Below are 109,637 nucleotides of genomic sequence, written 5' to 3' on the forward strand. Positions count from 1 at the left end.
ATTGACTAGGGTAAAAAATATTTACTGAAAATATGCAGCAGAACAATAAGTATTAACTATTTTAAATCTTCAGACAGATAAAAGGTAACCATCTACTTTATATGCAATACCTTATTTATCTTTTGATTATACATGAATAATATGAAACCTCAGAAAAAATACAACGTAATGGAAAAAACAGTGGGTGGGGTACGGGTACTACATTACATTGTGCAACCACCCCGACATTATATAATACATTGTGCAGCCATCTTTACGTTATATAATACATTGTGCAGCCATCTTTACGTTATATAATACATTGTGCAGCCATCTTTACATTATATAATACATTGTGCAGCCATCTTAACATTATATAATACATTGTGCAGCCACCTTAACATTATATAATGCATTGTGCAGCCACCTTAACATTATATAATACATTGTGCAGCCACCTTAACATTATATAATGCATTGTGCAGCCATCTTTACATTATACAGTGTATAATACATTGTGCAACCACCCCGACATTATATAATACATTGTGCAGCCACCTTAACATTATATAATGCATTGTGCAGCCATCTTTACATTATATATAATACATTGTGAAACCACCCCAACATTATATAATACATTGTGAAACCACCCGGACATTATATACTGTAAAATCACTATTATTCGTGGGGCACAAATTTTCGTGGTTTTCGTGGGTAGGTCAATCCACGAATTTAAGATCCGACGAACTTTCATCCCAACAAATACTTCTTACCCAGTCTCTGTTCTATATATTACAAACATGCGTCGGCTCTTTTCCGGCCGATATTTCGTGAAATGGATGTAAATACAGACAGATAATCAGGTTAGTGACATATTTAATCCGTTTGCAATATTTAAGAAACTTGAAAGAAAACTCGATTATATAATGTCCTTAATTTACTGTCACAAATGTCGCATATACATACTTGATCGTTGTAGTCTACTAGGACGTGATTGTGTTAACAAGAATACTTGACATAATGGAGTAAATATGGGAACTCAGGCAGTGCAATAATTAGCGCTAATAATTTTTTTTTTTAAAGTCTTTGATATTTATGTCGTAAGTACACAAAACTGTAAAAAATATGATCGCTAAAACAGATTTATTGTACATTCTTTTGTCGTTTTTTATTATGATCCAGTATAATGAATTTTAATCTGTATTTGTGCGAATACTATTCCGTAAACATCAGGCGCCACCGACATTTACAAGATCCACACATACTCGTGTTATTTACCGAGATTAATTTACAGTATATATGCATTTATTTACACAGTCGCTGTGACATAGCGTGTAGTTACTGTCAAATATGTTAAGACCAATTAAGGGTGTAAACTTTTAAACTCGCTGGTTAAAACCTGTCAGGTGTCTTATAAATTATGCGATGTTTACATCAGCGAATTACAGGGGCAGTGTGTCCAATGGAGGTGCATATCATGTCGCATAAATGTGTTATTTTGCAGTCAATTATCGGCAGTAACTGTGCTATATTAGACTTATGCCCAGAGGCAAGGATTAAATTTATTGACACGCGCTGTGTGACAAATAAAGATATGTACATGTTGTAAGTAAAAATGTTCGGCAATTAAGTTTTAGATTACTTTTCATTAGCTTACTGAATTTTTTTTAACAAGAAAACGAAAATCCACAAATTTAAGAACCCACGAAAATGCCCGTTTTGATAAAACCACAAAATTTCATGCCCACGAATATAAGTGAATTCGAAGTAATACATTGTGCAGCCATCTTTACATTATATAATACATTGTGCAGCTATCTTTACATTGTATAATACATTGTGCAGCCATCTTTACATTATATAATACATTGTGCAGCCATCTTTACATTGTATAATACATTGTGCAGCCATCTTTACATTATATAATACATTGTGCAGCCATCTTTACATTGTATAATACATTGTGCAGCCATCTTTACATTGTATAATACATTGTGCAGCCATCTTTACATTATATAATACATTGTGCAGCCATCTTTACATTATATAATACATTGTGAAACCACCCCAACATTATATAATACATTGTGCAGCCATCTTTACATTATATAATACATTGTGAAACCACCCCAACATTATATAATACATTGTGCAGCCATCTTTACATTATATAATACATTGTGCAGCCACCTTAAGACATATTTCTATTGCATCCTTTTGGGCACAAACTACAGCTAAGTTGGGAATACAATGTTTTTCCATCAAGTTTGCCTTGTTTTAACAAATAATTCTCTCAAAGTAAGTGAGTGGGCGGAAATAGTCAAAATATTCCCATCATTATCTTCACCATTATGTTTTTATATTAAGTCTATAAATATCTGATTCCAAACCCCTATGGAAAAGGCTTGGAAATGGAACAAAAAACAATATGTATCATATTCAGAAATTTACCGGCTATAAGTCATTTATTTCTGAACAAAGTCCCTGGAGGAATGTCCATTTACTACAGTATCATATTAGGATAAATCTAAATTTTCTAGGATAACAAGGAAACCTAGTTGCTAACAGTCTTATTATATTACAGCATTACAATAAAAGCAATTAATCAACTTTTATGGCTTTCCAGTTGTTCCTTTTTTTATGCAAATAAAAATGTGTTACAGTGCCATTGTTGTTCTACTTTGTATTCTACATGAATAATATGATGAAGTGACAATGCTAGAAAACTGTAACACTGACACCAAAATGATTTTTTTATCGACCAACTTGGTACATACTTGCAGAAAAAACTGAATAAGTCCTGGTACACAAGGTGATTTTCATACAACACAATCCTACAGTTTGCATATTTTTTGGGTTTTTTTTTTTTAATTTTTAACAACTTTTCACCATTTAATTTCTTTCTTAGTATTTTATTTCTTTAATATCAATATATGTAATTAAAATATGAAGTTGAAACTATTTTCGCAATTAACAGGATGCATATTTAAAGGTATGAAGGTATTGTTTATACAGATTTTGTTTCACCTCTATTGTGTTGGAAGCAATAAGCTTATAGACACACTCTTGAAATCCTTTCTTGGAGCCAACCTAGCAATAAGTGAACATGTAGTTTCTTACTCAAGGAACCCTAACAGGGTTTTAACCCAAGCCATCAGCAGTGTTTTCATGACATATGAGTTCAAATTTATTACATACAAAGTAAAACCTTCTATGAAGAGAACAAGAAACATGGCAATGCCACGAAACCAGGTTTTCAATTATCACCATTGTAGATATATATGTTGTAGATGAAATACAAATACAAGCAACAAACAATATAACTATGTGCAATGTAAAGGAGGAATTGCGCAAAGAAGAAATTCTTCACTATATATTCTGTATAAGGAAATAAAACAAAGGGCTATAATTAGGTAAAAAATTATCCAATCACAAAACCCAACAATATGCGCCAGGGCACTTGATGACAAAGGTTCTGTAAAAGTTTGGTCAAAATCCGTTGAGAAATGTAGGAGGAGTTGTGCACAGAAGAAATTGTTCACTATATATTCTATATAAGGAAAAAAAACAAAGGGCCATAATTAGGTCATATATTATCCAATCACAAAACCCTGACAATATGCGCCAGGGCACTTGATGACAAAGGTTCTGTGAAAGTTTGGTCAAAATCCGCAGAGAAATGTTGGAGGAGTTGTGCACAGAAGAAATTGTTTATGCCCGCCTGTCCGCCCGCCGACATACCTCAATCTAATAACCAGTTTTTACCTTCGGAAAACCTGATTAAAAATGTAGCTTATGTGAACAGTGTTATAATGAAAACAAATTTCACCATAGTGTAAGGAAGTGATTAGTACAGTACCTGTATAATGAAATACCTTGCTATGTATTTATGTGTGTGGAATGACTTTCTTGGAATATATCTTGCTGAGGATGTCAATCAGCTTTGTTGGTTTTTTTTTTTGGTTTTTTTTTCAGGAAAAGCCTTCAAACTAAAGCCCAGACACATGTAACTTCTTTGTTAATTAAGTTATTGAAAAATTTATAGCAAAATTTCAATCAGTAATAGAATTTCAACAATTATAACATTATAAGTTGTAGTTGGGGTTGACAATCTATCTAATACAGTATTTAAGCCACGTTCCTGTGGTTTCCAGTCAGTTCAACACAAGTATTTTTTTTTTTTCATTCTCTACAAATACCTTTTCATGAATGAAAACGAGAGCCGTGATGGCCCTGAAATTGCTCACTTAAATATACAAATTCTCTATGACAAGGAACAAGTAATATTGTAAACTATAAACAAAAGCAGATATAAAATCTAAATCTGACATCACAAAGTTCATATTTGTATCTGAAATAGTACATGTGTAAAAAAAATTAATGGTTGCTATAGCTAAAGGAAATCAACAGTTCCAAAAGATGTGTACATATAACATTTGTGCCATGGTTATAAATAATGCATGATAAATAAACAAAAAACATAATTTTCGCTAAAGGCATTTAAAAAGACCAATTTCATTGGAACCATAATTTTACAAACTTATTTTAATACTTTATGAAACTAATCAATGGCACATATATCAAGTTGACTTTCCTAACAATTGGGACTTTAAGAGACCTCCAAAATATCGTATTCATTGGCCATTCTTCTAATTCTACAAGTAAAACTAGAACTGCCGCTGTCATGGCTTGTGAATACGCATGCATACCACTTTGTCAGAATCAACAGTAGTAATTTAGAGCTCAAGGACAACCTCCCAGCCAAATCTGAGGGAAGTAAGCCAGTGCATTGCTAAGTTATGTATTCTACGTCATGTTTTTAGTGGCAAAGTGACCTTTACCTTTGACCTACTGACCTCAAAAATTGAAACTGCCATTGAATGACTTCAATAACCCCCCCCCCCCCCCCCCCCCATTCATGCAGCTTTGCCTGGAGGTGTTTTATGATGAATATATAAGAACATAATTATATGCTTCAAATATGAAAATGTTAAACTCAATACACTGTGGACAGGCATTCTTAAGCATTTGAGCAGACAAGCTTATTGTAATAAAAGCCCCTGTGACCTTGACCTTTGACCTCAAAATCAAAAACGGTCATCTAATAATCACGAGTAACCTCCATGCCAAATATGAAGACTGTGGGTCATAGAATTCTTAGGTAATTGGGCGGACAAGCTTAAATTAGTCAAGGCCCCTGTGACCTTGACCTTTGACCTTAAAATAAATAAGGGTCATCTACTAATCATGACTAACGTCCATACTAAATAGGAAGACTGTGGGTCAAAAGGATTCTTAAGTTATTGTAAGGACAAGCTTTTTCAGTCAAGGCCCCTGTGTCCTTGACCTTTGACCGGGTGACCTAAAAATAAATAGGGTTCATCTACTAATCATGACTAACCTCCAAATATGCCAAATATGAAGACTGTGGGTCAAAGGATTCTTAAGTTATTTGGCAGACAAACTTTCCTCAGTCAAGGCCCATGTCACCTTGACCTTTGACCTGAAAATCAAAAGGGGTCATCTTCTAATCATGACGAACCTACATGCCAAATATGAAGACTGTGGGTCAAAGGATTCTAAAGTTATTGGGCAGATAATATTTTTTCAGTCAAAGCCACTGTGACCTTGACCTTTGGCCTGATGACCTCAAAATAAATAGGGTTCATCTACTAATCATGACTAACCTCCATGTCAAATATGAAGACTGTGGGTCAAAAGATTCTTAAGTTGTTGGGAGGACAATATTTTTTCAGTCAAGGTCCCTGTGTAAATGACCTTGACCTTTGACCTGGTGACCTTAAAATCAATAGGGGTCATCTACTAATCATGACTAACCTCCATGCTAAATATGAAGACTATGGGTCAAAGGAATCTTAAGTTCTTGGGCGGACAAGCTTTTGACCTCAAAATCAATAGGGCTCATCTACTAATCATGACTAACCTCCATGCCAAATATGAAGACTGTGCCAGTCTAAGGAATCTTAAGTTAATGGACAGACAAGCTTTTTGAAGTCAAGTCCCCTGTGACCTTGACCTTTGACCTGGTGACCTCAAAATCAATTGGGATCATCTACTAATCATGACTAACCTCTATGCCAAATATGAAAACTGTGGGTCAAATGAATCGTAAGTCATTGGGCAAACAAGCTTTTTGAAGTCAAGGCCCCTGTGACCTTGACTTTTGACCTGGTGACCTCAAAATCAATAGGGGTGATCTACTAATCATGACTAATCTCCATGCCAAATATGAAGACTGTGGGTCAAAGGAATCTTACGTTATCGGGCGGACAAGAAAAAAAAAACGATGGAAGCCCAACGGCCAGACGGACAATCTGATTCCAGTATAGCCCCCCTTACAACTTTGTTGTGCGGGGGTTTAAAAATGTTATATAATTATTTCCAACCTATTTATTAGCCAAATATTTATCAAATATAGTATCAAGCATATAAAACAAAACATCTATAAATCTAAATTAATTCTGCAGGTCTAATAGGATTTCTTTCCATATGATTAGTTACATTAAAAGCTTGCTATTCTCTGAAACATGGCTACATTCCAACAGAGAATATTCTCCTGTTTTTTCTATAGTTTTACAATGATAGCTGTTATACAGGTGGTATATTGACTAACTAGCATAGTTCAACAGTTTTGCATAACTTACTTTCTAGACAATTCAAATAAATCATTTTGCTCTCTGTGTACTGTGTAAGGGGTCTGGGGTATTTTTTATAGGTTTATTAGGCTTATTAAATGTTGTAGGTTTTGCTTCAATTTATTAAAAAATACCTGACTGGTCAATGAAATCTCGTATTTGTTAGTATTAAAAAGTAGTTTATGTTTACTTTGGTTTCCAGCTTTACTGTTTGGAAAGAGAAATAAAGAACCACTTTATGCATCATTTCTTGATAAGAGCCATCAACACTTCTGGTATATGTCTGCAGCTTCCAAATATAGAATATTTTAACATTAACAAGTTTGTCAAGGTCACTCTTGTTAAGCACTTCACTAGAGACAGTTATTCAAATCAATATTCCAACATCCCCACTGTGATGATGTAACAGTACACTTTTCCCTCACACAGAGAAGTCAAATAGTCTTTTAACAATGCCAGAGACAGTATTTTATATGGCCAATTAAACAATTATCCCTAATCTTAGTTACTCAAAACACTTAAATAAACATGAATTCCTTAACAAATAACAATATTGGAAAGTAGAACTCTTTATCTTATCAAAAAGTACATTTTGGCATCATTTTCGTGTGTGTGTATATATTGTCAAAGAACACTTAAAACAATGACTCACGTTGAGATTTGTTGTTAACTTTTGCATCACAATGCAGAGTGACATTTAAAAACACAAAGTATTTCTCTAGAATATATGTTAACCTTACCTTGAACTTGCCTGTAATTTGTTTGGTATGTTTGTAATAGACTTGAGACTTTAACATTATAAACACCTGTCAGAGTTATTTGCAATCTAATAAATATATATTTGTGTTTTCACCTTAAAGCTGTTTACTGACTTTAAATTTATGGGCTATTAGACAGAGACTGTTGATCTGGTATTTGCCGATGCCTATCACGGAAGACAGAAGTTGACAGTCAGTAAAATTTTATACATATTCAATATAAACTGAGGTAACTGAAACAGGTTATATAATTTGGATAGAAGTTTAAGAGTTTGTGGTTTATGTTCTAATAATCAGTTAGATGACGAATTTCATTATATATTTAATTATTCCTTTTTTATGACACGAGAAAGACATACAATTATACATACAATTCTTATTATCATAAACCAAACATTCTTGAATTATAGTGAAAGCAAAAATGTTTTTAACAATCTTGATCTCATTCTCCAATTCTAAAATTGCAATTGAATAATAAGAGGATATTTTTTCGTTTGCGTGAAATATGGAATATATTTTCACGAAACATGATAAAATGCCACATATTTTCACGAGCCGGTACGGCGAGTGAAAATATGTTGCATTTTATGATGTTGAGTGAAAATATATACCATATTTCACAAAAACGAAAAAATAACCTTTTTATTTAATTTCATTATCAAAGAGAATGGTAACGAATCCCCTTGCTTGTTACCAGAGCGCAGTAATTTATGCGTAAGCACGCGCTGTTTGGCGCTACATTGTGACGTCATGTAAACAACTCTTTAAACGTCTGTACAGCGTTAATTACTGAATTAAAGATATTGGTGTTGATTAATTTTCTTTGTTAGACCATTTTCTATCATGCTAGATAGTTTTCAAAACAATATTCAAGAAAAAGTTGTTAGTACATGTATTTATCAGATTTTTCAAACAAAACGGCGAAAAAAGTCCCTTAAAATAAATATGAGTTTTGACTCCGCCCACTTTCATATTTATATTTCATATTTATTTTTAAAAAATATGAAATATATTTGACTGATATAGCACCATATTTCATGGGTAAAATTAAATAATTTATATTATTTTTCTTATGTACAAATGTTCATAACATTGCCTTGTTTTTACTTCAACTAAATTATGTCACTTTATTATGTTTGTAATATTTTGTTACATGTATATTGCTGTTTTCCCACAAGCTGGGTAAAAACCTGAAACTCGGTAAAACCTAAAATAAAATATTGTTTGTTTCTCTTCTTGCTAGCTACCCACAAACATCACTGCTAGCTTCCCACAAACATCACTGCTAGCTACCCACAAACATCACTGCTAGCTACCCACAAACATCACTGCTACCTACCCACAAACATCACTGCTAGCTACCAACAAACATCACTGCTAACTACCAACAAACATCACTGCTAGCTACCCAACAAATATCACTGCTAGCTACCAACAAACATCTCAGCTAGCTACCCACAAACATCAAACTGCTAGCTACCCACAAACATCACTGCTAGCTACCAACAAACATCTCAGCTAGCTACCCACAAACATCACTGCTAGCTACCCACAAAGATCTCAGCTAGCTACCAACAAACATCACTGCTAGGTACCCACAAACATCACTGCTACCTACCCACAAACATCACTGCTACCTACCCACAAACATCACTGCTAGCTACCCACAAACATCACTGCTAGCTACCCACAAACATCACTGCTAGCTTCCCACAAACATCACTGCTAGCTACCCACAAACATCACTGCTAGCTACCCACAAACATCACTGCTACCTACCCACAAACAAATCTCAGCTACCTACCCACAAACATCACTGCTACCTACCCACAAACATCACTGCTAGCTACCCACAAACATCTCAGCTAGCTACCCACAAACATCTCAGCTAGCTACCAACAAACATCTCAGCTAGCTACCCACAAACATCCACTGCTAGCTACCCACCAAACATCTCAAGCTAGCTACCCACAAACATCTTAGCTAGCTACCCACAAAACATCTCAGCTAGCTACCCACAAACATCTCAGCTAGCTACCCAACAAACATCACTGCTAGCTACCCACAAACATCACTGCTAGCTACCCACAAACATCTCAGCTAGCTACCCACAAACATCTCAGCTAGCTACCCACAAACATCACTGCTAGCTACCCACAAACATCTCAGCTAGCTACCAACAAACATCTCAGCTAGCTACCCACAAACATCACTGCTACCTACCCACAAACATCACTGCTAGCTACCCACAAACATCTCAGCTAGCTACCCACAAAACATCTCAGCTAGCTACCCACAAACATCACTGCTACCTACCCACAAACATCACTGCTAGCTACCCACAAACATCTCAGCTTAGCTACCACAAACATCTCAGCTAGCTACCCACAAACATCACTGCTCGCTAACCCACAAACATCTCAGCTAGCTACCCACCAAACATCTCAGCTAGCTACCCACAAACATCACTGCTACCTACCCACAAACATCACTGCTAGCTACCCACAAACATCACTGCTAGCTACCCACAAACATCTCAGCTACCTACCCACAAACATCACTGCTAGCTACCCACAAACATCACCGCTAGCTACCCACAAACATCACTGCTAGCTACCCACAAACATCACCGCTAGCTACCCACAAACATCACTGCTAGCTACCCACAAACATCACCGCTAGCTACCCACAAACATCACTGCTACCTCAAAATACCCAAATTCACATCTCTGTATTAATTTTATGGCATTGCAAAAATTTGGACCACACATCACTGCTACCTACCCATAAACATCACTGCTAGCTACCCACAAACATCACTGCTAGCTACCCACAAACAATCACTGCTAGCTACCCACAAACATCACTGCTACCTACCCACAAACATCACTGCTAGCTACCCACAAACATCACTGCTAGCTACCCACAAACATCACTGCTAGCTACCCACAAACATCACTGCTACCTACCCACAAACATCACAGCTAGCTACCCACAAACATCACTGCTACCTACCCACAAACATCACTGCTACCTACCAACAAACATCACTGCTACCTACCCACAAACATCACTGCTACCTACCCACAAACATCACTGCTACCTACCCACAAACATCACTGCTACCTACACACAAACATCACTGCTACCTACCCACAAACATCACTGCTACCTACCCACAAACATCACTGCTACCTACCAACAAACATCACAGCTAGCTATCCACAAACATCACTGCTAGCTACCCACAAACATCACTGCTAGCTACCCACAAACATCACCGCTAGCTACTAGAGGTGTAACGATTCATCGATGCATCGATACATCGCGATCTGCCCTGTCCTCGATGTATGCATCGTAATGAATTTATAAATTCCAATATATCAGGATGCAATACATATTTCACCACCCGATGCATCGATATAGCGGGAAAGTTTCGCAATACACTAATAGTTATGGTATAATGAAAAATACCTTTTATCCTTGATAAAAAGTAAATGAAAAATACCTTTAATCCTTAAGTGAAAAGTAAAAATCCTTAAGTAATAGGTAACGTAAATTGTTGACAGATCAAAACTTGAAAATAAGTTATAATAAGTTGAAGAGTTTATTGTTTTGTTACTGGAATAGTTTTATATTACATTCATAATTATGCTGTGAACAAATGACCAAGCTTTTTATATAGATAAAGTCTGAAAGTCTGTATTGTGATACGTATTGCATCGAAACATAAAAATCGCAATATGCATTTGATTTTTTAAAGTATGCAATACATATCGTGAATCGCATCGTTTGGAAATGCAAGTATTGTGATATGTATCGTGACAGAAAAAAATGGCGATGCACAGCCCTACTAGCTACCCACAAACATCACAGCTAGCTACCCACAAACATCACCGCTAGCTACCCACAAACATCACCGCTAGCTACCCACAAACATCGCCGCTAGCTACCCACAAACATCACTGCTAGCTACCCACAAACATCACCGCTAGCTAACCACAAACATCACCGCTACCTACCCACAAACATCACCGCTAGCTACCCACAAACATCACCGCTAGCTACCCACAAACATCACTGCAAACCTACCCACAAACATCACTGCTAGCTACCCACAAACATCACCGCTAGCTACCCACAAACATCACCGCTACCTACCCACAAACATCACTGCTAGCTACCCACAAACATCACCGCTAGCTACCCACAAACATCACCGCTACCTACCCACAAACATCACTGCTAGCTACCCACAAACATCACTGCTACCTACCCACAAACATCTCAGCTAGCTACCCACAAACATCACTGCTAGCTACCCACAAACATCACTGCTAGCTACCGCACAAACATCTCAGCTTAGCTACCAACAAACATCACAGCTACCAACAAACATCACCGCTAGCTACCCACAAACATCACAGCTAGCTACCCACAAACATCACTGCTAGCTACCCACAAACATCACCGCTAGCTACCAACAAACATCACTGCTAGCTACCCACAAACATCACCGCTAGCTACCCACAAACATCACTGCTAGCTACCCACAAACATCACCGCTAGCTACCCACAACAGGCTTTCTACTGCCTCTACCAAAAAAACTAGGGAAAAAGTAGGGCATTTTTTTACCAAAAAGTAGGGCAAAGTAGGGATTTCTGATGTTAAAAACTAGGGATAAAGTAGGAATTTCTTACCGTTTTAGTTAAGAATTAGCAAAACATACCATCACCAAGACCACATCAGGCTGTGTGTGTATCTTCAGTTCAGTCCATGCTTGAAAGACATTCACCTTCATAGGCAGAATGTTGCTGAATGTTTTGCCAAGGCACCATGAGCAGAGCTGCATCAGTACTAAGGCTGTAGTACTTAAGTACCAGTTCCAGTACTTGCCAAGTTTTGCAGTACAATTTCCAGTACTAGTACTTGATTTTAGCTTGGTACTGCAGTACCCAGTACTTTTTTGGGGGAAGTAATTAAGTACCAGTACTAATACCTTTATATATTCATCAAAGTTTGAATAAATACACAGTGTCATTCAAAATAATTGCAAACATTCTTCAACAAAGAAATAAAATCATTTACTTTAATGTTGACATTACATTTTTACAACTTAAATGAACAAACATACTTTTTACAAACAATAATCATCATATATTCATGTCATATGTTATTGTTTTGTAACCAGTCAACTGTAGTACAATGCAATAATCTTACATTTTAAACCCACCAGTCTTTTTGTTGCCTTTTACACCTTCACACCTCTGTTCAATTTATACCAAAGTAAATAACTTTTTTATGGTGCTAACAATATCACTTGAAATATGATTATTTAGAATAGAAGTAATTTATTGTCCAACAATATTGACCTGGCACTTCATTAATTTCCATAAAGGGCTGGTGATAAACAGTGGTATCTAACGAATATATCAATATCTTTATTAACTTCACACGTCAATGAGTTGTGGTGTATTGGTATAGATGCCTGACTACTGATCTAAAGTTCCCTGGTTCGATACCTTACCAACACCACGTTATGAGGACATACATTTTTTTTATTTCATTTTGAAAAAATAACTTGCAAGAATTAATTTGAGATCGTTTTACTACATCTGGTTTTTAGGATACCTTTTAAGTAGTGTTTTTATACAATTTTATTTTTTATTTCATTACATTATCTTTAATTAATAAAAAGGACAGCACGTCCATAATACAAATTAAAATTTATACACAACCAAAAACTCAAAACATTTTGCATGAGTTAAGAGATAAATAGCAATTTTAAAATAAGAATTTTTTTTTATAAAAGTGGCTGAACCAGGATTTGAACCTACGAGTGTGCATCTATATTCTTGAAGTGAAAGCACTTTACGACTGTGCTAAGAGGGATTTGTAATTTAGATCATTTAACAACTGGTTATATACATTCATATCGATTTACAATAGATAGTAACGTTTACGGAATTTACCGACTATGGGGTCAAATGCAAGAGTGCCAGGTCAATGTTGTTGGACAATATTAGTGTTTATTTTGCTCTTTTTTTACTAGTAAATACAAAGTAATAAGATTGCAATAAGGATATTTTACCAGTAAAGAGTTATTGACTCTGTTTATCTCAATTTAATTTTACTTTAAGTCTTTGGTGCTTTTTTATGATGAATACTATGTTAACATTTGAAGGAATATTGCAGCAAATCATTAATAGATTTGATAACTTACTTTTTCACAAAAATAAAATAATACATGGAATTTACAGCTTTACTTTATGAGTAAAAATAATGACATTTTTATCAAAACCAAAAATACTGCCTAGTAATGCAGTAGCAGTACCACTTTTTTAAGACAGTAATGCAGTACCAGTACCTGAGTAGTAGCAAACTTTTGTAAGAATAATTCAGTATCAGTACCAGTACTTGCAAAATTGCTCCAGTATATACTGCAGTACCAGTACCAGTAATGCAGCTCTGACCATGAGTCTTTCAAGGATGGACATCACAAGGAGACACTAACACACCTTAACTACTCATCAATTGCAACTGAAAATACAACTGAAATACCATTTTAAATATCTTCTTTTTTTCATTTCATTTCAAAATGAAAAAGTAGGGATAATAGGGCTATTTCAGAAAAAAGTAGGGCAAAGTAGGGATCAAAAGAAAAAACTAGGGAAAAGTAGGAAAAGTAGGAAAAGTAGGGACCAGTAGAAAGCCTGCCACAAACATCACCGCTAGCTACCCACAAACATCACCGCTAGCTACCCACAAACATCACTGCTAGCTACCCACAAACATCTCAGCTAGCTACCAACAAACATCTCGTAGAGCTAGCTACCACAAACATCACTGCTAGCTACCCCACAAACATCTCTGCTAGCTACCCACAAACATCTCAGCTAGCTACCCACAAACATCACTGCTAGCTACCCACAAACATCACTGCTAGCTACCCACAAACATCACTGCTAGCTACCCACAAACATCTCAGCTACCTATACCCACAAACATCACTGCTAGCTACCCAAACATCAACCGCTAGCTACCCACAAACATCAACTTGCTAGCTACCCACAAACATCACTGCTAGCTACCCACAAACATCACTGCTAGCTACCCACAAACATCACTGCTAGCTACCAACAAACATCACTGCTACCTCAAAATACCCAAATTCACATCTCTGTATTAATTTTATGGCTTTGCAAAAATTTGGTCCTACATAAACTCTAAACAGATGCTAACCATTCACAGTTTTTAAAATTCCTATAATATAATAAATTCATCAAACAAGTCTCATAGAACTTTATTTTTCCACATCACACACACACTTTATAATTTAATTTACTGTTACATACAAGAGTACAACATTTTATAAGTAATTCAACATGACTGTCTGTACCAAACATGCTTAGTTAAAAGAAAGAGATGATGAAAAATAAATGAACCTCAATGAATTATTTTGTTCAACAATAGTACCAATGGCAGAAATGAACTTTGAACTTTTAGCCACTGTAAAATCTGTTATTTGCCTACATTACACTAGCTTAGATTGAAAAAAGATTTAGCTTTCATTATAAAATATTCTTTGACCAACTCTATTACAAGAATAAATATCAGAGCCAGATGCCTGGAGAATGTATATCAGTTAGAACAATATGGTTTCCTTATTATCTGTAAATTCTTCATTTATCTGATAAGGTTAGTCTCAAAAGTTTTCTGTCAGAATAAACAGCAAATGCCACAAGAAAGTCTCTAAATATTATATCCATCAAACAGATCTATAGTGAAGTATGAAAATATAATAGATAACATATATATATACTTTGTCAATTGATAACAGGATGCTCATCCCCAGGGCATTTCTGCAGTTTTTCACTTTAAAAATACAGACCCTTATTTGTGAAAATGATCTTTACCGCAGAAACAGACATAGACCTTTAATATATGACATGCACTTAACCACATAGCAGTCAACAGTCAAAGATCTGAACATTGTGATAAACCTTAGAAACAGTGAAAAATCATTTACTTTGCACTAAATCCTAAATGGTTACCTTTGCCACAGTCAAAGATCATTAACTCTGCGTTTAACTTTAGAAACAGTAAGAGATTGCTTACTTTGCCACTGTTAAAGATGGTTTATTTTGGACTAAACCTTAGAAAAGTCAAATGGCAAACAATGCCAAACATTGTACCAAACCTAAGAAAAACAGTAAATTTTTCACTAAACCTTAGAAAAACAGTTAAAGACAACATCTTAGAAACAGTAAAAGTTAATTAACTTCTTGCTAAACATAAGAAAAAGTCAAAGATTGCTAACTTTGCGCTGAACCTTAGAAACAGTCAAAGATTGCTATTTTTACACAAAACCTAAAGAAAACAACTTTATACTAAACCCTAGAAACAGTAACAGATAGTTAACTAAAGATTTAACCTTATAAGCAATCAAAGATAATTAACTTGTGGACATGACTTTTACCATTTAACTGTGACCATGTATTTTTGTCATAAAAGCTGCCTATCTAAATACATTCTACCTAAGGTCACATGTAAAGCTAATATGAAATAATGTGATTTTTATATTTTCCATAACTCAATCAAAGATTGTTAGTTTTGTTGAATTTAAGTCACACTGACACTATAAAGGTCAGACTGACTTTCCAGCTTAACAGGTTCCTGTTTATTATTTCAGACACAAGAAGGCACCTGAGTAGAACCACCAACAAATATAGTAAGATAGATAGATGAAATAATCGAAAGTATCTGACGAGATTTGAACTTACAGCAGTCAATAACCTTTACTACATTAAAGCTTTCCATACCAGTGTTTACAACAATAACTAATGTTTTCATTTCAGTGTGGTACCTTAGCTGTCTCAGGATCTCTTGCTATCATTGGTGTGTAATTGATATTCACAAAGTCCAGCCCACTACAGATGGTAACAGTTCGAGCTTCAAGTCCACCTGTTCCTTTCTGTTCCAAATCAATGATCACCTTAGGATCCTGAAATGATAAATGATTCAACTTTATATGCATATCTCAAAATACTAACAAATTCTTCCTGTCAAATTCTTTGAGTCGCAAGTATACAAAAATATCCCTCCCTTTACAGACTAGTAAACAATGTACCTTGCCTTGTCAAAATATTTCACTGTGACTGGTTGAATAGGAGAAAAGAATTTAAGTACAACATCTTAAAAGTTGTGTTTTTCTTAATAGCAAAAATTCGAGCATTACATGACTCCAAGTACAAACTTAGATAAACACATAACTTATGATCATTTCATATCCATCGATTATAACAATCGGTTCCCAATCAAAAAAAGAAAATGCAGTATAACTAACATTAAAGTTGAACAACTATCTTTAAAGACATTATTGTGCCTGCTACACAGTTCTGTTACTATATTCTCTATGCACTCATAATTCTGACTGAAATCCTACATGCAAGACAATTAAAGGTACTAAATTTGTTGATAAAACTCTGAAAAGAAAAAGGCAAGAACTGTAATTTCAAGAATAAATGTTGCTATGTAACACACTCTGATCTAATAGGGTAAAGATTCCTTTCTCAAGACAATATTTCTTATCTTGCCCCAAGCATGTTTATAGACATACAAACTGTTAAGTGCAGAGGTCTGACATCTTGTTCCTGCCCCTGAGCTGTATCAGAGAATAATGAAACTAATGTTGCTACATGGCCAATTACATTATAGCAATAATATATGACAATTAAACATACAACTATATGTCATGTTGTGTTGGTCAATTTGTCTAGGCTGGGAAAGGTAAAGGATTATTTATTCACATCACATCATGATAAATCCTGATATAGCAGACTAGCATATAGCAATCATCTTATTTACTATATATATAAATCCTGTGATGGTAGACCAGTCTAATTATTCACATCCATTATCCAAATATTTAGATATCCTGAATGGCTGACCAGTCTAACAGTCTATAATCTGATGATTTATTCTGGCAACATGATTTCAAATTAACGAATTAAATGCAAGAATTAACTACTGTGAAAAACTTAGTCAGAACAGAAAGAAAATATCTTCGAAAGTATCAGAATTAGTTTACAGTCTGTTTTAGACAGATCGCTCACCTATTTTGATTCATGCTGGAGAAGGGTAAAGCCAGTAATGGAACCTACCAGTACTGAGCAATAAGAGTGAAATTTCTTGCTAAAAAAAACAGGCTTGCCCCCCAAAAGTGTTTGAACCCATGCAGAAAATGATTCTTAAGATTACTGGTCCAATGCATTCACCACTTGGTCAAGCTGCAATTTGCAGCATCCTGGACATGGTCTCACTTAGGTGAACATTTGAACCAAAATCATCATGAAAATCCTTAAAGGGATTTCAGATTTAAAGGGCGGATACAAAATTGCTAACAAATAGATTGACAGATGGATAAATAAACAGGGGCATAAAATAATAATACCCTTCATTGTTGTTTTATGAAGTACTGTAAGTCTAAAATATCAGGAGTTAGAAAGTACAAACAAGAAATCAATAATTGATTACAGTCAGGCATTTGCATAATATAAAATGAAATGGACTTGCCAATATAACTGTCTCACAATGGGTATGTACATTGTATATAAATGGTCAATTTTTATGAACTGAATCAAGAAGACTTTAGGACAGTTAGGAGACACTTAATCACCAACTTCAACTGAGCTTCACCTAAACAGCTGTGTATATTATTTAAGGAAATAATGTTACAAATTCCAATGACTGCACACATGGTCTTTCTATAGGCTTAAAGTTCAGATTATTAACACATGAAAAGTTGTTCTAAATTGAAGAAAAAGGTCTCCTAAGAGTAATTTAAAGATCTCAATATCTGGTGCATTAGGCTAAGAGGTGGCGAAAATTTAGTCCTTGGTGAAGTCAGGAACCATATTTCATAAGCACTACCTCTAAAGACTAGATTTTATCATGCAATGCTCCAAAAAACTCAATCGGCTAAAACCATACTATTTCATTATAACAAGTAGGCTATGTTTGCCTTTTCTCATTCGCCTTAGATCAATTGCTAGAAAAGGTTGTAACAGTTCAATTCAGAGATAAGTCATTTGATCACATAAGGGCAGTGCCATTTAAACCCAACATATATATACCAAAATGTACTTATAGAATTGTTGGCTAAATGTTAACACATCAACTATGGTCATTCTAGATACAGTGTATATTCCATTTTGTTGATTTCTTATTTGTCCTATAAGACGTGCAGACTACATATGTTTCCTCATTCTGCCACACATATTACTTGTTAAAGAGAAGCAGATGAGGGGAATTTGGATCTCTGTTTTGCGACACCAAAGGAATGGAAGAATAAAGGTAAATAACAAAGAATAAAAGTAAATTAAAATATAAATAACTTTTTAACTAAAAACAGAGAAAGAAAAATTACTAAAAAAATGCACATTACATAACATGGCCATGTAAACACAGTATTTCTGAGGATTGCCTTATAATGGACTAATTGAAATTCCATAAAATCAACAGCACTTTAACCCACAAAATTCTATTATTTTATCAATTAATTAATCTGACTAAATCAATTAGAAGATTGCACTTTCAAAACACTCTAATGCACAATGATGAATGTCAAAGTAATTTTGAGTGAAAATCAATAGATAAAAGGAAGTATAACATTCTTATATCAGGAAAATGTGCTCAATCCATCAACCTCTTGTTTTTCTGGGAAACAAAATTTAACAGAAAAGACAAATCTCTACATTATGGAAACATTCACAGTTTTATGAACAAGCAGTGAAATGGCCATCATGTGGAAATCTAGGAACATGTAAGCAGAGTTATCTTGAATTTTTCATTATGGAAAATTTGTCTCAATAAATGACACTTTATTACAATACTCAGCGTGCTGTAGTACTAGTATATAGTAGTACTATATACAAGTAGTACAAGTATAAATGTATGTATTTTCCTTTTGTTCCTTATCAACGCCAGTTAAACATAATGAATCTGTAATACTAATGTACTTTCCAGAACATTTCCAACAACACAATGACCAATCTACCCACCAAGGCTAAAGACTAGCTTTTGATCATAATGATTTTTATCATTTTATTTTCGTAAAAGCCTTTGACCAATGACCTCATGTCAAGATCAACCTCAACATCAAATCTTAGAACTGTAGGCCAAAGTATTCTTAATTATTCATGGGTCAAGGCAACAGTTGCCTTGACCTTTGCTTATTGCTACTTTTGAAATGGTGTGAATTTTCATAATACTTGTTTAAGATTCAATATCTAAATTAGTGTTTTGCCTGCGTTAAAGTTTTCCCTCTATAGGTAGTGATTGCAACAACAATCAAGGTCACAGTAATCTAAAAGTTTTAACCAACTAACCCACCATAAATCACTGTAGGTTTTACAGAACTAATAACTTTAGTGTAAATTATCTACTTACATTAATCTTGGGAGGCAGGCCCAATCTGATATCATTCACCTGTGAGATCTCCAATACCTGGCCTTCCTGAAAAACAGCAAAAATATACAATAGTAAGTGGGTCCTTATATAAGACACAGTCCAGGCAATAATATCATAGTTTATACCATTTCAAAGATCTTAACTCTTAATCTTCCAGTCAATTAATTCAGCAGATCAAATAATTTTAGCTTTCTTCTACAGTATGATCAAATACTCAATTCTATTTGTGTTTGATCAAAATTGCCAAGCACAGCAGATGTCACTAAACCTTCCATCAGTTCTTCGATTTTTACACAGTACCATGTAAGAAATATCTCTAAAGTTTTGGCAAAATCTGCCCTACAGCTGTGAGGGAAGATTTTGTCATTTTAGGTTTACTTTTGTATTTTTGGTTGGGTTTGAAGTCACACAGACTGTAATGGTCATAAGGTAACTTGTGGAGGAAGACCTCAGGTACCCTTTCATGCATCAAAGTACATGTAGAACCATCAACATTCTGAAAGTGTGCTGGACAGCTTCCTTATATGAAAGAATTTTATCAGAATTCTACACAAAGTTATTTATGCCTCTGATAGCCATCTTATGTCATGTTAAGACTTACCACCTTGATGGCCCTTAAGATATCATTTTCATTATTAGCTTATTACAAACATTGTTTCATAAAAATCTGCCCAACAATTGTGAAAACGCTGTTTAAAGCTTACTCCTATTTTAAGGTCCGACACCAGCAGTATCATGTAAACACCATTCCTATTGACCTTTGTCAAAACAATCAAGTTGTTCATGTCATGCCCATTTTAATTTTTTGTTCAGCTGACCATTAATGAATTTGGCTACAGGACCACCTGAGGATCATTTCTATTGAGGTTTATTAAAATCTACAGTGAAATTTAGGAGATTTTACAGCTTATTTCTTTTCTTTTTTTTCACAATCATGTGGTTCAAAGAACAGAACAAATTTCTCTTATTTGTACAGAACCACCAAAGAATCAATATAAGAGTTTCGACAAAATTTGATGTTTAAGCTTATTTCTATAATTAGCTGTAAGCTTATTTCTATAATTAGCTGTAGTTCAAAGCAAAGGAATGATTTTAGATTTTATATATTTTGTAAAAGACCACCAGTCCTGAAGATCATTCTTGTTGAGTTTCATTTAGAAAACACCAAACAGTTAAGGAGGAGATGTAATTATAAACTATTATTTTCATCAAGATTAGCACAGCCTTTAAGTATTATGTTATTTAACATATTTTATTTTCTATTTTTAGCTCTTGTAGCCTGGATCACTGGCAAGTTGTGTTGGTTGAGCTAAACATAATGAACATAACTACTTTCTCTTACATTTCTCTCAATATCCAAATATTAGATACCCAGAGAGTATATTTCATTTCTAATCTAAACAATTGATCAGATCAAAGCAGTATAAAAACATATGTTCACACTGTCTGTTTATCAGGTATATAAAAGTAATCGACATTTATTACTTACCCAAATATAAGATCAAGGGTTTTTCAGTATGCAAACTTTCAGTTTGATCTGTATGACGCTGGATATTATATAGTGCAATTTATCACTATTTTTGAAATAAAACATTGAAAAAGTAAAGAATTTATACTGTTTGACTTTTGACCTTCAAAGATGACCTTAACCTTGACCCTGCACAGTGGCAGAATGATTTTGCTCATGGCCTTGTAAAGGTGAAAATTTGGGCCAAGTTTAAAGAAAATCTTTAAAGGGGTATTGGATTTATAGAGTAGACAAAAATTGTCTAATATCTGACCTTTGAACTTCAAGGGTGACTTTGACCTTGAGTCTGCACAAAGGTGGCAAGGGTTCCTCACATCAACTTTTCTAGGTCAACATTTAAGTTTGAAGAAAATCCTTCAAGGGCTTTATAGAGTGGACTTGATGGGATATGGACGGACTGACCAATGTAACAAGTGATTCCAGTATAGCCCCCACAACATTATATAAGGGGGTAAAATGATAATTTCATGACTACTTCAACGTAAATCATATTGATGGATGTCAAAATTGATGAATGTTTTATTATTATATTTTTATTTTTTCAGCATCAATGTTTACAAACAGAATTTATTTTAGTTCAATTCTGTAGAAAGCTATAAGCTAAAGATAACCTGTACTGAGCAATGAGTGAAAAGTTTCTTGCTCAAGGAAACCACTGCTTGCCCCTGACAAGTTAAAACCCACACATCTAGTGATCCCTAGATTGCTAGTCTTGATGTGTTAAGCACTTGGCCATGCAATCCACAATGTGAATTAACATATTCAAGAAGAAACTAAATATGTGTTAATATGTGTTTTAAATCAGATAAAAAATATGCCAATTAAAAATTCTATCATTCATAAACATTTTATTTTTCTTATCTTACACAAATAATGATGGGAGATTGTACTTAGCTGGATAATGATGCATACACTATGTAGAAAGTGTTTCATTTTCAAATATGAAAAAAAAAGATCCATAAGTCACTAAGGTAGTTAGAAATGTCCAAATCTGGTAAAGGACTGTGTAAATGGAAGCTTCATAGCTCTTACCTTGAGGGTAAAAACATTTTTCCTAGTTCTGTCTTATTTTTCTGCTGTTTTCTGACTAATCAGTTACATAAGATCTAAGTTTGTTTTACTTAAGATCTAAGTTTGAGTTACTTGAAGTTGATCATTTATCCATAATTTGCTAAGCCTAACAGAAATACAAATCAAGCAAGTCTCTTTTTATTTATGTTGACTTTTCTAGCCTATCAGGATTATTTTTGGCAAATCCATGGCAATTTTGTTTACAGATTGATTTCTTTTGTAATTAACAAGTTTTAAAGATGTATTTTATCAGATAACAATGTTTACACAACCTGGAAAGTCTGGCAGTTACCAGGGGAAATATCATTGAATATTAACAAGTAAACAATATAGGTCAGAGATTCTTACCTACAATAATAAAGTTACATCTGACAGACATAAAACAGCTGCATTTATCTAAAATAATAATATTATACTGAAGATATGTAAAAAATTCATGCTACTGATATGGAATTCCACAGATAAGCAAAAACTTTGTTGAATACTTCTTTGGATGGAAGATCATTCGCATATAATTTAAGAATCAGTATTGAACTGTCCATGGACTAAGATCTTTTAGTAAACCTTTGTTATGGACTGGCCAGTGAAAATTTTATGCCCCCACTATAGAGGGTGGGGGGGGGGACTTTAGATTTACCCTTGTCCATCCATCCGTACAAACCCAGAGCTACTTGTGTGACTTGGAGAACAATGGGTAACAGTAAATTCTCTTTCATTACTTGTGTGTCTTTTTTAAGCCTTGTGTGACTAAAAATGGCCAAAAAGATCAAAGGAAAAGTCACATAAGTACCATTTTGTGAGTACATCCGTCCGTCCGTCCGTTCACTTTTTGTGTCGCACATAGCTAAAAAAGTAATTGATCTAGAGTTATGAAACCTTACAGAAATGTTGATCAGCATGTGAAGTTGTGCACCTGGGTATTTTCATGTGGATATATTTAGTATTTTTAGAGTTATTGCCTTTGGTTAGTAAAATTTGCAATTTTCAACTTGTGTCGCATGTAACTAATAAAGTATTTGACCTAGAGTCATAAAACCTTTCAAGAATGTTGCTCAGCATGTGTAGTTGTGCACCTGGGTATTTTCGTATGGATATTTTTAGTATTTTTAGAGTTATTGCCCTTGACTTAGTAAAAAATTCCAATTTTCAACTTGTGTCGCACGTAACTAAAAAAGTATATAACCTAGAGTCATGAAACCTTACAAGAATGTTGCTCAGCATGTGTAGTAGTGCACCTGGGTATTTTTGTGTGGATATTTTTAGTATTTTTAGAGTTATTGCCCTTGACTTAGTAAAAATTTCAAATTTTCAACTTGTGTTGCACGTAACTCAAAAAATATTTGACCTAGAGTCATGAAACCATGTTGATCAGCATGTGAAGTTGTGCATTTGGGTATTTTCATGTGGATATATTTAGTATTTTTAGAGTAATTGCCCTTGAATTAGTAAAAATTTCCAATTTTCAACTTGTGTCACACGTAACTCAAAAAGTTTATGACCTGTAGGCCTGAAAGTTTACAAGAATGTCAGCATGTGCACTTATGCACCTTGGGGTTTTCTTGTGGATTAATTCAGTATTTGTAGTATTTGCCCTTTACTTAATAAAAGATTTTTAGTTTTCAACTTGGGCACATGTAGCCAAAATAAAATTTGACCTAGAGACATAAGATTGACAAATCGGTGTAGTGTGGGGGCACCTGTGTCCTATGGACACATTTCTAGTTTATCCTTTATTTGACCAAACTGACCCCTTAAAGTGTTGATGACTTTTGGCTTAATTGTGTCCATCATAATAATTTGTCACTAACAATTAATCACTAGACCATGGCTAACCTTTTTAGAATTCTTTACAGATTCTGCAGTCTACCCTGTTTACCTTAACCATTCATGTCATCATATGCATTTGCAAGTAGTTACAATAAGCCTACTTTTATTAATCTATTATAGGTGTTTTACATGTCAACTATCCAGACTTTGCTATATAATCTGTAATGGATTCATTATTTTGCTTATTTCTTTTTAATTGATATATATTTTTTGGTTCGTCTTTTCTTAGTAAAAGCACTGTATTTTTTTGCCATAAAAATCGGCACAGTCCGTACAGCGCATTTTCAAATCCGTGTCGTACACCAACCATTCACGGACCTGCTTCTATTTTTTATTAAATTTTCTCTCTGGTCTATTCTTTTCATTCTTTTACTGCTGTTCTGCGCGCACCCCTGATGTTTTTCCTAGGTTTGGCACCTTTAGCGACACCATTTTGTATATGTGCAACTTGGATTAAAGTGGGACAGTCAGACCGATCTGGAATATATATAGAAATTGTCGGACCTAATCAAAATTTATCGGACATGTCTGTTGGACAGATATATTTTGGGAAGTCTGGTCCCTGGCAGAAGAGTGTGATTTCTTGATCAATCACAACAAAATGACCTGCAATGTCCAGAAATCGAACCAGGGTTGCCAAATTCACTGTCCAACACTCTACATATTGACTCAGGTTGCCTGATTCACAGTCTAACACCATATTGGATGAATACCTCAATTCTGTAGAAAAACTGTAACAAATTTATATCCTAAATTGAACAAAGATCTGAGAGGATAAATTTTACCAAGATTCACTGCAATCAATAGAATAGTAAAAGCAGTTGTGTTGTAAGGCATTAAAACAGCCAGGCACTAGATTATAAAACAGGGAATATCTGGTTAAAACTTCATGTTATACTAGCTGGCATCAATACTTTATTCTACAAGAAAGTGTTCTGACTTCTTTGAAGGAACAAAAATTCTACACAGAACAACTGGTACTGATTCTTTGTGTAATTTTTTTCACTACTGTATACTGTAACTGTTGCTCCTTAAAATAAAAGAATCAACACAAACATTATACCATGAAGTACATTCCTACAGTTTTATTAATTAAAACATACAATGTTTTAACCCATAAAATCATATACATGCAAGTCCTGACCCATATCATGATTATGATCTGAGTGAACAATGGCAATTTTAAGCTACATGTATTCTTCTTACATAAATGCTGTTGTTTTTCATATAGACATTACAGCAGTAAAAATGACCTTTAAAACTGCAGCATTATATTTTGTTCCCGAATGTTTTATACTGTTTATGTACAATTTTCATATGTGTTTTAAAACAGAAACATTCTAATTGTATGTTACCAATCTGATGTGTTCCCCTCAAGTTTGCTGCTACTGACACTGTATAAAAATATTACCTAAGCCAGTTCTTTCAACTTTCATTAAGCTAAATGAGACTATTAAGACAAGTTCAAGCATCAGACAGTAAAGGTTCTATATTCCCTAGGAGAGAGTTTCATCTCATAACAGGGACTTTATGATGTCCAACAAAATCACTAATCATTGAAGCAGTTAAATTGTCAGGTTCTTAGATCTACAACATGATATATTCTGATAGGGAAAACATGAAACTTGTCAGATACCATACTTTATTACATTAAAACACACCGTGTGTATTACTTTCTACAGTAAATCTGAACTACCAATTGCATTGCCTCAAGTAAATCTTTTTATTGATTCAAATATAATTAACTTTATCATATATTCAGAAATTCTCACATTCAGAAATTCTCACATCTCAGATGTACATTATGAGAGGCTTTTTTAATTCCAGACAAATGTAGTAAACGAAGGGGCTGTGTGCTAATGACAACAATAATCATGCTTATTATCTAGTCCAGTTTGGTGCATTCCCATTAAATATGCATCCAGTAAGCTGTTGAAACATTTAATCTAAATAACATTCAGAATAACTACATGTATATACAGGATAGAAGTAGTATATACAGTAAACAACTTAAAAGCATTTTTGCAAAAACTGAAAATCTGCGTTCATTTAAGACACAAAACCAGAACAAACTACATTGTATACAGAAAATTGGGACACACTGCTGTCAAACTGGGACAAAAAGTCATTTTTCTTTCTCTTTTTTCCAGTATGTGAACAAGTGTTTACGCAGAACAACCCAAAAAGTTCAGAGATATGCAGTATTGATCATTTCATGCAAAAATTTAAGAAATAGACATAATTCTAAGGAATGGCAGTCTGAAGGCACCCCTAAAAAATTAACTTATTGTTAAGAAGATAAAAGGATATCAATAGAAACATTTCCACATATGTTAAATGCAGACATACAGGATATATTGATTATCTTGCTTAACAATACAAACAAGCCGACCAGAAAATGATTCTAAAACAATCTGTGTACAACAGAAGACAATGCTTATGTTACAAATGACTGAATAGGTATTTAACATTTAAAAGGCTGTTTAGGAAAACAAATCAATTATTCTTATTGTGGTAAGTTTATCACCAAGTGTATTTTTACTAATAAGATAATATATCAATACAGAGATACAGATGCAACACCTGCACACAAGTGAAGGAAATTTAAACAACCAAACTGTATGTTTTCTTATGTCCTAAAACAAGCAAATTCTGTGAATGATATACAGTCGACTCCGGTTATAACGAACTCACTGGGACATTAAAATATCGTTCGTTATATCCGAAGTTCGCTAAAAGCGAAGTAGCAACCACTTGCTGACTTGTTTGGATTGGGAAATTTGCCGTGAAAAAGCCATACTTTTCACTGGTTACCTGTGTAACCGGTATTTTACTAAAGCGGTTATTTAATGCTTATTTAATGCGGGGCATTTTATTGAACAATATATTATGTACATGGTACATGTATTTATTCATGTATTATTTGTCTATAAAGTGCTTACCATTTGTATTCTTTTGCTAATTGTTTATTATCGTTTGGTTTATATTGCAAACAAAAACAATCGATTATTTGGTAATTATCAGGTATTTACATCAATCAACTGAGGGTGCGAAATACAAATTTCCGTAACAAGTAGGAAATTATGTTGTGAGAACATTTTATCAAAATCTTTATTCCCTGAAGCCATAACTAACCTGTACAATCATTCGATTGTATAATTATCGGATAGCGTTATTCATGTACTGATCCTAATTGAGCGCATCCCGATATTTCAATTATAACTGTTTGTTATAACCGAGGGAATTTACATGCTTTTCGTCATTTGGGGCTTGAAAAATAGTTCGTTATAGCTGAAAATTCGTTATAAGCGAGTACGTATTAAGCGATGTGATTTGATATAAAATAAAGAAGGTATCGGCCAGGGATGTCAGATTTAGTTCGCTATTAACGATAATTCCTTATAAGCGAGTTTGTTATAAGTGGAGTCGACTGTATATTCAGAACTTTTTAACATCAGAAATTGGTAAAATGTGCATGTAATGCCAAAACAATGTAAACAAGAGCGATCGGTGGCCACCTGATGATGATGATCATGACAAGCTGAGTTATTAACGTCATTTTCTTGAAGATCCAGGTGAAACCGGTAGATATTTTACTTAAATTATTACAATAGATTATAGTTTTGCTAATAAATAATAAGGTAAATTAGAAAGGCATCACATCATTTTCCCCCCACAATTTTCATCCGCATTGTTTGAAACTTTACATTTTGTATATATATTTTAGCTTGTGATAGGGGGGGTCCTTTTATATGAATGTTTAAGACTGCCTATGCACTATAACATATTGATGGACAATTTATATCATGTTACCTTGCCATCACTTTTCCAGTAGATAAAGAATCCATTCTCATCAACCTTCACCAAGCAACACGATTCTAATGATGAACATTCCTATAATTATATAAACAATTGGTTGTTAAACATCACTTATTTTAGTCTCACATAACAGGTTGTGATTGAAGTTTAATACAGAACACAACTTTTATTGCCCTTTAATCCTTATAACATGGTTAATGTCACATTCTAGCATTAAATATTAAAGCGACTTTAATCACACAGCCAAGGGAACTCCTTTAAAAAATGTCTAAACATAGAATTACAATTAACCTCAGTCATTGGCTGCCATTGATGAAAATTCAAATTACCTGTATAGATAAATAGGTAAGTAAAGCTCTAGAAGCTAGTTTCAATGGAAAAATCCAGACAGATTCAACAAGTTCTAAAGATTTGCACCCCTGACAACAGATGGGTACATAAGCATTCAAATAATCATCATCAAGAAAACAAACCCAAGTAATAGTAAATCTTACCTCATCCCATCGTTCAAATATATCTCCTTTTTGTAGTCGCTCCGGTACAGGAATACGCCACTGGAAGTCGAAGGCTTTGGCCATTCCAGAGCAGTACACATCACATTAGCTCCTGTAATATTTTCAAATACATTAAAGTAAACTTTTGCTGCCAATTATTTCAATGAAGATCCAAAACACAAACATGAAAATCAACAAAAGCAAGTATCAAAATAAAAATAAACAAACCAATTGTTCAATAGACAAAAATTATTGAATTTAAAGTAAAGACCTTTTTAGAATTAAACTGGTCAAAATTTAGTTAAATATATTATGTACAAACAATAACAAGAAGATCAGTGATAACATGTGTTGCCTGATCATTTTTTTATAGCCATTTAAGCAGTTGAACCGAGGGAGCCATTTAAGCAGTTGAACCGAGGGAGCCATTTAAGCAGTTGAACCGAGGGAGCCATTTAAGCAGTTGAACCGAGGGAGCCATTTAAGCAGTTGTACCGAGGGAGCCATTTAAGCAGTTGAACCGAGGGAGCCATTTAAGCAGTTGAACCGAGGGAGCCATTTAAGCAGTTGAACCGAGGGAGCCATTTAAGCAGTTGAACCGAGGGAGCCATTTAAGCAGTTGAACGGAGGGAGCCATTTAAGCAGTTGAACCGAGGGAGCCATTTAAGCAGTTGTAACGAGGGAGCCATTTAAGCAGTTGAACCGAGGGAGCCATTTAAGCAGTTGAACCGAGGGAGCCATTTAAGCAGTTGAACCGAGGGAGCCATTTAAGCAGTTGTACCGAGGGAGCCATTTAAGCAGTTGTACCGAGGGAGACATTTAAGCAGTTGAACGGAGGGAGCCATTTAAGCAGTTGAACCGAGGGAGCCATTTAAGCAGTTGTACCGAGGTAGCCATTTAAGCAGTTGAACCGAGGGAGCCATTTAAGCAGTTGAACCGAGTTGCGAGGGAGCCATTTTAAGCAGTTGAACCGAGGGAGCCATTTAAGCAGTTGAACCAAGGGAGCCATTTAAGCAGTTGTACCGAGGGAGCCATTTAAGCAGTTGAACCGAGGGAGCCATTTAAGCAGTTGAACCGAGGGAGCCATTTAAGCAGTTGAACCAAGGGAGCCATTTAAGCAGTTGAACCGAGGGAGCCATTTAAGCAGTTGTAACGAGGGAGCCATTTAAGCAGTTGAACAGAGGGAGCCATTTAAGCAGTTGAACCGGAGAACCATTTAAGCAGTTGTACCGAGGTAGCCATTTAAGCAGTTGAACCGAGGGAGCCATTTAAGCGGTTGAACCGAAGGAGCCATTTAAGCAGTTGTACCGAGGGAGCCATTTAAGCGGTTGAACCAAGGGAGCCATTTAAGCAGTTTAAGCAGTTTCACTCAAATTCCATTAGAAGTGTAAGAGAAGAAGTCTAGCCAAAAACATAAATTAAAGAGTCTTCAAAAATCAATGAACTGGAAAAAGCCAACAATGTGCCCAACTAGAATTGGTACTTATCATTCCTGCGAAGTTGAATGATATTGCACCAGTAGTTTTTGAGGAGAAGTGCAGACAACTTTTACTGACAGATGGACAGACATTTGACATCACAACTCTGAAGCAGTCAACACACAAACCTAAAACATTGTACCATTTGTTTCCTTCCTAACTGCTTTGCAAAAAAATATCAATCCTAAAACACTAAAATTCACAACATTTTTTAAATTAATATACATGTATGTCTTAGCTCACCTAAGTACATTGTAAAATCAATGGCCTGTACATTGTTGATATGCTCAAAATGAGAACATTCTATATTTCATTGGAAGACAAGACTTTCAATTCATACAAACTAATTAATGAAATGCAATAAATTACACAAGACAAATTTATACACATTTGTAGAACATAATTTTTATCCAGGAAAGGAACATACATGATTATTTCTCAATAAATACTGTTCTTTCTGTGTTTTCTTTACCATAACTTTCTAATTTCTAAACTAACATCTTTTTTCAAAAACTGTAATAATTATTGAATGTAACATTTGAGGAGATCAAGGCCAAGGGGTTATTACTTCAGACCATTCACTGTCATAACCAGCTCTGTATTATATAATATTAATGATATAATAAAAGAAATCAATAAAACTCTTGAGTGGGGAAAAAGTGTCAAACTCAAACTAGAATATTGAGACCTGACAGTCACTGCTATCTAAGTCCATAAATTCTTTAGCAGAAATTATCCATCAGACCATATAATGGTAGTATTGACTGGGATATCTCTACTTGACAAGTTATGATTACAAACCAATACACAATGGTAACAAATTATTTGGGTAATATCCAATATTCTTTTAGACTCACAATAGGAAGACTGACCCAGATTTAAGACAGTGTTTTTCCTACTGATGTTCATAATCTTAAGTAGGCCTCCATTCAATACTTTACTCAACCAAGTCAATACTTTACTCAATCAAGTCAATACTTTACTCAACCAAGTTAATACTTTACTCCAACCAGAGTCAATGCTTTACTCAACCAAGTCAATACTTTACTCCAACCAGAGTCAATGCTTTACTCACCATAAATATATTAAATTAGAGCAGATTGTCTTGTTGAATAATTTATTTAATGATGGACAGTTGTGTTAAATCCTTTAGTAAGAATAGATAAACATGAATGTTGTAAGTGCCATGATCACAATACACAACCTTCATTACTTACAGATCAAAGGTAACTGCTCTTAGTGCAGGAATTTTGATGAAAGTATTAACTTCCTCCGAAAATAAACAAAAGAAAGTAGTTCAGTGATAATGAATGGATTTATACATAAAATAATGACCTAAACAAAAACACAAGCTCCTTTAAGGATGACCTTCACATTTACATTTATCACAGTCTATTTATATTTCTCAAAATCTTAGAAAACTGCTTATTATCAGACTTCCCGAAAGTTAAAAAAAAAGTGTCAGACATTCCGTCTGACAAACCATGAAAATCTGTCGGACCGAAATGAAATCTGTCAGACTGAATGAAATTAATCAAAATCAAAGGAAACCTTGTGTTTGTATTTCTAAGACACTTTTCGGTTTTAATTTTTTCGCCTTAAAAATCGGCACAGTCCGTACAGCTCATTTTCACATACTCCCTGTCGTACACCAAAGATTCACGGTCCTGCTTCCATTTTTCATTAAATTTTATCTCCGGTCTATTCTTTTCATTCTTTAACTGCTGTTCTGCACACTCCTCTGACGTAGATTTTCGTTTTTTCCCAGGTTTAGCACCTTAAGCGATGCCATTTTGTATACATGCTACTTGGATAAAAGCCGGACAGTCGGACCGATCCGTAATAAAAAATGGTCGGACCTAATCAAAATTTATCGGACATGTCCGTCGGACCGACGTATTTCGGGAAGTCTGTATTATGTCCTTAATTTCAAACTTCTTAAATGAATGAAACATTAGCTATATATGACAAGATATTTCATATCAACTGATGGAGAACTTCTTTAGTGCTCTAAATCATAAAATGAAAGTTTTAAAGTCATTTACTTTTCACTACAAGTTGGCTCCAGGCATCAAATTCAAATCTTCTTTTGGTAATTGTTCTGTAACGAATTTATTGTATGTTTCCGCAGAAAGTGTTTTAAAAATCTGTTCTAAAAAGTCTTAAGATATATGTCTTATCCCATGCTGAAATCATACAGTTGCATTTGTAAACTCAATAACGAAACAATGGCTCTAATCTTGACCTCAGAGACTTTCATTAACTTTTCCATTACACACATCCCAGCAACATCCCAGAAATATTCACATCTATTTGAGGAACAGAATAGATAAAGTGATTTAATCTAAACAATACTGACAGATGATAAGAGAAACAATGCCCCTTAAAAATGTCAATAACAAAATGGAAAAGTGAATGTAAAAATTAGCTACCAATAGAACTAGGACAATCATCACAGCTAATAAGATCTAAAACGAGCTTAATAAATAAAAGAAAGTGGACATTAACAGAAGAATATATGGTTACTGTGATCTAATAGAATGAGAGGTGGCACGATAGCTCAGTTGGTTAGACCACTGACTGTCACTCCTGAGGTTCCGTGTTTGAACCCAGGTTAATCCTCGCGTGTATCAGTGCTTTACACTGGGCATGTAAAAGAACCAAGGGATCTATTCAATATGAGCTAGGGACTGGTTCCTGGACTCCCTTGTATCTCATAGCTGTCTCTAGAGTCTGTTGAGGTAAGGACCCTACTGGAAATAAGTGCTTGCACTTTCGTAGGTTATCCTTGACCATGTCTAAAGAAAATCAATCAATCAATCAATGAATAAAAAAATATCACTCAAGTCAAAACACATCCACAAGTGGAAGCCAAGCTTAACTTTTTCTTATTTCTGAACCAAAACATCAAAAGAATAATATTGCAGTTAAAAATTCTTCAAAAAAATATTGTTCCTTGTACAAAATAGAATTAAAATTTTGTAGTTAACCTTGGCAGTCCAGGTAATTTACAGATCAAGGTCATACATGATGTACTTGAAATATTCAACATTTCAGTGATGTTTTGTCCTAGTATGAATCAAATCAGTTCAGAATCATCATTGTTAACAGGCTAGAGAGATTTCTGTTTAAACTTAGCAATATTAGTGCCCAAAAATGATTGTAACAAAATTGTATGTCTCCATATGTACTCTTTTGCATTTAACTGCAATCTGTGTCAGGTATTCATGGTAGCAATTCATCTTAATCAATTGTCAGACAATTTATAGTATCAAAATGTTGCAAAAAGCATCAATGTTGAAAATTAATCTTCTGAAAATTTATCCGCATCTCTTCTATACATTGCTTATGTCAACTGCTCAGAACCATACATGAATACTTTTATGTAAACCAGGTCAATCAGTGACAATGTTTAACCCCTGGGAAGCAGCATGGGTAAGTCATCCCTTATATAAAATAAACCACAGAACCATACATGAATACTTTTATGTAAACCAGGTCAATCAGTGACAATGTTTAACCCCTTGGAAGCAGCATGGGTAAGTCATCCCTTATATAAAATTGGTTTATACATGTTTGGATATCAGCTTCTGAATTTTTCAGCCACACAATTATTTCTTCAAAGATTGTTTATGTGTCAGGGTCCCATCAGAATTCAGATAAGAATGACAATTTAAACATTAATTTTAATATTGCTTAAATATTCAGGCCAAATTTACAGCTATTGAGAAAGACATCAGGGTGGTTAATATAGCAACAGGTATACAATATAATTAAAGCAGTATTAAAAATTTTAAATCTGCTTGATTGCTTATTCAATAGGCTTACAAAAGCCACTTAAACAGACATGGGTCCATCCTCTGGTTACATGGCTCAGCTTGAAGCTGTTAACAAATCATACTGAATATTTTAATACTAAATTTAAACACCTTATTAACCAAAAACTAAAAATAGATCGTAATAAACATGTATGATAATACTCTGATACACATTCTTTTTGCTTCAAAAAAGATGTTTCTTTTGAGTGAGACAAAAAAGCAGGAGGGCTGTCATATATGTACTACCTATAAAATCAATAGTTTTAGCAGTTTTTTCCCCTCTTACCAGCTATAACAGCCAAATCAATCTACCGGGCAACAAATACACCCACTTCAAGTTCATCATCAAAAGCAATTTTATTGGTGAAAATCAAACATGTTGTTGAGATTAAAGTCTGTTTACTGCTCCTTTTGTAATTTTCTATCAATATGCAAATAAACCCCTTTGAAATGTGTTTCAAACACAATTTCCAACACTCCAACTGTAGTAAACAATTTGTTCAAATAATTATTTAAATATTGTGTAAAAAATACTCCCATTATTGCTTTTTGATCTCCTACTGTACATGATTTGCTATTATGTTTATAATTTACATTTAAGACATTCAATTTTAAGCTGTCAGACAGATTCACTTTTTTAAGGATGAAAAATGGTATCATTAACATCAAGGAGCACTTCCAAACACAATTCTTGAAGGCATTTCAAACAATATTTACCATATCTAGTACAATCAACATTGGCCACTATTACCTTTCATAAACTTTTGGAAGTATAAAACATACTTATTATGTAATTGACTTAATAGCATACAATAAGTCAATCATGTTATACAATATAAGTAACCCTTAACTTTAAGTCTGCTGGGGGGGGGCAACATATTTTATCCAGACCATGCCACCAATGCAGACCAAGATCAGCCAGCACTATTCAGTCAGTAAATAAATTATAATTTGAAAATTCCCTAAAAATGAATGGTTCTGTCCAGATTGGATGATGGGCAAGTCCATTTAAGATATTTAACAGGATAAGGGTTGAATATTTTATGATAAAGGTACTACAAAACCTTTGTAACATATAATATTATAGTGCTTTCCAGAGAAATGTTGAGCTCTGTGGTGATGTGTAAGAATATTCTGTCCCCTAATCTTATACATGTATATAAATTTTAAAATGAATTACCAATTGATGCATATTGTCACCTAAGAAGTAATATATATATATAATTTTGTAGGATGACCCACCACTGCACTATGCGACACTAATGACTATGTGTTTGTTGTCTAAAATTCTGGACTAATATTGGATATGAAGCACACAGAAACATGTGCATTGACACTGATCTATTAAACTGCACATAAGAAAAAAAAATGGCAAATCTAATTGGAATATTATTTTAAGAAGCAATTAAACTTTCGGTTTGAATAAAAAGTAACATGTTAACATGAATATTACTACAACACAACGACATATTAAGGGTTGAAATATCATTAAATGAAAAAATACGGCAAAAAGGCATAAGTAAAGGATAACTTTATCAAGATTTGGAACTTTCACTAGAATTTTGAGAACATGTCCGTGGGCCCGGAGTTTAAAAGGGTCTGTTATTGACAGTACCACTTATATAAAGAAAAAATCATTGTAGTTATTTTTTTTCTTTGATGGAACATGGTTTCAAAAAATCTCACAAAAAGTGTGAATTTGCCAGATAATTAATCGCTGAAGCCTGATACAGATTTTAAGTGTATAAAGTCATGTAGCTTCCTCTCCATTTAAATATACTAGTTAGAGAGATAACTCTTGACACTTAATCACATATTTTTTGCAATATCTTAATCATCTTGAGTTTAAAAGATTGACCTACCTATAAACAAGTTTGGTTCAAAGACTTTAGGATAGTTGATACACAACAAAAATTAGTTATTGAAATGGAAACTTGTACTTCTTTAAGATCCAGAATGAGGTATACATGGCATGGTCTTTTTACTCCACAACAATAAAAAATTACTGAAAATAAATCAGCAACACTCATTTAGTTTACATGTTTTACCTTTTTATCTATTTTCTGTTCAAATTTTATCAATTTTTCAAGAATCTTTCTCAAGTTAGTGAGACAAAAACAACATTATGAAAGTTTTGAGAGGTAATTTGACACACATTTAAAAAAGCTTACTAAATTTAAAAATATGAAATAAACAGAGTGACTGACAGCATCTACCCTCATCTCAATCAAACAAACTTTCACAGGAGTACAATATACAATTTTAGTTCACATCTTTCTACAGGATTAAATTAAATCCCTATAGGAGTCTTGTCATGATAACCCTGTGGTCTAATATTAGTAGTCATGACTATCAAGTAACAAATGTTAAATTTTTGTCTCATTTTAAAATCTTTATAACTCATTCCTTAATGTTAATTATAAAAGAGACTTTTATATATAACGCTGGTCCATTAACACTTATCTTAATAATAAAAGGAACACTATGATCAATGGGTGCTTAATATCACAGAAATTTATTTCATTTACTAAACCAGTAAAAGTCGGCTACATTCCACTGCTATCATAATCTATAAATTTTCTCCTCCCAAAACAAAATGTTATCATACTCTAGTTGCACTGCACAGTAAAAAAAAATATCCACTACTGTTGTACTGAACCGTTGGCAAGAATGTGCCTGTTGCACAAAGCTTTACTTTCGTTTCTATGCATAGTTAATACACTATAAGGATTTCTGCATACCTATACAGCCTTAATCCATTCTCACACAGCGTTAATAAAATCCAAACACGCGGAATATTGAATTAAATTAACAATATATTACACACACATTTTCTCTCCCCCAGCCATTTTACCAATGCATCATTACGATGTTGACATAGGTGGCCAATCAGATCACCGCATTTTGTCATGTGATCAATTTTTCCCGCGATCTGCCAATCGACAGACTCAGCTTCCGAATCAATCGACAGGTGCCCTAATTTGACCTTAATTGAACGTGTAGGGTAATTGTAGGCTGTACACGCTGTACCAGTAATAAACGTGTCTTAAATTAACTAAACTGAAAATCAAATTATGGTTTAGACAATTAAATATCGGAAACAGATTAATTTAATGCATTTACATTAAACCAGTTAGCCTAAGGACGGTAACAGTACATATACGTATATTGACCCTGCTGGCTCATATACCAGTCACGATGCCCAAATATCATGTTAATAAATATATCGATATACTACAATTGTTATTATTATTATTATTATTATTATTATTATTATTATTAACAGAGACATAGATAATTATCTATGTCTCTGTTATTATTATTATTATTATTATTATTATTATTGAAACGTTCCGTTATTGATTGAATTCATTATACAGACATTTTCGATTGCTCACCTAAACACATTCAATTCTAAAAATCGGAAAGCTATAATTTATAAATCAACAATTTTCTTATCTTGTCGTTACTTTCCTAAATCGTCCTGTTTGTCCTTGTTTGGTGTAATGCATGTAGGCACTTTATAGGGTAGAATTGAATGGAAATATGTATAACATTACAAACTGATATTTTACGTATAATTAAAAAGCCTGTATGGTCCAATATGATCATTTAAGAAGTTTAAATTAGAATGTGTGCCCCTTTTGTGTAGATGCTTTTAAAAAATGAGATACGTTTACAAAAAGCCAGGGTGATAAATTTGCACCGGCCTTTATTAATCTACAAATAATCATGGAGCTAAATATATTTGTATATAATATCTATGAAATAATGCACAATAAACTAGTTGTGAATTTTTAATCATGTAGGGGAAAAAACTCATATTCATTACAGACAATGTGTTCAGAATTTACAGACAGACCAAAGCCATTCCATTGATTAACTTTTTAACCTTTTCCCTTATATAAGCGTGTTTCGACGGCTTTTTGCCCCCCCCCCCCTTTTGAGGCCTCAAACAGTGAAAAAATGCCCTATTTAGGCCCCAAACACTGTCTTTCGTTTGAGAAATGTTGTTAAAAAAAGTGACCATTTTTTCGGCGCCGTCCCCCATCCAAATATTACATCAGGGGGTTGCCAGAAGGGGGATGTGCCCCCTTCTGTTTGGGGGATTTGAAGTGGGGCGGAGTCCCCCTCATCGCCAAGAAAATTCTGGACTTGTGAGAGACTTAAAATGACACCCAGGTCGATCATTAGGTAGCGGGTAACCAACGCTGAAAAGCCTTTGACTCTATCTCAATCCATTGAGAAGTTGCAGCACTTTGAAATAAATTTTGATGAAAAAATCGAGGCAAAAAAGTGATTTTTGGCAATTTTGAGATGTCCCCTCGTTGCCATGGTAACAGGAAATTTAAGACTGAGCATGTCGTTACAAAGGCAATGGTCCAGTCAACATTTGTGCCAAGTTTGATTAGTATTGAAGCATTTTTCATAGTTCCATAGCAGTTTAAACTTGTAACAGGAGGCTTTTCAGTGAAAATGGCCATTTTTCACAATATGCTCATGGGGGAAAGGGTTAACTAAAAAAATTATAAATGTTACAAAACAACAATTTTTTACCAAAATTAGGTAAAAGACCACATGTTAACATGGAAAAACTAGATTTTGGGTGATTCCAAGGTTTTTCATCATTTTTTGTTAAGTTAACAGTGTTAACAGAAAAGACCAAATACTTCCACAATAAAATAAATGCCTTTCAGCATGGAGCTTAGAATAGTATATCTGTGCTTTCAGTAACTAAATATGTTGCGTCTGTAGTAGAAACCGAGACAAAAAGTATTTTAAGTCATAGCTGGAATGTGGATGGGTTCTTCCTCTTTGTAACATTAGCTACAATATAATCGCTAACACCAGCTGACACCAGCTACAAGTAATAACCACGACACCAGGAGCTTAATCTCGAGGATATGAAGTTTGGAGGGTATATATGATTATTGATAATTGAATATGATTTTTTTGGATCATCCCCTTGGCATAGTTCAAGTGGTCTTTAAATAGATCCACAGGGGAAGCAATCCATTAATTGAGTTGATCAATGGTACAACACTAGTTACCCGTCTTGAATACTAGACCCTCAGTCACAAGAAGTGATCCATTTGTTTTATTAAACTGACTTAAAACCAACACAAAGCATGTGAAATATTGACCCCGACCATTTATTTTTAGGTCATTATTTTTTTAATCTGTTTTATTAATAAAAAGCCACAGTTGTCTTAGAAACCCTCCCACTAACATGATTCCTGCATGGTCATTATTCGATAAGGGTAAAATATCTAGCCCCATCTAAAATATGTATAAACATCTGCCTTTAAATTGCGTATATTGTTGTTTCTTGTTGTACGAATACCACTTTGTACTTGTTTCTTGGTTGAAAACGTAACAAAATGACGACCGAGACATGAAAATTTACAGTGCCTTCCTAGCTGTCTTTGTCCAGACACTCTTGTATGTTCTTTTGAAATTTTTAATATGCCCATTCATTAACTGTATAAATATTGCTGAAAAACGCATCATGGTTGTAAACTGGTACTTTCAATTTTTGAGTAAAATATAAATCTGCAAACAAATTCAAAGAAGATCATATTTATTAGTCACAGATATTTCCTACTCGTGTTACTTTAATTGCATTTGATTGCTTTAATAAATGATTTTTTTTCATATGTCTTTGCTATTGAAGGGGTTTCCTTATTTAGTGATATCATTTATTGGTACGTCCACTCCACACCACGCCTTTTTGGCGCTCTACTGGTTTTTGTTTTGTGCTCTGCTGGGTGCCTTTCCGGTGTCCCGGTGTGATTGGATTTTGTAGGGGGCTACGTCCAGTGAAGGTTGTCCTGCCTTGTCGATCTCTTTTCTTGTATTTGTCCTGTTTTACAATCATAATGCACATGTTTTGTTCTTTACATGGCACGCTTTTTAGGTCAATAGTGAATAACATCGGAGGAAATATGTAAGTCGTCAGAAGTAAAATCGTAAAAGATAGTTACGCCACGTAAACAAAAAGAAATAAGGACATTCGACGTAAGGACGTTATCAAACATTAAGAGCTTCTGATGCTTCGCGACAAAAAAACAACAACAAAAAACAACAAACAAAACAACAGTAAAATGTACCAAAATCACACAAAAATGTATTTTTTTTTGTTTCGTATGCCAGCAATTGCTTATTTTTTATGTTGGGCTACGCAACACTTAAAAATAGTGCATCTGATTTTCACTCCATATTTACCATCTCTTGATTTTTCTCTGGTGCAGTCAAATAATCCTTTTCATGTTATATCTGTTCATAATACATATTCTGATTATATTCAAAACGGTCTTGAAATGTGTCCTATAACTGACGAAAATTGCCTAATGATGTCATACGAGGATTCGTTACCCGAACTAGGCTCGATCCAACAATATCCGAATGCAGAAAAAAATATGTTACCATCGAAATGCAAGAATAATTTGTTTTTTAAACATCAATCTACTAAAGCTTCAACATTCTATGACAGTCTTGTCTTCCTTGTTAAAAAGAGAAAAATATATCATTCAAGTGTTTTATTTCTAACTAAAATACATTAAGTAATTAAAGGACCGTAAAATAATTCTAACTAGCTAAAACATACCATACTTTTGAATCAAAAGTCAATTCCATAATAATCAACAGACAGATTCATGTGCTCCTTAAAGATCCTGTAACACAATTTTTTCATGTTATTATTCTATTAATAAGGTGTTCAAATTAAGTGTTATCAATATTGTAAGTTCCAATAAGCATTATTTATAAAGATATTACCCAATTTAACATTTCATGTAAATAAAGGGAGGTAATTAGAAATTACTTTCCTATACTTATAAGTCAAATTTTCCAATAAGAAATGAATGCATGTAGTTTATTGATTAAATAAAATGTGCACAAATATTTGCATTACACATTTTACATATTCTTCGATGTTTAAAAATTGTTTTATTTGCATAATTAAAAACATATATAATTTTTTGCAAGTGTGGTATACACACAGTAACAATATCAATCACAAAACATACAGGATCTTTAAAATAGAAAGGCTAACTTACCGTTTTAATTTTGTAAAACGTATGGGACGTATTCAGATTTGCTGATTTTAGACAATTAGGTTTTGCGAGCCATGAGGCGAACTCTATCACTATAAGCCCATTATAAATTGTGCATAATGTACGTGCTTTAGTTTTACAACAAAATTTATCATTCCTAATTTATTACATAGTGATCATTTGTTAGGGTTGAATAACACAGCGTTATTTACCGTTTTCCAGTCAATTATGTTCTTGCATTTTCTCAACTTTCACAGACACATTGAAGAAATGTCCCGTGGATTTCTTTTATATTTGTAGAAATTAATTCATATTTCCAAAACATTTTAATTCACTAAATAATTTAAATGCCCCAGCAATTCTTTAAAATGACCACATGCACTCGGCAATCAGATTAAAATCATATCCTAAAGAAATAAGTAGATCTGAACTTTAATCAGATAGATGCACTCTGTTGTCCGTTCTCGAATCGTCATATAACTTTCTCTTGATAGATTATACAATTAACGCTTTAATTATTTCTGCGATTTTTCGTTTATGGCGGTCACTATCTCTGCAGAGGTGATCGGAGGTCTTTGTACTATTACCGGGTAGTTAAATATTCGTATTCTATATAGGGATGATTATTTTACAGGCCTATTGTAATCACCAAAATTGAAATTTGTATGTGCACCAATACATTGTCTCAAAATGAACAATAAATTGTGTAGTGTGCGTTATGCAACTAAGTAAGAAGTGACTTGATGATATTGAAACAAACTGTTATTTGTTTGACTGGGTTTTACGTTACACCGACACAGTATAGGTCATATGGCGACGTTACTGGTGGAGGAAGACCTCATGCAGGTGCCCTTCCGTGAATTATTTCAAGCACGAACGGGCACCTGAGTAGAACCATCGACGTTCCGTAGACTAGCTGGATAGCTTCCTCACATGAAAGAATCCAAAGTTGAACCCACAGCGGTGAGTGGCAAGTGGTTTAAATTCAACAACCTTAACCACTCGACCACGGACGCCCCAAACTGTTATTTTGCTTAAATAATCCATAATATCGGCGGTACTCTTGATTACAGAGAAGATGTCCTTAGAGTATAGCATATCAGGAACTTCATTTCTTATCGTATGATTTTATTTGAAGAGTGTGAGAAGTCAGAGGGTGTGCATTATTCTTGTGCGTGTGTTTGGGCGGATGACAGTTTATTATTACATGGTGTGTGTGGGGAGGGGGGGCGTGGGGCGTGGTTTTTATGCTGTTTTTGTGTGTGGTTAAGGGTGGGCGGGATATTTTCGTTACATTGTTTAATTAATTTTGTCTGCTTATTTTGGCTTGTTTGCATGATGAGAATCAATGCGCAAGTGATAAATCATGGAAATACATGCAGTGAGTCTAGTCATAGAGGATTGCCCATTTAAACATTTTAGAATAGTATACAGAGAGTATACCTTCTATTATAGTAATTATGTGCTATGTGACAAAATTTACAGCATTTATTTAACATTTTTAATTCACCTACTGCGATGTGTAAGAGTCGTACGGGTGAGCAGTGTCCCAGTGGTTAAGCTGTATTTTCCTCAACCAAGTGATCGTAAGTTCGATCCTACTGCAATCTTTGAAGATCAATTCCCTTTTGTTACATCTTTAACCTATCAAATGAAAGGGATTCCAATGAGTTTTTTTTTTCAAAATTAATATTACATTTAATGTAGGTCCAGGCCAGTAACTCACATCATTCGCCCACTCAGTTTTATAAAATAAATTATTTTAATTGTAAACAAAACAAAAGCTCCCGCCTAGAAAGGCCTACGCTCATTTTTTTCTTATTTTTATAGTTTAACACATTGGAGGGAAAATATTGTAGAAAAAATTGCCCCTAAAAACAGAATTTTCTTGTAAAAAATAAAATTTGAAAGTCAAGTTCATTCAAAGGTCAGGTTACATCTGAATAATCATGTCAGTTTTGTCATAAGTGTTATTTTGTCCAAGAATAAATAAAATCCATTAATAAATCAGAAAGTTATGACAATTGATGAATACAAGTAGTTCAATAATTTGACTTTGATGGTACAGTTCAATTAAAGGAGAAAGTCTTATCAGAATAATTCAACATGTCAGTTTTGCCATGTGTTCTTTTGTCCAAGTATTAATTGAATCTGTTAACTCAATTAATGTCAGAATTGGTTTAAGTGTTCTTTTGTCAAAATGTACATCAAACTCATAAAAAATAATTTTGGACCTAAGTGTAGTTCCTCTAAACTCATTTGAAGGCTTTTGGAACTCAGTGTAGTTCTTTTAATTTCATTTGAAGGCTTTTTGGAACTCAGTGTAGTCCCTCTTAACTCATTTGAAGGCTTTTGGAACTCAGTGTAGTCCCTCTAAACTCATTTGAAGGCTTTTGGAACTCAGTGTAGTCCCTCTTAACTCATTTGAAGGCTTTTGGAACTCAGTAAACTCAGTGTAGTTCTTTTAATCTCATTTGAAGGCTTTTGGAACTCAGTGTAGTCCCTCTAAACTCATTTGAAGGCTTTTGGAACTCAGTGTAGTCCCTCTAAACTCATTTGAAGGCTTTTGGAACTCAGTGTAGTCCCTCTTAACTCATTTGAAGGATCTTGGATCTCAGTGCTTTTGCTTTAAACTAATTTGAGGGCTTTTAGACATCAGTGTAGTTCTTTTTATCTCATTTTAAGGCTTTTGGGACCTCAGTGTAGTTCCTCTAAACTCATTTGAAGGCTTTTGGACATCAGTGTAGTTCTTTAAATCTCATTTGAAGGGTTTTTGGACCTCATTGTAGTTCCTCTAAACTCATTTCAAGGCTTTTGGACCTCATTGTAGTTCCCATAAACCCATAAGAAGCCTTTTGGACCTCAGTGTAGTTACCTTAAAATCAGCAAACTTTCACTTCTTCAAATCACCAAATAAGTAGCTTCAAGAACTAAGCATAAGTGGTGTTAAGGTCAAATCTACAATCATAGGTTAAAAACAAGATTGCATTTGAGAAAAATGCTATGCCACCGCATTAATACAACACTAAATAGTAGTGTAGGAACAGATTTTTTTTTGTTTCTATACAATTGAAGATTGTCATAATGCATAGATCCCTGACCTATCTAATTCTTATTATCAGATTAGTGGTTAAATCTATTGTTAATCCAATAAAAGATCAGAGTATATATATCAATGCACTCAGTCTAGTGAATTTGGTGAAGGTCATATTTCACACAGCCTAAATTTTATGATTACATGGACAACACAGTAAGACACTCAAAATCTAGGTCAGCTGATATCAAAGTTCACTTTACATCTTAATCTGTGCACATGGTTCAAATTTCAAAGGACAAGAAAGTAGGTCACATCATCAAAATCTAAGGGCGGAACCAATTTTGACCCCAGGACTATAATTTGAACAATCTTAGTAGAGGTTCACTTTGCAAAGTCTCATGCCATATACGAGGGGTGATCAAGAATTATGTACTGGTTCAATATCTTTGAAACGGACCCATATAAAATATTTTTATTTATATCACTGTCGTGACCTATCTCTTTGCCATTTACAAGGAGCTGTAAATCAGTCATGCATTACTCAGAGCAGAATAACTAGCATAATTGTAACTAAAGAAATGCGTTACCGGCCCAGGTGCTATTTTTATATACATGTATAATTGATTTATTCAATGCATTATAATTTCGACACTGATTATCAAAATAACAGAAAAATGCGGGAATATGTTTTCGGACATTTGTATGACGTCGCATAAAGATTTGACGTCATTTGATGTTAGATAAGGAAAATAAACGTTTAAACCATATTAGTCCGTTACGCAGCTACGTTAAAAATGACATCACAAGAACGCCTTGAATTGCGTGCCAACATAAAGTTCTGCATGGAATTAGGTGAAACGCCTACAGACACATATAAAAAGCTGCAGAGGACAAGAGGAGAGAATGCTGTTTCTCGAGCACTTGTTTTTAAGTGGTTCCGGCGATTCTCTGAAGGGCGGAAGTCACTTGAAGATGATGAAGGGCGTGGAAGAAGGTCGAGCGTCAAGCCGTCAGATGTGACGTCAATTGAATATATTATATATATATAAGAGTGACCGTTCGAGAGATATCAGAAGTAACTGGGATGAGCTATGGAACCACGCACACAATTATCACCAAGAAATTGAACAAGCGAAAGGTATTTTATGTGCATTAACTTATGTTTTTTTGTTTTAATCACTCTACAACCTATTCAGTTTCAAATACAAAAATTCAAATTTTCCGCGCTAATTTATGATTTCGCACGTATTGTTATAAACAAGTATTGTTATAAACAATAAAATGCACGGATACACATTTGTTTCAAACATGCTGCGTAATTCAAATTTATAAACAATGTATCAAAAACTTAAATAATTTTACAAAATACCTTAATATTAGCTTATCAGTTTGATTTTTCAGTGTTCCCAGATTTGAAACGCCAGCTGAAGGGCTAGCACTTTGAGAATTTGGAGGAGTTACAGTCAGCGACAAACACCCTAATACGTCAATATCCAGCAGAGTATTACAGGAATATATTCTTCTCTAAGTGGCCTAAGAGGCAAGAATGTTGCATTGCATGTTCTGGTTCGTACTTTGAAAAAGAGTGAATGACATGCGCTTTTCCTTAAACACTTACGACGCTGCGACGTCAAGAGTTTTTTGACGACGTGGGCCGGTACCACGATAGTGACACATTTTCATGGTTTGTTATTCCGAATTATGTAAACATATTGTAAAACAAAATTGCATGTTGTTTGTTGATAAAATGTAATTTAATGTGATATAAGTTTTATGTACGTTTGTCAACAATAAATGAGATATTGAGCCAGTCTACGTAATTCTTGATCACCCCTCGTATTTTACTTTATACATATAAGGAAAACTATCGCCTCTGGGGCAGGGCAATTTTAACACTAGGGGCATTATTAAAACAACTTTAGTAGAGGACCCATAGATGATGTAATATATCAAATATCAAAGCTCTAAGCCTTGTACATTCAGAGAAGAAGATTTTTTACTATATGTTCATAGTGAAAATCAATGACCCCTGGGGGTGGGACCAATTTTGACCCCAGGGCTATAATTTGTACAATCTTGCTAGAGGTTCACTACACAATGTTTCATGCAAAATATCTTAACTCTAGCCTTTGTAAATTTAGAGAAGATGATTTTTTAAGTTTTTACTATATACATATAAGGAAAACCTATGGCCCCTGGGGCGGGGCTAATTTTGAAACTAGAGGCAAAATTTGAACAACTTTGCTAGAGTATAGTTATATAGATGATATCATTTAACAAATATTAAAGCTCTAAGCCTTGTACCTTCAGACAATAAGATTTTTTGATTTTTTACTATATGTGTATATTGAAAAGCCATGAACCCCGGGGCGGGGGCAATTTTGACCCCAGGGCTATAATTTGAACAATCTTGCTAGAGGTTCACTACACAATGTTTCATGCAAAATACCTAACCTCTAGCATTTGTCAATTGCTAGAAGAAATAGATTTTGTTAAATAATGAAGTTTTTACTATAAACATACAATGAAAACTAATGACACCCGGGGCGGGGCCGATTTTGACCCCAGGGCTATAATTTGGACAATCTGGGTCTACCACACAATGCCTTTTGCAAAATATCTAAGCTTTAGGCCTTTTGGGTCTTTACAAGAAGGTATTTTAAGTTTTTACTATGTGTACATATAGTGAAAATCAATGACCCCCGGGGCGGGGCCGATTTTGACCCCAGGGCTATAATTTGAACAATCTTTTTGACCCCAGGGCTATAATTTGAACAATCTTGGTAAGGGTTTACCAGACAATGCCTTATGCAAAATATCTAAGCTCTAGGCCTTTTGGGTCTTTACAAGAAGGGATTTTAAGTTTTTACTATATGTACATATAGTGAAAATCAATGACCACCGAGGCGGGGCCGATTTTGACTCCAGGGCTATAATTTGAACAATCTTGGTAAGGGTCTACCAGACAATGCCTTATGCAAAATATCTAAGCTTTAGGCCTTTTGGGTCTTTACAAGAAGATTTGTTAAATTTATTCTTACAATTCCTTTTGGTTGCCATGGCAACCAGATTTCTGCATGGAATGAAATTCTTTGAACAACTTTGGAAGCCCTTCAACCAAGGATCAATCCTGCCAAGTTTGGTTGAAATTGTGGTTTTTCACAAGAAGATTTTTGAAGTTCACAATATAATCTATATAACACACAAACACACACACATACACACATACATACACACAGGTGAATCGCTATATGCCACCGCATCACAGATGCTGCGGTGGCATAAAAAGACATTCCCACTATTTGTATATCGGTATCATTCATTAATTTAAGGCTAATAATATTGCTAAGAAGATCCAGCAAAGTGAAAGCTATAAACTTATTTCAACAAATACAACAACTACTTTTTGTTCAAATTGCATTTCTTTCATTTTTTCCATTTTCTTTAAAAACTATTACACGTAGAATGTAGTGGACGATACCTTTTACAACAAAAATCAGTGACAAAATTAATTTTCACATAATTTTAACATCCAATCAAACGTTATGTCACATTGAGCTTAAAACCATGTAAATACACAGGTATAATTTGCCTGACCTTAAAAACATTCACGCAAAGTAGCGGCAACATTACCATTATAAAAATAGAATCTCTAATACTTAAGACTAACTTAGATAGAAATTTCTAAATTTATTTTTTAATGATTTCACATAGAAAAAAAATCCTTTATTATCTGTCAGCAAAGAACAAGAGCTGTCAGTAAAACAGCATACTCGACTATTCCGTGCTTGATAATAAAACAATAGCCTGATTCTGCCTGAATACTGTAAAATTTTCTACATTCAAAAATATTTTTAAAAAAGGCTAAATTCAGTCACCCTCCATTTTTGTGTTATGGGTCTTGGAACATGATATCCCATTTATAATCCGCTTACAAATAAGTGCAAAAATGCAAAATCTTTACCAAAAGTGTGATGCCAATGCAGATGAGCTAAAATGCAACAAATAATTTTTTTTTAAAACAAAATCAAGACCTTAGAAAACCAATTAAACCATTGTTTCTACAGAATACAAACAAAAGAAGATACACAAGCTAGTAATAACATGATGAGGAAAACATGAAATCATACACATATAAAAATACTTGCTCATACATACACACATACACACACACACACAGTATAAGTTATTTATATACTATATTTACACATAAACACCATTATTATTCATTTTAATTTACATGTATTTATATAATTAACAGTATAACCTACAAAATATTCAAATTTTGAAGGAATAAAATAACTATCAAAGAAAGATTTATTATTCTATAAAATAAGAATGAATATAAGTTTATTTTGGTTCAAGTTTTAGTTGTATCAACACTGTAAAGGTCATATGGTAACTGTCCAACAAAACTAGCTGCGGAACTTCTCAGGCTCTGTGCATTATTTCAGAACAATCCCTCTATGTTCATAAGCAAGCTGGAGAGCTTCCTTACATGAAAAAATCCCAAATTTTTTTCAAACTTTAAATGGTAATAAATTGTTAATATTTCACATGATTACTTGTCCGTTAACAATAGCTATCCATCAATAAGATACATGTATAATTAGGAAACAGATAAATTAACATCATTGGTGCTTACAAAACATGCAAAGATTTGTGATTTCTGTACTTGTAGAACTGGTACAATATCTTGGAAATATCGCTTCATGATATGTTATACATGCTAATGTACAATGTAGTGATAATTATGCAATAGGTATCAAAGGCACCAGTACGAAATTGTATCATTCAAAGTAATGGTATTAAAATTCAAACTGACCTTACAAAAACATAGGACTATTAACCTTTACTTGCATACACAATTTGTAAATAAAGTCAGATTTATTTATTTTCATAGTTAAATAATTTAAATCTATTTAGTTGTCATAAAATTTTAACACAAAATGTACCTCCATCTTCATTTTCATATACAAATTTCGACTAATACTTAAAACTTGGATACAGTATCCCAACTTGTACCAAAACACCTTTTACAAAATGAAAATTTCAGTTATTAACTGAACAAGGTTATGTCCCAACATTTATTCAATATTAAATTTTAACCTAAACATTGTGCTACAAATAGAAAGTTAAGTGTTTGACAAAAACCAGCAAGTTCATCAACAAAACATCAATTAAGATAACATATATTATGTTTGCCAAAACCTTTTTTTTTCCTTCTTTTTTTTAAGGACCTAAATTTACATTTATATTGAACACAAGTTCAGTCATTGTCCAATCTTACAAACTTAATATAAATTTTATTTTAAAGTGTAAAGATTAATTCAAAATGTTTTGTAAAAAAAAAACACTTGTAACGAACAAACACTCGGCTCTATTTTCACAAAATGCTCATTAAAACATATCTCTTTGACTATATTTTAGTTTATTAGTAAACATATTTGTAATCTTTTAATTTCATAAGATTTCACCCAGAAGATGGCAAGTATTTTTCAATTTTCTATACATCAATATCCACCTGTGATCAATAAACATTTACACTTGACTTTACAATCTATGTTTCATGTTTGTAAACTTTCTATCATATAGAACTCCAGCTGAAGCCCAAAAACTTTCTCTAAAAACATTGGTGTAACAAGGCGGAGTAGATATTAAAATTTTGTCTGTTGACTAAAGATCACTCTTGAAACAGTAATCACTTATTATTTTCTTCTTTGTACAGTTATATGTTTTTGTAAGCTGCATATAAATATTTGTCCCTGACCAATATCTGTTGACTGAATTATTCAATAAGTTTCTTTGCCTTGAAATATCTTCGTAGATAAAGAACTTGCCAAGTTGCTAGTCCAAGAAGACACAGCATTGAAAATAAACTGAAGTACATCACTCTAGAATGGGTCGACTCTGAAATGATAAAATATATATAATAATACAGTAACCATTATTATGTTAAATATCTAAAATGGAATTGTCTAATTTTAATCTGGACAACCCATTCATCATCTTTTAGGGAAAATTTCAAAATATGTAAAGCCTGAAAAGCAATCAGTGCAAGCTGTGATCAGGCAGCAAACTGATGTGAATGTGTGACCTTGACCTGCACTGGTCACATGACCATGATAGGTAGTATTTGTTGTCACCATCAGGCTAACGTTTAAATGCTGATTACTATCTACTCATAGAAACAACAGCTGTATATGTATCACATAGAAAAAATGTGTCAATATACCTTTCTTCTAACATCATTAATATCTAGAAAATGCTACTGGCTGATTGAAAGAAAATATTTTAACCATATCAAGACATTCTAGCTCAGCAAATCGGCTTACTCATTGGATAGAGCAAATCCATTCCTCAGCTTTTTTTAACCAAAAGACTTGATGTAATTTAAAGTTATTCAACTTTCATCATTAAACAAACAAGAACTGTCGGTAGAGCAGCATGCTCAAGTATACTCAGTTTTTGATAGTAAATCTAGAGCCTGGGTAATGCAGAATTTTCAAAGTTCAAAAAAAGACCATAGTTTTGGAGATACCAACTTGCATGCTAAAACTCAACCGAAGTTTGATGCCATCACTGAAGCTGACACCAGGATGCGTACAATAGTTTTCCCTATTCTTCCAACAGTCGAGGTAAAAACTCACCATTTGTATCTCTCATTTCCTCTTCTCTTGCTCTCATATAAGCAAAATCATCAACAATAGATTTAGAAAGATCTTCTAGACGTCGCAATTCTACCTCCAATGGCTTCAATTTCTCTGCCTTTGCCAGCTGAAAGAGCAAAATAATGAACTGTGATAAAACCCATTTTCTATTTATCAAAATGGATACAAGTAGATATAACAATGTACATTCTATCTTAACAAATGATATTGGTTTTTAAGTTGGGATGCTTTCATGTTTTGTTTTTAAATGGGTGTTATGTTATATCTCTACATTAAAGATACCACTTAACAACTTGATTTATTTTATATTGAATTTATTTTGTGTTGAACGCTATAAGCTTATAGACACATTCTCCTGGAACTAACCAGTACTAAGCCATGAGAGTAAAGTTTCTTATTCAAGGAAACAACAACTTGCCCCTGATAAGGTTTTCACCTACATAGTCAACAATCCTTAGAGATTACTAGTCAGACACATTATTAACCATGCCACACTTCAACTATACTGAATTGTTTTATTAGTATAAAGGCCAATATATAGACATATCTGTTCATATAAATGAAAATATTACAATTTTGTTTTTTTCTTTTTCATGTTTTTCTATACTGTAATACAACATGTAAATCTCTATGGGAAATTTTACTATTTTCTTATTTTAAGTAGTATTTAGCTTATATTATTGGTATAATTAAGACGCATATTACTGTACATTTTGCCTGCCATTTTGACATTATGTGACTATTATTACATCATGTCCGCCGTTTGTTTTAAAATTTATCCTGATGAAGGTGTAAGTCGTAACTTTGATGAGTAAAAACAATTGAGTTAGATTCATGAATTGTTGTTGATCTTTTATCCTATAATCCTGATATCTGTTCATAAAATGCATAAAACAGAAAATTAGTAATGTGTTAACCCTTACATCATCATAACTCTTGGCTTCTACTCCATGTTTCATGTCAAGTGATACTTCTCTATCAGATCCCTGCCCTCCTGCAAAACAATAACACACATTGTATAGCACAATTACTCTATATGGATTTATTTTAGTCTGTGTTGAAAGCTATAAGCTTATTGAAACACTCTCAAATCCATTCCTGGAACAAACCAGTACTAAGAAATGATCATAAAGTTTCTTGCTCACTGAAACAATGGCTTTCCTCTGATGGGGTTCGATTCCACATGGTCAAATAATGAGTTGAAATTATGCTTAAATGCTTTATAATTAACACTTCATGCAATATATGATATACATGTAATATAATTGCATGGATTTACTTGGATTGGTATTGTAGTTTTGTAGTTTCTAAAGGCAGAGTTTAAACATGTTTTAAAGTCTATTTTAACTTCAGTGACCTGCTTACATTCAGACTAATGTGGTTAAGAAATTGTATATAATGATGTCCAACAGACTTCATGCTGCAACAATGCTCACATATTTTGTACTTCCTGCTAAGGTGAGTTAAAAGAAAACTACTAAAGAAGTGCATATTGAAAATGAAATGAAGGTCCAATTTCAGCCAATTTTTTTCAAATTTCAATTTAGCTGATATAAAAGTTCTTAGTTGTACAGCTATGAAACAAACTTATAAAGCAGTGCAGGATAAAGAAGAGACAAGCATTATATACATGTTTATAGACAACATACCAGCAATCATTTTGGATTCAAAGCAAACTTCAAACATGTCATATTCCTCTGTTGTAAAGGCAAACTTTCCCTTATGAGCATCTTCCTTACTATATAATGTATGGCCTTTTGAGTCTGTTACCTGCAAAATGAAATTAACACAATGTCAGAAATCTGTTTATTACATGTCACAGTTATTTTGCATGTGTACCTCAATATTGTGTAGGCATTTTCCCAATAGAGAAAAATTCAAAACAGAATGCAGGGCTCATCCGGGAAGGCTTCTCAGCGAAAAAATTTGCTGTGTATATTCCAATTTCACTCTCCTGATGAGAGAAATCAAATTTGCTGAAAAATTAAAGTCCCAATTAATGTTTACTTGACTTTGTCATGTAGAGGAGCACTGTTAGAATCTGTCTGTAGCAAAATCCATGTTTTAAAATCCTAACCCTAAAATAAAAATCTGAAACCAGTCTGCGAAATAACTTTTTCGATCATAGGCCATTTGGGCCTTTAACTTAGGCAAAAGTATAGGCAAGGACAGATAATCATAGGCCCAAAACATTTTAAAATTTATTCTGCAAAATAAAAACAACAGTTTTATTTACAACAACAAGATTCAATTTAGACACAAATGCACGGAAAGTCAGTCAGCCACTTTTCATTAAAATCTCTTTTTCTGTCTGGTTAGATAGATACAAGTGATTAGAGCTTCGGATGAATGAATGTTTCTAGTCAAAATAATAAAGTTGTTTTTAGTTTTTGTTTGAGAAATAAATCTAAAATTGTTTACAATATTGTCATTTATATTGCAATCTTAGTGTACTTATGTGAGCAGTTAGCAATTTCGAAAAATTGTCTGGGAGTGAACCCTCAAAATTTTGTGGTGGACCCCAGTTTTTATAGATCCTGCGTCCAGTGGACCCCTAATATAAAAAGGGTTGGTAAATCACTGCGTATTAGGCAAATCTTACTTGGTGTACATAGACTGATGACATATTACACATCAATTTCGAAAAAATATCGCAACTGAAACTAATTTTGTATGAAAACACATTCTGTATTTAAATGCTGTTGGGCTTATGATCTTTGAATTTTTGCAGGCCCGAATGGGATTTTACATATGGTACCTCAGGCGTGTGCCTTATTTCGCAGACTGTGAAACATTCTCCTTCGCAGCCAGAAATAATACATTTTTATGCAATCTTATTGTTCCCCAGACACAATAGCAATATACATGAAATGGGGTCACTACTCTTATGACTGGTGAATCTATGTGTCCCTTTCTAAGTAATAATTTTTGGCAATAATTTAGATCAATTAAAAGATTAATTGCTTACCCCTTGTTATTTGCTGAGCAAAGAAGTCAGAAACTGTAATTAACAACTGGTCAGCATTAATTGAGTCCACCTTCAGGCATTCATTAACTCAATTTAGTGCTTGAACACCATGAAAAGTACTGCTAAATGGACAAAATCACTTGAATTTACTAAAATATATTACTTAATACATTAATTCAAGTGGGACACTCACAACCCTTGGTAGCATCTGATACACGCAAAATTTGAGTTTCAAACCTCTCAATGGTCATTCCATTCCTTTCTAAGCCATTGTAAATAAGCTGTTCGGTATTTCGTAAAGAGTCTTCTGATTGGCCAATAGCAACAAAACCGCAATGTTTCACACACGGATGTCTGATGGAGTAGAAAGGGGTCCGGTAGAAAGCAATGGAAAGACCGTGTAGAGGTTTGAAACTCTAATCATGCGTGTATCAAACGTACTGGCGGTTGTGAGTGTCCCACTCAATGAATTTAGTAACATTTTTTAGTAAATTAAAGTGATATTAACCCGTACTATGCTGACAAACATGTATTAGTCTATGTTTATGTACCAATTTGTTGTACTGCAATTTTGTCTACAAAGCATTTTTAGCATGAATGCAATCAATACCCGTTAGATATTTCATGAATGGGAAGGGCTAGAGACTTGGGGTCAGTCTCATTTGGAAGCTTAATACAAACGTGAAATAGTGATAAAAGTTTTTTAATTGTCTTGACAATTGTTTTCACAAAGGCCAGGAAATTAACCCCTTGCTGGTAGACTCGAATCTAGAGTTTCTGGCCTTTCTTAACTTATAGTATATTTTTAGGGGGGCTCATATTTCACAATCCATTTGTTGGTAATTGGCACATTTAAGATGAACACAGGGTTTATTATCAATTATTTTTTTCTTCCCAGGTCCAATACTCGTGCCTGGGATTGTGGCTTTTCTACATAAGTAAAATGTTGTTCTGTTTTAACAAAAAAATCTACAGATTTCAGGGATCATTCTGGTCAGGATTTTTAGTGAGAGATTTTCTCTCATTTGAGAAATTTTAATGAGAGAAATTAGATTTCTTTGAGAGATTTAATTTTCATGATGGGCGAGGTTAAAAATATGTAAATTTCTAACTTTTTAAAATCACTGTACATATAAACATTGTTTATCTAATGAGGATATAAGATGATGTAGCTCTGTTTATTACAGTGATTTTTGTTTTCACTTTTTTTAACACATCCTATGCATTTTCTTTTGTGAATTTTTAAACATAATAAAATAATAAATATAACACCTTTATTCTGAAATATAAAAGAATTATACATGGATATATTCATATCTACTACAACTATTATTTGCTGCCAATGTTCCTAATGGACAACACTGTACTGTGCAGAAGTGATTGTTGAGATTTGAAGAATATTTTTTATAACCTTACATTTTGTTTTCTTTATGATTCTCTTCACACACCTCCCTCCATTAAAAAATATTCATTGAATATGTGACCTGAACACATAATGACAAATATCTCCATATCCACAAATATAAACAATACCTAAAGTAATTTTTATTCATAAACATCATTTTTAGTGTTATAAAACACCTTTAAATAACACTCAGCTTCCTTTCAGTATTTTTTTTAATCACGACATCGCGAAAATATATGACAAATGAATATTTGTCTGTTTTCCGCTGTAACATTCACAATTCTAGCTGTTGCTGATTACACTTATATAAAATTAAATATTTTTGTTCAATAAAAGAATATTTATTATCGGCTATTTCATCAGGAATCGTAAAACAAATTTTTTTAATTTGTTCTTTACGGCAAAATTTACCGTGGTTGATGTGACATTTAGAAGACAAATTTTACCGGTATTTGTTTTTGACATGTCCATTTTTATGTTAGTCTGTGTCTAACAATTTTTATTAAAATCAATCAAAAGTGTTTTGTGTAAATTCTCGACTTACAGAACTGATAGATAAAGGTTAGCCAACATATCGTATTTCTATACGGTGAATTTGCGGTCTCCGATCGGCAATTATTTTGGGCTAAATAATTCAAAGTGTTGGACTACTTTTTGGAGTTTTTTTTACACCAATTTCATTAATAAACAATTTGAAATTAAATTCTTATTGGGAATCGTGAATTTTTCATCATATTGTCGTGTAATATTAGCATTCTTTAGATTGTGGGCTCAAATTGCCGTGCGAGATTTTCTCTCATTTCACAAATTTCTCTGAGATTTTGGTGATTTTTTTGCGAGAAATCGCGGAAATCGCCCCCTAGAATGATCCCTGAGATTTGAAATATTTTGCACAAAGACTTTTTGTTTAGGTGTTTGACAAAAATATTTAAATTTTGACCAATGTTAACACTGGTCAAATAAAAAATATTTTTATGCCATTACCGTGAAATAAGTGATGACACGAAATTAGTGATGTTGAGTATAATTATCATTACCCAATCAGAGTGTCTCTACATGTATATACTACACTTATTTCTGTATGTGAAAGCCAAAGACCACCAAGACAAATGAGCTGAACACCTGTGATATTTAATAACATGGAAAATATCAGATACAATGAAGGCTAAACATGAAATATGTTTATATTTATTGGTCTTATCTTTAGAACTAGTTTATGTTAGCCAAGTGGGTTTGAGAATATGCATGCCCAGTGCCTTTAGCGGTTTTCTTCCTTTTACAACTCTTATTACGCGAGTAGATCTTGCTCAAACTTGCAAAGTCAAGTGCCTACATAGTCCAATATATTAGACGTTACAGGCTTGTTATAGTTTTTGTCGGTCAAGCCTGACGTCTAATAGTTATTGCTCAAAAACGCATAGCATCATAAAAAATTCCAAAAATGTCTATTGTCCTGCCTTTCAAGCTTTATTCAAAAGCTTATCATATTTTCTTTCAATTTCATGCTCAATCATACACAAAAACTGTCAAACGATGTACTTATCAATTTAAAATCAAATATAAACATCAATCTATTTTTGTCTATCAGCCATACTGGTTAAGCAAGGTGCTTTACAGATTGATTCCAAATTTTTGAACGGAAAAATATATTCGAACACACTGACGGTGCATGGGCAATTATTTCGTTAAAAAAATATTCCGTTAGATTGTTCTGACTCAGTTAAACGCTTGCATTTGAATTAGCCAATCAGATTTCGCGCACTTTACGGCCGCCATTTGTTTATCGGCTGTAAAAGGAATTGAAATACACGAGAGGATTTAATCATGATTTTTCGGATGTGACAGTTTAATTATTTTGACAAAAGGTATTTATTTTTTAGTTTTGTTCATAAATAGGTCAAAAAATATGTAAATACACGCTGTCCTCATTGTTTTTCGTTCCGCCCGATTTTCTGGCGGAACATGCTATGGGTTTTTGAGCAATTTCGATATGACGTTGCTTTGCTCAGAAGCAAAAATATCTCAAAGCGACGTCATATTTATAGGACTAGTGCCTACACGGTGCACCTCTTAGATCTATTCTGAAATAATCATTAATCTTGAGGCAAGATCTTCACAATATTTAAATAGATCTACTTCTATAAGATAATGAATACTATTCTGTATAACAACGTACAGCTAAGTTTGTTTTCTGTCCTGGTCCATCTGATAATTCATAGACGCCGGTAACCAAAACATCTTTGTGAATCTCTTCCTTCAAGCACTTCTTTTGATTAGGTGATAAATGAAACATCAATGCGTCTACATTTGCCAAGCAAATGCCCAGCATGAACACAATTATACAAGTCATATCCATGATGAAATATAGAATAAATAAGCAAAATATAGCTTAATGTCAACAACGTTTACAAGCACAACTGTGCACGTTTGTTAACGTGGCATTCGGCAAAATCCGTAGACGTTCGAAATTGTACGTATACTTCCGGTAAACTTGATTTTTTTTGGTGCAAATTTTTAACATTTTACTCGAACTCCTCTCAGTGATTACTTCCCTTGCAAGAATTGTACTGATAGTAAAGTAAAGTAAAGTAAAGTAAAGTAAAAGTAAAGTAAAAGTAAAAGTAAAGTAAAAGTAAAGTAAAAGTAAAGTAAAGTAAAGTAAAGTAAAGTAAGTAAGTAAGTAAGTAAGTAAGTAAGTAAGTAAGTAAGTAAGTAAGTAAGTAAGTAAGTAAGTAAGTAAGTAAAAGTAAGTAATTAAAGTAAGTAAGTAAGTAAGTAAGTAAGTAAGTAAGTAAGTAAGTAAGTAAGTAACGAGAATTACACATTCGGTTTCTCTATCTTCCATGTGGGCCTCAGCACAACATTATTACAATCAGATAAGGGGAGATCACTGCGTAGGAGATTGCATTTTACTGGGATTAATAGAATCTATCATTTGGTTAGATAGAGGATAGGGAAATCCCAACCCGAGCAATGACAAATGTTTCTTTATCACTACAAACGGTCTTTATTTTTAGAATGTGATAAATAGAATATTAAATTCTTGTAAGTTCATTACTAAATGTATTGAACTCGTTGAATAAGATAATATTATGCTCGCAAGAGGCTTGCAGAATATAATTTTATTCAACCCGTTCAATTAATTCAGTATTAAACTCACACTCATTTAATATCCTCTATATATGACACTAATATTGAGACTAATGATCAAATAAAGAAGTTACAGAAAATAAAGTTTGAGGCAAAAACAATGAACTGAAACATTAACCCATTACTTCATGAGCATTTTGTGAAAATAATTGTTTTCATTGAAAAGTCTCCCGTAACAAGTTCAAATTGCTATAAAACTATAAAAACTCCTTCAATACTAATCAAACTTGGCACAAATGTTGACTGGACCATTGCCTTTGTAACAACATGCTCAGGCTTAAATTTCCTGTTACCATGGCAAAGAGGGGGCATCTCAAACTTGCCAAAAAATAGTTGATTTCAAATTGATTTCAAAGTGCTGCAACTTCTCAATGGATTGAGACAGAGTGAAACGCTTTTCAGAGTTGGTTACACGTTATCTTATGATCGATCTGGGGTCATTTTTAGCCTCTCACAAGTCCAAAATTTTCATGGCGATGAGGGGGACTTCCGCCCCCTTCAAACCCACAAACAGAAGGAGGCACATCCCCCTTCTGGCAACCCCCTGATGTATCTTTTGGTTGGGGGCCGCGCCAAAAAAGTCGTCACTTTTTTTTATCAACATTTCTTAAACGAAAACATGTGTTGGGGGCCAAAACAGGACAATTTTTCACTATTTGAAGCCTAAAAAGGGGGGGGGGGGGGTCGAAAGTGCGTTGTTTCGCGTATATATGAGGTAAAGGGTTGACTGATAACTGGGCAATGTATATATACTGGATACTTTAATAATAATAGACTCTTCCTTAAATATCCGTATCAAGTTATTGGTGATGAATTTCAGTACTTATACAGCCCTTCTCCTCGAATTCTGTCTGGTGTCTTGTCGTCCGCTCTGGTATTTGGTATATTTCAGTATTTATCATCAAGTTTGAATCTTTTCCACCGCCAGTGTTTATTTGATTTTGATTTAAATTCACTCACAGTTTTGAATAATACTATTTCACATCTAATAAGTTTACAACTAGAGTGATGGCATTTTGTCTTACTGAATTCTATGGCCTTAACTTTTTTAACCTATAAATATGTCCTCTTATTTCGTGATTTGTTACAGATATGTTGAACAACTTTTCAAAATCAAAACTATCTTTAAGTTTAAATATTTGTGTCATGTATATCTCCATGCACATTGACGTCTATATCCAAGAGTATGTAAATTAAATTCCTGCAATCCTTTTCATATATGTGCATGAGTCCGTTTAGTTCAGGATAAATCACGAAGCTCTTCTTTGTGTATTATCCACAATTTGTTTATTTTTCATTGTTATAGCGTAATAAATGATAAAATCTGTTATTGGTCAAATATAAGATCTATTTTTTTTATTTACATTCTAAGAATCGAAAAGAACTACCAAGAAGTATGTGGAAAAAGAAGAATTCATTAGAATTCATTTCACAGATTTTTCAAGTTATTATAATAATTCTTTATTACATATAAAACACATCAGAAAAACAAGAACTGTAAATTCTAGTCTTTTAAATGAAAGAGCCTTTTGAAATTAAAATTTTATTGGCAGTGTTTCAATACTTAATTTGTGCAAAATTATGGCATGCTTGTTAAATATTTTAGTAGGCAGAGTTATGATAATTATAATTACTAAAAAATCTTTATAAATCATGTAAGCTGTATCATTAAATTTCAAAATCAACAATACAAAACAAAAGGCGAGTGCTTTTCGATTGCGAGAGTCGGTGATACCTTTTTACATGATAATCAAGTGGACCGGTCAAGGCAGGTCGCAGAATGAAAATAAGACTAAAGTCGTACACTACGGCTTAACTTGAACTCAGAGATATGTCAACGAAAAAGTTAAAGTAATTTATTTGCGACTAATATAGTTTTTGCGTATTTAAAGTTATTAGTATTTATATTGATGTAATATTCTGATTGTCACGTGTTTTCGCGATATTTATTTTAATATGTACTGTAATTCGGATATGTATAGTGATCGGATATAAGTTGATAAAAATAATATGAATAAGGCAAAGCCTCAAAGCAAGCTCTTTGAGAGAAATTATAGTTCAAGTAACAAGTAGATATGTAACTGAAGTTTCCGCATGTGTGGAACAAAGAGATGTTACCGATGGGTTTTTGTGAAAATTAGCGACTGAACGCCATTTTATTCGAAATGAATGAATATACGTGTAGTACTACAGCTGATTGCTCCACTTTATTTTCGTATGTTAATATATCTATTAGGGCTGGGGAGAGTATCAGAGTACTTGGATAATCACAAATGAAAATGAAAAATCGATTACGAATATTTATGTCCAGAGATCATGGATTGCGATCTTATTTATTTATGATACTTTTCCTGTTTCGCACACTTTAAAAGTAACAAAAAAAAAAATACAGTTTGAGTATGAATTATGTGACTAAAGACCTAAATACAATTTGCCCATTAAAGACAGGAAGTAAACAAACATGTACCATGATGCTGAGCTTTAAAGTCATTAGTTTCGAAAAAGGAATCACTAGTACAAATTTACATGAAAATAAATAAATGTTTTTAGTAGCTATTTATAGATTTATAATAATGTGACATGTATCAGAGATGATTTTAAATTTTATAATTAATTAAAAGTTAATATGTCAGTGTGTTATCACACATCCTGCAACAATGGAAAAGGAGTCACGCCAATATAAAATTCCACCAGCAAAATTTACTTCCAATGTTTGGAAATACTTGTCTTTTCATGTGATGTGACAAGTTTGTTGTACCACTGGTAATATGAAATAAGGTGTTACCTATGGCGCGGAAAGCTCTTATGATTTATGATTTAAGCATAACATGTTTAGTGTACATGTAAACGAGATCTTTCTTGCTCTTCGTTATTAAATGCAGGTATTTTGTGCCGTAAACAAAACGAATAAATTGGTGGTGTTCAACCTATCATTGGATCGCTTGGAATATTTCAGAAAATCTCTGAACATAAAGGGGGACCACTGCACATGCGTCGGTGTTTTGAAAATCCCATCCGCCATTTTTGTGAATCACAGTTGTTGTTTAACGTTATTTTTTTGCTAATTTATCAAAAAAATGTATCATTGTTACTATAATTCTCAGGTTTTTTTTTTACCAAAACATTCGGCGAAATTTTGGCCCCATTCCCCCCCTCAAAATAGTATGTTTTTTCCCCCCTCAAAGCTGAAATTTCCACCTATACGGCAGCCGGAATTTGACTGCAATGAATATCATTTTTTTTGCAACTACATTGTAACTACGAAAAAATGTTTTATTTTATGCCTGTTAGACTTACTGTTGAGCAAGGTTGTTTACAAATCGTTTTTGGGTAGGTAAAGGGAGCTACTCTCAGTGTCCCAACAAGTTTAACATGCAACGCATCGATATTTTAGATCTGTATATTAAGAAACAGTGACGTATTTTTAACTTGTGTTGCAAGAGTTGCTCCCCTTTTCTACCGTAAAGAAAACAATATAAAATAAATAAACAAATAAAATTCCCCCTCCCCAAAAGTGAAAAAAAAACAATGGCTCTTATCAATGAAATGCATGTTTATTTTCTGATTTTGTACATCATTCTTTCGCCAGAAGTGTTATATGACAAGCTTCTGCTCAAAAGGATTTCAAAATGGCGGCGCCCTGTTGACTAAGAATTTTTCTCATATATTTTTTTATTCACGTCATACATGTTATCTAAGAGCACTTCAGCCTTCGCATAGCCTGCGGCCCTGCTCTGGCTTTTGGTGTATAAGTCTGTTCTCCGTGCATGTTTGACAAACTGCTTTTTGTCTCATTTTCAATTGAAATACAAAAGTATTTCCAAACATTGTAATCAAATTTTGCTGGTGAAATTTCATATTGTCGTGACTCGTATTCAAACTTTAAACCTAATTTACATTTGCATATATGTTTAATGTTTTGTATTGTTTAAAGAAATTAAAAGTTCAAAACTAATGTTCATGTTTTTATGGGTGTCTTGATAACAAAAGATTCGTGGTTCGATTTGTGAATTGCAATTGCTGTATCGTTGATCGGATCGTCGCTTATCCGATGATCCACACCTCTAGTTAGGTGGGAAATTTTGAAATTGTCTCTGAGAAATCCCAAGGGTGTTACCCAGGATCGAATCCGGGACCTCAGGAGTGACAGTCAGTGGTCAAACAAACTGAGCTGTCTTATGAAGTATTTTAATTTGCATGTGAAAATCTCAGAATTTTTGCAACACAAATTCAAATATGATGACCCCCTTTTCATTGAAATTTACTGATGATCACATGACTGACATATTCTGTTTAAGAATTTAATATTCAAAGGGAAAAACACTTCTTACCTTATGAATTAATCAGTGTTTTTCATAATACAACAGACAGGTAAAATAGTGGAATGTTAAAAAAGTTATAGAGAAGAAAATAATACATGGACCGTTTATTGTATTGGTTATCTGGCCCACACATATCACAAAAGTAACATGGTATAGGTTCTATGTCTATGAATATAGGTTCTATTGTAATGGCACATGATGTGAATTTGTTTAATTCTGTCAATATTGTATGGCATATTATGTGAATTTGTATAATATTGTAATAATATTTCATGTGTGTTTGTTTTATTCTGTCAATATTGTAATGGCATATCATGTGAATTTGTATAATTCAATATTGTAATAATATATCATGTATGTTTGTATTATTCAGAATGGTGATGGTGATTTTGGAAAGCCTTGCAGGAACTGGTCATAAAATTGTACGACTTAAACCCAAGGGATCAGACAAGCTGGAATTAGTATTTAAAGATCCTATAGGTAAGAGTCACTGTTAGTATGAAAAATCTACCGTGTTTTTGGTATCTTTCATTAGAAAAAAAAACAAACAAAAAACAGTGATGATTAGATAAATGGAACTTTCTTACAGCAAGCAAGTTATTGTTTGTTCATAGTGAGCCTTTAATGATTATCAAAGGACAACTCTTGTGTTTATGTTTACAGAGTACTAGAACTCATCTTACCTCCCCTGTAAAAGGCATAAACTGGTCATAACACAGGATTGTTAGGATTATTTGTGTTCCTCCACATTGCATCTTGACCACTCTAGAAATAATTATCATGATACTCAATAGTAATCAAAAATGTTAAGCTGGATATTAAGGTCAACCAGCCACTTGATTTCGATTTTATATTTGTATTGTTGGAGGAATATAATTATGAAAGATTCTGGTAATGTTAAATATACTTTATATTTTTACAGTGGAGCAACCAGTGTTATACAAGGAGTTAAAGAAGATCAGAACTTTGAAGAGTTAATACAGGTTGACCTCTCTATGACCTTTGATGTCTGATCAGAGGATAATGAGGAGAATTCTTTTCAATTTTGTGTGTTAAGAAAATGCAATTATTTTTACCTTAAGTAATAAGTTAGAAGACAAAGATTGAATTATACTAAAGTGACATCTCTGTTTCCAGGGACTACAGTTGCTAAGATATATTCACATAATTTATGTTTTGTGTAAAATTATAATGTGAAGTATTTAGTTTAAATTTGTCTAAGTGTTATGTATACTTACAAATAAAATAATAAAGATGTAAATCATAGTGCTTTGTTCATGATACAATTTACATGTCTTGATAAAAGATTTATAAGATTGAAAATTTAATTTCATTATCCAGTATTTGCATCTTTTGAACACTCTCATATTATATTAGCTTTATTATATTGAGAGCTGTCATACACCCATATCCAGATTTTATTATTACAGTTTTTGTGCAGTAAAATATTGTTTACTATTAACTTCTTTATTTCTTTAATCTTACATTTCTTTTTCAAACATGTATAAGTTCCTTATCATAACCCATATCATATGTGACAAGATTCATAACTAGAAGAAATATTTTTGGGGTTATCTCCCTTGAACTTAGAATTTTCCTTAAAAATGTTATATTGTACTAAGATCTACTTCACATATATTTCCATATAACCATCAACCATATCATATGTGACAAGGTTCATTTGTCTAGCACAAATATTTCCAGAATAATCCCCCTTGAACTTCAACTTGAATTTATGTTAAAATGCTTTTTATGCCCCCAGGCATATAGTAATTGAACCGTCCGTCCGTCCGTCTGTCCGTACGAGGTTAATCTAGAACGGCAAGTTGGATTTTTCTTAAGTTCTACCTGTACCAATGGCTTCTAAGTTTACACACTTACTAATCAATACAAAGAACATGATCTGGGCAAGTTTCATAACTCTGGCTTTCATATTTACCAAGTTATTGCCCTTTTCAGCACTTAGAAAATGAATAATGGTTAACCTAAAACGGCAAGTTGGAAATATCTTAAGTTCTATCTATTCTAATGGCTTTATAATTTCCACACTTACTTATCAATACAAAGCACATGATATTGCCAAGTTATATAACTGTGTCATCCATATTTCCCAGTTATTTCCCTTTTTTCACTTTGAAAATAGGGCCTTGTCTGGTTAACCTATTTCGGCAAGTTGGATTTATCTTAAATTTCTCCTAATTGCTTAATTTCTTTACTGATATCTTTCATATTTAGTAGGTGGATACCTTTGATGGTCCTCTAATTTTTTTTGGAGTAAGTGGTCTCTAGGGTCAAGGTCACTGGTTTAAAAAATAAATATAAACCTTTTTGCTCATACAGCCTTTATTTTTTAGTTGATGCCTTAGTTTAATACAAACACCTCCTTCTTTGGGTGTAGTATGGGGTCATTTGGGTCAAGGTCAATGTTACCAATGTCAAGGTCACCAATGTTAAAAATAGATTTTTACAGGTGTATTGACCTTATTCTATAGACAGATGTTATTTATAATTGATAGAAACATAAACTTTGATGGAGTTAGTGGTCAGTTGGGTCAAGGTCACCAGTGCTAAAAATAGATTTTTACATATTTGCTCATACAGCCTTTATTAAGTGACAGATATATTTTATATTTGGTAGGAAGATAACTTGCATGGTATTCATCCTTTTGGTTGGGGGTAGGGATCAGTGGGTCAAGGTCACTTGTGCTAAAAATAGATTTTTACACTTTTGCCCATACAGCTTTTATTTATTGACAGTTGTATTTCATATTTGGTAGGAAGATAACTTGCATGGTATTCTTCCTTTGGATGGAGTAAGGGGTCAGTTGGGTCAAGGTCACAAGTGCTAAAAATAGATTTTTACACTTTTGCCCATACAGCCTTTATTTATTGACGGATGTATTTCATATTTGGTAGGAAGATAACTTACATGGTATTCTTCTTTTGGATAGAGTTAGGGGTCAGTTTGGTCAAGGTCACCAGTGCTCAAAATAGATTTTTTACACTTTTGCCAATACAGCCTTTATTTAATGACAGATGTATTTCATATTTGGTAGGAAGATAATTTGCATGAAGTTGAATATTTTTCAACTTCACAAGTCAGAGCAATGACTTGGCAACTTATATTTTTCACAATTACAAATTGCCATGACTTTGTCAAGCTATAAAACTTGTGTTTACAATTTTTTGGCGATTTTTCTGTCCATAACTGAGTGAATGGGTAAACATTTTTTGAAGTTTTGCTACTGACAAGAATCTGAGCCGGGGGCATTTGTGTTTAACAAACACGTTCTTGTTTATACTATAACTTCTTTATTTTCTAAGGTATTTACTCCAAACTTCAAATGTATGTTCCTTAAAAAAACCTGCATCATGTGTAACAAGATTAATTATTCTTACACAAACATTTTGAGAATAATTTCCCTATTGAATTTCAAAATGTTATTTTTACTATAACATCTATATTTCTCTTCAAATATATATTTCTTATCATCTCCCACATCATGTGTGAAAAGATTAATTATTCTTACACAAATATTTTGAGAATAATTTTCCCTTTGAACATTTTTTCTAAAATTCATTATTTTTTGGCTTACTTCATTGTTTCATTGAGGATTTATTTACAACTACAAATTTTAAGTTTCATAACAACTCCCATATTTTCATTTGACATGGTTTATAACTCTGGTGTCAATATTTCAGAATTGTCTCCCCCTTAATTTTAGAATTTTCCCTATTTTGAGCTCACTTTAGCACAAAGTGTGAACATTTGTGATGGCAGTAAGGCTGTTGTTTGTTGTCAACTGCTATCCATAATTTCTGTAAACAACATGAACCACATAAAGGATTGTGACCAAACTTTACAGGAATGATTCTTAGCTGGTCCTCTTCAAAATGTATATAAATGGTTTCAGTCTGATGCATAAGTAGGTCATTGGAGCTAAACACAGACTTTAAGTAATATTTATAAATCATGCTGCTTGGGTAAAAAATTACCTGTTCCTAGAGGTCACTTATAAAGGCTTATATAGGAAAATACAATTAAGTCTTCTGCCCATATCTTATATATTTGACATAGGTTATGCCCCTGAGGTCAAGATTTGCCCAGGCCTGGAGGTCCCTTAGTTTACATAGACATGTATAATAAAAATGTTTTAAAGATATTTTTCTCTTAAAATGCAACACCCTGACTTAAGATATTTTGCATGTAGAATCACCACTAAAGTTAAATAAATAATGAACCTGGGATCACAAATGGCCCAGCCATAGATAAATATAAAAATACATTTAAGTATATTTGTATTAAACTGCAATACCTAGACATTAGATGTTTGGCATGTTGCATTGCTAAGAGGACCTCAACAAAAGTTATAAAAATCATGCCCCCCAGGGTCAAAATTGGTCCAACCCCGGGGTCATTTAATTTATAAAGGCTTGTATAGTAAAAATATCTTAATAGGCTTCTGAGAAACTACAATGGCTGGATCTTAGATATTTGACATGATACATCATCTTGTGGTCCTCTACAAAAAGTTATCTAAAGCATACCCTGGGGTCAAAATTTGCCCTGCCCTGTTGATGAGTTACTTTATATAGACTTTAGTTTTGTAAGTTCAACACATAAAATTTCTTTGAGGTACATGAAAATTTGAAGAAAAAAAACTCATGTTGAAACATGTATTGTTTGATTTTATTAACCTGTCAATTCCATACTGATTATACGGTCAATGCACAGAATATATTGATATCCGATAAATGTTCGGTAAATTCCAAGAGATGTAGGCAGTAAGATGTGATTAAATTAATCTTGTTTCTATGAAGTAGTTACACTGACCGTTATAGCAAAATAGGGTAAACTACGGGTATATAATATCTAGATGCCTTACTTGTTGTAAGATCGAGACAGCGTATGTCCATTTTTGAGTCGCCTCTACGGAGTAGTGGCGACATATAGGGATCACTTCTCCGTCGTCTGTCTGTCCATCTGTCTGTCTGTCTGTCACAAAATTTGTCCGGACTACTCCTCATAAACTACGGGTGCAATTTCATCCAAACTTTACAGGAATGATCAGTACCAAGTCTAGTTGTGCATATTGTCAGCATTTTCCGGTTCAATAGTTTTTGTCAGAGTTATGGCCCTTTAATAATTTTTATTTTTAAAGTTTGTCCGGACTACTTCTCTTATACCACTAATGCAATTTCAATGAAACTTTACAGGATTGATCTGTAGCTCAAGTCCTTGCGCATATTGCACGGGTTTTCCGGTTGAATGATTTTTGGCCGAGTTATGGCCCTTTGATAAAAAGGTGTTTTTTTCTGTGTGTTGCCAGATACACAAAAGCTTGTCCGGACTACTCCTCATAAACTACTGGTGCAATTTCATCCAAACTTTACAGGAATGATCAGTACCAAGTCTAGTTGTGCATATTGTCAGCATTTTCCGGTTCAATGATTTTTGTCAGAGTTATGGCCCTTTAATAATTTTTATTTTTAAAGTTTGTCTAGACTACTTCTCTTATACCACTTATGCAATTTCAATGAAACTTTACAGGATTGATCTGTAGCTCAAGTCCTTGCGCATATTGCACGGGTTTTTCGGTTGAATGATTTTTGGCCGAGTTATGGCCCTTTGATAAAAAGGTATTTTTTTGCTGTGTGTTGCCAGAAACACAAAAGCTTGTCCAGACTACTCCTCATAAACTACTGGTGCAATTTTATCCAAACTTTACAGGAATGATCAGTACCAAGTCTAGTTGTGCACTGTCCGTCTGTCACAAAACTTGTCCCAACATGAAATTGGCCATCATGAGGCGACACATGTGATCACTGATCGCTCTTGTTTTCTTATTCCTAACTATTTTCAACATTTTTGAAGTTATGGCTGTTCTTTCTGTTTTAATATGCTTTGCATTTTTTTTTGGTAAATACTATACTTGTTTAAGAATTAATATTTAAAATTCATTTGGATTAAAATCAATAAATGTCATTTCAGTGCCGTAAAATACAATACAAAACGTGACAATTCAATGTTTCTTAGTTGTTTCATATCCGTGTAGACAATTTTGCAAACGCTTGACAATTTTCATTAAAATATACTTAAATATAAAGAAAGAATAAGCCTAAAAAGAATTTAAAAAGAGTTGATCGAACTTCGGACCTCTCATACATTAGGTAATCACTTAACCGACTCTGCTATTGCGGATGTTACGAGAATCTACATTAAGCTAGTGGGAGTTTTCAAAATCTTAGTCATATACTCCATATTTATTCTCCTAAAATAAACGGACAAACCCGAAGTGGGATCAAATATTTAAATGAGTGCTATAATGTATTCATAATTGACAGGTCAATAAAAACAGACTATAAATATATTTTCTTTGCAAAAGTTTGTTCCAAGAATGGAGAAACTTAACATTGTAAGGGTGAAGGGTTGATTTACATTGGTTGCCTGCATCTAGAACTAGTTATATTATAAAAATGATTTATGTTTAAATCAGGAGGATTTTAGCTGGATTTTATAAAAACCTGCTTGTTTTCTATAGATAGACATTTAGACAAAAATCCACTTATTTGAAGAGAATATTAATTTTCTTCAACAGAAAAATATTACTCTGCTTAGAATATAAAAAAGAAGCTCTATAAATACAAATCCTTTAATGAAAATAAATATTTTGCACCAGTATTTGAGAAAGCCTCTTTTATTATTTTCTGATAAACATAAAACAGTAGCATGTGTTAACATATAATACACAAATACATAAACACACAGGGAAGTGTTGTGCTGTATGTATCGACTGTAAACCCTATATTTTCAATATCAGCATCTTTACTAACACAGGATATTTTAATACATTTGGTAAGTAAACTATTTTCTATGATTTGATATGTTGTGGTAAATATATGTACATGATGTAATGTGACATAATTATTGTTGTAATAAATACAATACTGGAATGTGATTGTCATGCAATATAAGGATTATAAGTCATAAAGACAATACATTATATGTCATATAATATGATGTATATTATATATTATACTAAATTAATTTTGTTATATACGTAAATATAAAACAGTATATTTTACACTCAGTGAAATATTGATTGTTTATTCCACAATTCTAATGTTGAACTTAATTTTAAATATATACACTATAATTATACATGTACATGTATATGTAAATTCAAGCACTATGATTATTCTCATACTATAGGCACTGGATTTCACAACTTAAATTTTTAATTCAGTTAAACATGTTTTTTACATACAGATCTTGAAGTGGGGATGGGGTTTAAACGATTATTCTCAATCCCTTTTTTGTGACTAGCTTTTGGGTGTTCTTTATCACATTTACAGGACAGTCAATGTAAGTGCCCTTTCTTCAAAGTCACACCCAAAAAGAACTTGTTTCCCTGTTTACAGATAAATCTCAAATAAAACAGAAAGATTGTAAAATATTTCAGGTAGTTTTAGTGAGTCATCATGTACACTGTTATTATTTCCTTAAATTGTTTAAACTATAAAAACTAGAGATAATGTTACTTTTTATCTCATGTAAAGTTAATCTTTTAAATCTGTTAAATGTACTATGCAGGCATGTCAGAATAAATTATGGCTTGTGAGGTTGTGTGTATATTGTTCATAGCTATCCTGCATACTCTTAATTATCTTTACCATTTTATTTTATCCTATGTCTTAAATTTTTTTAAAATTTTGCCAAAATGATAGGTATATGTGTAGATTTGATCAATCAGTTTATTTAAGTGCTAGATATATGTGTAGCTTTGATCTACCAGTTTATTTAAGTGATCAATATATGTGTATGTAGGTTTGATCTACCAGTTTGTTTAAGTGATAGATAAATGTGTAGCTTTGATCTACCAGTTTGTTTAAGTGATAGATATATGTGTAGCTTTGATCTACCAGTTTGTTTAAGTGATAGATATATGTGTAGCTTTGATCAACCAGTTTATTTAAGTGATCAATATATGTGTATGTAGGTTTGATCTACCAGTTTGTTTAAGTGATAGATAAATGTGTAGCTTTGATCTACCAGTTTGTTTAAGTGATAGATATATGTGTAGATTTGATCAACCAGTTTATTTAAGTCATAGATATATATGTAGATTTGTTCTTTCAATTTGTTTTATGTTAGATGTATGTATACATATGACCAATGAATTGGTTTAATGAGGTTTGACGAATCTGTTTGTTAAAGGTAGAGATATGTGTAGATTTGTCTGACCAGTATATTAAAATGATAGATATATAATTATATCAACCACTTTGTTTTAGCTATAGATATGTTTGTAAATTTGTTCTTCGTGTTGTTTAAGTATATGCATGCATTATATCTGAATTTATATGTTTGCTAAATTTGCTAGTTTGTTTGAGCTTTGAATATACATAAATGAGTAGATTTTAACATCTAGTTTGATTTTTGTGTAGATAAACAGGTATGGGTAGATTTGAATTCCCAGTTTATTTTAGCTATTGAGATATTTTAGCAGTGGTCAATACCAGAAATGTATTGTATAGCAATATATTAAATAGTTGTAGCCAAAAACATAATAATTATAAAGTATTGAAAGACATTTATGAATCATTAATTTACAATTGAAATATTTGTATGCAGATGTGCAGAAACTCAAGGGCCTGTTATGACTCAAATTTTTTTTTATTTTATTCCCTAAAATCTTTTTTTTTTTTTTTTGGTGAACTTTTAAAGTATCTTAAAAGTTACTCATTGGCCAATTACCGGAACCATCTTTTTCATCTGTTGATTTTTTGGCAATAAGTACAATTATAGTGAATTTATTTTTTATTAAATTTAAAACACTCCTTTGTTTACATTTTGCCACTTTTATGACAAATTATTGCATGTTAGAAGTAAAAATTTGTTTCTAAGGCATAATGTCCTTCACATAAAATAGTAATGCAGAATAAGCTCTGGCTGGTTATATTTTGTCCTATAAAGTTTTGTATGTTTATGTAATCAACCTGAAAATTCAATTGTTAATCTATATTTGACTGTTGCTTATTTTCAGAGAACTTGTTGTGGAGGACTGAAGAAAAATGGCAAACTGTAGCTGGCTATGGAGTCTAATATGGTTCATAATTCTTCTCGTATTTGGATTTCCAATTGGCTTTTTCTGTGCCATACTCTATGTACTGATAAGCCCATTTTCGGCTTGCTGCACAGGATGTATGGAAGTTGTTAACTTATTAGAAAGAGGACTTAAGTTACCAATGACAATCTCACAGAATATGGTCAGTGGAAAGTCACTGTGCTAGTTTTAAAGTACAATAAATATAACAAATGTATTGTGAAAGGATTGACACGGACAGCAAAATTTTCTACAATTTATTCAATTGAAGTGGATTGTGCTGAATATATGGGGACCAAAATAATTACAAATGCATGAATGATGATATTTGTTTAGAGAAGTTTGGAATATCTAGCTGCTCAATAACCTGTATCATGGGATATACAAGTCGTAATATAGCTGCCATATTTCTGATAACCAATCAATATAATAGCTAGAAATGTGAGAGCAGTTGATATATTGTATTGATTTAAGACATTGCTTTTTTGAGTGAAGAAGATGATCCTTGATATACATTTGTAGAAAAGTGCTTTTTATATCTATATTGAATATACTCATTATAAACTGCTTTTAGGACCATTTTTAAGCTTTTAATAATTTACTATTAAATGATATTTTGTCTATCTAGTGCCTTTTTACAATATTTGTATATTTTTCTTATTTGTGTAGGTGAATATTGATATAGAGTATATTTTGCTCCTGTAATGTGTAAACTAATTTGTTTCTCATGATAAAAACAAAAACATTCAGGATTTTTTTTTTATTCTATATAAATATAATGGGTGCCAATTAAGGTTAAAAAACATTTTTTGAGCTCTGTCTCAACTCTTAAGTTTTAGTTTATTCATTGGTCAGTGTCACTGTCCATTCCTTGTCAGTTTCTGACCAATCAAATACCAGAGATCTGAATTTGGGGAAAGAAAATCTTTTTATAACCTCAAACCTAGTTAGCAAGTGAAGGTAACTAGTTCTGGTAAACTGCTTGACAACCTGCCCAGGAACGATGCGACGACTGAACTGTGCTCTGGTAATTAAATGTGGCCTACTGTCGTGATCTGGAGTGAAAACTACCAACACCGCAAGTGAGGGGATTAGCTTAGATTTGCTTTTCAACTATTAGATTGTGTCCTTGTTTGTAATTATTAAGTGTGTCTTATATTTATCATTTGTAATAATTACTCTTTAAGAAACAATTGAAGAACATACATATACTAGCTTTGCAGTTGGTTTATTTAAGTATAACTTTTGAGGATGATTTTTTTTTTTTGCTATTTAATGAAATTTTTATTCTTGATGTAACATGCTGATACGACTATAGTATCCTTGTATTGCAATATATGATTTCATGCAATAATGTTCAGTGTGACATACTTTCATCATGAAAATCCCCTCAACTCTTGGTTTTTTATAATAAATGCATTGCTTAATTATTTGCAATTGATTTGTGTAGTAATAAAATTATAATTTAAGATGTTTTGTGTTGAATTCAGCATATGAAGCTATATCTAATGAAATATTTTTATAAAATTTAGTGATGGTGAAATAATATGGGTTTAATAATCATATTGTTGATTCTCGTAGGACATGTTGTATAGAATGTCTCTGTTACTTACCACACATGAATATCATACCTTAACAGAATCAAATGTTCTGGAACATTTTATAACTAGGGTTTTAACCATTTAGCAATGATTTTGGTCATGCACCATTCCCAGGAATTAATTAGATTGGGAAATATTCATGGTATTTTTATTTTCACTTACACATGTGTATTGCGCAAATTGAAGACATTGCAAATGCAAGAAATTTACGAAAATTTTGTTACATTCTGTCATGTATATTGATGAAGATAAGATTACCGAGGTCTGGGAGTTACAAATCTAGTTATATGTATTTCTGATTCAGTAATTTCTGTAAACAATAATGACAATTTCATAACGAAAGAACGTGACTTATTAACACTAAATGATAATAACAACATCATAACAAAATATATATTAACATATATGACTTTTCAATTCATTCACCCCTGCCTTCATCGTAAATTTTAATCTTATACTTGTTTTCGAACATAACAAGAAAGGATATTTTACAGATTGTTAAATGTCTTATAATCATATGACCATTTTACTGTCAACATTAAGTTACTATTGAAATTAACGATCTTAGAAATGAGCTGTGATTTATAATCTAACTCTGGTTGCAACAGTCAACAGCAATATATATACTGTGCCACAGAGACATTTACATTTTAAGAATTTGAAAAATAATATAATTTCGAGGATTTACACTCCAACCATACATTATTCTACATTCTAACACACTTCACACTATTCCCCTATCAAACAGATTGGGGCAATCATGTGCATTATATGACACAAAACATGTATATGCACAACATAAAAAAGGAATACTTAGACGTCATATGACGTCAATAAACCAAACGATGTCAGGAAAACTACATCTACGCTCAATGTAGTTGAATCAATTTTTTTTTTATCAGCATGTTAGAATGAAAATAGATATAAAATTTTTTTGCATTTTAGTTTATTTTTCAAATTCTTTGTAATTAATCACTCAGGCCTGTTGGCCTTTGTGATTATATTCTTCCGCATTTGAACTCGAACCATGCATTATTCTACAACAATGCACTCAAAATAGACTTCTATTTCCTAAACAACATACTCAAAATTGATATCTATTTTCAAAGCATATTGATTTATGTGCAGATTGTGACAAGAACATTTGGGGAAAAAAACACAATATTCTTTTATAAATTTTTAATTACTATTGACTTTGTAGTTTCAATCAAGTTCAAAGAATCTAAAATATGCAGTAGAGTTAGAATAAGATCAGCCTTGCCTTCACTTACATACATATTAAGTAGAAACTTCCTATTTATGATATCTTCACTGCATATTTATCCTCATGTACTATAAAGTTAATATGAAATACTTAATAGCTCTTAATGTAATAAACTCTCCTAACTCAAGTTGTGATGTAAATCCTAAACCTGAACTTATTATAGTTATATCTATATCCTATTTGAATGTACAGTCTGACTCTGCTAGGCAATTTAAGAATAAGGTCCCCTTGGTTTTATAGGTATATTGACACATTGAGTATTTTTGTTTAAGACTTAACAGTATTCAAGTAAATAATGGCAGATTAGTACATCATATAACAAAAGAATTGCTTGTATTTTATCAAAATTGTAAAAATTGACAAAATATCTGAAACTCTTTACAAAGTAAATATTTAAATGCAGTTTTACTGTAATTTATGGGGAAATGTTGAATTTTATTGTGAAAAGAAGTAATTAATAAAACAATTTAGTTTTTTTTTTTGTTCAAAATATGCACATATAATGATTTCCAGAGCTTATTCTCTGTTTTACTTGCAAAGAAAGATATTCAGAAAAATAAAAACATTTGTTTTAAAATATTCAATGAATGTAAATAGAAAACTTATGGTGCCTTCCCTCATCTGTTACATAATTCATTACTTTAAGTGGTTTATTTGGTGAACATTTGTATCAAATATACTACAAATTATACATGCATGTATAAAGATATACTCCTGAGAAAGTCTAAACATTTCATATTTTCTGATGACCTTTACCTTGCATATACTTACCTTGATTTTGTTAAGACTGTCTCATAATTGCGAACATTTTTATGCAATTGTAATACACACATTTTCAACTGACATTTGACCTCAAGTGACCTTCATCTTAGCCACAGGAACACACATTTTGTGTGTGACACTCAATCTTACAATAGTAGATATTTGTCTCAAGTTATAATGATATGGCTTTAGTGTATGTAAAGGTTTTTGCGCCAGACAAGTATTTTCCTCTGACCACTACAAACTTGAATTTCGACCTAGATCTCTGGTTTATGTGTGTTACACTATGGCTCATGGTAGTGATAATTTTTGTCAAGTAATACATAAATCCATGCATGATCAGTTTTTTTCAAATGGGGTGAATAACTTGAAATGGGTCCTTAGGACATGGATGTCCCCCCCCCCCCACTCCACTGTTTTGTCAGTCTTCTGACATACAGCCGGACAGTATGACAGAGGGACAAATGAAATTCTGCATGATTCTCCTGAAGTGGTTGGGGCATAGCAACATCCAATATTTCCAATGTTGACATCAATATTAACCCTTTCGCTGCCAGAGGGTTATTGTTTTAATGTTCACCTATTTGCCAGGGGATTTTCTAAGAAATTACTATATTATCAATTAATATAATTATTATTATTTGTTATTAGTATTTTATTTATTTTTTCCCATGAAATATGGTGCTATATCAGTAAAATATATTTCATATTTTTTAAAAATAAATATGAAATATAAATATGAAAGTGGGCGGAGTCAAAACTCATATTTATTCTTAGGGACTTCTTTCGCCATTTTGTTTGAAAAATCTGATAAATACAAAACAAATTTTTGTTGAATTTTGCTTTGAAAACTATCTAGAATGATAGAAAATGATCTAACTAAGAAAATAAATCCGAACACCAATATCTTTAATTCAGTTATTAACGCTGTACAGACGTTTAAACAGTTGTTTACGTGACGTCACAATGTAGCGCCAAATATCGCGTGCAAGACAAGACGCAATAATATTTTGCTGCGCGCTGTACAATTGCAGTTGCGTAGCAAGCAATAGGTTTCGTAACCATTTTTCTTTGATAATGAAATTAAATAAAAAGGTTATTTTTTCGTTTTTCGTGAAATATGGTATATATTTTCACTCAACATGATAAAATGTCACATATTTTCACTCGCCGTCCCGGCTCGTGAAAATATGTGGCATTTTATCATGTTTCGTGAAAATATATTCCATATTTCACTCAAACGAAAAAATATCCTCTTAATAATAATTATATATGTTTCCAAATCTGTTAGTATAATAATAATTATTGCCGATGGTTTCAATTTCTTTATATTTATTATTATTTTATTATTGTTTTTATTAATTTATTATTATTACTATTATTATTATAGAAACGGCTAAAGCCGTCCATATGGCAAATACACCGAAAATAACAGCGACGGCTTAAGCCGTCCCTATGGCAGTGAAAGGGTTAAGGATTTTAAATCTCAATTTTATATCCTAAAGTCAAGGGCAATTACTCTACAAAAACTGAAAAAAAATCCTTTAGCAAACCCCTCGGGTGCATAACTACACATGCAAACTAACATTCCTGTAAAGTTTCAAGGTCAAAATACTTTTTGAGCTATGTTCGACACAAGAAAATTGCAAAATTTTACTAGGTCAAGGGCAATAACTCTAACAAAACTGATTAATCCATACACATATAGGGTAAGGTGCACAACCCTACAAACAAGATGTTTAAAAGTTTGCCGACACTAGCTTAAGCAGTTTCATAGCTTCATGTGACGACACATCATGAAAAACATGCACGCACACACATAAATGCACGCTCGGACGTACAATGGTAAATCTAAATGCCTCAACCCCCCAGAGTGTTGACACAAAAAGATGGAAAATCCATCAAAATGTTTTACTCTTTCAGTGAAGAAAAAATAACAAAGATTCTATAAATTACTGGATATAATTATTTAATATGGTAAAAGCTTTGAAAAAGACATTACACCAAAACTGAACAAAAAAATAATAATACACATGGATGCCAAATAAATGCCAACATAGGAGTATATTATTTGTAACCTAACATGAAAACATTCATGACTTTATTAGATATTTATAAAACATATTTCATAAATCTTCATTAATACACAAAGGAGTGTACACAAACAGTGCCATCAATAAATAAAATTGCCGAAATGTGATCTTGTTTTTCAACGAAATCGAAAAATGAAGAACGAGGTCATCGGCATTCCTGTCAGTGACAAACATGGCAAGCACATGGAATTTGTAAAGTGTTGTGTTCACATCACCAACATCATCATCATATATTGACATAACCTATATATTCAAAAGTACAATATTTTCCTTTCATTCCCTGAATAAAGACTTAAGTAAATATAAAAAAAAAACCCACATTGAACATAAATAATAAAATTACACATAATGCCACAAATTATTTAACTTAAAAAGCATGTTCAGGCATTTTCAGAACAGGATAAACTAACCACTTGATAGTTACACAACTAAAACTATGATCATACCAATGTAAAAATGTTGTTATTGAGTATGGTTAGTCAAGATGTATATAACATTGCATGAACCTTTTACCATAGCTAAAATTGTTAGTTCAATACAAAGGGAAGTAATCACAGTGGTTACACCCACATCCTTATTGGATTTAACTCACTAGCAGTCCCTCTAGATACTTGCAGAAATTATGATCACAAAGAAGACAAATATCACTGTTTTCACCAATTCTTACATTTTTCATTCATGATCATATATAAATCTGTTCAAATGGCAGTTGTCTTAAAATGCATTTCCGGCAGGTGAAAAGGCGAGATTTTAGCTCTTTATCATTCAAGGGCCTTGTCCAGTATATACCGGAATAAGGTATTTAGTGTGGTGCTCCAACACTTTTCTTGCTCTATCTTTATTTCAATAATTACCTCCCTTATTACAGAACAAAGATAGCAGTGCTTGAAACAAACTTTTTTTATATTCTATATAGGCTATATACTATAATAAGATACATTTGTATCTTAATATACATATATAGGCCGATTATGTAAAATATTTGATTATGTGACTAGCGCCTATGCATCTTACAAATAATCTAGTCTGCAAACACAATCCCATGAATAGCAGTTCAAGATGTTTTCTACAATATACAAGCAATTAAACCTTGAATGAAAGCAGTGTTTGCAAAGGGTATATTATGACATTAAACTTAGGCATACATGTCTATTTATGAAAACTACATTCTAATGATAAAATGAAAGTAGAAAATAACGAAGAGGATGAATATTGTGATGATGATGAAATGATTATGTACATATGATAAAAGAAATTTAGGGAAAGATAAGATAAAAGCAAAAGTAAGAAATACAGTTTTACAACATAAAATGTTAAAACATTGTTCTTTACATATGAAAATACTAAATATAGAGAATTAATGTAAACTGGTCAGATATTGTATTATAAATCATATAAATATTTTTCTAAAATTCTGTTGTAATAGTGATAATATAAAAACAAGGGTGCCATAGTCACAAAATACGCCCATTTACGAAAGCTTTAGATGGAGATGGGGGCATTATGGATAAGTGTTATCTAGCAAGCAAGTTTTTATTCTTGGCACTGTGTTGTTAAATGAACCTTAAAACAAATCAGTAGGGAAGATATGCACAGGATGTGTGACCTTGACCTTGGTCGCAGGGACCTGAATTTTATGCACGGCACTCAGCCTCACAATGATGAACATTTGTGCCAAATTATATTGAAATCCCTCTATGCATGTAGAAGTTTTGCTCCAGACAAGCGTTTTTCTATGAGCTCTAACTGTGACCTTGACCTTTGACCTAGAGACCTAGTTCATGTGCGTGACATGGCTTCTCATAATGGTGAACATTTCTATGAAATTTCATTAAAATCCCTCCATGCGTGTAGGAGATATGCTCCGGACAAAATCTGGATATTTCATCATCTTTAGTGACCTTGACCTTGTATATATTGACCTAAATTATATGTATCACAGCCATAGTCTTGATAATGACCATTTGTGTTACAATCCCTCAATAAATGATGACTAAATGGTCCATATACACATCTTCATATTTTTATTTGAACTTTGACCTCTATGTGTGACCTTGACCTTGGCCGCAAGGACCTGAATCTTGTGCGCAACACTCAGCCTCACAATGGTGAACATTTGTGCCAAGTAATATTGAAATCCCTCTATACATGTGGAAGTTTTGCTCCGGACAAGCATTTTTCAATGAGCTCTAAGTGTGACCTTGACCTTTGACCTAGAGACCTGGTTCATGTGCGCGACACTGCTCCTCATAGTGGTGAACATTTCTATGAAGTTTCATTAAAATCCCTCCATACATGTAGGAGATATGCTCCGGACAAAATTGGACGCCGCCCGCCCGCCAGGGGCGTTCCCATAATACGTCCCGTTTTTCAAACGGGCGTATAAAAATGGGACAATGTTTAATCTTACTGAAATCAAGTCTATTTTAGAACAAAATAGAAGAAATTCTCTGTCTCCACACTTTCAAAAGAAAAATACAGAAATCAGTTTTTGTGTTTTAAATTTCATCAACATAGTAAAGGTTATATGATAACTTCACTTTTAATGGTGAAGGAAGACCTACAGTTGCAATATTTCAATCATGAGCAGTCACCAAAGTCAAACCATAGCCTTCTTCATATAAGATATTCAGTGTTCTCTGGTGGGATTTGAACCCATAACAGTAATGGGGAAATAATTGCAAGTTAGCAACCTAACCACTGACGCACAGATGCCCCCCAAACAGAAACTGTGTAATGTTGTCAAAGAACAGTGACTATATCTGGTCAATTAGAGATAGGTATTCAATGTAGAACCAAATGTAAAATACAAACAAAACTTACAATACCAGTTATAATATATATCACTTGTCTTATGATGCTAGTCTAAGACATACATACATTATCAATTACATAAAAATATGTCTCCAAAGATCAATTATAACTTCCATTTTGAAATGATAATTTACACTTGTAGTACAGTAATATTCTGTCATAATAAATGTTTCATCATTTTATCTTTAATACTATTCAGAACTGTCATTGAAAATAGATTATTTCTCAATACAAACCTGAGACAGTCTCTTTAACTTTAGAATCTAAAGCTGTGTCATGTAACCACACGCTATTAATGATAATATTAACAGTTATCTGATTCTACACTTGGTTGCGACAATAATCCTTATGTAACATCTCTATCAAATCTAGAGCATATGTATAAACTAAACTTGTCTCCATAGTTAACATTGCCCAGTGTTCAAATAAAGCTGAATCATCATTCTGTTTGAAACATTCTTCCTTGTTATATGTCTTAAAGAAACTCAGATAGAATAAAAGTTCAGATTGAAAGTTTATTATTCAGATATTTATATTTTAATCCCTCGTCTTGCCATCTGAGAATCATGCTTCTTGTCAGCACGTCGTTTTGCTACATTCTTTCTTGTCACTTCCCTATTAAAATATGTAAAAATTAGACAGGTGTTGGTCAATACATATAGTTATATGATGTAAAACAGAACAAAACATTTCTGATATGTAGTTTGCTCCACTATTTTCAGTGTGTGATAAAAAATAAATGAAGGGAAATCAAGTACACAGTGTTATAATTCATTTAAAATCCATGCTATCATTACGACCCTTAGTAAGTGGCTTATCAATATGATTCTAGATTGAGGCTATTTTTTATTAAAGAGAGTTCAAAGTTGACTTAAGTTGTAAGCCATACATGTAGTTACCTTTTCACTTAATCTCATAACTGAATAAAAGAAAAGTCATCGCAAGGTATCTACACACCAAGATATCAGTGATTTAAAGAAAAAAATATATTTTATGAGAAGATTTTTTTTTTGGAAAAATATTCAAGTTTAAATAAATTCAACCAGAAATTTAGTATGCTTTAGTTTCAACTACCAATATAGTCAATTTTAATGAGAATTGTTAAAGAAAACTGTACCTGTCCTTTTTTATTTTAACAGCACTTTGGCCTTTTATATATACAGGACTCTTTGTGGAATCCTCCAATGGCTTCAACTTTCCTTTGTGTGTCTTCCATGTGATTGGCCTAGCCAGACTTGCTTTAAGGTCAAACTTCTTGCTGGATGTAACTGTGTTGTTCAGTGTGGACGTCGCTGTAAACTTAAATGGTGTGGCTGTAGGAAAAAAACAACACTACAATGTTAAGATGCATTAGAATATAACCTTGAGTATAATATATCTTAAAATATGATGGGTAATTATAAGAGTATGTTGATCTGGAACTTGTATTTGACTGGAGTGGAATTTACTAGGCTAATATGTCACAAGATGGCAGAAACACAGAGTGTGATCTGTTCTAGTAAATCCATGAATGGCAATACAAGTAAACAGACAAGATATTCTTTTATAATAACCCTTATATAATATACCTCCTTAGATTTAAACAAAATTATTATTTTCAACCATAATGTAATGGTACAAGTAAAATGTCAGCAGTCACTCTTGATTTTCATATCTGCATGTTACATACATTACACAAAGAAAAATATAAAAAGGTATATGTTTAAAGAATTTGCCACATATACATACTGGTGGATTTTCTTGGAGCTACTGAACCAGTTGATTTTCTAGCTGCTGGCTCAGCAAACTTCACTGCCGAGGAGATGACAGACTTTGGAGATTTCCTAGGTAAAGTCTTGGGTGACTTCTTAGCTCCAAAGTTCAGGTTCATTTTACTTGTATTCAGCACTGTTGGCTTGAACGGTGTTGTCTTGTTAACATTGGATGTTCTAGGCTTTAAGAACTTTAAAGAAACAATGAATAACAAATGCATTATGGGAAAATATATGTATTTGTTTTTTATCTACCTATCTTTATACTACATTTAATAAGTAAACGTTTATTTAACTAGAAATGTGTCCATAGGACGCGGGTGCCCCCACACTCCACTGTTTTGTCAATCTTATGACTTTAGGTCAAATATTTTTTAGGCTACATGTGACACAAAGTGAAAACTAAAAATCTTTTTATAAGTCAAGGGCAAGAACTTTACAAATACTGAACTAGAACTATCGCTGAATGCGATTCATACCCCCACCAATGTCCTTGACAGAAGACCACTTGGAAAGGTGGTTAAGGGAATAATTTATGTGGCACAAATACATAAAAAGAAATTATCTCTGGTGAAAAAAAGACTTATTGTACAGGTAATAGTATAAATATATATTATCAAAACTGTTCGAAACAGTTTCAAATAACCTTTCATTTTCCCAATGCATTAAACATTTTATTTATAAGTCAATTTTTGACCTTCAAGTGTGGCCTTGACCTTAATCTGGCACAAGGGTAAGATGGGTTTTGCACATCACCCATTTTGGGTGAACATTTGAGTAAAGTTTGAAGAAAATCCTTCCATCAGTATAGAATTTATAGAGTAGACACAATATATTGTCTAGTAATGGTTGTATGTAAATTTGAAGACTTAAAAAGGGGATAACTTTGTCAAAATGCAATACAGAGTAATGAAACTTGACCTGCATATCTTATTTGCCACAGCTCATATATCTTTTAAATTTCAAGCAAATGCCTGAGCTAGTTTCAGAATTATTCAAGTACATGTTAAAATTTAAGAACATATTCTAAGTCAATTTTTGACCTTCAAGTGTGACCTTGACCTTTAGCCGGTACAAAGGTGACATGGATTCTGCACATAACCTTGTTGAGGTGGACATTTGAGTAAAGTTTGAAGGAAATTCTTCCATTGGTATAGGATTTATAGAGCGGACACTACATATTGTCTAATATTTGATTGTATGTAAATTTGAAGACTTAAAAAGGGGCATAACTTTGTTTAAATGCAATACAGAGTTATGAAACTTGAACAGCATATCGTATTTGTGACCCTTCAAAAATATTTTAAGTATCAAGCAAATACCTTTTCTATATTTAGAATATTCAAATAAATGTTAAAATTTAAGAATTTTTTCTAAGTCAAGTTTTGACCTTCAAGTGTGACCTTGACCTTAAGCCAGCAAAAGAGTGACATAAGTTCTGCACATCCCCTGGTTGAGATGAACATTTGAGCCAAGATTGAAGAAAATCTTTCAAGTAGTGTTGGATTTACAGAGCAGACATGACATAATGTGTAATATTAGATTGTTTGATATTTGACCTTCAATTGTAACCTTGACCTTGAGCTGACACATGGGCAACATGGGTTCTGCACATCCCCTTGTTGAAGGGAATATTTGAGCCAAGTTTGAAGAAAATCTTTCAATTAGTGTAGGACTTACAGAGCGGACACAACATACTGTGTAATATTTGATTGTTTGATATTTGACCTTCAATTATGACCTTGACCTTGAGCTGGCACATGGGCAACATGTGTTCTGCACATCCCCTTGTTGAGGTGAACATTTGAGCCAAGTTTAAAGAAAATCTTTCAAGTACTGTAGGACTTACAGAGCGGACACGACATACTGTGTAATATTTAATCGTTTGATATTTGACCTTCAATTGTGACCTTGACCTTGAGCTGACACATGGGCAGCATGGGTTCTGCACATCCCCTTGTTGAGGGGAATATTTGAGCCAAGTTTGAAGAAAATCTTTCAAGTAGTGTAGGACTTACAGAGCGGACACGACATACTGTGTAATATTTGATAGTGTTTGATATTTGACCTTGAATTGTGACCTTGACCTTGAGCTGACACATGGGCAACATGGGTTCTGCACATCCCCTTGTTGAGATGAACATTTGAGCCAAGTTTGAAGAAAATCCTTCAATTGGTATAGGAGTTATAGAGCGGACACGAAAATGGAGACGGACGGACGGACCGACCGACGGACGGACCGACCGACCGACGCGACAAAGCGAATCCATTATAGCCCCCCCCACATTTTGTGGTGGGGGTATAATAAATACACAAGCAAACCCCAAGGTGCATAAGTACACATGACTGAACAACATTCTTGAAAACTTTCAGACCTACAGGTCAAATATTTTTTGAGTTGTGCATGAACATGTGCATAGCTTCAGAGTGATGTTGATCATTATTCCTGTAAAGTTGGTTGATTCTAACTCAAGCACTCGAGGAACAAATAACACAACATAATGGAACTGTTTTCACTAAGTCAAGGGCAATAAATCTGACAAAACAGAATAAATCCACAAGTGAAACCCCAGGTGCACAACTTCACATACTGAGCAACATTCCTGTAAAGTTTCATGACACTAGATCAAATACTTTTTGAGTAACGTGTGACAGAAGTTGAAAATTGTAAATTTTTACGAAGTCAAGGGCAATAACTCTAAAAATACTAAAGGTATCCACATGAAAATACCCAGGTGCACAAATACACATGCTGATCAACATTCCTGTAAAGTTGCATGACTCTAGGTCAAATACTTTTTGAGCTACATGTGACACAAGTTGAAAATTGGAAATATTTACTAAGTCAAGGGCAATAACTCTAACAAAACAGAATAAATCCGCAAGCAAAACCCCAAATGCACAACCACACATGCTGAGCAACATTCCTGTAAGGTTTTATGACCCTAGGTCAAATATTTTTTGAGTTATGTGCTACACAAGTTCAAAACTGCAAATTTTTACTAAGTCAAGGGCAATAACTCTAAAAATACTAAATATATTCACACGAAAATACCCAGGTGCACATCAACATTTCTATAAAGTTTCATGACACTAGATCAAATACTTTTTGAGTTACGTGTAACACACAAGTTGAAACTAAGTCAAGGGCAGTAAAGTCTAATACTACCATATACATTTGTATATATCCACACGAAAATACCCAGGTGCACAACTACACATGCTGATCAACATTTCTATAAAGTTTCATGACTCTAGGTCAAATACTTTTTTGAGCTACGTGCGACATAAAAGAGAACAGACAGACGGGCGGACGTATGGACGACAAGGGTAAATCTAAATGCCCCCCTAAAGTGGGGGCACAAAATTAATTGGTTACTACTGTATTGGCACTTAAAAATGTTTTAGTGTACTGATAATATCAGTAATGTGATGTTGTTCAAAGAAGAATATACCAGCTTGTACCCCAAGGGTTGATATTATACTGAACTGCAATAACATGTCAGTTGTTTTTTTTTTTTTTGCATATTATACCCTATTTTAAATGGTTTACCTCAGAAAATTGTATTTTCTTGGAAATTTATGCCATAACATACTATTTTCTTTGACATTTATATCTTCATTTATAACTATAAAATGTTGTCCTAGACACAGTGTCAGTCTTAAACAGAGCTGCATTACTGGTACTGGTACTGCAGTACGTACTGCAGCGATTTTGCAAGTACTGATACTGAATTACTCTTACAAAATTTTGCTACTACTGGTACTGGTACTGCATTACTGTCTTAAAAAGTGGTACTGCTACTGCATTACCCAGTACTTTTGGTTTTGATAAAATTAAAAATAACATCAATTTTTCTCATAAAATAAAGCTGTAAATTACATTAACTATATTTTATTTTTGTGAAAAAGTAAGTTATCAAATCTAAAGATAATTTGCTGCAATATTCCTTCAAATGTTAACATAGTATTCATCATAAAAAGCACCAAAGACTTTAAGTAAAAATTAAATTAAGATAAACAGACACAATTACTCTTTACCCTAAAATATCCTTATTAAAATATTTTATTACTTTGTATTTACTAGTAAAAGAGCAAAATAAACACTAATTAATTTCTTCTATTCTAAAAAATCCCATCTCAAGTGATATTGTTAGCACCATAAAAAGTTGTTATTTACTTTGGTATAAATTGAACAGAAGTGTGAAAGGCAACAAAAGACTGTTGTGTTTTAAATGAAAGAGGTTTGCATTGTATTTATACAGTTGACTGGTTACTAAACAATTAGATATGACATGAATATATGTTGTAAATATTGTTTGTAAAAAGTATGTTAAAACTTTAAAGCAGCATGCCTCCAGATTCATCCTAATTTTCATGAAAATTTTGAAAATGTATTTAAAGGTAAAATATTGTTAAATGAACAAAGAAAGTACTTGACACATTACAATCGGCACTTAAAATCCACGTAAATTACCAAAAAGAGGTCAAAACATGCATAAATAGCCCCTACTGCGTTAGTAATGCAGTAGAAATATAGTGATAAATACTACAAAATACAGTCATTAATTGCACATAAGATATAAATTATCACTTGAATCTTTAATTTGTTTACTTTTCTTAAAGTTTTAGTAATTTTTTTCCAAGTTTAATTTTCATGAAATATTTTGGGTCATCTGGAGGTATGCAGCTTTAAAGTAAATTATGATTTTATTTCTTTGCTGAATAATATTTGCAATTATTTGTTTGACACTGTATTTATTCAAACTTTGATGAATATATAAAAGTAATGGTACTGATACTTAATTACTTCACCAAAAAAAGTACTGGTACTGCAGTACCGAGCTAAAATCTAGTACTGGTACTGGTAATGGTACTGCATAATTTGCCAAGTACTGGTACTGGTACTTAAGTACTACACCCTTGGTACTGATGCAGCTCTGGTCTTAAATGAAACAAAAAGATGTTATCTAAAATGCCCCGATTCCAGATGAAATTTCTAGCATTTGTAAAACTAACTAAAACACCATTCTGATATGCAATAAATATCTTAGCAGATATACACAAGACTTAAAAGATGAAAACATTTCCCTTGCATAACTTACTTTATTTTCATTAGTTTCTGGTGTCTTGTGAGCCTTCAATTTATCAACGGCATTACGAACTTCACCCAGTAATGTCTTAGCTTTCTTCACGGATGCAGTCATTTCCTCAGCTCGTTTACGCTTCTTGTTTAGATATACATCAATTGGATCAAACTTTTCAAAATTCTTCTGGTGAATCTTCTCCCAGTTTTTGTTCCCTATTTAAAAAAGCAGTTAATTTGTTATATTAGTATGGATAAGGTAAGAGATGTGGAAGCTGGTAGAACCTAGCTTTTGTTTTTTGGGAGACGTCAAATAAATCCCATTGTTTTTCATTACAAAGTGTGACAACTTTTTGAGAAATTATCTCTTACAGTCATTTTGTAAAAATGTTCTACATATGTTCTGTTATTCTCAAATAGATTTGTATTAAAATACAAAACATTTCTTAGATATTCTAACACGACCTGAACATAGAAGAACAGAAAGTGTGTATTATTATGCAATAAAATCACTGTTGACATTCTATAATTAGACATGTGATGTAATCATTATATATGTGACGTAACCACTAAAAATGCAAGGCGCTGAAAATATGTACGGAAACAAATCAGGCGCAAATCAGCTTAATATCGGGTATGACAACATTTATTTGTTAATGTCGTGTTAGAATCGAAATAAATATACCCAAATTGGTGATAAAATCACTGTCATTCGGATGCGCATTATTATATCACTCGGGCTACGCCTTGGTGATATAATTCTTTGCATCGGAACTCCCAACAGTGACTTTATTGAGCGATAAAATCACAGTTTGGGATATATCATTTCTTAATTATATTTATCTACACATAAACACTTTTATCCTGAGTATACATATATACACTTCAATCCAGAGACTATTTGGTTGATCATGTCTTGTTATACCGAAACCAAGTCTATCTCATAAACATTGCTCTTTAATATTACCTGGAGTGATGGGTTTAGTTTCCTTTCTCTTCTTTACAAATGCAGCAAATCTTGGTATACTGGTACTACTGTTAACAGAGGATGGTTCCACTGTCACTAGAAACATGGCAAGAACATTATCTCAAGCAAACAAACATTTTTATATGTATATTATAATATAGGTTAATATAGAAAAGGTTATGCCGTTATGGAACCCAATGTTGAAAACGTTGTGAATGAATCTTTAACAAATATCATGAATATGTACTTGGAATAATAAATCAAAGTGGAGTAAACATTAAACAGATATCACAGGATAAAAAAAATGTGTTCTTTTCTTAATATAACAGACATCAAAAACGTCTTGTATATTATTTCTGGTACAAGCAGACATCCAAGTAGAAGCATCAAAACAGCTTCATTACATTAACAATTCAAAGTCACTGGAATTTTTCTACAGTAAGTAAACCATTTTTTTTATCCAAAATAAATCATGTGAATTGAACATAATTATTTTTTTCACCTGAATTTTATGATTTTTCAAAAAATATTGTGAAGGCTTATCATTTGAACTAACGTTTTAATTAACATACATGTATAATATTCACAAAGCAGAAACATGAGACAGATATAAGGAATTCACTCTAACTAACAGACTCTGCTTCTATGTTTAGTAAAAAAAATATTTCTGTTGTTTAACAATACAATTGTTCAGGTTGCAGTGGTTTTTGTGGGTAGGCAGCATAAGTGGAAACAATATTTCATTTAAGACCTAATATCTAAATACCTTTTTCTTTAACTCTTTTATCTAGGACAGACATTAAACTCTGTTTCATTTCTTCACTATTCATACCATCCTTCATTGCCCCTAACATCTCAGTCACCGACTCAGCGCTACCTGTGCTCTGACGACCAGAACGTCTACGATTTGGGCTTCCAACCTCAGGTGTCTTAAGATTTGGTGTGGGGGCTTTTTCAAAAGTACTCCTCCTCTTTTTTGTGCTATCAGTAACCGATGGAGATTTAATTTCTGGTGTCTGTGCTTTATCAAATGTACTTCTTCGCTTCTTTGCTGGCTGGCAAACATCAGGCTATAAAGAAGAAAAATAAATATAATTATTATGATATTCTGATAGAAAAACATTAGGTAAACATAAGAAGCTAGATTTGTGCCAAATAGACAACTTTAAACTTCAACAAATTAATATAAAACCTTCCCCACAAGCTTTAACCCTTACCACACTAAATTTCTTTAATCAACTTCTCCATCTTTCAGTCTGGACAAAGTTATTCATCATTTTTTGGATTTTTTACAAACTATGAAAGACTGATTAGGGAATAGAGCTCTTGGTTTGCACTGGCTGCATGGATAAAATCTGTTTATGGCAGTAAACTAAGATTACAATCTTCAATAAGAGCAGCGAAGTCTCATACATGTAGGTGAAGCAATATCCAAAACAGCAAATATATATCATGAATATACCCAGCTTATGTGAATGGGTCCAGACCCCAATAACAATGAAGGAATAAAAATCTATACAGACCTGTTTTTCCCCCGATTAAATACATATTACTGTGTGCTAAACGGAAACAGTTACTCCGACCATAATTGAATACCGTATGTTTTGTAATCCTGTTTTGTAAACATTATATCTTGTCATAAGAAAACAAAGTTAATGTTTAAAATCAAAGAATTCTTTTAATACATGTACTGTTGCTTAAACGTTTAGCATGGTTCTTATATTGTCATTTAAATGGTTACGTTTTTGCTTACCACCCCTAACAAACAAGAGCTGTTGGTAGAACAGTGTGCTTGACTATTCTCAGTGCTTGATAGTAAAAAAACAGGCTGAATAATGTAGAGACTATTCAAAAAGGGTCTAATTCTGACAAAATCTGTGTCACTTAGAGTTATGGGCCTTGGACAGTGAAGTCCTATTATGCTCTCAAATAAGTGTGCGAAGTTTCAATCCATTCTCTTTCGTAGTTTTGGACTTGAAGATATCAACTTGCACTCAAAAACTTAACCAACACCCAGGTGCATACAATAGCTCTCACTATTTCTCTTATACTAAAGAATACCTTTTGTAAAAATACATAAATCTGCTGAAATAAATTTACGTTTTAAAAATGTAATGTTTCACTCACTGTTTCTGACTGTTTTCTTTTGGCTGCAACCTTATTGGAAATGGGCATTATTGCAGGTTTTTTATTGGGTGTTGTTGCTGAACTGATTGTTGGAGTGGCTACTTTCACTTTGGGTATGTCAGGTTTAACATTTGAGGAAGCTGGTCTAACTGCTACAGCTGGAGAGAAGACACGTTTCTCCCATCTTGAATTAGGTTTAGCTGAACCTGGAGTACCAGACTGTCCTACTTGTGTGGGTGTTGTGGTATTTACCCTAGCTGGTGTCAAAGCTTTTGATGGAGTATGTTTTTTTGCAACCAATACTGGTGTTTTTGCTTTCCCCAGAAATGTTTTTTTGCATTCCGTAACTGATGTTGGAGTCTTTGATTTGACTGGACCTGCTTCCTATATTTGTGAGAAAAGAAAGAAAAAAGTGAAATATGCTTGCATCTACAACCATCTCTAAATTGTGTGTGTGTGTTTTTTTTAATTAAGCAACTATAAATTGTTGTTCGTTCGAACTTTAAATTCAGTGCTTTAACAATGATTTTTCAGATTTTAATAGGGTATTTTTTCACTTTTAATTTTTTGAAATCTTGGGATAAACAAAATAAATTAAGACTGTGGGTCATAAGGTGACTGCACTGAAAACAAAAATAAATGACAGTATTTGTTAGGTGTATAATTATCTTATTCTCAAATTCTTTAGTGCTAACACTTCTGGTACATTTGCAATTATCATAAAACTTATATTAGACTAGTAATTACATACATGTACATGTATGATACTATTATTAATTCACAATTCTGCAAGATTTAATCATTTATATAACTATTCACACCTGTACCTGTTTATCATTTTTCTCATAGTACTTGGTCAGCTCTGCAACAAGCTTCTCTTGCTGTAACATAAAAGATATTGAAATTATCCTTTACATTAGCAATTATTCATTCTTTGATTAATACCAGCAAATATACCAGGGCCTTTTCCCCTTCTGATGCACTAAGCAGCCCTGGGCTGTCTAAGAACCTTCCCCAAAAGATAACTTAGTAAAATCAGGCATTTCGCCTACAATACAATTAAAATCGAGTTCTTCTCTTCCTCTTTTGCAAGAATTGGGAAATACATAATGTATTTTAATAGAATAAAGTGTACTTAGCTTTGTCTTGAATTTAAAAAAGCAGGATATAATGAATTGTTCATTAATCACAATAGGAAAAAATTTGTCTTACATGGATGCATATATTGTATTTGACCAACATGAATACATCTAGATTCAATAAAGTCTACTGAGGACGAAAACAAGAATGTGTAAATTTATTTTAAGTTACATGTACAAAGGGAAAAGGAATTTTTAAACTCTTGCTCCATTAACTTTTAAGTCCCAGCCCCAGGTTGGCTGAATACTTATAGATACATTTTTCCTTTGATTGCACATCTTTTGTTACTAGTTATTTTTATAAATCTAATTTATGCTATGCTTTATTGCTACCATTTAGGAATTCGGGTCAACTCAGCCCTAAAACTACCTTGGCTCCCTGAGTCATCTCGACATGGGTCAACTTGGCTAAAATTATATATTACCAATATTATAACTGATTACTTTTTATATATTTTCATTAAATTTCATTGCTTATTCTCTCCAGACCTCTCCTCAAGGACATTTAAATTTTATTGATGCAGAAAGCAAAATTTGTATGTGAATTTGTAGAGAAAAGAATTTACAATACACCAATTGACAGTTTTCCAACTAGCAGACAACAGACTATTCTTATTAGTAGAACTGCTAGTAAAGATAACCAATTCCGATCTCGCTGTATAAATCGTATGTAAAATGGTCTGACTTGTGGTCAAATTGTTGGTTTAACTGTAAATTTAAATACCTTAAGTGTCAAACAGAATGAAAATATAGCAACAAAAAGCATGTACACAGGGTTGTGCTACACTAGATTCTATCAATAATATCTTACGATTTTCCCACATTGATATCTGCAGCTTGAGTAATAGATTTTATCTGTTTATTGTATGATAATTTACAAATTTAATGAAAATTTGTGTAGTCGCGAAATCTAGTGATAAATAATTAAATTGATTAACCGAACAATAATAATTAAAAACCTTTAAATTTGCTTTAATGCCTGCTTTCTTAGCCAATTTACGCAGTTCTGCATATTTAAGTTTTGCTAAATCCTGCATATTTAATGAATATTTTCTACTCTTTCAAATCGCGCGACCTAAAACTGTAAACTTCCGGCTAGGCTACGTTCGAAAATCGCTCCAACATTTCTGATTGGTTGAAATTATTCTTAACAGAGTTGTCACCCTTCACCTGAAAGATTGTCAACAAACTGCTGTCAAGCTTATTCGTTTTCATTTTCCAAAGTCATTCGTGATATACAGTGCTTAAAGCTATCCCAGCTAGCCAGAATTAAATTAGTGCTTTGCAATGGAATTTAATGCATTTTTCGAATAGAAGCGCGTGCTTTTGGAATTAAAAGGAAAATATGATAGTGTGTTCTTGGTCAGGATAAATCAAAACAAAACTTGAAAATGCCAAATAAAAGTGAAAGCCAAGTTATTGGAGTAGTTGCCCCTAAATCTGCTGTTAACCAGCTGATGGGACTGTATATTATTGTAGCATTTTTGTTAGCTCTATCATGGTTCTTGGGAAGCATGTCATGTTCATTTTTGTGGATATTTGGAATTATTTTTGGACTGTTTATTGTTTGGAGAACAAGACTTCAAGAAATTTTAGAAAGAACTTTAGACTGGCATAAAGAACATCACAACAGAAAAAGAGCACTTAGACAAGAAGAAACAGCAGAGTGGCTTAACTTTATTATAAACCGATGGTTAGTATGTATCTGGTACCAGATAAAATGTTGTGGGTAACTTACAAACCGGTAAGATTTTCTGCTGAAATTGTACAAAATGTCACGGAAACGTATAAACCTAGATATTTTATAACAGTTGTTGGAAACGGCAAGGGACATATTGACTCCTGTGGCTGGTAGCGTCCATGGTTTGACTCTACATTTTATTCCTTGTTTGTCTATAAAATGTAGATGAACAGAAAGAAATCTGCAACATTTTTGCAAGTGTTGTAGAAATTCTACAAAAATTTGTGGTGAAAAATTATAGGCCACAACTTTTTGTTCCTCAACAAAGGCTCATAAAATATCGCGGCTAGTAACAGCAATTTTAAACAGCGACTTTTTGTGCAGAGACATTTCCCGGCATAAAAAGTATATTTGTGTGGCTATTTAGTCTTCTATGTAGACAGAAAATGTTGCGGTTTCCTAAATTGTAAATCTCAACTAGTGTGACAGAAAAATTTGAGAGTTTCTATAAGCGGCCACATTTTATACAATTTTGACATAAAATTTGCGAATTTAAAAGTTGCCCTCAACATTTTATAAACTGATGGTAAAATTTCTTGCAGCTTTAAAATGGATGCTACCGATCACCATAGACTAGGGTTAATTTGGTTTCGTCAGACAATCAGTTCGTGGAACTTACTTTATATAACAAAACAGGTTGTGGTTTTGGCAAACTTAATTTATAGTGTTTCAGAAAGCTATTGTGTTATGGGCAAAATAATTATCGTACATGTAGGTCTAATTTAAAAATTGTAGTTTTTCACACATTTAAAAACAAGACCTTTGAAGATTTAATCAAACTATAACTTATTCTTTGATAAAATGTATTTTATTCAATAATTATATGTTTTACATCTATGCAGAGATAGGTATACAAACGCTTACAAAACATATAGATTGAATATATACATAATACCAGATCTAAGACATTGTGCTTATAAATTTACTATAAGATCAACAAAACCACTTTGTCACCTTTTCATAAATTATGTTCGCGGAACCGGTAGTTACCAAAACCACTACTATTAGTCAGACTATTTTCCTCCTTAACAGTTCCTTCCCTGACATTTCCGCCAGACTGTTCTACTCCTTTTCTGGTAAATCAGTCCCAAATTATTCAGACTCTTAAAAATGAAAAGAATGAAATTTATAAATAAAGTCATGCTAAATTTAAGTCCAAAAATATACATCATTTGCAATATGTAGTTCAGATTTAACAGTAAATGGTTTCATCTTGTGACATCCTTGCTTGGAAGCAACATTGTATATTCAATTCTTGTCAAGACAACAGTTCTTGCAGTAAGTATATATTATGGTAACTTCAAACTAAAATCTTTAGAAATTTTTTCTTTATCCCTACTTTTTATCATCAGAAATTACTATGCTGACATTCCCCTACTTTTTTGGTAAAAGATGCCCTACTTTTCTTCTACCTTTTATTACCTGTCATGTTGGCAATTTTATTTTTTTCATTTGATTTTAAGCAAACTTGTGAAACAATTGTGTTTCAAGTTGATAATCTAAGATGTTAATTTTTTTTCATGAGTCCCAAGATCCAAATTTATATACTGGGGTTATGGCCCCAAAAAGGGCCTAGTTTGCCATTTCAGTGTAGTTATTGATATATGTGTGTGTGTGTTACGTCATTTCAACTAGAATTTATTTAACAACCTTACACAACTACAAAGGGCAATCATGACCTTTTTGTATGATCAGGAATACAATAACTGTAACCCGAATGACCTTTATTATGTAAACAATCTACATTATGCTTATATACTGTGCGTTTAGGATAATTATTTAGTGACGCGGTGGTCAAGTCCACTTTAACGGTGTAAAACAGTTATCATATTGTGTTTAATATCTTAAGTCAAGCAGGCTTGTCATATAAATTAAAATATCGACAAATTTACCAACTGTCGGCGTAACGCAGTAGGTAAAGTTGTGTGGTAAATCTTTAGTTACATATCAATGCAAGACAGCCAGGTTCGGTCCCAAATTTTTTGTGTAATTATCAATCGATTAAGAATTTCTTTTTTTCTTGTAAAGATTATTAGCGCTGTGTTATTTTTTTTTAATTTCTCATTTCAATTTTGTTTTTAAATGTTGCTATATCTAGCAAGTTGGTGCAACCTGATACGGAATGCATACATGTACATAAATTGTTTCAACTATAGTTAAGTTGGCACGAAAAACGTATGCACTGCAAAAGTACTACTAATATATATTACACACTACACAGAATAAAAATTATTATTTCCGGTATATATAAATTATTCGAAATGATAACAAAACTGCCTTTATATTCCAATTGATTTGCATCTCATGTCAAAATAAAAATAGAAAAAGGAAAAAAGGTTTGACAACTTGTGTGGCTCGAACTCATGATACAATTTAATTTGTATGGCATCCTAGTGATTTAACCAACTTTGCCATCGAGACTTTTCAAATTCTATTTCTGATTTTGAATGATATTCAATTCTAAATACCCTGTTTTACCTATTCAGACAAAGATTGTTAACTTTTGTGTACACAAAAAATGCAACGTCACTCTCACATTATCATAGCGGCACAGTATCTGCTACAAGTTGTTCATTGACAGATTATTTTAAGTTATCTTAATTGATTTTGCTACATATGTAGTTTGTAGTTTGCAGTGTTCTTAGAATTGTGGTCGTGGGATTGGAGCATCTGTTTGATAAATGTTAATGTGTACTTTATCAAGGTGGTGGAGACAGTTAAATAGTAACTTTCTTATCTTGTTACAATTTTTAGTCACACCATGGTGAGTCTAATTTGAGTGTGGCAATGAATTGATATTGTATATTATTTAAGAACATATAGACACAATTTTGCAATGTTACATATTTGCAGAGATTTTTATTGTTTCATTGAAATATGATGTTATGTTAGTTTTCACAACTTTCATATATATGCACACTCGTAATCTGTCACTGTTTGATTTCTTTTTCCTTAACTCATATCCTGAGTTAATGATTTATTGCACAGTACCATTGGTTGACTCCTTGTACAAATATAGAGGTGCTATTTCATGTGACATGCAGAGGTGTTGTTTCATGTGACATACAGAGGTGTTGTTTCATGTGATATACAGAGATGTTGTTTCATGTGACATACAGAGGTGATATTTCAATACAGAGGTGTTGTTTCATGTGACATACAGGCCTATGTGATGTATCATGTGACGTACAGAGGTGTTGTTTCATGCAACATATAGTGGTGCTATTTCATGTGACATAGAGGTGTTGTTTCATGTGACATACAGAGGTGCTGTTTTTATATGACATACAGAGCTGTTGTTTCATGTGACATACAGAAGTGTTGTTTTCATATGACATATATAGGTGTTGTTTCATGTGACATACAGAGGTGTTGTTTCATGTGACATAAGAGGTATTGTTTCATGTGGCATACAGTGGTGCTATTTCATGTGTGACACCACTGTATGTCACACGAAACAACACCTCTTATGTCACATGAAACAACACCTGTATGTCACATGAAACAGCACCTCTGTATGTCACATTAAATAGCACCACTGTAGTGTATGCCACATGAAACAATACCTCTAAAAGGCTCTTATGTCACATGAAACAACACCTCTGTATGTTTATTTATGTGGCATACTGAGGTGTTGTTTCATGTAACATACAGTGGTGTTGTTTCATGTGATATACAGAGGTGTTGTGTCATGTGACATACAGATGTGTTGTTTCATGTGACATACAGAGGTGTTGTATCATGTGACATACAATGGTGTTGTTTCATGTGACATACAGAGATGTTTATTCATGTGGCATACTGAGGTGTTGTTTCATGTAACATACAGTGGTGTTGTTTCATACATGTGACATACAGAGGTGTTTATTCATGTGACATGCAGAGGTGTTGTTTCATGTGACATACAGTGTTGTTGTTTCATGTTACAGAGGAAGTTAACATGTAAACTTAGTACAGACATAGTATTTTATCTAAGTTTTTATTATTAAGAAATTATTTCTTTGCTTAAATTTGTCCAGTGTTTATATATAGAATTATATATGAGTTATGACGCATACACTGTTACATGTAAGTCATATATAGATATAAATCATCAGTTGTCATCATGCAGAAGAGATAAGTAACCCCTGCACTACATTTAGATTTTAGAAACATGTCAAATATTATTATATTTAGGTCACATAACTTATAAATATCTCACACTTTACATACATACACATGTCTATAATATGATACCTGAGCAAAAAAATCTATTTAGTTAAATATTTTTCCACTTGAATTATTACACAACATCTCTTTAAAGTGAAAAAAGTATATTCAAGGTTAAAAAGCAAATCTGTAAATTTTCATAATTTACAATTAACGTTTAGACTTACTGGATATATTTTATAGCAATATATAAAATATGTACACTCAAAATGACTAGACCCATGGCATCTTACTCTCTACTTTTTCTCTTTATTTTTCAGACAAGCAATATTATCCAACTACCTTGTTTTTCTCTTGTTTACATTTTGCTTTTTGTTTACATTTTGTTTTTTGTTTACATTTTGCCTCTTCTTTACATTTTGCTTTTTGTTTACATTTTGCCTCTTGTTTACATTTACATTTTGAATGTGTAACTGCAGTAAAGTAAGAGTACTTTTAAATTCAGATGGATGTAGATCATACATGTGAACTTTTTTTGATGATTAAGGAGATTTTTCTTACAAAAGAGGGAGATTTTAGAATTAGCAATAAACAAAGACCTTATTTTAAGAAAAATCTGTGAAAATATGGCTGCAGAAAGTGGTAGTTTACTTCTAAAAGTGGGAGAGTTCACATGTATGATGTACATGTAGATGTAGATAAGGACATGTACATATACCTATAAAGTTAAAATAAATTTTAAAAAATCATATTGTAAAAACTTGCTTAAAATCATTAATATGCTGAATTTCTGATTTGGACTTTTCCAGCTTTCATTTTTGGAATTGTCCGATATGAAAATGAAAATTGTGTTAAGTCAGCCAATTATAGAATACATGTATTGAGCGTGGTTGGACTACGCAGATGTGCTGTTTGGCCTGGCTCTATACTAGTGGCATAGGCTGATCATTTCTGGTTTGCTTTAAGTGTAATTTAATGTATATACATGTACATGTATTTATCAATTTAAGGGTATGGAGCTATATTATTACACCTAATGAAATCTTTTTGTAATATAGTATATATAAATGGTAAAAATTAAGTTTTTTCCCATAATCTTTATATAATGGTTAAGTCTTGAAATGCAGGCTTTATACTTTTGGCTGAAAAATTTTCATCTTGTTAGCCTTAAATTGATAGGCTAGACCATTTGAATTTGGTTAATATTGGTTAAAAAAAAAATTATTTATTAAATGTTGTTAGTTTCTTCCATATTTTGTGGGTCAGGCTATTTCAGTGATATGATTACAAGCTGTTTTAATGCACCGACTTAGGGAGTGGGGCATATAGATTTACCGTCATCCCCCTTAATTCAGGTCTTTTAAATGCAAATTCCACCTCACTTCTTTTATGCTAAGACTCTGTCCATCTAAATTACAAAATACTAGTGGTTTCTACTAAGAATCTGCCTTATGCTGATACGTGTATGATGTACAAAGTTACAGTCATAACTTTCAACATTTCAAAAGTATTAACAATGCAAAAATGCAATACTAAAAACTTTAAACATAATAAAATTATATTAAACTTAGTTGCTATAGCCAACAACTAGTATCAGAGTATTTCTAGTTACTGTGCTATTTTTATGACATTAAGTCATTTATTTATTGGCGTCCTCGCCGAAGCGCGGCGCCTTTTATGTAATGAAATCAGATTTTGTGAAAGGGCGACAGCAACTTCTCGAGCCTTTTATAGTTGTTCATAATAAAAGCCGATCATTCCGATCGGTATGAGGGTGCTTGATTATTAATTAGTCGCAATATGTATAATGAATAGCGAACTGAGAATTTCGCAATGCAAACATTTTCAAATTAAATAACCTTTTCCGTCAATAAATCGCGCTATTCGGGTATTTTTATTTATCATTTGTAGTACACAGTGGGTAATTATGGTATGTTATTCCGAAAGCTGTAAATAGAATGATGAGTTGATGACCTAAATATTTCGAAAATCTATTTATAGAGGGATGTACTCCTGTCGGTAATTCCCGGTCTCTCCTGGTCTATTTTTGACGACCGGCGAATAGTTACCACACGTTATTGTCCGGTCTCTCCCGGTTTTGGAGTAGATGTTTGATATCGTTACAGAACAGAACAAATTATTAATATTTTACAGATAAATAAGCTTTTTTTCAAAAAATGAATTTTGTCCACTTAGTTTGGTTACAATGATTAATAAACACTGATCAACTCTCAAATTTATTGATTATTATTATTATAAATAACATACAATTCGAAAAAATAAAACCAACAACACAAATCGCATGTTTTATTTTATCTATATGAGATAAAAACAATAATGTGTACAATAATTGAGAAAAATGTACATTTTTATGGCATTAATATGACACTATCAACTTTGAAACAATTTATTTACATTTGTTATTCGTGTTTAGTAAAGATGCCGAGGAATTATTCAAAGTTACAAATCAGATTTTATGAATTATTCAATTGATTGATAATTTAAAAAATGATAAAGAAAAATACAAATGTACATGTATATGGTTTAAGAATAAACAATATTATATATTGAAAGATTAACCATAATTTACTGACTTTTTCCAGATAAGTTTTGACTTATAATCGTCGGTCATTATGACAATTAATTTTCTTAAAATAATAGTAAACGTAAAAACTCAGTATTAAATAGTGCATAAAACACAAAAAAAAAAGAAAAAACAATATTCAGAAATCGTGTATTTTTTTTATAAAAAAAAATAGTTACAATTAGTGTATAATAAACATTTATGCTCAACATGATCAACATAGTAATATAACTAGTGTCATATTGTTACTAAGTGTGAACAGATTAAAAGGGGGTTTTCGCTAATTATATGTGTTTTGATCAAATGTACCTTATACATTATGGTTTATTTCTGATTGTAAATTACTTGGCACTCATAGACAATATTTTGGGTTGAAGTGATGTTATGTTACTACTTAATATAAAGTTGATTATTTGACATTTTTACCTTTTCCCTCTTATTTTGTGTTTAATTGTTCAAAGGCCAAGTATGCCCCAGAAGCTTAATGCTTATTTTGTCACACAGTTTTTAATTTTTTCGCTGGAATTTTCAAACAATAAATTTGAGATGAAAATATTTTATGAGGTATAGCTACAGTCTGTGCCCATTGCCATAACCGCCTGAAAACTTTAACCATTATTTTCTTTTATTTCTCATCAGATTGTATTCATACTTGAACACAGGACCATCAAGTAGACCAGACTGAACTTGAACTTAAAAAATTGACCTGACCTGAAGGGTAAATGTATTTGTTTATTGCTATAATTATGTTCCAAAATTTGTACACATACAATTCCTTAGGGGGCTGTTGGGAACAAAAGGTAACACGTAAGATTTCCTTTGATGGCTATTCATTAAGTAGCTCTGTATGTGGCTACTCTTGTCTCTTAAGCTCTCTTCTGTGGCCTCTCTTTCTCTAAGCTGTTATGTCGGCTACCTCTTCGCTTTAGTCTTTATGTGGCTACTCTTTCTCTAAGGCTCTTAATGGTGGCTTACTCTTGTCTCTAGCGTCTTATGTGGCTTACTCTTTCCTCTTAAATGCTCTTATGTGGCTACTCTTCTCTTAAGCTCTTATGTGGCTACTCTTTCTCTAAAGCTCTTATGTGGCTTACGTCTTTCTCTTAAGCTCTTATGTGGCTACTCTTTCTCTTAAGCTCTTATGTGGCTACTCTTTCTCTTAAGCTCTTATGTGGCTACTCTTTCTCTTAAGCTCTTATGTGGCTACTCTTTCTCTAAAGCTCTTATGTGGCTACTCTTTTTCTTTAAGCTCTTATGTGGCTTACTCTTTTCTAAGGTTTTTTATGTGGCTAACTCTTTCTCTTAACTCTTATGTGGCTTACCTCGCTTTCTCAAAAGCACTTAATGTGGCCCTACTCTTTCTCTTAAGCCTCTTATGTTGGCTACTTTCTCTTAGCTCTTATTGGTACTTTTCTTCTAGGTTTTTAAGTGGGCTACTCTTTCCTCTTAAGCTCTTATGTGGCTACTCTTTCTCTTAAGCTTTTATGTGGCTACTCTTTCTCTTATGTGGCTTAAGTACAAAAGAGAGAACAAAAGACTAGCGACTTAAATACCAAATTTTTAGCAGGTCCAGCTGCCTGTCCATCTGTCTGTTCGCACTACCAAATTTTATTTAATTCAATGGGTATTGAATTCACTGTATCATATATTACAAGCTTATACAATTCACCTTTTTTAGCTCGACTTTTCTATGAAAAGGGGAGCTATCCTACTCGCCCCGGCGTCGGCGTTGGCGTCACACCTTGGTTAAGTTTTTCGTACCACCCCACTTTATTTCAGAAGTATTACAAGTATGGCTTTGAAACTTACCATACTTGTTCACCATCATAACCTCCATCTACAACAAGAGTACATAACTCTGTCAAGGTTTTTGACAGAATTATGGCCCTTTTTTGACTTAGAAAGTGTATTGAGCTTGTTAAGTTTTTTGTACCACCTCACTTTATTTCAAAACCATTTGGAGGTATTGCTTTGAAACTGACCATACTTTGTTTACCATCACGACCTTCATCAACAGACAAGAGGACATAACTCTGTAAAGGTTTTTGACAGAATTATGCCCCTTTTTGACTTTAGAAAATACATTTGAATATGGGTAAAATCCACTTTTGCCTTAACCCTTTGAGATATTGCTTTTGAAACTTTTAATGCTATTTCACATCATTACCCCCATCTGTACGCAAGAGAAGGTAACTCTGTCAAGGATTTGTTTTTTTAAAAATTAAGGCCTTTATCGACTTAGAATCTTGGTTAAGTTTTTAGTACCAGTCCACTTTTTGACTGAACTGTTTGAGATATTAATTTTGAAAGTTGGAATACTTGGTTTACAATCATGATTCCCAAACATGGTCAGGAGAAGGTAATTTGTCAAAGATTTTATTTGAATTATGGCCCCTTAAATGTCAATGTTTTGTATATAGGCAAGCCTAAAAAACTTAAAAAATCTAAAAAAATTCATTCCTATCCACTTTTTCACTTTACCATATTTTGTCAATATGCTGTCATATAAACATTGCTGTAATTTGCTATTCAAGGGGATCACACAATTCGAAAATAATTCTTCACTAACTATCTTAATGCTCATGGCCATTGTTCACTTTAAAAATACAGAGATTCTTGTATTGCCTTTTACTGCAAAAACTTTTTTTATTGGCAAGCAATAAAAAAGTCGAGCGCGCTGTCTTACGGACAGCTCTTGTTTATGATCACTGTTAGGATGTAGATGTGGTCTACACAGTGCTCCATTTCATGATTTCTTTGAATATTTAGTGAACAGTGCTGAGGCTACAATCAGGAATATTCATGTCCCCTATAGCTACATCTCAGGTTTCCTGAGAGTAATTGAAGTACAAATTGTCACATAAAATTTATTACTGTGGTGATGTTGTAACAATTTGAAGGGGATAATTTCCTGTATAATCTGTCTTTTGGGAGTCACAAAGGCCTCACAAATACATCTGAGATGCTCTTGTACTTGTCTATAACAAGAAAATCGCATGAATTATTCAGCTTAATTTTAGGTTTTACATGAAATTTCTAGAGAAATCATTGACACAGTGTATGTGATAAGGGCTTTCTTTTTATTTCCCATCGAAAGCAGTTATGTTATTTTTGTTTGGCCTTCAATCCATCCATACAACAATTCATGAATCTACTTGTGATAAAAATGGGAATTTTTATAATTTTGCACCCATTCCCTTTTAAAAAAGTGATATATTTTTATACTTTTTAAATGTAAACCGGGGATTTTAAAAAAAAACGATCGAGCTTTAAACTTCACACAGTCATGTTTATTTATTGGAACCTTGTCAACATGTTGTTAAAGTACTGGGGATTAATGCGTTTTAACCTTTGCATAGAAATAGATATCTAATTTTTGTTATTGAAACCCTAATGTTGATTGGCAATTTTTTACATGCAATTTTTTTTCCCCAGTCATTAGTTTTTTACTTTCAAAATTGACTATCTTCTTGTATTGGGGGCTAAATTTCCCTCAAAATCGCCAAACTTTTTTTTCCATCATTAAAAATTCCAAACCCCCATCCTTTTTAATTTTTCCCATTTTTTGGGGCATGTCAATAAAACATACCAGTAAAGTGCATCTGTTTCTGTATAAACAGGACCCATGTCTATGATATTACATATTGTCATTAATTAATGATTTCTCAATATCATATTAACTTTTTTTTAAAGGAAGTGTTATTGACGTTTCAAAGGCACACCTAGCTCACTTTCAAAAATTAAACTTAACAAAAATATGATATAATTAAAAGAAATAATTAAATATTCATGATCAAATCAACATTTTGCATGCATTATATTTTTTGCAAAACCTGACTGAATTAATTATGTTATCACTATGGCATGTTCTGAAAAATGCTGACACATTAAAAGGCACTTCATTCTAATTTGACATTAACCTGGACCAGATGTTTTACTAATTACAACCATTTTGAAATTTTAATTAGAATAGTATATATATATATGAGAGAGGTGAAAATCTACATTGAACTAAATTATAATCTTTTTTTACAGCTGTTAAAATAAGTTCAGCATTTTTGCCATACACAATATATTAGTACTTAGTAGTGTGTAAATATTGAAGTTATAACTTATTACATCAATCAAGCAAATTTTCTTTTATAAACATATGTGACACACAAGCTGATTAATTTAAAGCTCCTTATTTGTAGTTATTTTTTACACATCATATCAATACTTGTATGGACCTACCACATGTTAATATTGATGTCCATTGACAAAGATGTTGATGTTTTATGAAAATACCCTAGTCTAAGTAATGTAGAAATATGATTAACATTTTTTATTATAATATAAACTTTACCCATTTGTCTTGAACTGCTGGAGGAAACAAAAGTGAATAACCCTTGCCATATTGTAAATAACCTTTGCCCTAGTAAAAAGGGTTTTTAACGAACAACCGCACATCCGGCTTATACTGTTATATTGTCAAAATTTTTTTAAAACAGGTTTCTTTAACAGAGTCAGTAGGTAAAGGGGGAAAAAATGATTTTTAAATGAAATATTTAAATTTTTTTGTTGATTTTAAAAATATTGAGAATAATGAGAAACAAAATTTTAGCTGCTGTCCATTATACTGATTAATTATACATGTACTTAAGATGCATAGCAGAAAAATAACTTTCTGTAACATCATGTAATGTAAGTATCATTTAGTGTCACTGTGGGTAATGACTGACTAGGTCAAGGTCACTGATGCTATCAATAATTTATGTGTTTCTTTATGTATGGGAAATTTTGACAGATATATTGTTAATGATAGGTATTTTGAATGGGTTCCCCCCTTTTTGAAATTTCCAATATGGATTTCATGCTGAATTTCCCGCATTTTTTGGAATTAAACATTGTAATAGGCTTGAACTAGGTGAGTGATAAAAGGGCTGTCATGGCCCTTTTACCTAAGGTATCTCTTTAAAATTCATTTGTGGCCGTATGGCCTAGTGGTTAACCTTGGTAGTAAACTTATGATGCTAGGCATGGGGTTTAAACCCTCAGGGGCAAGTTTTTTTCTGAGCAAGAACTTTTTCACTATTTCTCATCGTTTTGGGTTCAAAATGTTCTATAACTTTTGCTTTCCACACAATCGAAAAATAAAAAAAATTTGTATAAACCAAATTTCATTTGTCTAAAAATCCTGAAAAAAAAACTGAAAAAATTTGATATTGTTATAAAAGTATTTGCTGGACTATTTATCCTTAAAGGGACTCCACTCAATTTTTTTTTTAATGACAGGACCCAAACATTTTTCCCATATATTTTTTTTCCATTTTTATTTTTTTGTCTGGACCAATAACTTTTTTTGCAAACTTTTAGTTTATTCTTTCTCCCCCCTTTTTTCCCGAACATCAATTTTTTTTTGGGGCAAAATAAAAAAATGTAACCCAAAAATTGAAAAAATTTTGACAAAGCCCTTAACCAATTAATTTATTTTTAAAATTTTAAATTCTGAACATATTTCTTTAAAATTAAACCTTTCCATTTTTTTAAATGCTTTTTAAATTTAAATTTTAAAATTAGAATGGGGTTTTAAATTTTTTTTTTTTTTTTGTCCCGTGGGAAACTTCCTTTTAAAAAACAGAGAGTAAAATTGGAAATCTTAGTTTAAAACAGGAACCAGTTAAGACATCAAAAAACATTTAGATTTATATTTTAAAAGGAAATGATTTTTAAAATTTTATGTCCTTTAATTAAAATCAATTTTAAAGAATGACTTTTGGGGTAAGGCTAAATGGGGTTTAAATATCAAAAAATAAAAATTTTTAAAATGGGGTGTTAAAAAATTATTATAAAGTTTAAAGATATTTAAAAATCAGGGCAAACCTTTTAATAAACCTTTTTAAAGGGAAAAATTTCAACTTTTATTAAATCTTTGAAAAACAAATTAAAAAAAATTTTAACTTAATGCACACTTGGTTTTTTCCCCTGCAGTCCCGAACCCGGCTCAGTAAATTTTAAGCTGACCAAAATTTTATCTTTTATGAATTGACAGCTTCAAAAAAATTTAAATTTGACAAGTCCTTTTTTAATAAGGTTAAAAAGAAATTTAAAAGACACAAAAAAATTTTAAATTAAAAAAATTAGCCAATGATCTTTGGGAAACCCTGTTTTAAATGAATAGTTATAATTTAAGGAAAAGGGTTTTGGGAAGGTTTTTGTAAACATCATTAATGTTCATTAAATTTCAAACAGTTTTGTGTAAGTTTGGCAACATTTGAGGATTAAATCCCATTATTTTTTTGGGAACTTGATTTAGTGAAAATATTTTTTTTTTATTTCTTCACAAAAGGTCATTGTTTTGCAAGGATCTCGCCATTGATGGGTTTAAAAGGGGGGAGTTTTTCATGGCCCCCCCCTTTTTTGTTTTTATTTAAGAAAATGGGAAAATAAAAAAAAGTTTTCCCCAAAAAAAAGAGATCAATACTGTAATGAAATGCTATAAATTTGTAACATTATTCTATGAAAAATACTCCATAATATGTTATATAAACAGATAATTTACTCTTGTACAAGATTTATTTCTTTTACTTGTCATTAGCAATAATTTATGATTTTTTTTTGTCAAAAATTGTTACATGTTGTTTTTGATCATTCTTTTTAAATAGCAATGGTAAACTAATTGTAATTTTGGAAAGTGTATTAAAATTGATACAATTTATTATTCTAAGTTTGTCATATTTTTAAATTAAAATTAAAAAATTTGTCCTTATTTAAATGAATTGATATAAAATGGTTTTAAAACTAATGAGATCTAGTTTTAAATTTCTTAAAACCCGCCCAAAATTTTTTTTAAAAAATTTGCCAATTAAGCTTTGAATTTGGAGCAGTTCCCCTTTAAAAATTCAAAAAAATTTCATTAGCATAAAACAAAAAATTTGACTACCCAAAATTGTACTGGGATGGGTATAAAAAGGGGGTGGCCCGGCCTTATTATTTTGGTTTTAAAAATCAGTTTTTGGGTTCCCGAGGTAAAAACAACTGGTGGGGCAATGTTTTCTTAGACTCCATTCCCCTATTATAAATGCCACACAGTGCTTTTTTGGGTTTTTTTGAGTAATTAATGTTTTTTAAAGTGAAAAAAGTTTGGGGTCTCAGATTCTTCCCCTACGAAAATAATAAAAAGAATTATGGATTTTTTTCTATAAGCTTGCAAAGGCTGAAAAAGTACCAAAACAGTGTCTGTGTCCTTAATGAATGTTTTTACATAAAATTCTATATTATAAATACCTACAAAATAACAAACTTGATTGGTATGAGTAAATTTTTTTTCTGTCCTCATTACGGTGGGTGTTTAATTTCTGTGAAGTATTGAAGATGTTGTCCGCAGAAAGGATTAATGATCGTTTCACAGTGTCCAAAACCACTTTATAGGTTGTTTTTTACAATTGAAGTATATTCACACTCTGCTTTTCATAGGTATGTTCTTTAACACTGTTTAATTGTAACACCCACTTTCATAGGTATGTTCTTAACCCACTGTTAACATTCATACCCACTTTCATAGGTATGTTATTTACGCATTGTTTATTTCACATATGTTCACACCCACTTTCATAGGTATGTTCTTTACACATTTTTATTGTCACATCCATTTTCATAGGTAGTAGGTATGTTCTTTACACACTGTTAATTCTCACACCCTTTTTCATAGGTATGTTCTTAATCTACTGTTAATTGTCACACTCACTTTCATAGGTATGTTCTTAACACATTTTTAATTGACTTACCCACTTTCATAGGTATGTTCTTTGCACACTGTTTCTTGTCACACCCACTTTCATAGGTATGTTCTTATCACAATATTAATTGTCACACCAATGTTCATACTGTTCATTTTATAGTTCTATACACACTGTTTCTTATTTGCATTACACATGTACTCAGTGTTTATTTAATGTCTCATTATATGTCACACCAACATCCAGAAAAATGTTCATTACACAGTGTGCATTATATGTGACATCAACATTAAGAAATTTGTTCTATACACAGTGTGCATTGTATGTCACACCAAAATTCAGAAATAATGTTCTATACACAGTGGTGCATTGCTATGTCACACCAAAAATTCAGAAATATGTTCATTACAGCACAGTGTGCATTATATGTGACATCAACATTTAAGAAATTTGTTCTTATACTACACAGTAGTGCATTGTATGTCACACCTAAAATTCAGAATATGGTTCTATTACACAGTGTGCATCTGTATGTCACACCAAAATTCAGAAATATGTTCAATTACACAGTGTGCATTATATGTGGAACATCAACATTAAGAAATTTGTTCTATACACAGTGTGCATTGTATGTCACACCAAAATTCAGAAATATGTTCTATACACAGTGTGCATTGTATGTCACACCAAAATTCAGAAATATGTTCATTACACAGTGTGCATTATATGTGACATCAACATTAAGAAATTTGTTCTATACACAGTGTGCATTGTATGTCACACCAAAATTCAGAAATATGTTCTATACACAGTGTGCATTATATGTCACACCAACATTCAGAAATATGTTCATTACACAGTGTGCATTATATGTCACACCAACATTCTGAAATATGTTCTATACACAGTGTGCATTATATGTCACACCAAAATTCAGAAATATGTTCATTACACAGTGTGCATTATATGTCACACCAACATTCAGAAATATGTTCTATACACAGTGTGCATTATATGTCACACCAACATTCAGAAATATGTTCATTACACAGTGTATATTATATGTCACACCAAAATTCAGAAATATGTTCTATACACAGTGTGCATTATATGTGACACCAACATTTAGAAATATGTTCATTACACAGTGTGCATTATATGTCACACCAAAATTCAGAAATATGTTCATTACACAGTGTGCATTATATGTGACACCAACATTTAGAAATATGTTCTATACCACAGTGTGCATTATATGTCACACCAAAATTCAGAAATATGTTCAATACACAGTGTGTGCATTATATGTCACACTAACATTCAGAAATATGTTTCATTAACACACTAGTGTGCATTATATGTCACACCAAAATTCAGACAATATGTTCTATAACACAGTGTGCATTATATGTCACACTAACATTCAGAAATATGTTCATTACACAGTGTGCATTATGTGTCACACCAAAATTCAGAAATATGTTCTATACACAGTGTGCATTATATGTCACACCAACATTTAGAAATATGTTCATTACACAGTGTGCATTATATGTGACACCAAAATTCAGAAATATGTTCTATACACAGTGTGCATTATATGTCACACCAACATTTAGAAATATGTTCATTACACAGTGTGCGTCAATATTACATTTTTGTAAGCCATACATCATTTTACAAGGCAACGAATACCTTTGGTCATTGATCACAAAAACTGTGATGTTGTGACGTATGTACATTTTTAATAACTATTTGAATAGAATTTATGTTTCATGGAAGTCAAATAATGATATCTGAAATGAATACATTGTATAAATATTTAAACAGTTTTGCAAATACTTGTAACTGCTCTATTGAAAAATGAACGCTGAACAGCATTTTGCTCTTTTACAATGATTAAAGGTAGGAAATCAGATTTCAGGTCTTTTTCTAGCCATTTTTGGCAAAAAGTACGTTAAAACACCATAAAATGAACTTTTTGTATCCTCCATTTTGACTCTTTGGCATTGTACATTCTAATTTTATTGTAATTGTATTCAGTAACAACTGAAGCCTACTAAATAATAAAATCCAAGAAAAATCAAAAACCAAATGGTTGAGAACATCATTCCATTAGATATTGGAATAACTTGGGTCAATTCATCAGGAATTTTGTTTTGATTGCGATTTTATTTTTAAGATTTCGAAAAAATAAGCACTTTTCCATTGTGAATAGGTCAGAAG

At 32.7% G+C, this 109,637-nt stretch overlaps 3 protein-coding genes and 2 long non-coding RNA genes across 6 annotated transcripts; 2 read left to right on the plus strand and 3 right to left on the minus strand.

Annotated features, from left to right (window-relative positions):
• Window positions 1-16,236: 16,236 nt before the first annotated feature.
• LOC132717943 (1-phosphatidylinositol 4,5-bisphosphate phosphodiesterase beta-4-like) lies at window positions 16,237-36,784 on the minus strand. Of its 2 annotated transcripts, none has more exons than XM_060701528.1 (5): window positions 36,645-36,784; window positions 28,608-28,719; window positions 28,108-28,188; window positions 19,848-19,913; window positions 16,237-16,401 (listed from the first exon to the last, which is right to left on the minus strand). In XM_060701528.1, exons 2-5 carry the CDS (start codon window positions 28,689-28,691, stop codon window positions 16,252-16,254), a joined length of 381 nt encoding a protein of 126 aa, XP_060557511.1. In that variant the 5' UTR covers window positions 28,692-28,719; window positions 36,645-36,784; the 3' UTR covers window positions 16,237-16,251. The 2 variants fall into 2 exon arrangements, with proteins under 2 accessions (XP_060557511.1, XP_060557512.1); XM_060701529.1 differs by lacking the exon at window positions 36,645-36,784 and adding an exon at window positions 35,766-35,900.
• Window positions 36,785-47,624: 10,840 nt separating this feature from the next.
• Window positions 47,625-57,509, minus strand: LOC132717944 (transmembrane emp24 domain-containing protein 10-like). Its single transcript, XM_060701530.1, has 5 exons — window positions 57,216-57,509; window positions 52,316-52,436; window positions 51,590-51,660; window positions 50,646-50,772; window positions 47,625-49,905 (listed from the first exon to the last, which is right to left on the minus strand). The coding sequence occupies exons 1-5, from the start codon at window positions 57,393-57,395 to the stop codon at window positions 49,784-49,786; spliced, it is 621 nt and encodes a 206-aa protein (XP_060557513.1). The 5' UTR covers window positions 57,396-57,509; the 3' UTR covers window positions 47,625-49,783.
• A 2,405-nt stretch (window positions 57,510-59,914) lies between these two features.
• Window positions 59,915-63,777, plus strand: LOC132717945 (uncharacterized). Its single transcript, XR_009624010.1, has 3 exons — window positions 59,915-60,040; window positions 62,885-62,991; window positions 63,434-63,777. It is a non-coding gene; the product is annotated as an uncharacterized LOC132717945 (long non-coding RNA).
• A 2,031-nt stretch (window positions 63,778-65,808) lies between these two features.
• LOC132717946 (uncharacterized) lies at window positions 65,809-73,087 on the plus strand. The gene is made up of 2 exons (XR_009624011.1): window positions 65,809-69,367; window positions 71,559-73,087. It is a non-coding gene; the product is annotated as an uncharacterized LOC132717946 (long non-coding RNA).
• Window positions 73,088-77,197: 4,110 nt separating this feature from the next.
• On the minus strand, window positions 77,198-92,342 carry LOC132717947 (nucleolar and spindle-associated protein 1-like). The gene is made up of 9 exons (XM_060701532.1): window positions 92,182-92,342; window positions 90,911-90,964; window positions 90,084-90,467; window positions 88,723-89,026; window positions 87,957-88,052; window positions 87,009-87,205; window positions 81,881-82,094; window positions 81,270-81,465; window positions 77,198-80,767 (listed from the first exon to the last, which is right to left on the minus strand). Exons 1-9 carry the CDS (start codon window positions 92,257-92,259, stop codon window positions 80,683-80,685), a joined length of 1,608 nt encoding a protein of 535 aa, XP_060557515.1. The 5' UTR covers window positions 92,260-92,342; the 3' UTR covers window positions 77,198-80,682.
• Window positions 92,343-109,637: the final 17,295 nt, after the last annotated feature.

Source organism: Ruditapes philippinarum, unplaced genomic scaffold (assembly GCF_026571515.1).
Source record: "Ruditapes philippinarum isolate M1 unplaced genomic scaffold, ASM2657151v2 ctg2711_1_1_1_1, whole genome shotgun sequence".
In the NCBI taxonomy this organism is placed as follows: domain Eukaryota; kingdom Metazoa; phylum Mollusca; class Bivalvia; order Venerida; family Veneridae; genus Ruditapes; species Ruditapes philippinarum.

What these genes read in the sequence shown, in the direction of transcription:
- LOC132717943 (XM_060701528.1), bottom strand. Translation starts at nt 28,691, where the DNA reads ATGGCCAAAGCCTTCGACTTCCAGTGGCGTATTCCTGTACCGGAGCGA. An exon ending in TATTTGAACGATGGGATGAG is followed by an intron (nt 28,189 to 28,607) that starts GTAAGATTTACT and finishes ATATAATTATAG; the next exon opens with GAATGTTCATCATTAGAATC. An exon ending in ACTGGAAAAGTGATGGCAAG is followed by an intron (nt 19,914 to 28,107) that starts GTAACATGATAT and finishes GCTGTTTTTCAG; the next exon opens with GAAGGCCAGGTATTGGAGAT.
- LOC132717944 (XM_060701530.1), bottom strand. Translation starts at nt 57,395, where the DNA reads ATGGATATGACTTGTATAATTGTGTTCATGCTGGGCATTTGCTTGGCA. An exon ending in AAGCCAAGAGTTATGATGAT is followed by an intron (nt 50,773 to 51,589) that starts GTAAGGGTTAAC and finishes TTGCTCTTTCAG; the next exon opens with CTGGCAAAGGCAGAGAAATT. An exon ending in GGAAATGAGAGATACAAATG is followed by an intron (nt 49,906 to 50,645) that starts GTGAGTTTTTAC and finishes TTATCATTTCAG; the next exon opens with AGTCGACCCATTCTAGAGTG.
- LOC132717947 (XM_060701532.1), bottom strand. Translation starts at nt 92,259, where the DNA reads ATGCAGGATTTAGCAAAACTTAAATATGCAGAACTGCGTAAATTGGCT. An exon ending in CAGAAACTAATGAAAATAAA is followed by an intron (nt 82,095 to 87,008) that starts GTAAGTTATGCA and finishes GTTTCTTTAAAG; the next exon opens with TTCTTAAAGCCTAGAACATC. An exon ending in AGCTCCAAGAAAATCCACCA is followed by an intron (nt 81,466 to 81,880) that starts GTATGTATATGT and finishes TTTTTCCTACAG; the next exon opens with CCACACCATTTAAGTTTACA.